This window comes from Lissotriton helveticus, chromosome 6 (genome assembly GCF_964261635.1).
Source record: "Lissotriton helveticus chromosome 6, aLisHel1.1, whole genome shotgun sequence".
NCBI lineage: Eukaryota > Metazoa > Chordata > Amphibia > Caudata > Salamandridae > Lissotriton > Lissotriton helveticus.
Genome location: NC_136067.1, coordinates 1,371,738,930 through 1,371,883,108, shown reverse-complemented (window position 1 = coordinate 1,371,883,108; position 144,179 = coordinate 1,371,738,930). Strand labels below are relative to the sequence as shown.

The window sequence follows — 144,179 nt, the reverse complement described above, 5'->3', positions numbered from 1 at the left end:
CTTTCAGGAAGCGACTAAAGACATTTTTGTTTCAATAATGTCCTCTTCACGTCCTTTGGTCTTAATGCGCTGGGATGCTCGAGGGTAGCCATGCGCTCTACAAGAAAGTACTCATTCATTGAAGAACCTGACTGAAGACCAGAAAGTCCGGACCAGTCACTTCTGTTTATCTTTATTATATTATCCAATTTCCCCCTTCCCCCTGTCTGATTAATGGGAGTCACGATGCCATTCTGACTCTGGTTGATTGGAAGGTGGAGTCGGGAAGCTAGCATCTTCTGTTCCTGTGCAAGTGTTTAAGAAAACAGAGTTTGGTAAGCAAGTGGTCTCTGACAGAGTGAAGTGCCCAAGTTGTAAAACTTGCACCCAAACAGAATGGTTGAGGGAGTTAACTTGCAGACCTTAGGGGAAGTCTTAGATGCTATTCAAAAGGAGTTGGTAGCAGTGAAGGAAGAAAATCAAAATTTGAGGCAAGAAGTGATGAATTCTAGAAAAGAGACAGCGGAACTAGCGCAGAGAATCAGGCAAACGCACCCTGGGAATAGAGAGAGTCCAATTACTTAAGCGGGGGAAGTTAACAGATTAACAACACAGGTTATACACTCTTTATCTCCAGTGATTCCTTTGGCAGCACCAGAAAGCAAAAGTATTCATCACGCAATGTTCCTTGCATTTTATGTGTCGCCCTTCTATCTTTCCTGATGCGCAATCTAAAGTGGCATTCATCTTATCGTATTCAAGTGGAGATGCGGTAGCTTGGTCAATGCCTATTGTGTCACGAGATGATCCCTTGTTACAGAACTATGACGAGTTTAAAAAAGAATTCCTACGAATATTTGATCGAAGACGAATATCTCAGGCAGTGGATAACGAGTTGCTGGATTTAAAACAAGGGAACAGAGATTTGGTGGCATATTTGGCCCAGTTCAATAAGTTAATTATGGAAACTGATTGGCCGGAAAGTAAAAGAACAGCAATCTTCTATAGGGGCTTACGAGACGAGTTAAAAGATGGGCTGGCGCAAATACCAAATCGCCCCACAGAAATATCAGCTCTAATCGATTTGGTTTTAGAATTGGATTTTCGTCAAGGGGAACGAAAAGGAGAGAGAAGGCGTGAGTTTCGGAGCACAGTACCTCGGTTCGATAGAGCACGAAATGATTTGGGAAAAGGAGCTGAAGGATCCTCGGTTCCCGGACCAATGCAGATTGGAACCATAAGGGGTCCGCTTAATAAGGAAGAGAAGGAAAAAAGACGAGCCAGCAATCTATGCATGTATTGTGGTTCTAGTGGACATTTTGTGCGTAACTGCCCAAAGAAGCCCAAGGGATCATACAAGCTGAAGGAAAACTAGCAGCACCACCTGTAGAACGAGTTGTACAGGTGGATGCGAGTCAAGAATCAACTCCACTGGAACATCAATTAGCAAATACCTTGCAGTCATCTTCGCCACATTTGATATTATCTATGACTATAAAATTTCGTCAAGAGATCCGAGAAGGAGTGACTGTAATGGTGGACTCGGGAGCTACTAGTAATTTTTGCGACCTGAAATTTGCTGCTATGATTGGCTTAAGAGCAATCGCTAAAACTAAGAGTGAACCAGTCAGAGCCATCGATGGGACGAACCTTTCTTCAGGTCCCATCGTCAGTCACACAGAATTCGCACAGTTGATTCGAGACGATGGGCACAGAGAAGAGTTACATTTTAATTTAATTGATGCTCCTCAGTTTCAACTCATCTTAGGACTTCCTTGGCTTACGGAGCACAATCCAACTATAGACTGGGCGGCCAGAACAATAGAAATGACTTCGAGTTACTGTCGAGAGAACTGTTTCAGAAAACAATGGGAAGTGAATAAAGAAAACCCGGCCCAAGCCTTGTGTTCAGCAGATGCAATGGTGTGTGTTATAAATACACAACCAAATTCCACAGGAATACCAAGACTTTGAAGATGTGTTCAATGAGAAAGAAGCTGAACAACTACCGCCACATCGTGTTTACGATTGCAAAATAGATTTTGAACCAGGGGCGAATATGCCTTGTAGCCGGGTCTACGCTTTGACAGAGAAAGAACATAATCATTTGAAAGAGTACATTGATAAGTATTTGGCGAATGGATTTATTTGTCCCTCCCAATCCCCGGTATCCTCGCCTTTATTTTTCGTGCCAAAAAAAGAAGAAGGCGAGTTAAGAATATGCATTGACTATCGTGCCATCAACAGAATAACTAAGAAGAATAGATATCCACTTCCACTCATCTCAGTTTTGTTGGATCAGGTGAAAGGGGCGCAGATATTTACGAAATTGGACTTAAGAGGAGCATACCACCTCATTCGAATAACAGAAGGAGATGAGTGGAAGACAGCTTTTAGTAAGCATGGGTGAATTTTGCGAACTCGCAATCCACGAAATTGCGTATTTACGGATTCGCAATCCGCAAAATCCGCGAACTCTCGCATATTTTGCGGATTCTTTTTTTTTGTGTGTTTGCAAGTGTTTCTGCCATTTCGCAAGGGTTTTTTACCAGTTCGCAAACGCAAACTTACTTGTCGGGTAGCAACGGTCGCGACCATGTTGTTTCTACGTCTGGTTCATCACAGCACCCTCTGTTTCACCACTGTCACCCTCTGTTTCACCACTGCCACCCTCTGGCTCACCCATGTCACCCTCTGGTTCATCACTGTAGATTATGGGGGGAAAAGCACACCTGCCCTGCCTCAACTGACATGAATTAATTTGGGGCTGATTAATGTGTCACTGAATTTGAGCTGGCACCTGCTTCCTTAGCTGTAAGTGCTTCCTTAATGATGAGCTTGTACTTTTGCACCTGCCAAGTGCTTTCAGTTTTGTCAAATTCGTTAGCACACCTGCCCTGCCTCAACTGACATGAATGAATTAGGGGCTGATTAATGTATCACTGAATGTGAACTTCCAGGCTGGCACCTGCTTCCTTATCTGTAATTGCTTTCTGTTGCAGTGTAATTTTTTTTAACAGGACCTTTGTGGCATACTTGTAGCTATTCTCTGAGCCTGCTGTGAGGGTCAGAGCAGGGTCATAGAATAGTTGCAAGTAGGCAACTGAACTCTGAAGGGGCCCCTCAGGAAGCACTACAGGGGATGGTTACTAATGATAAGATTGAACTTTTGCACCTGCTGAGTGCTTTCAGTTTTGCAAAAATCGTTTTTCTGCAATTTCGCACGATTCGAGGGGGGCAAATTTGTGTGAGATCGAATTCGGAAGCCGCAAATTCCTGCGAATATACGATTTGGTTTTTTTGCGGCGTTTTAGTTTGCGTGATTTTTTGCGTTTTCGCAAGCCGCTTGTAGCGCAACGTTTGCAAAGTTACCCTAGCGGTCGTCCATGGGCGCGGCCATCTTGTTTGCGTGACGTATTTCCGTTTCCGGGCGCTATGTGTAATCTCGCAAAGTGAGCGGCTCGCTAGTACAAGTTTGCGTGTGATCGCGGGGGAATCTCGCGCGAACTTACCCACGCGGTCTTGAACGGGCGCGCCCATCTTGTTTTTCATTCATTGCTATGGTTCTGGGCATGCTTTCTATATCCTCTGTCAATCTCTGCCATCCTTTGCTTGTTTGAAGTTTTTTTAATCCATTTTACTTATTATCTATCCCTCTATTTTTCTAGCTCTATATTTTTGTGTTTTCTGCTACTTTTGGTTAATTTTAAACTACTTTTTTAAACCCTTTTCTTTTCTTCTTCCCTATTCTATTTCTTATTTATTATTTACCTTCCTTTCTGCCCAGACCATGGTAAAGGGAGCTGGGAAGCAGCCTGAGAAGGGGAAGGGTCCCGCACCCCGTGCCCGGCTCCCGGTGCTTGCGTTTGAGGGGGGAGCAAGTCATAGCCCGGGAGATTTTTAGCGCGGAGGAGGTGGCCGCACTAGTGTTTTATGTCCAGCGCCGCCTCCCCAGGACCATCATGGCAGGCGGCAAGATCGCTAGCGGCTACGGGCTCCGGGAGCGCAGGAAGCGGTGGGAGAAGGTGTGCCGGGCCATGTTTCAATACTCTCGGGTCCGGCGCACCTACAACCAGGCCACCCACCTGTGGACGGATCTCCTGGACCGGGAACGCGACTTGCTCGACGTGCTCGGCATCGAGATCCCCGGGCTTGGTGAGTAGTAGTAGCTATTTCTAGCTATTTCATCACTACTCTGTTTTCTCCTGCTCTGTGTGTTATTATATTGCAAATTTTTGTTTTTTACCAAGAGCAATAATGCTGCCGATTACATTGTAGGTAAATTATATTTCAAAATCTTCTGTGCATTTTCAGGTGCACTGCTCTCCTTCTCAGTAGTGTTGCTCCTATGCTTATTTGTTTTCGATTTTGTGTTCATTTCATTGGCCTGAGAAATTATGTATGAGTGTAGTGTAAAGAACTGCGTAATGCTAGACACTAAGGGTCAGATTTTCAATTACCGGCGCATCCCTGCAAAGTAGCAGGGATGCGCCAGTAATTGTGCGCCACGCCACCACCACCCATGATGCGCCGTATTTACAATGCGGCACACAATGGGCCCAAAACGTCACCGAAGCGTTACGCATCTGTGCCGTAAAGGCGGCGCATTGCTGGAGTTGCGTCGCAACGATGGCACAGCTCCAGCAATGCTCTGGGGTGCCCTATCTCCCCAATGCTGCGTGAAGCCGTACGTCTGCTTCAACCAGGCGCAGGGTTTGAGTCACGCATCATTGTCCTAAAAGTGACTGATTGAAATCTTGTAGATTTCCCTCAGCCACTTTTAGGATGCGTTCCTGCGGAGGAACGCCCTCCCTTGCGCCGGAACGCCCCCTGATGGGGCAGGGCTTTACAACGTGATGCATCTCCCATATGCGTCACGTTGTTAATATACGCCGCACCATGGCGCCTCTTTTGTTCTGCCGCTGCGTCACAAAAGTCACGCAGCAATGGAGCAAAAGAGCCGCAAGGGGCTTGTAAATCTGCCTCTACAGACTCAAGTCCAGTCCTTCCTTTGTACACCTGGCAATAAGAAGAAATAGTGGTGGTGGATTGATAGTTTGAGTATTTTAATGACTGGTTAATGTAGTAGTGCTGCCGACTGCTGCCTGCCAGTCCTAGGCGAACCTTTTTAGTAGGTTGTTTAGTGAGTTACATAACTTTCCAAGTCGACGGTCCGCAAATCAAGCAATACTAATATCGTAGTAGACCACATGAGATAGGTCAATATATCCCGTGGAATAGTTGTCTATTTGCTATTTCGCCAAAATATTTTGTTATTGTTCTTTTGAAATGTTTGATTTGGTTGACAACAATCATCCATGTTTTCGGGTCTTTCTTTCTTTCATGTTGTACATCAGCTCCCCCCAGGGGCAAGAGGACAGAGGAGGAGGGGTTATCGGCTGCTGCTGCTGTTCAAGGCCAGGATCGGTCAGGCGAGGGCTCCTTTGCTGGCCCCGGTAAGTTTTAATTTTAATATAGAGTACCTATTTTTTTCCTAGCGTTCCTCATTCGATTTTTTCTAAATCGTCTTTGATCTTCTTGTAGACTGTATGTAAATTCTTATCCTGCCTCTACTATGACTCCCTGTGGTATTACTAGATTATTCTTATTAGTCTGTCTGTGTAGCTAACTAAGATTGCACATTTGGCAAAAGGTGTTAAACGAAACTCCCATTCTAGTCAGCAATAGCTCTATGCACTGAGTGCAGTCCTCTGGGATTGTCCATAATGTCTTTTCAAGTCTTCTAAATGTTTATGCTCTGAAAATTACCAACAATAAAAAGGTGAATGACCACCAAGAAAGAATAAGATACTACTTTACTTTTGGTTTGGATAGGAGGACAATCCATACTACTACTGTTGCAGGGACAAATCTGCACAAACAGAACTATGGACACTAAATAGTGCATTGTTTATCAATTATAATAGGCGCAGGTAGACTTTCCACATACCTCAGTGATATCAGACTTTGAAGAACCCCCAATCTCCTTACTGACTAGATAGTGTGGCAGAGTCATTTAGCTCCCGAATTCATCGATGATTGATCCCCAATGATGATTATCCAACGCAGGACAAGAGTACGGAGTCAGAGTCCAGAAGTGTCAGAGGCACGGACTCATGCTTGGAAATTGCAAAACCTTTTGCTCATTCACTCTTGACCAAAAACCACAGAGTCTATTTAAGTTTTAAAGCTTTATTAAAAGTAAAAATATTTATTAAAATCAAGCTTGTCATAAAACATAAACGGTTGATTAAAAATGGGAAAGTGCTTAGTGATTTCACACATTTATTGTGGGCGAGCCGAGCCCTCACCTGGTTTGAACTTTAATTTTTCTTTTTGGTGCTGAATCGTTGGTCACTCCGTCCTAGTAATGATGATTTGTTCTTAGAAGTGAAGCTTCTGTCTGTTATGAGAAAAATGTTGCGTGTTAAAAAGCAAGCATTCATCAGTTGTGCCAAAAAGTGCAGCAAGACAACACCCTTCCCTGGAAAAAGGGACATTTTTACTTTAGAGTAGACAGTCACAAATTATTAGATTGGTTTCTGTATTCACATTTCTTCATTCCTAGACAAAATACTAGTGAGTGGTGTATGTCTATGACATCTAACATTCTTAAATGTACTTTGTAGGTGGAACATCTGGTGCTGGGCCCAGCGCGGAGGTGGAGGAGGACAGTTCTGAGCAGGAGGCGGTGCAAGTGCCGGACGAAACTGCTGTGCGTGTTGCCACGGTAGTGGCGGACAGTGGTAAGCTCTTATATTCCTTACTTATTGAGATTGCAGACTGCATAGTGTGCTCTCTGCACGGGTGTAGTATATATGTTCTACAGTTAAGTTACTATACTGTTAAGCAGACTTTCAAATTTAGAACAAAGTTTTTTATCAACCAGGTAGTAGCCTCCTCTAAATTTACTTCAACTCAGCGGTGATTTTTTTTTCGAGAATCCAAATCTGATCTGAGATGAACTTGATGGATGGGATGAACGGAAAGCGAAAGGAGGGTGTAAGTAAGTGTGGAAGGATGAGCAAGTTAAAAGTAATGATGACTGACAAAGAAGAATGATACGTGTTTGGTGCCCAAGGTGGCTGGGAAGGAATATGATGCATGGCTGGGTGAAGGATGAAGCAAGGATGGGTGGAAGGAGAACAGCCTGGGTGGGTGAAACAGAAACTGTATGTGTGCGCAATATATGCTTTGGTTGAAATTCAAATGCAAGTCAAGCACGGATGTATGGCTTGCGGTTTCCCAAATAAAATGAAAAGGTTGTTTTCCCGTGAGAAAACGTAAGGTTTGTCCAGATGAGAGACATGAAGAAGAAGGATTGACATATAGTTTGAATGGATGGATGCCTGGATCATGGTACTATCTGACTCTTATATAGCATATGTGTATCTAGAGAGAGTAGACGGTCACTGGATGAACTAAGTGTTACTTTGAAGAGCATGTAACACCGCACCCGCACGTCCGTCCCAGTGTAGGAAAGGCAAGGAAAAAAAGTTGTAATTTTGTCCGAATACTACCATGAATAGTAGCAGTAGTTTGTATTGCAAGCACAGCATATATCCGGCTATTACGATGGCCACTCACTACCTCTGTTAATAAGTTTAGTAGAACTCGGTCATTCATGTGTGGATGTATCACTGTTCACTCAATAAAAAGCAAAGGACTTAAAGTCATCCCATATGTAAGCAAATACATACCATGTGCAGTGATAGATAATCAGATTATTTATCTTCTTCATTTTCCTTTTCTAGTATTCATTGGCACTGTAGGGTGAAAGTTAAATTAATTAAGCAGTAGCTCTTGTAACAGAGTATTCTCAGTGCCACCCGTAATAGAAAAGTAAGAGCATCACCACCTGTATGTACTGGACTGGTACAGTAACGCAAGTCTGTCTCACTCATCATGGCGGGCGTCTGTTTTTCTCGGGTGCAAGTTGACTGCGCTGGCATTATGCCGGCTTGCAGAAGTTAATGTACCAATTTTGCTAAACAAGAGAGAAGAAGAAGAATAAGACTGGTGTACTGTCATAGTCGACTCTAATGGAGTGAGTCCATAGTGCTCGTAGAATTGATTCCTTAAACTCCCACTAATGTTAGAGCAAGGATGAAGAAGTGGGAGGTTAGATAGATACTGGCCACAATAGTTATGTACTGCGCTTGCAAGTTGCTAGTTCTACTGTGACACAACTTTCTGCTGAATCATTTTGTGTTAATCTTAAAGAGCATTGGTTACAGACTATGTCTTTCTTTCTTCATATAGATGCTCCTTCCAAACCAACACGGAAGGAGCTGGCTAAAAGGGCCCGGCAACGGAGGCTGGAGGCCACTATCGCCGAATATCGGCGGCTGGTGGCCCAGGAGGAGGAGGACACACAGAGTACGTCGACAACATCCACGGCGACACTAGCATCCTCCTCCGCGCTCCCTGGGTCAGCCAGTCAGCGCAGCAGGTCTCCAGCGGTACGGAGCCGGGGTACCGCAGCCACCCGCCACCGCCGAGCAGCAAAGAAATCAGCTGCCCCCCACAGCAGGTGCAAGGCACGCGTGCACCGCCTTTCACTGAGGGTGTCCTACCTCAAGCAGGAGCTCCTCAACACCAAAACCCTGCTCGAGACCCTCCGCAAGGAGCATGCCGACCTGGCCCGAAAAGTCAACAGCAGCCAGCAGTAGGAGGAGACTGTCCCTTGCCCCTTTTTGAAAGACTTCTGGGGGGTGGGAATTGGGAGTTGGGTTTTCTACTTTTTTGGACTTAGTTTTCACGGACATTCGTTGGGGTTTGGGAGGGGGGGTGGGTTGGGTCTTGCGGGAGATTATTTATGTTAGGGATATATAAATATACTTTAAACTTTATCTTAGCATACGTGTTTTTTACTGCTTTTGAGGCTGGTGGGTGGGGGTTTAACAGTAAGTTTGTTTTCCTGAAACTTAAGTGGCATCTTGATTCAAGTTGTGTAAGTACTAGTAATTGCCCAAATGTTTTCAAAACTAAGTGCCTGTCACAGAGTAAGTGAATTCAATAGTCCTAGGACCGTCAGTCTCTCGTCTCTCCTAATACTCCATTATACTACCTCCCCCAAACGCTTATCTTACCTGTAATTTATGTTTGGAAATAGGGCTAGGCACAGGGCTGGCTGCACGGGAAATGGCGATTAAGGTTGGCAATCCTGGGCGGATGAAATGTCATCATTGCGGTGGTACTTGTGGTGTTACACAGTGGCAGTTGCAGCATCTGAAAAAAAAGAAAATGAAACCTTGTTTGTCCTTACCGTAGCATTAGAATGGTACGATAGAGAATATAGCAGGTGACAGTACACTAGAACAGTGCCACAATGTAGCCGAACAAATGGTAAAGTATTGAAAGTACTTGCGTTGAATTTCTTTGACATTGGCTACTACTACAAGAAATAGTACTGAAGGTGAAGGACACAGCAGCGTAATAATTTGCCACGTCTAGGAGGAGGATGTTCTTGATGACCAATCAAGTTGATGGCGCACATGAAAATCTGCTTTCATTTGCCAATAGTGACTCAGTGTCAAGCTGAGTAAGAATATATCCTCGGATTCCTTCACCAACCTGTTGCTATGACCTTATCCTCCCCAGCAAGTGTGTGGAATTATTGCTGTCATTTAGTCACACATCAATCAAAACCACACAGCCCGGGGGAAGAGGGTTAGGGTTTGGAAAATGGATGGGAATGGGGGTTTTTGAGAAAGTTTTGTTGAGAGAAGAAAAAAAAGCACAGCATGGACAAACAATAATTGAAGATAAACAAATCTTTGGGTACAAAGCTATCCATAAATCTTGTAAGCGACATAAAGGAAGTGCATGCACTACTGCATGCATGGTTACTGAAAAGTAAGTAGTACTTTCGACAACCGTGAATGAAAGAATGAGACAGTACAGGGCTGCAGTAATAATTATGCGTTTTAACTTGCCTATCTCTGCACTCAGAGAAACACTTCTTACATTAAATTAGGTTTAAAAAATAGCAGAAGTAAAACCTATAGAATGGCTGTAGGGATGAATTTAGAAGCAGAGATCAAAGAAATGCAGAGTCACACTCATAGAAGTTCACAGCAATATCATTACTTAAAAGATAATTAGAAAAGAACGGATACTGTATCTGTATGTTTTTGCAGTTGTCCTGTTGAATTTGGTAAGTTGCATGCATCCAACCATTCCTCTTATTAGAGGGACTCCTCCATTCCATCTGACGCTCCGTCCATCAATGTTGGTGACCAGAAGACACCCTGTCCACTGCCTGCCTGGCGGATGCTGAATTGCGGCTTGCTAATGTGAAGCCTGACTTCATCCTTTTTTTCCCATTGCACAGGCTGAAACCCGGCCTGTAATTATTGATGGAAAAACAGGAAGTGATATTAGAACACCACTGACAAATAAATATAAGGTATGTACGCTGTGTAGTGCAAAAAGTCACACTTTGAGTTTCCTAATAGACAGTACAATATTTATGAAAGTGCCTACTCTGTCTGAGTCTCCTTTTGAAGGATAAATAAGTATGGGCGAATTAATTTAGCGGATCTTTCCCCTCAAGCTAGGTGTACTGTAAACTCTGTTTTAGAACAAAATTAGACCTTCCTAGCAGTGCTCCCAGACCCTTACTAAACCCAGTCGCAAAAATGTAGAAGACCCCCAATCAGATCTCCAAAAACGAGGCCTAGTAGAAAATGGTGACAAAACGTACTTTGAAAGTAAAGTAGGCCCAAATCCCCCATTACCCACCATGGATTGTATTCAAACCACTTGCAAGCAAGCAAAAGTATCCATACCCAGCATTGCTCCAAGACCCGCAAACCCCCCACAAACACCAGGAACCCCCACAAACAGCCCCCCGAAAACGATAGAGTGAGCGAAATCTCAGAAAATGCAAAAACTTTTTCCCCAGGGATTGTCTCCAAAACACTTTCTTTCGGGTATTAGACCTTTCCAGCAATGGCCCCAGAACTGTCAACCTGGGCGAAAACAAGTTTAACCCCCCCAACAAGCCAAAAGGAAAAACCCGGGAAAAGCCACACTTAAAAAACTTTGGGCCTACCTGGAATTCAGCCCAAATGCGCTCTGCAGCTAGGTCCTAACTCCCCTTTTCCACCATGGATTTCCTGAAAAACAAATGCAATCAACATTAGACTGTGCCAGCAGTGCTCCCAGACCCCAAAACCCACCCACAAAAGCCCGCCAAACAGCACCCCAAAGACAGGCAAGTGATCAAAAGCGCAAAATCTTTTTCTGCTCCGATTTTCTCTAAACCACTTTTATCCGGTATTAGACCTTCCCAGCAATGGCCCCAGACCCGTCAACCCAGGCGGAAAGAAGTAGAACACCCCCAAACAGCCAAAAAGCAAAACTACAAAGATGGGGACTTAGAAATTTTCAGGCAAATTTCCAAAATCACTCCACGCGCGCTCTGCAACTGGGCCCTAACTCCCCTTTGCCACCATGGATTTGCTTCAAACCTCTTGCAATCAAAACTATCCATACCCAGCAGTGCTCCCAGACCCCAAAACCCACCCACAACCACCCGGAACCCCCCCAAACAGCACCTCAAAGACAATCAAGTCAGCAAAAACGCAAACAAATTTTCACCTCCGATTTTGTCCAAACCACTTTTATACGGTATTAGACATTCCCAGCAATGGCCCCAGACCCCTGCAGCCACCCGCAAAAAAGCAGAACACCCCCAAACAGGCAAAAAGCAAAAATGGGCCTACTACCTTCAATTATGTCCAAATACGCTGTGCAGCTAGGCCCTAACTCCCCTTTTCCACCATGGATTTCCTGAAAAACAAATGCAATCAACATTAGACTGTGCCAGCAGTGCTCCCAGACCCCAAAACCCACCCACAACAACCTAAAAGCCCGCCAAACAGCACCCCAAAGACAGACAAGTGATCAAAAGCGCAAAATCTTTTTCTGCTCCGATTTTCTCCAAACCACTTTTATCCGGTATTAGACCTTCACAGCAATGCCCCAGACCCGTCAACTCACCCGCAAAGAAGTAGAACACCCCCACAATTGCAGAGTCTTTCTTCATTGGGCGTAATCCAGCCATCTGCTTTACGGAAATAGGAGTCTGGAGGAGGAGGAGGATAGAGGAGCATGTTCTTGCGAACTTGTGAACCTGAGGAATGCAGACTGCGGCACCTTCAAATTAATAAGCAAATAAGTGAAGACAGTTCTGCTGATGGGCTTGTTTTTGTGATTAGGTGATTAAAGTTTTTTTTATATAGATTTTGCAAAACAAAGAAAGACAGACACACAGGAATAAAAGTGAATAAGGACGAAAAAGAAAGTTAGTGATTCATTGACTCATTTTCAGGGCTCGGTGTCAGGGAAGAAGAGCTCGTCCTCAAACTCTGCTAATTCAGACGGGAGTAGGTCAGTTAACAGGGAAGAACTTCCCTCATCTAAGTTGGTGTCCTCCTCGTCTTCTTCCTGCGTGCATTCTCGTATTTTGTAATCTGGTGGTATAAAGTGCTGATTCTTCTTGATCATTGTTAACCTCTCCACATTTTTGGGCGAGAGGCGGGTCCTTTTGGAAGTTACAATGCCACCAGCAGCACTGAAAACACGTTCAGAAGACCCACTTGCGAGTGGGCAAAACAAGTAATTTATAGCCAGGTTGGTGATCTCTGGCCACACATCTGTTTTCCCATGCCAATACGCCAATGGGTCATGAGAAAGATGGACCTCTGTTGAGTCATTCAGATAGGCCTGCACCATTGACTCAAGGTTCTCCAGGGTTCCTCCACTTTGCTTACTTTTTTCTGGGACCATTTCAGAAGCAAACCCAAGCTGAGTTAGCCAATACTCTTCTTCACACAATATTACTGTTGTGTCTGGTGCAGATGAGACGGTTGCTGGTGTCGTTAACGGCTGAGAGGGAAAATCACTCACTTCTGCCACAGCCACAAATGCAGTAGTGGATTTTTTTGACTGCGCACGGCCTGCTGATGCTGATGTACTGCCTTTTCCTTCAATTTCCTGCCGTTCTCTTTCAAACCGAGTGGCTGACACAGCTAGCCAATGTTTGTACTTTGTAACATCTGCGTCATCAAAAGGAAAGAATACTCTGCCTGCCACTGCCTTTTTGTACCGTGGATCCAGAATAGTAGCACAAATGTAATGCTGTTCTGTGTTGATCATTTCAAGACGATCATCGCCAAGTAGGCAGTGTAATAACTTCTCCGCCAACTCACATGCTTCTTGCTTTCCATCTTTTTCAAACTTAGAACACACCGCCTTCAGTCGGTGCTCTAGCATGCTCAACAATGGGATAGCTTTTCCCAAATTACAGTCCTCCCTGCTGACTGCACGCGTGAAGACCTCAAAAGGACGAAGCATGTCTGTCAGGCTTTTAACTAGGTCCCATTGCTCCACCTGTATCCTCATGTCTATCATAGGTGTACCCAGTTTAAAGAAATACTGATCGACTACCGCATACTGCTCATACAGACGCTCAAGCATGTAGAAGGTTGAGTTCCAACGTGTTGCCACCTCCTGGATGAGTGCTTTCACTGGCAATTTAAGTTCATGTTGCAGGCACCTCAGCTGCTTCCGGGCCTTAAAAGAATGGTTGAAATGTGTGCACATTCTTCGGCAGGTGGTCAGTAACTCGGAGACTGGACTTTCTTCACTCAAGAATTTTTTAACAACCAGGTTTATACAGTGCGCCAGACACAGCACTCTGAAATAGTTACCCATATCCATGGCCTTAACTACATCGGCGCCATTATCCGTGGAAACATAACCAATCATGCGTTTTCTTGGGGACAGCCATTCAAAGACCTTTGTGTTGACTCATGCAAAATGTTTTCTCCTGTATGACTTTTCTCCATGGCAAACATGGCTATTGTTGCATGTTTCCGAGCAGCTTTATAAACTTTGTCCTCGTCAACACCTGCGTTTATCTTTGCTTTAACCCCTTCTACGCTGATGATGAGCTGGGCTTGTCATGGCGTAGCCTCCTCGCACGCTGATGACGAGCCCAGCTCGTCACGTAACATGCGCTTTAGAAAATCTCAGCGTACGGGCGGAATTCCGCCCGCACGCATGCGGTTAACCCCTGAAAAAGAGACCCAGTGTGCAGTGATGCACATGTAATCAGTGGCTGCGCAACTGGTCCACATGTCTGTTGTCAGATGTATAGTGTGAACAGCACTCTTCTGCAAAGCTGCCCCAATCACCTCCAGCACATCTTCATGTAGTGCTGGAACCGCAACTCTGGCAAAATAGAACCGGCTAGGAACCTTCCATTTAGGGCAGAGCGTTGCCACCATTTCAAGAAAACCCACCCCTTCCACAAAAGAAAAAGGGAGAAGGTCCAGCACTAGCATTTTAGCCAGCTTAGTGTTATACAGACGCACCATTGGGTGGTTGCGTTCATATGGCGCTTCTGAAAACAACATGCTTCTAATGGTGGGCTGGACCATTTTACGGGATGATGATGACTTCTGCGACCCAGTTACGCTCAGTGATGATGAACTTTTTCGCATTGGTGTCTCACTCTCTCCCACACTCTTAGTGTGGCTCATATATCTTGCAGGGGGTGTGCTGCTGACAGGGGTACTGGGTGTAACTGAAGAAATGTTTGACGCTTCTTCCTCCTCGTCATCAGCAGATGAAACATCAACGGATACAATTTGTTGACTTGCAATTCGGGCATCCTTGATCTCCCTTAGGTGCGCATGTCATTTGACAATGTGCTGTCTCTCAAGATGACCTCTCTGGCCTCCGGTACCATAGTTGGTACTAAGCTTACCACGACTAACTCGAACCTTCCTTACAAATGGTACAAATGGCTATGTTTTCCCTTGTTGGGCTAACACTAAAGAAGTCCCAAACTGCGGACTTCAAATGTCTGTGGGGGGGCGGAGGAGGCGATACTGGGAATGCTGCTAATGCCAGATGAACTGGAGGATGTGTGTTGCAGAAATTTAGTACGTTGTGCACTTACAGCACCACTTATTGAGGAAATGGAGGTCGAGGTGGATGGAGGTCCCTTCTGGCGATAAAATATGGAAGCTGTAGGTGGTGGTGTACTAGTTAACTGCATTTGTGGTGGTCCCATTCCCACGTCGCCATCATCATCATCACGCTCAGCAGCATTTCGGGCTAGGGTTAAAATGTCTGTTTGCTGCATGCCTGCTGAGGCTGGAGTGACGTGTATGATGACTGCGTCATCGTGGTGAGAGACTTCATCAGCAAGAGTATACGCCACTCCTTGTTCAGCGTCATCATCACACTCCATAACTCTGAGACTTTCGGGGACCTTCCTTTTACGCTTAGCTACCTTTGTCAGATCATGGTGTGCCTCACTCTCAGACGGCCGTGGTGGTTCCCAAGTTTCATCCATATCATCAGAAGGAAGGGGGCTTGAAGAAGAAGTAGACACCATCCTTGATATTTTCCTTGCTGGGGATCTGGAAGACAATGAATCATCAGGAGGAGTGGCTTCCTCATGTGATACCTCGGCTTGAATGTCGATTTCCTGATGTGCCCCTACTTCGGGAGGAACAACTATTGTGGGCACTTGTGCCGCTCCATGCACCTCTGCTTGCTCCTCTCCTTGCGCCGCCTCTCCTTCCACATGTACTTGGGCTTATACTTGCAAATGTGGTTGTTGTTGCGGCTGTGGTTGTTGAACACTCGTCAGATGAGTTACAACAACCTGTGTTGATTGAGGGATGCTGCTACTTTCTTGCGATGAGCCAACATCACTGGTCGATGGTGATTGAACAACTATACTGGCTGCCTCTGCAGCACTCAAGGGCTTGGACCTAAGTTGGCGTGGTGGTGGTGGCACTGAGCCCAATGGAGCGGAGGTGCTGCTCCCAGCTTGGTCCCCAGCAGACCCTGCTGCTGCTGCAGGCGTACTTTTTTTTCCCAAACAAATGCGGCAGTCGGCACACCAGTCTCCTTGGTAAGTGGCGCCACTTGCTTCTTCTGCTCCTTACTGGCAACTTTCTTGCTAGAGGAGCTACGGGCAACTTTTTTTGGGGCCTTCTTCTTCAGATGTCAGAACAGCAGGCCGCAGTTGCACAAGTTGCAGAGTTGTCTGTGGCCACACGTGACGTTGTGCTGCACACACCGCAGCAGGACTTCTTCCAGGCACTGATGAGGAACGATGAGGCTGATGATTCGTCTTTCTGCACCTAAAAGCAAACGAAGCCAGAGGAACATCAGTTAAATAAATGTTGCATATGTAGCGCTTCAATTACTAGTTTGCAAGTAAGCATTTTTATTATACCCACCCCCAAAATGGAAAGACCAATAAAATGCACCGCTGACAGAGTACCCCTGGCCATAATGGATGAAAGCATGGCAGACTGGGTGCAGGCCTATGACACAACAAAGCACACTGCCTGGCTTCAAAATTGCCCCTAGACCCCCACCCACATGGCCAGGCCCTGCCTGGACCAGGCCTCAAAATGGCCCCCACCCACATGGCCATGCCCCATCAACACCCCAACAAATCGAAAAACACACAAAAATCACCACAATCCAATGCCATCCATGCCCTCCATGATCTTTACATTCAAGAGACCCCACAGAAAGACTAGGCCCATGCACCACTGGGTACCCCTGGTCTTCCGTGATGACTCCAGCTTGCTTCGGTAGGGTCTCTTCACAGAGTTCGTCCCTCCTCCTCACCGGCTCCGGGGCGTGTGGAAAAGAGGGAGAGAGAGACCGTGTCAGATCACAGTATGGGACCATTTAGGTCGGCGGGGCCGGGGGTGAGGGAAATCGGTGAATCAGTGCAGTATATACACGCCGTGAGGGTAGTGCTCGTGTAGGGAGGGGGTTTTGGAACTGGAGCTATACACGGGGCTGTACAATCACTCAAGAGGCTGGACTCGGCGTCCCACCCAACCCGCCACTCGGCCCTGTACCTGTTGGAGCCACGCCCCTCCCGTGGGAGCGTGGCGGGGCAAAGCGTGGAAACGTTGGCCTCCTGGCTTCAGGTCCGCTTCTCCTTCTCCGCTCTCCGTCGCTTCTCTCGGTTCTACTTCTCCCGTCTTCTCTCCGTACTCAGCACTCAACTCTCCTTTCTCCACCTGGGAAACGCCGTCCGCTGCTTCCGGGGCTGGTCTCTCTTTTGAAGTTCCGTCGTGGCTGTAGAAGGGAAGGGCCATGTCGTCCCTTGCCACGTAGTTAAAGGGGCCGCTGCTCCTTGTCTCGCTCGGCCAGTATGATTCCGGCTCCTCGTTCCAAGGGGGGGTCAGGCGGCTGTTGGGAAGCAAAGGAAGGGGGTAATAGGGGGGTGGTGGACCACCAGTCAGTGTTCTCTTCCTCTCCTGGAATACTCGCCCCGTCACATACCTCCCCTGTCATGTATTCCTATAGGTTCTGAATCGATCCCCCTATTCCTGACCCTATTCTGGTTAAACTAACTATCAAGTTAACTAACAGTCAGCCCATGAGGCAAGAAAAGCCCCCATGATGCAGATACCGTTATCTGACGCAGTCACACTACGGCACAGGAACGTGTTATCTGATTAGGTCATAACGCTTGAGATCTAATTAGACAAGCGACATTCCTCCAGCCCCTGATAAGGCATACGACGTTCTCATAACAAATCAAACCTATGACAACCTGGAAAATCCGTGCGGCCATTGTTTTGATTTCACAGAGAACTTCAGTAAAAGAATGTGCTAACGAGCAAGTCGTATGACATCTTTATTGACGTATCTATGTCCATCCTTACGTCAATCTCGGCACCTTTAAGGTATAAATATTGCCGATCTTGCCCTATGCAAACACACGCGTGGTGACGAGACGGAGCAGCCATACTTGCCGAAGCCCAGAAGCAGAGCAGACCCCGCTGGCAGCAGCCCCGCCTTCCTGACGCGCTGAGAGACGCGCTGCTATCTCCTGCCGAGAGACCCAGCACCGGCGCTTTCGGGCAGCCCTCGCAGGCAGCCTGGAATATCGAGAGCAGAGAAAGAGATACCATTCCTCATTCATCCTAACTTCCAGGTACAGAACTGAATAACCCCTCACAGAGAATTCTTTAGCTATTCACTTGGCAAAAACAAACTTAACTTAAACTGTAACTTTCTATTCCCGCCCACGCATTAGACTTAGGTCAGGTACACGGGGTAGGCGTATTTAGAAACACCAGTTGAGTACGTTTAGTCAAATGTATATGTGTATGTAAATATATTTTAATCATTTTAAACATCATATGGCTCAGAAACCTTATCAATGTTTTTACAGTATTATTTTATACTATTGCTTTTAATGTATGCACTTTACTTAACTATAATTATTGCAATAATATCGATCCATTTCTCTTGTACGAGAAAAGAGACTGATCAATAAATAACACCTTTTTATTGAACACGCCCGTCTCTTCCTTTTCTCTACAATCTGATGAGACTAAGAATGCACGTACTGACTGAGTAAAATAATTGCCTTGTGCTCACACGACTCTGGAGATACACTCTTGATTAGGGGAGAGCAAAGTTGTCATGTTCTATGGTTGTCAGAAACTAAATCCCTTCTTGTCTAATCAGGGGAGTTAATTCTTTCCTGAACATTCGAGAAAGTTTCTAGCGAACTCTGAGCTACGCTGGCAAACCCAAAACTTAAGTCTAGTATCGACAGTAGTAGACCTAGTTAACGTCTGGCCTAGGCCTTTACTGCTGTAGGTATTATTCCAATGCGCAGAGCCTATTGGGAAGATAGGAACTACACTACATGGCGCCCAACGTGTTTGGAAAGGGCGATAAAACTAACGTAAGACATTTAGAGTAACTCAGTCGTGCTTTCTCACTCAGACCCCTTTTCCCACATACTCCAAAGACGTCTGGAGTGGGTGAAAGGTAATATCCTCCAAAACCTTGCAGGAGGAAAGTCCTATGTAAGGTTCTTGGTTTAGTCAACGTTGAAGGATACACTGTTCCAAAATATTGTGCATCTAATCTTTGTTCCATAAGAAACCTGATCTGCAAACAAACAAAATAACCTTATTGACAGTAAAATGTCTGACAATGAGGATAAAAGAGAGGCAGTTAGATTAGCAGCTGAAATAGCAGCAGCTGATACTGCAGCACTAGATGCGGACGGGGATATAATACTCATCCCGGTCGCCAAAAGGAAATCTATAACCTTAAAACTTATAGAAAATGGACTGACACCTAGAGGTGGCACAGTCATATTCGTAATTGAGGCACACGAATATCGGCAGACAGAGGTATACTATACATGGATACATTTTCCAGCAGCAAATGCTGTAACAAAGTACTTCCACTATTACAAAATAGAGGTTCCACCTGACATTTACACTCCTTTCGAGGAGGTGAAAGTACCACTCAAATTCCAAGAGCATTTGCTCTTATTTGATGGCGCCCTAATACATAACAATCACATTACAAGGCTCGGTCCTTTAGGTAGACCAGGAGCAACGTGGCCGGTCTTAGCCGGATACACACCACACCCAGACATCGAAGGGATGTCTACTGGAGAGCTGTTAATACAGCTAAAACAATTACTAAAAATTCATAGACAATTAGTCCAGTATGTAATGCGCACTTCAACAATTCAGCCAGCGATTAAACTTCCACAGCTGACCCCTCACCAGGGGAACACAAATAAAATCACACCACAGAACATCCAATCCTGCCTAGGTAAAGTTCCGGCTAAACGAGAACAAATACCATTCTGGTTGGCACAGAAAATCACCCAAATAGAGGCGGTGTTTCCTGACACCACCCCGCTAGAAAAACACAGGATTCTGACTATATGTCTCCCAATGGGAATCGCACCACACATAGAGGACTGTGACACTTGGGGTACAGTCTTTGCTTCAATCTACACAAAAACGCACGGTGTTCCATCTATTTCGGTAATACCAGATGTGCTAAAACAAATTCAAGATGAATACGGTCCAGAACCAGCTTTAACTCTTGGTATGAAATTACTGAAAGACTTCAAGCAGGTCTCGGCTATATTATTAGCCAATATAAAAGGTGAAGCCGCAAACGTGGCGATCCGCCAGAGGTTAAAAGAGACAGATATAGCAGACCAACCAGCTGAAATTGCCAGAATCATAGAAAAATCCTATGAAGAACTAGGTAGAGATAGTTTAGGTGGAATACCAGTAAAACCGCAACTGACTGAAAGTCCAGAAAAAATATTTTTTAATAATAATTCACCAAAAAAGAACTGGGATGGAAACAAACAATCCAATCCAAAAGAAAAGAAATTCCAGTCCCGAGGAAGGTCTCCTAGGCGAAGGGAGAAATCTCCGAACCAGAGACACAGGTCACCCCAGAGTGACCCCTCTGGGAAAAGATATAACCTTAGAAATAGGGATAATATTAAAAAACCTGATAGATATCAAGACATTGATACACGTCCCTCTCAATCTTTTCAGACTTCCTCGCAGAAATCGGAAAGAAGAGGACGATCAGAACAAAGAGAAGAGCACGCCAAGTCCAAAGACAAGGAACCTGCTCAACAAAAAAAGAAATTACAATTTCCAAAAAAGAAGGTAGCCAGTATCAAGGTAGTTAACAATGCCGAGAATACTGAGGACACAACTGAAAAACGGAGAGTGGGCTCAGACAATGCTAGACAGCGCAGCAGAAGTGAGCATAGCTCGCAAAGTCCTTATGAATCATCTGGAGACAGTGGACACGAATGAATACCTTCAAGTGGAAACTGCAGACACCAGAGTTAGCAAACCCCACAAGATATACGAGATAACATTACGTATAGAGGGAGATAAGACTAGGAAAATAAGGGGACTATTTTGGGATAACCTCTCCAAGGGTTATGACATCCTTCTAGCTGAAAAAGACTGGCCACCAGAGTTTGTCAGGGAGTGCCCTCATGGCGAAGAAGTAATTATGCCTGCCTTCTCGAATCAAATCCCGATTCATAAAAAATACACACTTGCTAGAAAGTGGGCAGTGGCCTTAGCACCTGCTTTATATAAAAATCATATAGGATGGGATGAGGATTCTCCTCCTCACAAAATCCAGTTAAAATCACAACCTACTGCACAAAGGCAGTACCCAATTAAGCAAGAAGCTAAAAAACAGGTAAATGAAATACTAGATCAGCTAGAATACCAGGGGGTGATTGAAACTTGCACCTCACAAATGAACAACCCTTTGTTTCCGGTCTCCAAACCAGACAATTCATATCGTCTAGTTTTGGATTACCGACACCTTAACACATGTTGCAAAACCTTTGCAGTGCAAAACTCACACAGTGCTGCACTAATGAATAACATAGTCCGCAAAAAATACAAAACAACCTTGGACATCTCCAATGGATTCTTTTGTCAAAACATAGCACCAGAGAGCAGATATTTAACTGCATTCTCAGTAAATGGCACTCAAAAACAATTCTGTCGGTTAGCCCAGGGGTACAAGAACAGCCCGGGGGTATTCTCAGCGAGAGTAACAGAATTACTTCAACTATATGATGATGAAGCATTATCTTATGTCGATGACATTTACTTAACAGATGATGACTTGGAGACTCACTTGAAAAGAGTGAACACAATAATACTTGGGTTCGCAGCAGAGGGTTACAAATTCAACTTTAAAAAGTCCAGAATTGCCCATCTGACAGTCCTGTTCTTAGGATATGAATTATCAAGTGAAGGCAAAAGCCTGGCTGACAATTTCCTAGAGAAATGTGCCGTACTCCAAGCACCTAGAACACTAAAAAACCTACAGTCAATTCTAGGCTTCCTAAATTTCGGAAGAACATACATTGCAAATTACGCAGAAAGGGTCAAACCCCTTTATGATCTAATTAAACCAGACTTTAAAAGATCCAATTGGACTCAAACACACACAGAAATTTTGAGATCCTTACAAACAGACATGCTAATTAAAACAAAATTAGAAACACGTGATAACACACGCAATCTTGTGATTCGAGTCATCCCAGGGAGATGCAGATTCACATACCTGACCTCTAATGAGGGAGAAAAGGTACCAATTGCATTCAAATCACACTTGTACACAGAAGCTGAACAGAAATTCAGCAACAAAGAAAAAATTGTTCATGCAGTTCAAACCGCAATAGCTAGAGAAAAAGATCAAGCAGACGGTAGACATATCACAGTCAGAACAGCTGAATCAGCCTTTGAGGCATTAACAACACCGTGTAATTTACCAACAACAACATTGGATCCAGAATGGTTACAATGGGTGAATTCAATCACAACGGACAAAGTGTACTACTACTTTGATCCAGAACTAGAAGAATTAAAAAATCTAGAATATGAAAAAACATATCCTCTGCCAATCGATATTCTGCCTTTACGACAGTACGCCTGTGTAATCTATACAGACGGACATGCTCAACCCCCCGTTTGGGGAGAACAAGCATACAACCCCACATGTGAGATTACAAAAGAAGTGTGGCGCGGAGGTAAACTAAAACCTCTATTAACAAAATCACACTCAGTAGAAACTAATTCAGAACAACAAACTGAAATAATAGCATTGAAAATGGCGCTAGATAAAGCGGATCGCGAATTCCCGACACTTATAGTGTCAGATTCATATTACTGCGTCAAATCATATAACAGCGATATGCAGGCATGGATTCAAAACGGTTACAAAGATGACACAGATGCACCAATAAAGCAGAAACTGCTCTGGGAACAAGTAGCTCTTTTACAAAAAGAACTACCAAAGACTCACGTGACACACTCACTGAGTCATCAGCGTGATGGCGTTCACGTTGTAGGGAATTCATTGGCTGAAGCAGCCGCAGCGGCAGCCACTAAATCGGCTCCCGTAGTTCGAAAAAAGCGTACATTAAAATACATTGACGGTGAAACAGTGCTGGCGGTGAAAACGTCATGAAAAGGCGACTGCTCAGCGTTACCGATCAACTATCCACTCAATTATACATACATAATCGATGCAAACTCCGTCCCTTTTGCTCGAATCCCTGGAGTGGGGGATAGAGTGATTCCAAACATGGACAGGAGAAACTTGTTAATCGCAGACGCACATATGGGCGAGGGTCTCAGACACCTTAAATTAAAAGATTCTCTGGAAGAATTACAATCACGGTACTGGTGGCCAGGCATGAGCCTGCATCACACCATGTTTGTAAAAAACTGCCCAAACTGCAACAGAGATCGCAGTGGGGAGAGAAACAGTTTAATACCTCGTCGTATCAAGGCAGATAATATGACCAATAAAAAGCAGGGCTTGCGATTAACATATACAGGCTAGTTTCCACTTATAATGTCGATCCTCAGCACTCGGCTGACGTCCGGACTGTTATACAAAGATTTGCGAGTCTAAATGGCATATACGCTAAGAGCATGCTACGTTCGACCATTGTTTTCACTCAAGCCCTCCGGCCGGGGGGGAAACATGGCCAAATGAGCACAGCCCAGCGGGAATCTTCTCACTTCCTTCCTGAGGGTACGGGATGGTGTAAAGAAAAAACCAAGGCAGAAAGAAATCTATAATGGAAAGGATATTAGGTTCGGGAGCTGGGTGGGTCAAACATCTAATAAGTGTCCAACGTAGTCTAAATAACTTGCCAAGAAATTCTCTGAAGGGATTCAGTCCGTACGAATTATTATTTGGAACTAGAATGATTATCTCTGACCTCGACAGTCAGACTTCAGTGGTTAAAGAAAAAAGCTTTGATGTCAAAGACCGTTTGGCTATTTTGCAGGACTTAAACAAAACAAGAAAAGACCTGAGCAACATACAGTTGAAACAACAGCCAACAACCACTGAAGAATCACCACCTGTCCCAGCAAGACCTGTCTGGATTCCAAAAGTCGGGGATCTAGTCAGGGAGAAGATCGCGGTAAAGAAGGAATTTGGGCCTTCTTACAGAAAAGCAGTTCCTGTCTTGTCTGTCAACGGGACAAGATCAGTTGTACTACCGCCACTTGCTGGTAAAAAGGAGAACCGAGTTGTATCCATCGACCTGGTAAAACCACAACATGTGGCCGATAACAAACAGTAGGCCAAGTGGACTCCCAATAAGTAGCAGAACACCAAGGTTTGCTACCAGTACAGAGGTCCTAACGAAGAGGCTCATCACATTCGAAACGCCTACAGAAGAACAACAAGGACTATGCAACAATGCAATAGAACTCAGACCTCTGAAAACCCAAATAAAAACATTTAGCAGAGACACACCAATCTATAATGAAGTACCAGGTGACAATTCAAGAAACAAAAATCCTGAAGCAATTGGAACAATTGACAGAACTGCATCCGGCTACTTCATCAACTTCGATGATTCCTCTGAAAGCCTCAGTGAATCAAAGACACAGCCATCATCAAAATCCTTTAAAGACGGAGGGAGGAGCCAAGATGGCGATCGGGACGGTCGCATAACCGCCTCGCTCCGTGATCTCTTCCTCCCCGCCACCTATCCTGTATTTTATCCTGCTCGGGGTGTTCCGAATTTGGTCACTGAGGAAGAGCCGTCACTTACCATCCTTTTCCGGGGCTCTGGCGTGCAGTGATTCCGGCGTTCTGCCCTGGTCACATTGTTGGCCTTCCTGGCCCTGACGCCGGGGCCTCGAGTGCTGTGCCTGCCCGGAGATGATCGGAGTGCCGGCGGTCCGGAACCGGTGGAGAGACCCGATGGTGGGAGCCTGAGAGCCGCGGGCCGGGACCCCCGGGGCAGACCCGCCCCCGCTGGTGGGCCACCCCGCATGTCCGTTCGCCTACCGGCCTGAAGAAGAGAAGCCGCACTGTCCGGCACCCCTCGAGTGAGAAACCCACTCCTGTTGTTAGTCCCGCCCGGGATCCGGTGCTGGGCTCCCCCCGAGTGCTGTGGGGAGCACGCCCGTTCTTCTGGTGACTCTCCTTTCTCCGCCGAGCGCCATCCGCCGCGGTTTGGCGGTGAGCCCTGGGGCCGCCGGTGCTCCTGATGGACTTGGAAGAACTTGCGGCGATGGCGGAGGGTGCTGTACTTAAGATGGCGGATGGCCCCTCGGGGTGTCTTTCTCCTGGAGACAGGGAGGTTGCCGCATTTGCTTTCTCCAGCCCTCGTTTGGTTTGGGCGGCCCCTACTCGGAGTGCTATCTGGTTTGCCCTGTCTGCTCTGCGGATCGACCTGTCCTTGAAATGTCGAGCCTTGGAGTTGCGGATAGCTGCCATGGTGGCTCCGCCATTTTGTGACGAAGTGTCGTCTCCCCGAATTGTACTGCCTGAAACTTCGCCGGCGGCTGTGCTGGGATCTCCGGCTGGGTGCTCGATTCTATGGGATCTAGCGGACCCGGTGCCGATGCTGCAGTGCTTTCTACATCCTGTTTTCTTTACTTCGTGCTGGACGGCCCAGATACTGTGCTTGACCACGTGGATCTTTGAGGAACTTTTGCATTCTGACTGTTGCCGAGTTCTCCTGGTTGCTTCTAGTTTGCCGGGACGTTGTTTTGCGGAGATCCCACCGGCTTTTCCTGACTGGTATGGACCCACTGTGTTCTGCTGTTTTTTGGCTGTGGCGGGGTTGGGAAGCTCGACTCTTCATAAAAGTGGACAGGGGTGATCGTGCCCGGAAGACTGTGGGACCCTTTTTACATGGCATCTCCGGGCCTCGTTATTCTGGATGGTTCCTGTTTACATCCTGGTGTAGGCTTTTCTTGACTCTCCTTTTCGACCTCGATTAGTGAATTATTGTTGCGGGGGGGTAGTGTTTTATGTCTCGATCGCTGGCTCCTCTCCTCTCTCTTTCTTCCCTTTTCCTCTCCTTCTTTTTCTTATTCCCCTCTCTTTCTTTGTTATAATTCCCTTTCTCTTTTTCTATATTTCGGGTGACTCTGGGCGACAGGCACGCTGTTTAGTGGGGTAGGCCGTAGCCATTACAGTGATGTAGGGTGGGGGGGGTGTTTGTTATTTTAGTTTGTTTTATTCTATGGTCCCTTTTTTGCCTTTTCCAGGGGGTGGGCTATGTCCCTTGGTGTTTACTCCTCTGTTTCGCTAGCGTCTGCACTTTCTCCTTTTTCGGGGCGGGTGGGCTGTACGTGTGGCGTCCACTTTATTTGTTTCCTGGTATTCTTCCTCTATTCTGCACCTGGTATGGGTGTGTGAGGTCTTTGGGCTTTGCCCTACTGTGGTCGTCTGCTTGCGTGGGGGGCTATTTCCCTCCCGCCCCCCCCCCTTCTTTTCTGTATATGTTGCATGACGCGCGGGTAGATATGGTTGCTGCCTCCTTTATATAATGTAAAATGAAACCTCTTTTATCCTGGCGCTGGCGATGTAATGACTTTATTTGCATCCATCCTGTATTTACCCTATCGTATACATTGCTTTGTTATTTTGACTCTCCTGACTTTGCGGCCGGCCCCTGTGGTTGTAGGCCAGCGCTTGTACTTCTACGTGTCTTTCAATAAAGGTTTTTAAAAAAAAAAAAAAAAAAAATCCTTTAAAGACAAAGCTAAGGAACTTTTGAACCAACTGAAAGAAACATATCTGATTTCTCCATGGATTGAATTTTGGGTGGGTTTTGGTGCATTTATCCTCATACTTTGGCTCATCATGGTATTAACTTTGGGACGCTTCATTGAGGGAAAATATGCTAAAATGGACACAGCAAGTCAGAACATCAACTTGGTCCTCAAACCACACACATCTTCACACGTCGAGAAAAGAGAACTTTCTTCAGCCAACTTCACAGCCAATCCTATACCTGGTGGGGTAGCCTGGGACAACACTGACTATGAAATTTATGGTCCGGTCGAGATCCTGAAATATCCACACCAAATCAAGATCTCCTTGAGTGACTTTGCAAAACCAAACTCATTTGCTGATGATTGGGACTTCGAAAGCATTAATAACATGATGTCTGACTTAGTAATGTCTGCTAAATTTACAAAACATGATTATTTGCAAGGTTCTACAAATTATGATAGTATGTATTGCTATAACCACTATGGTAACCATTTTTTACATAAATCTGCACAACTTAGAAATGTTTTAAATTATAATCAATGGGAACATTGTGCAACACCTCCAAAAGGGAGCTCAAGAACCGTTTACGACAAATATTCATATTTTTCAGGTTTTAACACAAGTAATGCTGAAACATTCTATTTTAAATTGTCAAACAAGACAGGGATGAAAACCATGATAACCAACACAAAGTTGATATATTCAGATTGATTCTTCGAAGAAATGAATACTTTTGGATTTGATTATTGGGACAAAAATGTTGATTTGAAAAGTGTTTGGGGTACAAAAGAATGGCAAGTACAGGGTTTAGAAGCTTTGTTTAGAGCTTGCATGATCCCAGAACAAATGATATTTTTAAATGACACTGTTCAACAAACCACCTGTCTTGGCCTAGCCAAAATCAAAGATTTAAATAAACCGTCTATTCCAAAGCCAACAATGTTTAGCAATAGCTCTGATACGGATGAAGAGATAGACGTAAACCATATATTAAACCAAAACAGAACACATCCTGATTGGAAACAATGGTTAATCTGGCCCACAGATACAAATAACTGTCAAGACAGATTCCTGAATAAAACACAGGGGTTCAAAATGACCAGGCCAGACCCTAGATATCCCCAAAGACATCACCCAGGGATAATAACAACCTACAGTGTGGGCAAATTATGCCTTCAGTGGCTACAAACTTCCACACTGCCTGAAATTAAGCAACACCTAACTTTACTTACTGATGGTGCTGACTTGCGTGATTTCATAATGGGACCACGCAAACAGCGTCAAAAGCGTTTCATAGCAGCCTCTGTATATGCAGCATACAATGAGGCCTGGAAGGTTAATCAAATTGAAACAGCAGAGAGAATACGGGAAATTGACCGTATTAATTTGGAAAAATCACTTTCTGTAGTGGACAATGGGTTAATGACTCTGTCCTCCAGAATTTTTTCATTGGACAGCATTGTGTCTTCAGCAATCGATATATTATCGCAAGACTTACTGTTATTACAACATGGTCAGTCACAATTGCGTTCTATTGTACAGCTTGGCTGGGCGTTACAAAATCTGCGTTCAGGCTATGTGCCTTGGCGTTTAATCAACACAACGTCACTATTCCAAATCTTTAACCTTACTGATAGACAAATCGGTATGGCGCAAAAGGGTGCTGATTATACAATCTTGAGCATTGAAAAACTAGAAAGATTACCAATGACAATGTCAGAACGACCTGTCAGTGAATGGATAATCCACGGAATCATAAATATTCCAATCTCAACCTTCAGGTTTCAATACTGCCAAAAATATATACAGGCTGGCATGTACGAGAAATTGGGGAAGGGGTACCTTAAAACAACTTGGAACCTGCCCTATTCACATGCATGTGTCAGTAATAAAGGACAGAAAGTGTTTCTTAGTGGCAACAATTGTGCCATGTCACTAAGCGGCACGATTCTGTGTAACGGAATTAGTTTGCATGGAGCCTGTGAAGGGAATTCATACAACCTTTCATGTCACCAGCAAGGCGCACCTGCAACTGAAATAGAACCATTCTTTCAAAGACTCTATAATGGGAGTTACATTCTTATTGTAGACCGCAAATGTTGTAGTCTTATGCCCGGGACTCCTTATCTAGTCACTACGACTGCGAAGGTCAAGTGCTGTGGACGTTCTTTGTTCCCCAGCTCGTTTCCAGACAGGGAGGCAAGGGCATGGCCCAGTTTGAAAATTACTTCTATTCGAATAGATACTTTAAGCAGAATGAAAACAGTGCTTCTTCAGACGCCTACAAGGCTCACGTCATCAAAAGAAACGTATGATCTACAAGTCGCAAGGACGACTGCAGAGATACATACATTATTATCGACTAATTCCCCCGTACATTTCGCGGAAATCCTGAGCGAAATCTTAAATATTTCTGATACCACTGGGGTCTCAAAGGTATTTAAGACAGTATTTTCGATGGCATTAACACCATTCAAAGCCATACTGGGTATTTTTCCAGATTTCGTCCATTCGATTTTTGGCGGACTTCCCCTGATCCTGGGACTAATTGCAGGAATCCTATTCTTAGTCCTTATTTTTCGTTATGGCAACCCATGTCACAGATCAAACTCTCGCGACAATGGAAGAAACAATCCTAGCCATTGGATACCGGGACCGGATATCAAAAATCCTGGGACTCTCCCGGCTTAGAGACCTGAACATGACTTGGTTTCTATCATTTCGACCAATGTGGCAAAGATGTGTTTTACCTGTATTGAGGTGTCTGCTATGCGGAGAAGAATGCGTGTTAGACACCTGTCTGACGCTACAATCGGATGCGCCAGTGGATGCAGATACATTGTTGGTTCCTACCAAGGTTCACGCTTTGTGCTGCCCTCAAAGGCTGCCAATCCTGATGACGGCATTCGTGGAATCTTCACCACTACGATTGAAGAGTAGTGAAGTTCAAGATGAAAGCAGCATCGATCAGGTACGACCTTCTGTCAGCAATGCGAATCAGAATGTCAATGGAGGCAATCATGCGCACGAATGCATGGTTACACCTATTTCCGACCTAGTGGAACTTTCCCATGAAGCTGTTGACAGTTTTTTCGAAAGCCTTAATGATATGATGTTCTCTCCAGAACAGAAATAGAGACTTTTGAGCAAGCTCGCACACGGCGTTCCCTGAATTCGGCCTTCAACTTTAAAAATAAAGTCACATGAACGATTTTTCCCACCAGTTCACGGACAACAATTTTTTAGCAGCCCCAAATTATTTCTTACAAAATTTTTGGGACACTTATCTTCTGCTTAAAGTAAGAAACTATTCCTAGAGAACTAAGATTTCTATTTTTAGATACTTTATAAACTTTAGTTGCCCGCTGGTATGTTCACAAATATTTTATTATGTGATGAAATGGTCTCGAACTTTCTTTCTGTATAGCCATATTAAGAGCCATTTCATGTGTATTTCTCATATACCAAATGAGCAATAATGTCTACAAATGCGTGTTTACTTTAGCGTTTAATTCATAGCTTAAGTGCATACAATATATATGACTGCAATTTTTCAGTATATTTGAAAATTTCAAAATGCATTTATGTATTTTGGGGTGGTGAGGTATACACTATACTCTATAGTATGTTGTACTATGTTATACTATGCATAGATTAGTAAATATGACCATAGTTAGCGTGGAGTGGGTGTCATGTATTCCTATAGGTTCTGAATCGATCCCCCTATTCCTGACCCTATTCTGGTTAAACTAACTATCAAGTTAACTAACAGTCAGCCCATGAGGCAAGAAAAGCCCCCATGATGCAGATACCGTTATCTGACGCAGTCACACTACGGCACAGGAACGTGTTATCTGATTAGGTCATAACGCTTGAGATCTAATTAGACAAGCGACATTCCTCCAGCCCCTGATAAGGCATACGACGTTCTCATAACAAATCAAACCTATGACAACCTGGAAAATCCGTGCGGCCATTGTTTTGATTTCACAGAGAACTTCAGTAAAAGAATGTGCTAACGAGCAAGTCGTACGACATCTTTATTGACGTATCTATCTCCATCCTTACGTCAATCTCGGCACCTTTAAGGTATAAATATTGCCGATCTTGCCCTATGCAAACACAGGCGTGGTGACGAGACGGAGCAGCCATACTTGCCGAAGCCCAGAAGCAGAGCAGACCCCGCTGGCAGCAGCCCCGCCTTCCTGACGCGCTGAGAGACGCGCTGCTATCTCCTGCCGAGAGACCCAGCACCGGCGCTTTCGGGCAGCCCTCGCAGGCAGCCTGGAATATCGAGAGCAGAGAAAGAGATACCATTCCTCATTCATCCTAACTTCCAGGTACAGAACTGAATAACCCCTCACAGAGAATTCTTTAGCTATTCACTTGGCAAAAACAAACTTAACTTAAACTGTAACTTTCTATTCCCGCCCACGCATTAGACTTAGGTCAGGTACACGGGGTAGGCGTATTTAGAAACACCAGTTGAGTACGTTTAGTCAAATGTATATGTGTATGTAAATATATTTTAATCATTTTAAACATCATATGGCTCAGAAACCATATCAATGTTTTTACAGTATTATTTTATACTATTGCTTTTAATGTATGCACTTTACTTAACTATAAGTATTGCAATAATATCGATCCATTTCTCTTGTACGAGAAAAGAAACTGATCAATAAATAACACCTTTTTATTGAACACGCCCGTCTCTTCGTTTTCTCTACAATCTGATGAGACTAAGAATGCACGTACTGACTGAGTAAAATAATTGCCTTGTGCTCACACGACTCTGGAGATACACTCTTGATTAGGGGAGAGCAAAGTTGTCATGTTCTATGGTTGTCAGAAACTAAATCCCTTCTTGTCTAATCAGGGGAGTTAATTCTTTCCTGAACATTCGAGAAAGTTTCTAGCGAACTCTGAGCTACGCTGGCAAACCCAAAACTTAAGTCTAGTATCGACAGTAGTAGACCTAGTTAACGTCTGGCCTAGGCCTTTACTGCTGTAGGTATTATTCCAATGCGCAGAGCCTATTGGGAAGATAGGAACTACACTACACCCCCCCTGGCTTCTCCCGATCGGGGAGAGGAAACACTCAGGAGAGAAAGTCCGCGTTCCCGTTATCCCTTCCCTTACGGTGCATTACAGAAAAGGAGTATGGTTGCAACGAGAGGAACCATCGTAGTACCCTAGGATTGTTGCTACTGTTTTGGTGCATCCACTTCAGGGGAGCGTGGTCGGTATGGAGGATGAATGGTTTCCCCTCTAAGTAATACCGCAACTTCTCTACGGCCCATTTAATTGCTAGACCCTCCCTCTCAATGGTGGAATACCTGCCTTCTCGGGGGAAAAGCTTCCTACTGATATATGACACAGGATGTTCCTGCCCATCTGTACCTGTCTGGGACAAGACAGCCCCTATTCCCACGTTGGAGGCATCTGTGGCAAGAATGAAGGGTTTGCAAAAGTCTGGGGACATTAGCACAGGGGCCGAGGTCATGGTCTGTTTCAGGAGTTGAAAAGCCCCTAGGGCCTCCGGGGAGGGGTGCGTTATATCCCTGGTTTTGGTCTCTGTACGCAAGAGGTCGGTCAAGGGGGCGGCCACCTCTGCGAACCTGGCAATAAAGCGGCGGTAGTAGCCTATTAGGCCTAGGAAGGCTCTCAGGTCTCTTTTATTGTTTGGGAAGGGGACATTGGCTATGGCTTTCACCTTCTCGCTTTGGAGAACGATGGTTCCATCCCCCAAGACGTACCCCAGATAATTGACATTGGTAAAGGCTGCTCTGGATTTTTTTGAATTTATGTGTAACCCCGCTCGACGGAGTGCAGTTAGAATGATGCGAAGATGGCTCAGGTGTTCATCCCAATCACAACTGTAGATTACTATGTCATCCAAATATGCGGAGCTGAAAGAAGAGTAGGGCTGCAAAACATTGTTCATGAGTCTCTGGAATGTCGCCGGTGCCCCATGGAGGCCAAAGGGGAGGACGGTAAACTCGTATAGTCCGTTCTCTGTTACGAAGGCTGTTTTCTTACGATCCTCCTCACGAAGAGGCACCTGCCAGTACCCCTTCGTGAGGTCAATGGTCGTGATGTAGAGGGCATCTCCTATTTTTTCAATTAATTCGTCAACCCTCGGAATCGGGTATGTGTCAAAGTTAGATATTGCGTTTAATGCCCTAAAATCCATACAAAAGCATTTGGATCTGACGGGTTTTGGTATCATCACGATGGGTGATGACCAGTGACTCGTGGAGGGGCGTATCACTCCCAATTTGAGCATTTCGTGCACTTCTTTCTGTACGACCTCACGTCGGGCAGCTGGGATCCGGTAGGGTCTTTGTTTCACTATCTTCCCTGGCAGGGTTTCGCTATGGTGTTCTACGCGGTCCGTTCTCCCGGGTAGGTCCGAGAAGATGTCCGAAAACGGCCTCAGGACATCATGTAAACTCTTCTTCATTGGCACCGTTAGATTCGGGTTTACCACAAGTTGATCCAACGTGGAGGAGGTTGTTTGGGCGGACGCTACAATCCAATGGGTCCCCTGGGGTACAGGCCCCAGCCATTCCTTCAACAGATTAATGTGATAGGTCTGGGTCTTTTTGGACGAGAGACGCAGGCGGTAGGTCGTTTGTCCTATTGTTTCGATGACCTGAAAGGGCCCCTGCCACTCATTTTTGGACTTGCTGCTCAATGAGGGCAAAAATACCAGAGCCCATTTTCCTACTTCTATTTTTCTTAGCCTTTTGCCTTTGTCGTAGTTCCCTTTATATCTGTCCTGGTGGTGCTCCAGACTGGTGTGGGCCAGGTTCCGTAATTTGCCCAACCGGGTTCGGAGTTGGGTGGTATATTCCAACATGTTCTTTTGTTCTTGTGTCTCCTCTGTTTCCCATAGGTCCTTGGTCATTTCGAGGAGGGACCTGGGGAGGCGCCCGTACAACAACTCGAAGGACGAGCAGCCCAAGCTACTTTGTTTCTGGGCTCTTAAAACATACAGGGCCAAAGGCAGAAGCCGGTCCCAGTTCGTGCCTTCTGAGGTTAACATTTTCTTCAAGGTGGACTTGAGGGATTGGTTATACCTTTCGACGAGGCCATCGGTTTGAGGGTGGTATACCGAAGTCTTTAGATGTTTAATTCCCAGGGTTTTACACACTTCCTTCATGAGCTTGGATGTGAAGGGGGTACCCTCTTCCGTCAACACCTCCTTCGGAAAACCGCTCCACAAACTTCTCAGCAATCGCCGACGTGGTGGTGGTCCTCAGTGGAAAGGCCTCCACAAACCTAGTGGCATAATCCACGAGGACCAGTGCATATAGATGGCCTTTTGTGGATCCGATGATGTCCATGCCCACTCGTTCAAAGGGAACACCGATGATAGGCATGGGTTGCAGAGGCGCGGCACTGGGACGATGGGTATTCCTCCTTTGGCATACATCGCACTTGGCACAATAATCCTGGACATCACGGTAAATACCCGGCCAGAAGAAGTGTCTGAGGATACTCTCGGTGGTCTTTTCTTTTCCCGCATGGCTTGCCGTTAGATGGGTGTGTGCAAAGAAGAGCACTTGGTCCCGGAAGGAGGCTGGCACTAACAATTGACAACTGCTACTCTCCGTGGTCTGTCTGTACAGCAGGTCGTTTTTGGTCAGGAATCGGGGGTACGTCTGGGAAGAGGTTCCTTGACTGTGGTGAGCGCTTTCCCAGGCGTTGTACAGCGTTCTGTCTTCTGCCTGCGCGAACCGGAAGCTCCTATCTATTTCCCATGGCTCGGGGTTATGAATGCTTGGAAGGGCCCCTCCTTCCTGGAGGGGGGGACTGTGAGCTTCCCCCTAAAAAGGGTTAAGAACTCTGGGTTGTCTATTCCTAAGATCATATCTTCCGGAAGGGTGTCCACCACTCCTACCCTGACGGTACACGGAGCCCTATCCGGTATCATGATGGGTATGGAAGCCAAAGGGTAAGGCTTCACGTCTCCGTGTACGCAGCGTATGTGTACCTCTGACTTCTGTATAAATTGTTCGGGAAGGACAAAGCGCTCCTGTATCTCGGACTGCCGGCACCTAGGAGGGCCCTCACACTAAAACCATTCATCCTCATACTCACGTAGAACGATGTACCCAGTTCGGCCGAATACATAACAGTCTTAGGGAGATATCCAACCTCCATCGGCTCCTCAGGGGATCTCTTATGGGGACACATCCTCGCGATGTGGCCCCACTCCCCACAGTCATAGCATTGGGGCCCTTTGAACATGGGGGACATCATTCCTGATGGTCGGGGTCTTGGGGCTTCTACCCCGGGTCGGGGTTTTTTCTCTATTTTAAAGGGTGGTAGAGTCTTGCTGGTCTTCTCATTTTCCCCACCTCTGATTCTAGGCTGGGCTCGGGCATAGTGTGCAGCCATTTCAATGGCCTGGTCGACATCCAACCCGGCGTGTTGGCGCAGCCATCTTTGAGTTGCATACGGCAGGGCGTCCATGAACTGTTCCAAATAAATTTTATTGAGAATTTCCTCTTTACTACATACTTCAGGTCTTAACCATTTGTTGGCGGCCATCCGCAACCTAAAGAATAAGGTCTTGGGGTTCTCTCCAGGCAGGCCTCTTTCTTTCCTGAATTTTACACGGTAGGCTTCTTGATCCAGGCCCAGGTGATCCAATATTACCTCCTTCACTACCACGTATGGGGTGTTTCCCAGGGGATTCGCGGCCTGGTAGGCGGATTGCGCCTCCCCTGTCAGGAGGGGGGCGAGAAAGAAGGGCCACTTGTCCTCGGGCTACCCTAAGGCCCGGGCGGCCCTCTCAAAATTCAGTAGGAAGGCATCCGGGTCGTCACCCTGTATGTATTTTTGTAGCGCAATACCGGTGGGATGGTGGGTTTGCACCCGGGTTTCGCCAGCTGGGATCTGGATAAGAGGCGGCACATTCTTCAGGCCTTCTATTTGGGCAGTGATCGAGGTTTTAAACAGTTCCCTGTCCGCTTGAGACGAGGACATCTGTCGTTCGACTGCCCACTCGAGTTTTTGTTGGCCTTTAATGAGATGCTCAATGAGGGTGTCCATCTTGTTACTACAGAGGGGGGATGTTGCTGATCCCACTTCTGACACCACTTGTCCCAGGTAGGGGGGGGGAGCAAGGCTCGGATCTAACTCCACAGGGGTTACCAAGGGGGAGGAAGTCAAGTGAGAGGCCGAATCCTTAAGTAGGGTTGTCAACGAAGGCTTTATTTTAATATAGCAACGTCTTTGCCGACTGGTGATCCGTTCTCGGGCAAACGCTGCGGGGTCAAAGGGCGTGTTTCGTGATGACTCCAGCTTGCTTCGGTAGGGTCTCTCCACAGAGTTCGTCCCTCCTCCTCACCGGCTCCGGGGCGTGTGGAAAAGAGGGAGAGAGAGGCCGTGTCAGATCACAGTATGGGACCATACAGGTCGGCGGGGCCGGGGGTGAGAGAAACCGGTGAATCAGTGCAGTATATACACGCCGTGAGGGTAGTGCTCGTGTAGGGAGGGGGTTTTGGAACTGGAGCTATACACGGGGCTGTACAATCACTCAAGAGGCTGGACTCGGCGTCCCACCCAACCCGCCACTCGGCCCCGTACCTGTTGGACCCACGCCCCTCCCGTGGGAGCGTGGCAGGGCAAAGCATGGAAACGTTGGCCTCCTTGCTTCAGGTCCGCTTCTCCTTCTCCGCTCTCTGTCGCTTCTCTCGGTTCTCCTTCTCCCGTCTTCTCTCCGTACTCAGCACTCAACTCTCCTTTCTCCACCTGGGAAACGCCATCCGCTGCTTCCGGGGCTGGTCTCTCTTTTGAAGTTCCGTCGTGGCTGTAGAAGGGCGGGGCCATGTCGTCCCTAGCCTCATAGTTAAAGGGGCCGCTGCTCCTTGTCTCGCTCGGCCAGTATGATTCCGGCTCCTTGTTCCAAGGGGGGTCAGGCGGCTGTTGGGAAGCAAAGGAAGGGGGTAATAGGGGGGTGGTGTACCACCAGTCAGTGTTCTCTTCCTCTTCTGGAATACTCGCCCCGTCACAGGCCCCCACCCACATGGCCATGCCCCATCAACACCCCAAAAAATCGAGACACCCCACAGAAAGACTAGGCCCATGCACCACTGGGTACCCCTGGGCATAATGGATTAAAGCAAGGCACATTGGATGCAGGCCTATGGCACAAAGCACACTGCCTGGATTAAAAATGGCCCCTTCACCCCACCACATGGCCCTGGACCAGGCCTCAAAATGGCCCCTACCCACATGGCCATGCCCCATCAACACCCAAAAAAATCGAAAAACACACAAAAATCACCACAATCCAATGCCACCCATGCCCTCCATGATATTTACATTCAAGACACCCCACAGAAGACTAGGCCCATGCACCACTGGGTACCCCTGGGCATAATGGATGAAAGCAAGGCACATTGGATGCAGGCCTATGGCACAAAGCACACTGCCTGGATTAAAAATGGCCCCTTCACCCCACCACATGGCCCTGGACCAGGCCTCAAAATGGCCCCCACCCACATGGCCATGCCCCATCAACACCCAAAAAAATCGAAAAACACACAAAAATCACCACAATCCAATGCCACCCATGCCCTCCATGATCTTTACATTCAAGACACCCCACAGAAAGACTAGGCCCATGCACCACTGGGTACCCCTGGGCATAATGGATGAAAGCAAGGCACATTGGATGCAGGCCTATGGCACAAAGCACACTGCCTGGATTCAAAATGGCCCCTTCACCCCCACCACATGGCCCTGGACCAGGCCTCAAAATGGCCCCCACCCACATGGCCATGTCCATCAACACCCCAAAAAATCGAAAAACACACAAAAATCACCACAATCCAATGCCATCCATGCCCTCCATGATGTTTACATTATAGAGACCCCACAGAAAGACTAGGCCCATGCACCACTGGGTACCCCTGGGCATTATGGATGAAAGCAAGGCACATTGGATGCAGGCCTATGGCACAAAGCACACTGCCTGGATTCAAAAAGGCCCCTTCATCCCCACCACATGGCCCTGGACCAGGCCTCAAAATGGCCCCCACCCACATGGCCATGCCCCATCAACACCCCAAAAAATCGAAAAACACACAAAAATCACCACAATCCAATGCCGTCCATGCCCTCCATGATGTTTACATTAAAGAGACCCCACAGAAAGACTAGGCCCATGCACCACTGAGTACCCCTGGGCAAAAGGCCCCAACAACAGCCAAAAAATCGAAAAACACACAAAAGTCACCTCAATCCAATGCCATCCATGCCCTCCATGATGTTTACATTAAAGAGACCCCACAGAAAGACTAGACCCATGCACCACTGGGTACCCCTGGGCATAATGGATGAAAGCAAGGCACATTGGATGCAGGCCTATGGCACAAAGCACACTGCCTGGATTCAAAATGGCCCCTTCACCCCCACCACATGGCCCTGGACCAGGCTTCAAAATGGCCCCCACCCACATGGCCATGCCCCATCAACACCCCAAAAAATCGAAAAACACACAAAAATCACCACAATCCAATGCCATCCATGCCCTCCATGATGTTTACATTATAGAGACCCCACAGAAAGACTAGGCCCATGCACCATTCGCAAGAGTTCGCGGATTGCGAATTTGCCAAAAATCCCCAAAATCCGCGAGCGGAACGGATTTTACGCCCACGCTTAGCTTTTAGAACTCGTTTCGGATTATTTGAATATCAAGTAATGCCCTACGGGTAATGCAATGCCCCAGCGGCATTCCAACACTTTATTAATGATGTTCTTAGTGAATTCATTGATCAATGTGTAATAGTGTATATAGGCGATATATTGATCTATTCCGTCAATACTCTGGAGCATCAGCAACAAGTACGAAGAGTTCTGCAGAAACAAATTGTTTGTCAAATTGGAAAAATGCGCCTTTGATGCCACTCAAGTAGAATTTTTGGGTTTTGTGATATCACCAACTGGCATTCATATGGACAAACGAAAAATTCAGGCTGTTTTAGAGTGGAAGTCCCCGGGCAGTGTCAAAGAAGTCCAAGCGTTCATCGGATTCGCAGATTTCTACTGGAGATTCATCAGCGAATTTTCTCGACGCATTTTACCTCTTACTCAATTGTTGAAGAAAGGAACACGTTTTGAATGGTCAGAGGAAGCAGAGTCAGCTTTCAAGGCCTTGAAAGAGGAGTTCACCTCGGCACCCATTCTTCTTCATGCGGATACAATGGAGCCTTTCTATGTTGAGACAGATGCTTCAGATTATGCGGTAGGAGGAGTACTCTCTCAAAGAAACAAAGAGACAGGTCAGTTGCACCCAGTGGCCTATCGGTCCAGAAAATTGACACCTGCAGAAATCAACTACACAATTAGATGTGTGCTCTCACAATTAAACCAACATCTTGAGAATTCTAACCTACTGGATCCTCTCCAATCAGGGTTCAGGAAAGGCTGCAGCACTGAAACCGCAATCCTAAATGTTCTTGACGATCTGCACATGTCACTCGACTCCAACCACTGTAGCCTTCTCATTCTCCTTGATCTCTCGGCTGCGTTCGACACAGTAGATCATACCCTCCTACTTAATGTCCTCCGAGAGAGAGTGGGCATCGAAAAGACAGTCCTAAAATGGTTCTCCTCCTTTCTTAACAACCGCACTCAAAGAATAAAGATCAACAGCTTCGAATCAGACCCTCTCCCCCTCAGCAGAGGAGTCCCTCAAGGATCAGTACGCTCCCCACAACTCTTCAACATTTACATGGAACCCCTCACCTCACTTCTCAGGAAATCAAACATCCCCTTCCACCTCCACGCGGATGACACTCAACTCTATTTAGAAACCACTTCCATCACAGACATCCACAGATTAAATGCTACACTCCTGGAGGTCCAACACTGGCTCTCAGCCAACCACCTCAAACTGAACGAAGAGAAAACGGAAGTACTCCTAATCTCGAACAAGGATGAAAACCCACAAATAGTGGAATGGCTCAAAGCCTTAAATGCCATCAATGTCTCTATAACGCCAACGGACTCCGCAAAATCCCTAGGAATTACTCTCGACCTGAAACTGGTCTTGATTAAACACATCTCTAAAACTGCCAAAAGCGCGTTCATGAACCTGAAACTTCTCTATAAAATTAAACCCTTCCTCCCCCCCAAAGATCTGAAACAGGCCACGCAGACACTTGTGCTCTCCAGAATTGACTATGGCATCGCTGTACTGACAGGAACAGCCAAGTCGCACTTGGGCCCTCTCTTCTCCACCCTCAACGCAGCAGCAAGAATGGTCACAGGAACAAAGAAATATGACCACATCTCTCCGGCACTCAAAGAACTGAAATGGCTCCCAATCGACCAACGAGCCAACTTCCGCACAGCCTGCCTCACACATAAAGCCCTGCATACAGGCAAACCAGAATACCTGGCCTCCAAACTCAAAAGGGCGGGTCAATCCAGGAACCTCAGAAGCTCCAACACACTACTACTCATCCCTCTGAAATCACAGAAACGCAATACCTCAAATAAATCCTTTGCGGGGAATGCTCCCAGGATCTGGAACGCCATCCCCCCCACATCAGAATGACCGCCTCCTTCACGCAATTCAAATCGCTACTCAAAGCCCTCTTCCTGGAACGCTCCTCTGTTTAACAAGAACTCCGCCTGTTGGTGAATTCCGATATCTCTCTTGATCGAGAACCGATTGTTTCGCTCTTGATCTCCATCCCATTTTGCGCCCAAGCTGTTGTTTTACAGACTCTAACTCCTACCTGTTGTTCCTGATTCCTGTTTTCTATGTTTATCTCTCCTGTTGCATTTCCCTATTTGCTGTGAAGCGCTCTGATACCCTCGGGTCCAGCCAGCGCTATACAAAACTTCAATAAATAAATAAATAAATAAAAATTACGGAAAAAGAATTGTTGGCAATAAAGGATGCCTTTAAAGAATGGCGGCATTACCTAATGGGGGCACATCATGTTGTCACCGTTTATACAGATCATCGTAATTTAAAATTTCTGAAGTCAGCAAGAACCCTAACGCCACGGCAACTTCGTTGGTCGTTGTACTTTGCCGATTATGATTTCGTAATCACCTATAGACCGGGAGCTCAAAATGGGAAGGCAGATGCTTTGTCTCGAATGGAAACAAGAGAAGAAAAGAATCAAATGAAGACACAAGCAATTATTCCCAGCTCTAAAATCATCGGCACCATCGACACCTTGAATGTTAAGGAACAGATTGTTCAGGCCTTAAATCCTGAGGAAATGCAGAAATGGGAACAACAAGAGGATGGAAGAGAAATTCTTGATGGGTTAACCTACCAAGCAAAGGCACTGTACTTGCCCACACCCACATTACAGAAGCAAGCCATGCGTGAATGTCATGATCATTTACTGGCTGGACACAAGGGAGAGTTCAAAACAGCGGATCTAGTCAAAAGCAAATATTGGTGGCCACAAATGAATAAGGACATTGAGCAATATGTAAAAACATGTGAGATATACGCGCAGGGAAAATCAGAACGGCAGGCACCCAAGGGTTTGTTACAGCCCTTGCCCATTCCCCCTTTCCTTGGCACACTATCACCTTAGATTTGATAACTGACCTTCCATCTTGCCAGGGATTCAATACCATTCTAGTGGTAGTAGATGCATATACCAAAATGACACATTTCGTAGCCTTGAAAGGAATCCCAACTGCAAAACAGTTAGCTAGTCATTTTAGTACACAAGTTGTGAGACTGCATGGAATTCCTAAGATCATAATATCTGATCGAGGACCCCAGTTTGTGTCTCATTTCTGGAGAGCCTTCATGAAGGGATTTGGGGTTGAGACACGTTATTCCACCAGCTTCCACCCAGAAACTGATGGACAAACTGAACGGGTAAACCAGGAATTAGAGCAGTACCTAAGGTTGTTTTCTTTGAAGCAGAGTGGAGAATGGCCGGATTATTTATGGACAGCAGAATTCGCTCACAACAATGCGAAGAATGTGTCCACTGGGTATTCACCGTTCTATCTGAACTATGGAACACACCCAAACTCCTCAGTGCAAGATTTTCAGATTTCAGTTCCAGGGTTAAGGAGTTAGTGACTCACTTACATCAGGTACATGAATCAGCATCTAAGAATCTAGAACAGGCTAAGGCTATAAGAAGTATGCAGACAAAAAGAGAAAAGAACCCCCAAAATTAGACATTGAGGATGAGGTCTGGTTAAACACAAAGAATCTTAGACTAAAAGGCAATCGAAAGTTTCAGCCTAGATTTATTGGCCCCTATCCTATTGAGGAACAGATAAATCCAGTTACATACAAATTGACTTTACCATCTAAGTTAAAAATTCATCCTGTGTTTCATGTCTCTTTATTGAAAAAGTCAGCTCCAGGTTTGAGAAGAGAATCAGTTCCACAACCCATCCAGGTAGAAACTGGATTGGAATATGAGGTTAAGGAAATTCCGGACTCCAAGTTAGTGAAAGGGAAACTGTACTATCTAGTGGACTGGAGAGGTTACGGCCCAGAGGAACGTTCTTGGGAGATTAATTCAGACGTTCATGCCCCACGACTGGTGAAGCTTTTCCATCAACGAAATCCCACCAAACCAAGACCGGGAGGACCTTCCTTGGTGGCGGGTACTGTCAGGATCCCAACTACTGTGGAATCAAGTTTCAGACCTGTGTGCCACAAGATGACTCTGTACTGGCCTAAAAGAAGTAAGAGAGACTTTTCCTGGTCCCGTTTGTGGCACTCGCGGAATCTAAAGATGGCCGTTAAGAAGCTGGAGTTGGCGGTCTAGTTGATCGGCCAGGTCCAGAGAAGATTCTAGGTGACGCGCGCGCTACAGTGGAAGTGCGCACTTCACCAAGGTATTCAGCTGAGGTAGTCGGTTTAGAGAAGCGTTCGTACGCTATTTAGAAGTAAGTGTATTTTTCCGAAGGCAGAAGTATATTTCAGAGTAGCGAGATAACAGGTGAAAACGGAACCACATGAACAGACTTAACTTCGGAGTTCATCATCTCGTCAGCATCTGGTAACCTGGCAGCAACTCCGTGAGTGAGAGAGCAGTGGCGTCTAATGAAAGACAACGCGGAAAAGCAGTCTTGACGAACAGAAAGCTAAGTTGCGCAATTGCTTAAGTTATAAGACAGAAACTAAGTTATAATGAAAGCGGTCAGCTTTTAAATGACATTTTGAGTTCCCTGTGTTGGCAACAGTCTACGATATTTCTTTAGAAACAAAAAGAAAAGTAATGACAGTTAGATGATAAACAACTCAGAGCAAAGATATTTTTAGAGCCATATAAACTGACTTACCTGGATGTTCTAGTGAGCCGAATCATTAGAAGTCTGAAAACGAAGACCTGTAAATAAAGAATATAAGAGTAAGAAGAAGTTAATCAATATTAAGGTGAAGCAGAATGAAAATACTACACGACATTTAATCTGGTAGGTCACACGAGTGAGCGAAAATAAATTAAGAGTAAAAGGCTAAGGAGGAGTAGTAATAATCTTCTTAATATTTTCCAGAAGTGAAAACATACGCAGCAACTTGTAATTAAACAAGAAGGCGACATAAGGCATAGTGCAGCAAGTACTTGGTAGGTTGTTTAGAGAATATAAATAGCAACCTAATACAGGCAAATAACAGGAAATAAGAATCTGATATTTTGCAGATGAAAACGAGCAAGTAACTTAAAGTCGCCCTAGAGGTACACTTCAGAAGAAAGAAGAGAGGCAGGTCTACATAGGACTTGGGGTAGCTAAGGTAGTGGAGTACATTTTGGAAAGCTAGAGCAGAGTAGGAAAGGAGACTTATAATATTTGCATATGCTTAGTTTTTCTAGGAATCTTCGATAGGCTGATTGATAGCAGATTGAAGAACCTGACTGAAGACCAGAAAGTCCGGACCAGTCTCTTCTGTTTATCTTTGTTATTTTATACAATTTCCCCCTTCCCCCTGTCTGATTAATGGGAGTCACAATGTCATTCTGACTCTGGTTGATTGGAAGGTGGAGTCGGGAAGCTAGCATCTTCTGTTCCTGTGCAAGTGTTTAAGAAAACAGAGTTTGGTAGGCAAGTGGTCTCTGACAATGAGACCAAAAGGGGGAGTGGTCCCCCAAACGAACAAGCTAGACAAGTATGCGGTGCCACTGCTTCAAGCACAGATGGGTGCTACGTCCGGAGGCCAATCCGGCCAAGTGGAGCCTTCCCTGACTTCCATCATGGCCGCTATCCAGACCCTCGGCACTAACCTTAAGTCCAAAATGGACAAGATCTCAATCGAGATGAACTTACTCCGCACGGACTTGGGTAAGACCACGGAGCGCTCTAAATCCAACGCCACAGACATACAAGAACTGAAGGCCTCGGAAAAGAAGCTCGAGAACCGGATCAACGACCTAGTCCACCAGCATCGACAAATGGCCTTATAGCTCGAGGATCAGGAAGGGAGGGCCCGAAGGAGTAACATCCGCGTGGTGGGTGTGCCAGAAGAAACAGAGGGGCACAGTGTGGACCTGTTCCTCGAGGACCTCATCCTCAACCACCTGAAGCCCAAGAGGTTGTCCAAGATTTTTACAATTGAACGAGCCCACCAGGCGCCGGTTCCGAAACCTAAACCGGGGGCCCCACCCAGGACAATAATAGCCAAAATATTGAACTACAGAGACCGCAACGCTATCCTACAGGTTGGCCAGGCAACAGGGCGACCTGCAATTTGAAGGAGCCACCATCCGCTTCTTTCCTGACTTCACGTTGCAGGTCCAGCAGGAGCGGCGCTCGTTTCTGGGAGTCAAGGCGGCGCTCCGCGAGCGGGGCATCAAGTACATGATGTTCTTCCCTGCCAAGCTAAAGGTAATCGTAGGAGGAAAATCCCACTTCTTCACGTCGCCGGCTGCGGTCCAGGAATGGCTCAACTCGGCGGCACCTGTGGATCAGGAGCTACAGGGCCGGGGCAGTTGGCGGGAGAACCGGGCCCCGTCTCCTGGCTCTGCGGCTGAACAATCGGAGGGGGAGGCACAGAGTCAGAGATCCTGGCGCTCCAGATCGGCAAGCCCCCGCGGAGATCCAACTAGAGATACGGCTGCCCGCTGATAACCTGAACTGCTACATCAAGCCCAGCCGAACTGTAACGTATTCTAAGATTGTGTTGTGTACAATTTATACTTAAAAGCACCTACGGGGGGGGCTTCCTGTCTGCTCGAGTGTTGCTATGGCTCTATTGCCAGACGCTGAACGCTTAAAGGTCGCAGGACATTCAGTTTGGGGGCAGCACAGAGACGGCGTCCGGAGCTGGGGCCGGCCCACGTTCTCCGGTACTAAGTTCCTCAGGAACGGGGGGTAGTTCCCTCAATCCCGAGCTAGGGTGGGGCGATAGGCGCTCTGCTATTTGGGGCAGTGGGTAGTTCAGAACCTACAGAGCAGGGAGCAGGGTGGGGGGTATTTATTTTTGGTACAATGAGTGAATGGATCATGGGGGGACTGGAAAGGGGGGTGGGGTGGGGATGTTGGGGCGGGGGGAGGGAGCAGTTGTGGGTTGTTGGGGTGGAGGGCAGAAGTTTGATTGGTCACGTTTGAATGGCAAGGGCGAACTCAGGTGGCGGTACTGAAAGTGAAACAAGGCTATGGCTGAGCGATGGGATAAGAGTCTCAAAGTTATTTCCTGGAACGTAAATGGGCTGGGGGACAGGCTCAAACACACCACCGTGCTGCAATTTGTGAAACGACACATACCTGATGTTGTAATGTTGCAGGAGACTCATTTGCTAGGGAACACTTGCCACGCTCTAAACAGGTATGGCTACACCCTGGCAGTTCATTCTGGCTTTACCTCGGGGTCCTGAGGGGTGGGTATTCTCCTCAAACGAAGCTTGCCTTTCCTTCCAGATTATACTGCAATGGATGTACCATGTTACTCCGCATACTTTTACTCCGCATACCGTTACAACGCAACTTTTACAACGCATACCATAACAACGCATAGCGCTTTGGGGTGCTGGATAGTGGTAAGTATAATTTACTATTCTAACTCCAGTCCCCGTGGACCCTAGGGAAGGTGTTGGATAGTAAATTATACTTATTCCCTATCCTAGAGCGCCCCCCAGCGCAATGCGTTGTAATGGTATGCGGAGTAAAAGTCGCGTTGTAATGGTAGTGCGGAGTAAAAGATGCGTTGTAACGGGTGTATACCTACTGCAATGGACCTCCAGGGCCGCTTCGCCACGCTCTCCGGGATTTGGGAGGGGCGTAGGCTTACTCTGGTGTCTGTCTATATCCCGCCGGGCTTGCAGTCGCAGGCATTTACTGACCTCGGGACTCTCCTCCTCTCCCTCCCCGATGGGCAACTGTTTATTGGAGGGGACTTCAACGCGGTGGTCTCGGGGGCTTTGGACAGACATCGGCCTAGTGACACTCCTGGGGGACAAAGATGGCTCGGGGATTTCCTGGACACATTTGGCCTCACGGACTTATGGCACCTTGCACACCCGACAGACACCCAATATACCTTCTTTTCGGGGTCACATCACTCTTTCTCCCGTCTAGACCATATCCTTTCTCCTCTGCAACACGACACGGAGGTGCGCGTGGCCACTCACCTGGTGCGGGGAATCTCAGATCACTCACCAGTTTTGGTTCATATTACCGTAGGCAACAGGCGGGAGGGTAGCGGTGCGCCTATCAATGCTTGGCACTTGCGCAATGAGGACCTCCGTAAGGCAGTGACACTTTCGATTGCCAACTATTTTGAATCCAACGAAGGTTCTGTGGATTCGGCGGTCACCCTCTGGGAGGCATTCGAAACGGTCCTCAGGGGTGAGACCCTTTCAGCGATTGCTGGCCGACATAAAGAGAGGGAGGTGCAGCTGAGTCGGATAGAGGCTGAACTTGAGACACTGGAGGAGGTGGCACGAGCCGAGGGTACTCCTGAGGTACGCCATAGACTGTCACTAAAAACCGCGGAATACCAAGCGATAGTCACGGAGGCAGCCAAAAAGATGGCGATTACTAGAGAGGCTAAAATATATGACCAAGGAGACAAGGCGGGTAAGCTCCTAGCGTGGCTCGATAAAAAACAAAAAGCGAGTAGAGTAGTGGCGGAAATACGTGCACCTGACGGCACACTGATCACTGAGCCAAGACACATAGCCTGGGAATTTGCCCGTCACTTTAGGACAGTATACAGCTCGGGATCTGATCGCCCGGAAGAAGACTCAGTCGCCCTTTTGACAGATCTGAGGATGCCAGCCCTCTCCGACGCGGACCTCTTAGACGCACCGCTCACCTCGGCGGAGGTGGAGCGTGCAATCGGCGACCTACATCCTGGCAAAGTGCTAGGTCCTAACGGCCTACCGATTGAGCTCTACCAGCTCAAGCCTGACCTCCTTAGCCCCTACCTCACACGAATGTTCGACGAGAGTCGGTCCAGGGGAATACTACCCCGTGACCAACGACTAGCAACAATAGTCGTAATACCGAAGGAAGGTAAGCCCAGGGAGGTGTGCGCCTCGTACAGGCCCATCTCCCTATTGAACGCTGAGCCCAAAATACTCGCCAAGGTTTTGGCTAATAGACTACAACCTGTTCTTGCCACGTTGGTCCACCCGGACCAATCCGGGTTTATGACCCACCGAAATACGGCACTTAACCTTCGCCGTTTGAACGGAGTACTGGGGAGATGTCACACACTAAGAGAAGATGCAGTGGTGGTATCGCTGGATGCCACGATGGCCTTCGACACTTTGGAGTGGCCGTACATGATGGCTGTCCTCCGTAAGATGGGATTCGGCCCTGCCTTCATATCATGGGTGCGCCTCCTCTATTCGGAACCGCTGGCACAGGTGGTTGTCAACAATAAGGTCTCCAAGACCTTCACCCTGCAGAGAGGGACACGCCAGGGGTGTCCGCTCTCGCCCCTGGTCTTTGCCCTTTCTCTAGAGCCTCTGGCCACTTGGATCAGACAAGACGTAGCACTGAAAGGGATCCGATGGGTGGACTGCTGGGAGGACAGGATATCACTTTATGCTGATGATATCCTCCTCTATCTTTCCCGACCCCGAAGGTCGCTGATCATAGCCCTTGATATCTTCACAAGCTTTGGTAAGAACTCCGGTTACACTATCAACGGGGGTAAATCCCTCCTATACGTCCTCCACGGTAGCACCCCTGCTCCCCCAAGGGACTGTCCTATTAGGATAGCCACCGAGGGCTTCACTTATTTGGGTATCTATATATCCAAAGATAAGGCAGCAATGTATGACAAGAACTTACTCCCGCCCCTACAGAGGCTAAAGCGCGATTCTGCAGCCTGGCAAAAGCTCCCAGTCTCCTTACTAGGCCGCGCAGCGTTATTCAAAATGATGGCGCTGCCCCGGTTCCTGTACGTTCGCCAAAATTATCCTGCTCTCGTTCCACCTGGCTACTTTTCGGCCATAGAGGCGGCACAGAGAAACCTTTTATGGGCAGGCGCAGCGCAAATTGCCTTACAGAAGTTGACTCTCGGTTGGTTCGACGGGGGGATAGCTCTGCTTGACATCCGTAGGTACTATTGGGCAGCCCATCTTGCGGCGATCAATCAGGGTACCTACTGTGCTGGTAACGACCCGGGATACGGCATGGATAGTTGGCTCCTGCCTGGTGGGAATTACGAAGCAGCGCCCTACTCACGACCACTCAAACATGACCTCACGGGCCCCACACTCCAATCGGTGCAAATTTGGCACATGGTCCAGCGGAATTTGGGCTGGCATGATGTGCTCACATTAGCTACCCCACTGTGGGTGTCGGAACGACTCGGCTTCCTGGGTCGCACCCGGGGATTCCGGAGTTGGGACCTCATAGGTATCTCCCGGATTGGGGACCTCTGGGACAAAGAAGGTGTTAAATCCTTCCCATCCCTCCAAACGGCGTACGAACTGGCGAACACTGAGTACTTCCAATATCTTCAAGTCCGTCACTCCTTACGAAAAAACATCCCACGCGGCACTGTGCCCCCACCAGCCTCTCCCCTGGAGTATAGACTATTGGATGGTTTCCTGCCTGAACACGCAATCTCACTCACTTACAAGAAACTTATAAACAATCTCCCTGACCTACTTCAGGGTCTCAAGGGGAGGTGGGAGGAGGATGGGTTGATTATCGATGATGAGGAGTGGAGGTCCGCGTTGGCCTCCCCCAGGGAGGTCGCTATCTCATCCAGGCTGTGACTCATTCAACTGAAAATTCTCCATAGAGTCTACATTTCCATCACTAGACTTAAGGCTATGGGTAGGAGCGAGGATGACAGATGTAGGAGGGGATGCGGAATGATTGGCTCCTTTTTCCACATGATATGGGAATGCCCGGTGCTACAGGCCTATTGGGGGAAGGTGGTGCGATGTATGCGGGATGTGTGGGGGGCTACATTGCGCCCAGAGGTGAAGCGGTGCATTCTGAACATCTGGGAACCAACGGACCTATCATCTAGAGGCAAACTGTGGGTCACACTCGGCCAGATGGTGGCAAAACGGAACATTGCAATACTCTGGGGGGCAAACACGGCTCCGCGCCTTGCGGAATGGAAGCGTGACATGGACTGGTGCATGCTACAAGAAAGAACGGTTTCTCTATCCCGGGGATGCCCCCAAAAATGGGGGGAGGTGTGGAGCAAATGGAATGAGTATAGAGGTGTCATATGCGATCTCCCCCAGCCCAGCCGATCGGCGCTCGAGGTTGAACATTAACTGTCAAACGCTGTCAACACCTGTCGCTAGCACATAAATGTACCTGATAGTCCCACTGTGCTCTACTGTGCGCCTTTGTAACTTGCCTACGTGACCACTGTATGTTTTGTTTGTTCAAACTGCAATAAAAAGAATAAAAAAAAAAAGTTGTAAGTACCATCTGGTGCTGCAGGACACTGGGCTTAATGATTTCCCCCGACAGTCGTAGTGTGTCCAAGAAGGACAGGGTAATTTTTCTGAGGACTTTCCTGGGAACCCTAGTGATGGTGCTAGGGTTAGTAAAATATTTGGGATTGCCCATAACTTTAGTAAAATCTCGAATATACTTAACCCATGGTATTCTTTGGGCACCATCCAACCTAATACTATCTTGTAGTATGTTCCTGTTAAGTTTAGTCTCTTCCTTAGACCAGATCCTGTGCCAGAGCAGAATTGGCTCAAGTTTTATGAGCTTGGATATATATGGGAGACCCAGCTCCGTATGACAGACATACGTGGATGTACTAGTGGATGCCGACAGGACATATCTCAAAAAAGAATTCTCAACTAGTTGAATTTAATTTGTGTCAGCAAAACCCCAAACCCCAGCTCCCAGCTGAGACGCATTTAGCTTTATAGATCTTCAAAAGTTCCAGCGGTGGTTTGCATCCCAGTTTTCTTGCAAAGTTAACAAGAGCAGTTGTTGTTCAAATTAGTGCTATCTTTTTGGCCATAAGAGCTTTTGTTAATGTGTCGTTATGGCTCAACAAGATGCCTAAGTATGAAAAACTGTTAGTTGGGGCTATTGCAATTCCCTCCACAAATATGTCCTTACGTTTCTGGATCCCATGACCGCATCTCATTATAAAGGTTTTTGAGATGTTAATTCTAAGATCCAAGTCCTTCATAAAGTTAAAAAAATTGCTTAAAGTCTTTTGTAGGCCAGTCTGGGTGCAAGACATGATCACAGCATCGTCCGCATATAACAATGCTGAGATGGGGCGATTACCTATTTGTGGGAAGTCTTGAGCGTCTTTAAGGAGTGCCTGCCCTAACCCATTAATGTAGAGATGAAAAAGGAAGGGGGCAAGGACACAGTCCTGCCTAACCCCTCTCCTAATAGGGAAAGAAGCAGATGCGCAGAGTTCCAGCGAGCCGCCGGGCATGTCGCTCCGCAAGACGACATGCCTGGCGGCTTGCTGGAACTCTGATGTTGACTCGATTGTACTAAGGTTTCCCTGTCATCACTTTTGGATGTATATTGAATTGGTGCTTGAGTGCTCTGCGCACCATTGAACATTGGACCCTTGGTGGACTTGAACCCTTGGGATCCTTGTAACGAGACTTACCTGTGTAGCCAGGCTTGGCATCAGGATAAGGTTGCCACCCCATGTCCTGAAGAAGACTCGCAGCTGAGGCTTCACCTGCCCTCATTGCGTCAGTCGAGTGGAAACGACGACAATCTCCACCTGTCAAGACCTGTACCTACCTCCATCCCGTTATTCCATTGAAAATGATTACATGTAAATGAGCGTATTGGGACAGGTCCACTAAAACTGGTCTCTGATTACCAGTAACTCTGAACTTTCTAAACTGTTTAACCACTTCCACGCTGGTGACGGAACCGCTCCGTCATCAGCTGCGGTAGCGCTGTGCTGAAGATGGAGCAGTTCCGTCATGGCCCGCCAGACGTGCCTGCGCGGCGCGTTCTATTGAGCGGTCGGGGCCATGACTGAACCGCTCATTCATGAGCACAGCTCAACCGAGGCTGGTGACGGAGCGGTTCCGTCACCAGCATGGGTGTGCCGCGCGGCCCCCCCGCCCCCTTAGCGTGCGGCGGAATAGCCGCCGCAGCGAAGAGGTTATATTGTATTCCTGTGATTCACCCCTCACTTCCTCATTCCCCCCTTTTTCCTTACATTTGATGGCCAGACTTTTATTACGGAAATCAGAAAGGAGGTAACAGACATGGGAGAGAGGGCAGATGACCTTGAAAAAACAGTGGGCACCCGTACCGAAGACCAGGAACAGCTCTGGCAGTGCCCAGCCCAGATCCCCATCCTGACAGCTGAGTCCGAGCACTATGTCTGACGCCCGGTGGACCTGCTCTGTTCAGCTATTGAGGAGATCAATCTTGCTTCATCCCCGAACCGTCACCTACCCAGCCGGACTTTGGGCACAGTTTTTTTCTCCCCATCTCCCTGTCTTGCCCACCCCCATCGTATTTCTGTGACTCTGCTTTTTCCTTGTCTCCTATCTATCTGCTCCTATTCAGCATTCTTTCATTCTTTGTCTACTTCCTTGCTCCTATCCCCTCTCACCTGATTCTTCCCCTTGCCCGCTTCACCACCTAGCCCCCTGTCCTTTTGTGCCCTTTGACTAAGCACTCCTTCTCCCCTTTTTGGGGAAAGATCTAAGATATATACGCTGGAGTCTCAGCTTACCAGCTGAGAGAGTCCACAGCTCCAAGGGAGCCACTCACAATTGAGGTATTGTATGGCACCCCTTGCCAAAGCACTCCCTCTCCCCTTTTTGGAGAAGGATCCAGTAAAGTAGGCCTTGGAGTTTCAGAGACCTCTCTGAGAGAGTCCACTGCTCTTAGGGAGCCTCTCGCAATTGAGATGGGGAAATAAAACCACTCCCCCTGGGTTCACAGCTTCTGGACTTTGGGCGCAGGTTTGACTCGTCTACCGGTTTGTGTCCCTGTCACCCTCTCCCTCCTCTTGCCTTGCCGTGTCTATAATCCTCACTCCTCTTTCCCTCCTCCACTCTCTGTCTACTTTCCCTGCTCCTACTCCCCCATTCCCTGGAATATCTCCCCTTGCCTGCTTTCACCACCTAGCCCCCAGTCCTTTTGCTCCCTTTGACTAAGCACTCCTTCTCCCCTTTTTGGGGAAAGATCCAAGTTATATACACTGGAGTCTCAGAATACCCGCTGAGAAAGTCCACAGCGCCAAGGGAGCCCCTCGCAATTGAGGTATGGTATGGCACCCTTTGCCAAAGCACTCCCTCTCCCCTTTTTGGGGAAGGATCCAGTAAATAGGCCTTGGAGTCTCAGAGACCTCTCTGAGAGAGTCCACTGCGCTTAGGGAGCCTCTCGCAATTGAGATGGGGAAATGAAACCACTCCCCCTGGGTCCGTTCTTCGGAAGACGGCGACCGGGAAACTTCGGAGGAGGGAGACCACGTATCTGAACGAAACGCCAAGACTGTGAATTAATTCCTTTTTGACAAAACGAATGAGAAGTGGATCCCCTCCCGGTAACTGCCTAATACCTACACGTATTAAGCGTAATACTTAAAGAGCCGGCAACACGGCGTGCTCACATTTGACAGAGGCATATACACTTGTTCTCTGGATTACTTTACCTTGACTTACTCTCCGTGAGATTGAATACCATCCAGCAAGTACTGAACCGCGTCTACAGTGATTCTTTATTCTTCCAGACCTGCTTACATGCGGGCTGTGCCACAAGCCCTGAAGAGTCGTTGTGACCAATTCCCACACGACGAAACACGTGTCGACTGGTTGTGGACCGAAAAGGCCGGTTGTGGACCCAATAAACAACCCACCTTGAGACACTCATCCAATAATCTGCATCTGTCCTTTTTGTGCTATATTAATTTATGTTGACATTTACTTGCCCACTAGTTTTACACCTTGTGTTTTTGTGTGCGAGAGCATCGCTGTTTTCACTCCCCCTGGGTTCACAGCTTCTGGACTTTGGGCGCAGCTTTGATTCGCCTACCGGTTTGTGTCCCTGTCACCCTCCCCCTCCTCTTGCCTTGCCGTGTCTCTAATCCTCACTCCTCTTTCCCTCCTCCACTCTCTGTCTACTTTCCCTGCTCCTACTCCCCCATTCCCCGGAATATCTCCCCTTGCCTGCTTTCACCACCTAGCCCCCTGTCCTTTTGTGCCCTTTGACTAAGCACTCCTTCTCCCCTTTTTGGGGAAAGATCAAAGTTATATACACTGGAGTCTCAGAATACCCGCTGAGAAAGTCCACAGCGCCAAGGGAGCCACTCGCAATTGAGGTATGGTATGGCACCCCTTGCCAAAGCACTCCCTCTCCCCTTTTTGGGGAAGGGTCCAGTAAATAGGCCTTGGAGTATCAGAGACCCCTCTGAGAGAGTCCACTGCACTTAGGGAGCCTCTCGCAACAGAGATGTGGAAATTATGCCACTCCCCCTGGGATCACAGCTTCTGGACTTTGGGCGCAGCTTTGACTCGCCTACCGGTTTGTGTCCCTGTCACCCTCCCCCTCCTCTTGCCATGCCGTGTCTCTAACCCTCCCCTCCTCTTTCCCTCCTCCACTCTCTGTCTACTTCCCCGGCTTTTACCCCCCCCCACTCCCCGGAATATCTCCCCTTGACAGCTTTGTCCCCTACCTATATGTTCCTTTCTGTTTGTCTCAACCTTACTTGTAACTAAAATTGCCTTGCTCTAATAACTGCGTAACCTTTGTAAAGCTGCAACCTGCAATTTATTGTCTGATACCCATGTAAAGCGCTCTGATACCTCCGGGTCTAGCCAGCGCTATATAAAACCTTTTAAATAAATAAATAAATGAATAAATAAATAAATAAATAAATAAATTGTTCCTCAGGGATTAAAAGTGAGAAATGTACCAGGGATCTTCTGTGAGGATCCAAAATTCAAAGGGGGTTTAAGCAGTATTTCCACAACTTGTTCGCGGCATTGGATGGTGCTAGGGGTGGAAACTGCTTTGGAACATGCAAAAGCAGAACTAAAGGAAATTGAAGACTTGGAGAAAGAATTATTGGGGGGAGATGGAGTAGAAGAAGCAAAAAAACTGTTGGAAAAGTTGAATAAAATCATGGAGGATTTTAATACTTTTGAATTAAAGAAGAAATCAGATAAGGTAACAAAGGATATAACGAACTTCTCAAAGGAGAAAGCATAGCCGTACCTCAGAGAGGACTATTACATTACATGAGTAACCAAAGTAGACAAAACACCTGGGGCATATATAGGCACAACAAACCTATTACTTTTTCAGAATCCTCTGGAGGATCTAGTGACTCAGACGCACAACCAGGGCCGAGCTGCATAGAAAACCACCCCGGACTGCCTTTTTTAGACCGAGGAGGCAAATCCAAAAGAAAAACTTGGTACCAATACCCAGGGGAGAGGCAAACAAGGAACAAATACTACCAGTGGGGCCCGCAAGCATATTAACACAAGACACTACCATCATGGAAACTATCCCTATATTCAACCTCTCCCAACACACATTATACCCTGCAGAAGAATCACTTTTGACAAAAGGCTTATCATATTTCATTACTAAGAAAACAGATTTCTTTACTCTAAAGGCGGAACTATTCCAGTTCTTTAGAAAGATGCGTCTGAAAATATTTTTTAAAGACAGGGGACACACAAGGCGCTGTGACAGGTCTTGGACCACCCTCAACCTTCTATCCAAGTAATGGAATGATGCCACATGAAATGTTGACATTCTCAGAAACTTATTTTGACAGGTATAGACACTATGAAGAATACTAGACTATTCATACCATACAACCTCACATTACAGGAAAGGTACGCTTTGAACTCATTGAAAAATGACAAAAACATCATACTAAAACCCGCAGACAAGGGAGGTGGGATTGTCATTCGAGAAAAGATTACAACAAAGAGATTAATAATCAGATCAGAGAGGAAAAACACTACAGAAAAGTACAGAAGAATGCCCTACCTGAAATCAAAAATGAGAGAGACTCAGTGAGGGTTTCTTGAATAAAAAGGAATTTGAATTCTTAAATACAGATAATCCCAGAACACCAGTCCTATACACTCTACCAAAGATACACAAAAATACCACAAACCCTCCTGGAAGACCAATCTTGTCTGGATGTGGGTATATTTTAGAACCAATTAATCACTATATAGACTTTTTCATAAAGGATTTTATACCCACTCAGGAAAGCTATGTAAAAGACACTATGCATATGATAAATTTGGTTGAGGGCAAACACTTTGACGCTTCCACTGAGTAGTTAGCCACACTCGACATTACATCGTTGTACACCAATATTCCCCAAAATGACAGCATTCTTGCCATAGAGAGATTATTGGACTCTAGACCAAAGCCTCAACAGGTACCTACCTCTTTTATGGTTAGGTTACTGTGCATTGCACTAGAATCTAATTATTTTGTATCCGGAGGTACAAATTACCAACAGTGCTCCGGTACCAGTATGGGAGCGATTTTCGTTTCAAATCTGGCAAACATATACATGGACCACATACAGCAGACTTATGTCCTGAGTAACGCCAATTGCCAACGCAGTAAAATTAAATGTTGGCTCAGATACCTGGATGGTATTTCCCTTATTTGGTCAGGGAGTGAAAGAGACTTCAACAACTTCTTATCATATCTTAATACAGTGCAGCCGCATCTGGTTTTCACCTCAACACTGAATAAATCCAGTATAGCTTTCCTAGATCTGAATATTACACATGAGGAAGGGTTGATCTATACTGCACTACATAGGAAGCCAACAGAACGTAATACCCTCCTGTCCTATTAAAGCCGGCACCCACGGGCACTCAGAGATGGTTTACCCTTTGGGTAATTTCAGCGCATTCGTAGAAGTTGCTCATTAAAAGAAGACTATATGAGGGAGGCAGAAATCCTAAAAACCAGACTGGTAGCGAGAGGGTATCCCAACAGAGTGGTAAAGAAATCAATGAAGCGGGCATGGTACTGTCCGCGTGAGAAAATGTTGAAGACCAAAGAAAAGAAACCACAAAAAATTGTATGTGTCACAAACTTTGGAACACACACAAATAAAGTTAGGCAATTGATCACAAGAAACTGGAACATAATCAAGAGCTACGATCCAGGTATGGAGGTCCCTCTATTCGCATATAAGAGAGGTAAAAACATAAAGGACCATTTGGTTAGATCCTCCACTGAAAGCACCAGACAAAAGATAAACACATTTGAGTCCACATGGGGTCTGCCTGAGATCAAAGGCCACCACAATTGTGGCAACTATGTGGTTTGTCCATTCACATCGAACACGCACACCTTCGAACATGGAAATTGGAAACACAGATTAAACTTTTTTTCCGAATTGCAACACTAGAAATGTGATTGCATATGGTGTCCTTGTGACCTACCATATATTGGTCGGAGCCAACAACCTATCATGGCTCGCATTGGGCAACATCACAGCCGAATACAACGCTCAGTGGAAAATGCACCCCTGGTCGCACACTTTAAGGATAAGAACCATTCAGCAGAGGAGATCATATGGCAAGTCATCGACATTGCCGCAGTACCAGAAAGAGGGGGAGACATTGCACAAATTCTACAGAGACGAGAGTGCCACTGGATAGATAGAATTTACTCTATTAACCAGGGATTGAACACTGCTGAGGAATGGCGTGGTTTTGTAGCGACACTGACCTACATAGGACACTCACGAGACATAGGTCACTCACGAGAAACTACCAGGAAAATATATGTGCACACTTTATGTACATGTACATATGAAGCATATGACCTACCACTGTGATGTATCTTTTGAGGAATTCATGCCAACAATTTGATAAAAAGTGGACCTTTGGGATATATGCTTGGGGATATGTATGTCCTAACTAGGGGTATAGGTATAGGGTATATTATTTGACCATACACGGTCACATATATTTCGAGAAAATTATACCAATATTGTATAACCTATATGTTAATACTGTTACATCACGATGAGAGGACTATGTTTATATTAGACATACAGTATGCTATAAAAAGAAATAAGCCTTAGACTTGTACTAGTACCACCCCTGGTTACCTATGAAATTGTAGCATTATAGATCATATATTTGTGTGTTAGGCCCCTTGCATATAGAACGCTTCAACACTCCACGTAGCCTGCGACAACTGCACTTTGTGAAGGAGGTTTATCCATTTAACAATACTTGCTATGGCCCCTCGAAACACTATGCTGGGACTCACCACATATAATACTAATTTTTAATGGACGCGCGTATATGGCTGGAATGCATTCCCCCCCCCCCCCCCCTTTTCAATCTGCACACTTGAATTCCCGAAAATACTCCCGGCCCTGCATAAATGACCCTCTTACAACAGGGAAGTCTTTCTTCCTTTTCATTTTCATTTTATAATATTATTTTTCTTACTTAACCTTGTAATATATTTACTCTTTCTAACTATACACGCGCAAATAGAAATAAGTCGAACAAATATCCGGCCAATGCAACAGAACCCGACTAAGCTCACGTAAACGTGCCCCTTTGCATACGACGGGGAAGCTGCCGTGCACGCCTCCTGTACCTCCGATTTAAACCGGTATTGGAAATGCGTCCGCAGACATTTTTCGAGGGGGGGGGGGGCAAAATGTTAACGTCATCACCATCCTCCGACAAGATGTGTGCCAGGTGGGGCACAAGAAACACTGGGGCGCAGAACTGGGATAGACTCAATTAAATGCCAGGAATCCAGGACTTGTGACTGACCCTGCCACAGGCCAACAAACACCACCTATAGGGAAAACGCTAAACGTTCTGACAAGGTGCTTTATTTCTGTCTGCTAGGTGTGCAGACTTCCGGGTCCTCGATCCAACACCAATCAAGGCTGTCTTCAGCACGATTCGATTTTTATCAGAATACTTTAAAACAGCCTATGATTAAAGCACCAGATTAAATATACTGTATGCACAGTGTATGTTAGGGATTATTTGTAGCATATTTACCAATATTGGCTTCTTGGTGCTAGAATTCATGATAACTTTTATCCAAAGTTAAAGCACAACGTCAAAGTTAGTAATAAATAATGCATCAATCACACACGCTAGTGATTCGTCAATGGGTGCTCCCTTTACTAGAATTCCCCAGGCATTGCTAAATTTTACACACATTCAATTAATTTATACAAAATAAAATGTATTGGTCCAAATGTTTGCTATATTTTTTAAAAGAAACTTAGAGTCCCTCTACGTGTAGTCAATGTCAAACTGACAACGTGCCCACGTTTAGGGATACAATAATGGCCAGCACCCTTATGCGGAAGCCCGGCACCGTAAATGTGTGGCACATGTGGCGCCCGCAACGGCGGCACATCACAGGTCCAGGGATGCTGAGTCTTGCACAGTGGTCGAAGTGGGGGAAAAAAGTAGGGGAACAGTGGGCGGAGAATCAAAGGGCGGGAATAACCCAAGGATTGGATCTGTGGGTGGAGTCAGAGGTGTGGCCAGAATGCGCAGACATCCCAATTTTTAGTATTTGTTTGGCATTTCACTGCCCAGTTTAATCAACTAATGGATACACATGATTATTTAAGATTATAATGAGTTATTGACATTAAAATATATTCACAAAGTGGGATATGCTTCTAATCACAGAATGTATCAAATACGATAAAATGTGGAAACACAAGCCATTTGTCTCCGAGCCATGGAGTTTCTGTCATCAGCACTACTCCCTTTTTCCACAACAGCAGTTCAAACATGAATGGCAAAATATCCTAGTTTTCAAATGTTTTCTCTAAAAATATGGCTCTGTCATATTTGCCTCATAATGCAAGATCTGCTGCATGATCTGAACATTTAAACTAATAAATTGTTTGTAGCTCAAACATATCAAAAGTTAATATAAAATGTGACTTGTGTTGCTGCGGAGTGGATGGCCTATTGTAAAGGTTGACTGGTCACCTTTCTCACTCCTGTGTTTCTATGTTACACTGGTACTAATAAGGCAAAATCTTTCCAGAGACTGTTAGCATGTGTACACACGTCAAAATAATAAAATATCTGAAAATATACTGAATTACGCTGCATTTTTTTTTAATGCATAATTTAGTCAACACTACGGCATAATGTTGTCATTCTTTGCTGCATAATTAATTCCAGTGGCCCCACAGCAGGCAGCACATGTTAAAAGTGCTTGTGAATGAAGCCGGGTGACTGTAAGTTTGCGAACTTAGTTTGGTGTGCGTGCAAATCGTGCATTGCCAATCCCTGGTGAGTTGCAGCTACTACTGCTGAAACACGGCTAATGGAGGTACCTATGGGTGAGGCAGACTGGCCTCAAGGGCAGGGCGAGCCGTAGCACTGGTGGTGTCCTCTGCATTAATGTTTGTTAGTGCCCCCCAATGATCACCTCTGCCATGCATTCCCAGACTACCACCATTTAACTGTGCCCCCCAAGTTTCCATAACCACTCTCTCTCAGATGCATTTAATTTGATTTACAGTGCCAGTCATATCATTGTAGGGTGTCAGAGCACTTTCCATCACACACATTACACAGAGCCAATCAATACGTGTGTAAATCACTGTATAGAAAATGTAACATAAGACTAAGGACTACAACGTGTAGGAGTCACATGACAACCATACTAGTAGCCCGTATAGTTTTATAGTGATTGGTCTGGAGAAACACAATACCTGGAATTTAAAATGTAATACCATGGTTGGGGGTTCTCCTTAATAATCAGAATTGATTTCTGTCCAAAAGAACATTTTTTGGGGCATTAGGATAATCAAAGACTGGGGGGGAGTTGAGGGGGACATAATGCTCTAATTTATACCTTGCAGTTTGTATGCAGCTCTTAGATGACAGTTAATAGCTCACTGTTCTAAGTTAGGATGTTAACTTATAAACTGCAAGTAACAAAAGGATCTCTCTGACAAAAGCAGTAGCCCACTGACCTATTTACATTATGTGCACTTTGTGATCTGCATGGCACATGTTCTTTGCAGCCGGTACATTAACCCTCTGAGCTACCTTTCCATGAGTCAAAACTTCCACTAAACAAAATTCTGATCTCTCTCTAGGAAGAACATTACTCACCAGAGTCATCATGACATTGTTATTGTTGCCGAAAATTGCTGGAGGCCAGGAAGGAGGCAGCAAGCGTTTTTAAAACCATAATATACTTGCAAACATGATGCCTCCACCTAAAGTCAGCAACCGTTGCGGTCACAATGGTTGCACCGCCCTAGAGCTGGCTCTTCTCAAGGGTCCTGTGACCTCAGTGACTGTTGTTCTAGGGTGTACTGCTTCATAGGCCTTCCCACAAGACTGGAGGTGAATTTCAGTATGGATAGTGGTGGACAAGCCTTGAAGGTTAACCTACACTTGTCATGCTAGGGTCCACCTGCTGGTGCGAAGACACCAGGACTTCTAAGGTGTTGCGAAGCCTTCTAAGGTCTAGCATGTGATTGTGCTCTCGCAGGAGAGTGGTCTGGTGGACTGGTTATTAAGGCTGAACCTGGTTCCCAGTTCCAAATTCAGCAGCTCTGACCATAGTGCCACATCCTCTCCCCCACTGAACACCGTACTGCCCCACTGAGAAAAACTCCCACTGTCTTCAACTACAACCCAATTGTTGCCCGCTATAAACACCTGGATGTGGCTCAATTTAAATTACGCACTAGACAAGAGCAATATGCGGCCTACAAAAAAAAAGTAACATCATCCTGGAAAAAGCAAACACTTATAGGGAATGCAACATTTAGCAAACCATGGGAAATGTAAGCAGGAACAACATGGTTACCTTATGCTTTTGCACTCACTATTTAGAAATCAGTGAGTGCTTTTGCCTGAAAAGTTAAGGACAAGACTACAGGGCCCTGAATGGACCCATTTCAATGGCCATTGCTTATATCCTTACAAAACGTAAGCAGTATGGTAAAAAGACCACATCCCTGGACGCAGAGCCGCAGCACACATTTTGTTTTCCAATCCACACATTGCAGTACCTGCAGGATTGGTGCACTAGTTCCAAGTCCAGGGAAAACAAAGACAAGAAAACAAAAATAGCGCTTCACTGGCAAACTCTGTAAAAGTGGCGCTAATGTGTTTCAGTGTGAATAAAATTAGTTTGGCCAGTTTGCTACCACTCTGTCTTACTTTATTTAGTTATTTATCTATTTTTCATATTTGTAGCCTTTTATTCCCAATGCTGCACTTTGGAATTAACATTTCAGAAAAATATGACATTTCCAGCAAAAGCGTCTTTCTTTTTTAGATCTATTTCACAGGGAAGCAAATAAAAGAAAGGAGAGGAAAGAGAGTGAGAACCCCGTCTTGAAGTCACGGTTTTCATGGGCATCCGCAAGGGGGGCAAGGAGGGTCGCTCCAGGAGGGGGCAAGCGCCCCTCCTTGCCCCCCCCCCCTGCGGACGCCCATGACGGCATATATACATACCGATAACTCTCGGCAGCCGTCACTGTACCTGGAAGGACTGACGGAAGCGGTCCTACGATCTATCCCTACTAAAAAGGTAAAAAGTAATTTCCTAATTTTTGGATCGATAGAGGTGTGATCCAATACCACATGGGACTATTGCTCTGCACGTTCCATCGGAACAAAATTTTACACTAATTCTCTTTCACGGTTTTTTCACAGAGAAATCGTCTTGATTGCGGACTTACACGGCCAGGGAGCCCCCCGTAAGTACACAGATATCAGCCACTGCTGCAAGAACTAATGCGTGTCAGGCAATTGTTCATCTCTGTGATCCCTCTTGTACCCCACATATTATTAAGCGTGCTGTACACCCTTTCACCCCCCTTTTTTAGATCGCGTATTTTTAAAGCAGTGAGAATAGCTACTAAGCAACGCCCAAATTAGGATTGCTAGGCCCACGCCCTCAATTAGGGGTAAGTGATTTTGGTTTACAATACCCAGAAAGCGTGTTTGTTAGATTCAATGTACCTCGCCTGGCACAGCATGCCTAAATAATAATTAATTCATTCTTCCCTCTCACACAGAACCCGGCTGGGTTTCCTAGTGAGTACTTTGCTTTCACTTCTACACGGGTTACACACACCCCACTTCACCTTAGCAGTTCTTCATCCAGTAAACTTATGGTTAATTCCGAAAACAGCAACTGTGCCTTTGCATGGGCCAAACTCTAAAAATATTTTCTTGTACCTTCCCCACGTGTCCTTAACATTGTAGGTCCTGAAGAGACCCTACACGCAAACTAGGGTCGAAACGCCATTGACAGAAAAAAGGAAAAGCGAACCATTGAAACTACACTCTATCATTGTATTGGGATTAGTACTTGTAAAAATGGAATCTTGGTTGCTTTTAAAAACAAAAAGTCTTTGAAACCTTGTAAATATTGTCACACAACTCCATTTATGTTATTTAAGGTTCATATTTCACTTGGGACACTTTACACAACTAAATATTTGTCCTTATGTGTATAATTTTGAATTTTCATCTCCAATTTATCTTTGAATACAAACATAGAAAAGCAGAGTCAGTGTATGTGTGTTCCTTTCTCTTTGACATCACCTATAACCCCTGGCCAATTGTGATTTTCCCTTTGCCTTCTAATTGTTATTAAGTATATATTCCACAGGAACTGTTGTCTTTTCTTAAAATGCTTGTTTCTATGGCAGGTTGCTGCCCCTGGTGCATCTGTCACTTTCCCCAGCTGCCCATGGTTAATTGCAGCAGGCACAGAGAGGCTTCAAGAAGGAAAGGGAGGGAGGGAGGGAAAGTTATAGAGAAAGCAATCAGAGAGGGTGAAAGAGAAAGAGAGAATGGGTGGATGGAAAGAGAGAGACTGTGCAAGGAGATGAAGGGAGCTGGCTAGTTTGAGAATTTTTGCCAGGACTGCTTTGGATTCTAGGCTTGCCCTACACTGTACATCTCAAAATCCTGGCTGACAACATCAAACAAAGCAACATTCTAGTGAGCCTATTATTGGTGATTTTTTTGAGATGCAGGACTGGGTGTTGAAAGTAGATTACACGTACTCAGCAGTAGGAATCAAGTAACTGGTTTATTCACGAACAGCCCCACACCTGATGCGGTGCGTGGGTCAGGAAGGCAATCACAGCTATCACAGTTAGGCAGTTGGCAGTGGAACTGGAGGAAGGGTAGAACGTTGGGAACCAATAGAAAGGGGTAGGATGACAATGGGTGCTCTCGCGCAGGAGAGATGACAAGTGGACGTCACACAAGGGGCTCGAGGGAAATGCTGAACTGGGATATAACACATCTCCCTTTCTTGAGAGTTTTGACTAGTAACACATTCTGTGGTATAACAAGCAGTCATGTGAATTGAACTAAGAACCTTTAGTCAAATACAAAGTCTTCATAACGTTTCGGCTTATGAATGACTCTCCCAAACCTCCCCGTGACCAAGTGAGGATCAGGAACACTTTCGGTGTCGGAGTGAGGATCATTACTGGTTCTGCCAGACCTACCACTGAAGCTATGACTGTCAGACATGACCTCAGAGTCAGAGTGTGAGTCGCCGTAACAACTCCGCCTAGGTATCGGAGTGTGGGGACTGACATCAACAGACTGGTCTGATGAGTGACAATCAGCAAAGTCAGTGACAGGTGGAAGATCATGTGAAGTCACATTACTGGACAAGCGACTGTGTTCAGGACTGGTCTTATCAGCATCAAGCCACAGATCTTTGCAGTACACATTAGGTTGCACTTGACTGGGTACATTGCCACCATGATGATATCTGGCCAGTCTACTCATGTGCCACACTTTCCCATCGCTGAGCCTTGCAGCGTTGTTATAAAGTTCATCGATGTGAAGAGGAGTTGTGAATCTGCTTTCTCCTTTTCTTACTTTATTTTCTAAACGAACTTTTACCAGATCCCCTACCTTAAATGAGTGATCTTTTGCGCCATGTTTTGAGTCATACCATTCTTTGTAGTATTTTTGCGCTTTGATTATGTTATTCCTGATGACGTCTGGTGACCATTCAAGTTGTTTTGACGTAGGCATCCATCCTAGGTCTATACTCAGGGGCTGTGTGCTTCTCATGAGAACAAAAGGTGCATTGCGGGTGCTGGCACAAGGAGAAATCCTAAAGGCCCAGATGAGTTTGAATATTTCCTCTTCCCAGTTAAGATTAGCATTTCTTGACAACTGTATGTGTCCCTTTAGGACACGGTTGAAACGTTCAGTGAGGCCATTGCCTTCAGGATGGTATAATAAGGTGGTGTGGTGGGTGATACAATTCCTATCGAGGAAAGACGTGAACGCCACTGAGCAAAATTGTGGACTATTTTCTGTGAGAATAAATTTGGATAAACCTTCACTTAAGAACAATTTATCCAGGAAGGATATGACTGTAGAGCTGTCTATTTCCGAAACAATTTCTATTTCCGGCCATTTTGAGAAGTGATCAATGACCACTAATATATACTTGATTCCTCCATCATGTCCTTCAATTGGTCCAGCAATGTCTAGGCCTAATTTATCCTATGCCATTAAAGGGGGTTGAAGTGGAGAAAGGGACACTTTGGATGTTTTGAGGGTTTTATCTGAATCACTGAATTCTACACAGTTTCTTATCAATATTTCAATTTGCTTGTCAATACCGGGCCACCAATAACAGGTTCTGACTCTCTGCTTTGTCTTTGTAATGCCTAGGTGACCTATGTGGCAAAGTTTTAGAATTTTGTCTCTGAGTGTGATGGGGGCTATCGCCTTGCCGATTCTATATAACACCCCGTTTTCACAACTGAGTTCATTTCTTATTTCCCAATAAACTTTGACATTGTCACGAAGATGGCGATTCTCTGGCCAAGAGGTGTTGACAAATTTACATATGTCTTTGAGTGTTGAATCCTGAGACATGTGATTCTCCCATTCTCCTGCAGAGATTCCATCTAGATCTGTGTTGAAAAGCAGGGCCACTTTTTCATCATTCTCAAGTGCATCCATACTTTCATTGTGTGGCAGGGATAGTCTGCTGAGGAAATCTGCAACTTTGTTCTTTATCCCCGGCCAATATTCAGCTGTGTAGTTGTAATCTAACAATTTGATTGACATTTTACTTAGTCGTAGTGAAGCATTTTGCAAACCAGAGGCAGATAAGATTTTGATTAAGGGTTTTTGGTCTGTGCGAAGATGTATATTGTATCCCCATATGTATGCTCTGAAATAATTGAGTGCCCATGAACAGGCTAGCATCTCACGTTCTATTACAGAGTACTTTTCCTCAGCAGAGGTGAGTGATCTTGAGGCAAAGGCCACAACCCATTCTTGGTTTGAATTATCCTTCTGCGCCAACACAGCACCCAATCCTTTGTTGCTGGCATCAGTAGTTACATAGATTTCAGCTCTGGGATCGAATCCTTTGAGGAAGGGTGCTTCGCCGATTTCTTTTTTGATTGTCTCAAAGGTGTTCTGACATTCCGGTGACCATTCAAATTTTGTTTTATTTTTTAGTAATTGTCTTAGACTGTACATTTTCTCTGAAACATTTCTTATGAATTTGGAGTAATACTCAGTTAATCCGAGAAAGGCTCTAACATCCTCTTTGCTGGATGGGCAGGGAGCATTAAGAATGGCATCTACTAAACCCTGTTTCGGTTTGATACCATCGTGGCTAATAGTGTGCCTCAAATAAACCACTTTGTCCTGAGATATTTTACATTTGTCTAATTCAACAGTAAGACCATGCATTTTTAGTTTGTTAAAAACTTGCTTTAAGCGTGTGTCGTGTTCCAGTTGATTGCTGCCCATGACCAAGATATCGTCTTGGAAAAACCTGATGCCATCAACGCCCTCAAAGATGGTAGTCATGACCCTTTGGAAGAGTGCTGCGGCTGAGGCTAACCCAAACGGTACCCTGGTGAAACGGTAACAACCAAATGGGGTAATGAAAGTGGTGTATTTCTTGCTGTCAACATGTAGGGGTATTTGGTGATATGCGGATTTTAAATCAATAATGGAAAATACACACATCTCATTAGTGGCATTGAACATTTCACAAATACGTGGTAGTGGATACTGATCAACAATAATGTTTTTGTTAAGATCCTTAAGGTCAATGCAAAGTGTAATTTCCCATTGGGATGTTTGACCACCACCAAGGGAGAAACCCACTCAGCAGACTCAACCTCCTCAATTATTCCATCTTTGACCAATATGTTCAGTTCAACTCGAACATCATTTCTTACCGACACTGGTAAGTGTCTTACCTTATGAATACATGGAACGGCCGAGTCTTTTAGTTCTATTTTATGTTCAAAACTGTTAAGAAGACCAACTTTACCAGAGAATACTTCAGGAAAATCTTTGTGAATGGTGTTCTTGCTTGACTCATCAACAGACAAAACAGGATCTGCGCTGTTAGGGTTGAGAATTATTCCCAGATCGGCTTAATCGCTCCAACCAAGTACCGAAGGTCCCTTCTTGGCTACAAATAGTTTACAACATGCTTTCCTGTTTCTGAATTCAAATTCTAATTCACGTGTTCCTAAAAATTCAATGTTGTTGCTAGTGTAACTTCTAGCAATGATGTTGGATTTTTCTAGTGAAGTACCAATTTTGTTAGTGAGCAGTTGTTTCCATACATTCTCATTGATGATCGTGAAAGGTGAGCCAGAGTCAGCCATTAAGTTCACAATTACCCCACCCAATTTCACATCACACATGGGTTTTTTTTTTAGTGGGTGTAAGCTCCAATACGTCATATTCAATAGAGAATACGTAGTTGATGCTATCAGAGTCTGAGTACTCTGAATTTTCATCCGAGGAGTCACTCTCTTCTTGAATGTGTTTGACATGTTTACTATGTCTAAAAGATCCCCGAATGCAAGGCAATGTGACCTGTCAAACCACATGACATGCACTTCTGATATCTGGCGGGGCATTTCATTGAATCTGCCAAATGGTTAGGAGAACCACATCGATAACATTTGAGATCAGGGAGATCTTTATATTTTATGCTGTGACTCTTCTCACTTCTGTGTTTGGATTTGTGAGGTTCACTTTTCTTGTGATAGTAATGCGCAATTTCCTTACTGTTGACCTTTTGTCTCAGTTTGTTGGCATTTGATGAATGTATAGCTTTGACAACTACTGGATCGTCCAAAACTGCTTTGGCGCATCTGCCGGTAAGTTCTGCTTTTTTAACCAGAACAACAACTTCTTTTAAGGAAGATTCTCCGTTCACCCAAAGTTTGTCTTGGATGTTAGGGTTGCTAGCATGCATAATAATTTGATCACGAACAAATTCTTCTTGCAATTGGCCAAATCTACAGGTTAAAGCCAAATTGTTCAAGGCCGCGACATAATCATCAATGCTCCCATCTTTGCCCTGTTTTCTTCTGGAAAATTTGTATCGATCAACAGCAACACATATTATAGGTGAGAAATGAGCATCCAGGTCATCCAAAGTGTGTTGATAAACATTGTTGCCTTCTCTCACTTTTTTTTCAATATTGTTGTAAGTTTTGACACCCCCAGGACCTAAACAGTACAAGAGCACTTTCTTTTTCTTTTCAGCTGTGAAGTCCTCATCCTCAACAGTCTCTATATAATTTGTAAAGTACTCTTTCATTCCTTTCATGGCATACATGGAGCACCCTTGAGGGGTAGAAAGGCTTGAGGCTGCGCAAGATTCAAGGAACTTAAAGCACACATTGCAATCTCACCTTAAATTTAAATAGCCTCGTGTTATGCATGCACAGAAGAAGGTTTGAATTGCAGTTGTAGTAAACTGCTATTAATTTTATTTAATATTTACCTTCTTCTCTTACTATTTAAATAAATATTAACACAGTGGCTGATAAGATGAAGAAGACATGCAGATAGAATAATTATGGAGTCTCAATCAACGATATAACAAGCAATATTCTGTTGCCTTTAATTTGCAGAAGGCACTGTTTCATATCATGAAGATTTGCAGTTGCTGCACGCACTTTGACAAACGACAGTGTGAGAAGGAGTCGTCAAGCAAGCATACTAATTAATGCTTCACTGTTAGATGCGCTCTAATGTACACTTTCAATGGTGTGCACATCACTGGGAACAGTCCAAATACGAATCATACATATTAAGTTTCCGGCGAAAAAAACCCATTAAAGATGGCGCCTGACGCTGCGTTTCAGTGACGCATTACGCGCTTAGACATGCGCAGAAGGTGCTCCAGAGAGGCGCGAAACAGCTGACAGGATTATTTCCAAAGGAGACGCACGACCAGCTGACAGGATTATTGCCGAAGGAGATGCACGACCAGCCAATCACTCATGAAGATGGGCGGATGCCCCCAAACTGACCTGATAACACATGAGTTGGCAATCGTGGCAGTAGCTGATCCCGCGATGGCAAAGCTGGGTTCAGGAGCCAGTCGCGTCACCGTAGCAGAAGTCGAAGAGAACGACACACATCAATTTCAATGAATCGGAAGGCTGGGAAAACTCCCACGTCGCTCAGAATGCAACGTATGAAAGTCCGACACAAACCAGGTAGGAAGTCCAATTTTCAGAAAACAGGTGAAACTTCAAGTAAAGTTCTTTGGATGACTTTACATTCACGAGGTCCGCGGTGAGGGGCTGTTGTTTCCGCTCGTCGCCACTTGTTGAAACGTTCAGTGAGGCCATTGCCTTCAGGATGGTATAATGAGTTGGTGTGGTGGGTGATACAATTCCTATCGGGGAAAGACTTGAACGCCACTGAGCAAAATTGTGGACCATTGTCTGTGAGAATAAATGTGGGTAAACCTTCACTTAAGAACAATTTATCCAGGAAGGATATGACTGTAGAGCTGTCTATTTCCGAAACAATTTATATTTCCGGACATTTTGAGAAGTGATCAATGACCACTAAAATATACTTGATTCCTCCATCATGTCCTTCAATTGGTCCAGCAATGTCTAGGCCTAATTTATCCCATCCTCGTCGCCACTTGTTAAAAGTAGATTACACGTACTCAGCAGTAGGAATCAAGTAACTGGTTTATTCATGAACAGCCCCACACCTGATGCGGTGCGTGGGTCAGGAAGGCAATCACAGCTATCACAGTTAGGCAGTTGGCAGTGGAACCGGAGGAAGGGTAGAACGTTGGGAACCAATAGAAAGGGGTAGGATGACAATGGGTGCTCTCGCGCAGGAGAGATGACAAGTGGACGTCACACAAGGGGCTCGAGGGAAATGCTGAACTGGGATATAACACTGGGAGCAGATTATTGTAGTTTTTATTCTCCACAGCTGAGGACTCCTTTAACCCACCGTTATCATGATCCTCAAGGCCGCTAGGCATTCACTTATGCTCAACTTTGTAAATATGTATTCTATACCTGTTTTAACCTAATTGTGCCTCTTTTCATTTTTGTTTTAATAATCCAGATTGTATATGTAACTTGTTAGTGTGTAAATGTCCTTGTGCAAGGTACTTAGTTCTATTGTAAAGCGCTCGACGCCTTTGGGTAAAGTTCGCGCGATATAAAACTGCATAAAATAAAGTAATAAAAAGAGTGTTCTGCCATCGATAACGACGCGATCCGCTTTATATAAAACCTGAAAATGAGAAGGATAAATCGGGGTCTTATGGATATATCGCGAACTCAAAAATGCCAGTTTTGTTGTCAAACTAAATACTCGAAACACGCCTGGTTTCGTTGCCGTCTGTGGGTTGTTTCGACAACCGACGCTTAGCTGTTGCCTAGGGACAACGTTACTATAGAAACTGTAAACTAATGGCCGCCTAGAGAGCACCTTTGAAACGTTGGGCGTGCATCACTACATTCCAAAGATTACGTCACAAGCTGTAGTACTAACGGCTTGCCCGGGCACGAGCTCCACGAATGGCCTAGAAATGATAAAAGCAATTACCGAATCCAAGCATTCTGTCCGCACGCGGCTCGGGTAGTACGCTTATGACATTTTAATAAGCTTTATGAGCCTCCAGAAAGGTAAAAGTAATGTATGAAATAATGTATTTGTAAATATTCCAAGTGATTGCAAGCCGACATCCTTGTTTTGAGTATATTCGTAAACTAACTCGGCCGCTCAAGACATTCCGATAATTCCACATGTAAAAGTTCAAAACAGGAAGCAGGCAACTGAGGCCAGTGTGTTAAAGGCGGCTTTGCACAAAACAAAGATGCGAGCTGACAACGCCCTGCAAGACAGTTAGAAAGGGAATACGTCAACTATGTTAAAATGAATAGATTACGATGCTTTATACAAATATAAACACAACAGGGAAAGAGATGTGGCCTAATGGCCAGGGCTGCCGACTTCGAAGATTGGGGATACATGTTCCCATCCCAGCACCGCATCCGGTAATGCTGGCTAAATCCCTTAGGGCCGTATTAACGAACACATTTTCCCATAGACACAGAATACGTTCGCGGTATGTATAACCGCAAAGGAAGATGCGTTCAAGTTGTAAAATCCGGCAAAATAAACGGAACACTTCGCCCATGGCACACTAGCTAAATGGAACTACCGTTTTCTTTCCGTTGTAGTCCTTTCTTTGTGTCAACGGCTTGGGCGGTGGGATAAGCGTGCCTTGGTGAGTCCTTTCTTAGTTTTACTGCAGCGCGTGCCGCGGGGGCGGTGCCTCGCGTGGCTGTGTGTGTATCCGTTACCAGGGGCGGTGCGCGTGCGCAGTTTCTTGGTAAGGGGCTGCCGCAGGCTGACGATGGACGAGTTTCAGACCGCGGAAGAGGTACAGGATATGTGGAGGGTCGTCTTGCGGGGAGGAAGGGTGGTCGTGATAACCTGCTGGTCCACGGTCCCTTTGGGGACAGAGACTTTTCCTCTAGATGTCAGAGAACGAGCGACGAGAACCAAGTACTTGTCAGCCAACCCTTCTCACGCAAAGCGTCGCGCCTCAACCCTCAAGAAAATAAGAAAATGCCTTTGTATGTTCCGGGCGTTAAACCGTTGCGACCGGTAACGGCGCACGCAGAGTCCTTGACATACACTCTCCCAGAATTCTAGGCTGTTGTTGAGTTAACGGTTTCCAGCTGGAAGTGCCACCCGCTGATGTAGACTCCCTATCGCGAGCCCCACCACCCGTGTAATGTGATCACCCCCCTCACCACCCCTACAATCACCGCCGGTATTTCCGTTTGTGTGCGCGAGACAAAGAGCAGTGCTGTCAGATGCGCAGAAAGCTCATGATACCCCTCCCACTCTTCATTGGCGGCCACTAAGGCGCAATGCGGTTCTGGGTAGGAAAAGGCTGAAATGTAGTAAAGAGCCTGCATTTTTATTATCTTAGCCTAGAGACTTCGCCCAGTCCAATGCAAGAAGTAAAGCACAAATCGGGTACTGCCACATTTCAAGCGACTAGATATAAATGCAAATCTGTTCCTACTGGCGTTGCTTAATCTTTCACACTCGGGCTTTTTGATGGAAGCGTCATTAGCGCACATGCCTGTCGGATAGCCTCGTGTCACGGGAACATCTACTTTAACCCCACGGGCGAGATGTTTTTATTTTATATAATTATATGTCACCAGATTTCATTTGGCGCAAATGTTATTTTCTCTTGGTTCAGTCATTAGCCTCGAACACACTAAAGATGTTGGGAGGAATGCTTGCAATAAGTTAAACTTCTGGCTATCGCTAGGGGAAGCATTCGAACCTGCTCATGTAGGCTAGGTCCTTCCCGAACCAGAACACAAGCAATCCAAGATAAGTTACTTTCTGATTGGGATCGTTTGCTGTATCTTGGTTCTAGTGGGCCAGTGAGCATGGGGCCCATGTCTGGGCATAAATACCCTTGCAGCTTAGGGCAGTACATCAAACACACAAAAGGTGATGGGAGAAATGCTTGCAATAAACCTAACTAATGGCAATACCTCAGGTAGCATTCCCACTCATCATTCTTTTGCCCACCATACCATTTCAGTTTGGACCCAGCCAAATGCAAGTTAGTTTTGACCACGCTTTTATTGGTCTCACGTGGCAAATCCTATGTATTCTTTGTGACGCTACTCATATTTTACTTATACCTACCATACAATGCATCGTCAATCGCAGCTGAGTGATAAGTGCTCATTGACACACCATGTCCAAATGACCATGAATCTCAAAGTACACAAAATGGCTGAAATAATTGATAATTCTTAATGAAAACGCTGGAATTTGATAGCGCCAATCGTATGTACTATAGTCAGTCTTATTAAGCATTTTCAGTAGAACATGCCATTTCATGGACAGACGAGGTGTTTCACTGAGTATAATAATTGGAAAATGCAAGAGCAGCCGAAAAAAGAGCATATACCACAATCCATTCATGATTTTACTATGTTTGTTAGTCCCAGAAAATGTCTTTCCAAGATCTAGGTTGCTGGTATTGTCTCCAAATTAGCAGACTCGCCATAGAACATCTTTAACATAGCGACCCCGGGAATAGTTGTGGTTCAGAGCTTTTACAACCAATAAACACATGACTTCTTTTTTACGTTTGCCAAGTGTTAGCCAACTATAAAAATCATTCTAAACTTCTTTCAGCCTTATTTCCTCCAGCTAGGTATTGAACCAATCTAGAAGGATGGCTCATGAGTCAGATCGTTCACTTTTTGCTCTGCCTACTACACTGCTGTGGAATAAATTATATGCATTAATTACTTGGTTGACTTAAGGATTGTTAGGTAGCCCTTTGGGATCTTTCATGTAATCGGTAACTCATATAGTCATGCTGCCATGTAGTTGCACATAGTGGATTCAGAAAAGGAAGTTGAACCTATCCAAGACCCGTAGCACAGAAAATAACTTATTATAGTGGTGGGAGTAAGACTCTGCCACACTGGTATTTATCAACATGGAAGACTTCTCGCAGTTAGTTAATTTTGTAAGCTGAACTAGTATCAGTGACACTGGAGTTTACTGTGCACCATATTAATATTGGTAACAATATACCAGTCTGAAACAGAATCTACTGCGTGCCAGTCAACAACATAAAATGCAAGGAAGCCAGCATGTTTAACTCCGGAATGATGCACCAATCTGAAAGTTGCCAGAGTGTATGGATTCTTTATCTTCCAAGATAACTCATTTCGTTGGTTGGACAGCTGAGTTGTCCAACCCATACCAATCGCTGATGTTTTTGTGGGAAACTAGATATTGTTTCCTGAGCTTGCTCACTCTTACCCCGACTACTTAATATTTCATTATTAAAACGATTTCAAGGACAACATGTAGTCTTAAGTGCTGCTGGGCACATCCCAGGGAGATGCAGTAGACTCTTTAGACAATTAAAGCAATTAAGTGGGGGCATTGGTTAGAACTCTCTTGTTTTCTGTAGTTAGGTATCAAATGGTTGAAGGAGTGTGCATGCATCTGTGGGCAAGTATTGGATACATGTATTACATTGTAGCATTCCCTACTTACTGTTTCATCCACTGCATATCCTTTCTGACTGGGTGGTAGCTATTGGGGGAGTCGGGCTTAAAAAAAAACTTTAAAATGTTACCAAACCTGCAGATCTAGTGACAGGAATAATCAAATAGACCTAACTGCAATGCGCATGACCCATTTATCTGGTCGCAAAATATGTGATCTTAGACAAATATTTAATTTCAATGCCTCATTTTTCTTCATTATCACATTAAAAGCACTATTAAATATTTGAGTTCAGTATGACTGCTGTAAAAAAAAAACGTAGGAAGCAAGTGACTATAGGGTACACATGACCCCTGACTTGCCTCTTAGTTCACTAATAGCATTGTCACCAGAGAAGGGCAAGAATGTTTCTCAGTTCATGTTTAAAAAATCTAGTTATTAATAAATATATAATTAAAGTATGATGTGGTAACACACTTGTCATTTGCAGACAGCACATTTTCCATATAAATGGCCACATACTTTCCCACTGCTATCCAGTTTTACTGATAAACTATATAGCATAGGAAAGATAGTGTGTGGAAATCGGGTTTCTGCAAATATTTGTCCTTTGCACATCACCAAGTAAAACGTTCCGATTTGTTTTGATCTTATTGCAATCTTTGTTTCCTTCACACCTCAGAATTACTAAACAAATGTGCTTTCCTTGTTGGTGATATCTTTTGAAATGTTCCTCAGGTAATTTTTAAATGTATTTTAGAATAAAAACTGGCATCCCACAGCCTTTCATTTCACACTCCTTGTACCCCACCCAGCATGATTGTCAGACAGTTCACTTTACAAAATATCTAACTTTTCTGTATGAGAAAGAAAAGTAAACAGTAATCTCCTGGAGAAAATAAGCAACAATTTGTAAGAAGACATAAGCTGACATTTAACCTCTGTCTTTAAATGCACAGTAACTATGACAAGATAAAAATATGATTTAAAGGTATCTTTATTGCTCATTTACTTTCTGAATGAACAGAACTCCTGTTCTTTGCTAGCTGTAGTTTTCTCGACAAAATAGGCCGGTATCCCTAAAAATAGCTCACCCAGATAAAAGTTGACTTGCCATAGTGAGTCGGTGAGTAGATTTTTCAAGGATTGGGAGTGAAGGAATGCTTAAGAGAACTTTATCTTAACTACTTAAACTGTTTGTTAGCTTCTTGACTTGGTGACGGGCTGACCTAGAACACACTGATCCTTTGCCTTCTTTCCCAGTTATTTTTGGCAGTGGAATTCTGTACGTATGGCTTATATAGCCAATATTTTAAACATTGGTGCCTCAATTGAATTAAATACTGAAGTACCAACTCTGAGATTTTCTGCCAATGTCCTTGTATAAGGGGGTACATATGCTTGTGTTTGTTGATCGTGATTGTACCCACTACGATCCTTAATGTTTATATGCAAACTGCTGGTCTTTTAGCATGTGTTGATATAGGAAGAATTAAATCAAGAGCTTGTGTATTCTTTCCTCCCACTTGTTGGCTATGTGTAGTACTCCTCTCCCTCAGGGGTGTCTTGATTGGGATGACCCACAAAAAAAAACTGGGTCTGGAGAGTGAAATGAAACAAGGAAGAAAGAGGAAATAGAGTTGGTGTGCCTAACTAATGTGGGGTATTCCCTTTAAGGGACGAATTCCCTCACCCACCTAAGGTGTCATGCTTCATTATAGGGAACCTCCTTGCACCGTGATGCCTAGTCATGGTGCAGGCCAAAATCATGGAGTCCGTACTGCCCGCCACCATGACCGAATGGGAGGCAGCACCGGCTGGTGCAGAGACCCCCGAAATTAAGCTCTTTGGAAAATGGAGCACAGAAGATGTTCAGATCAACGACATCTCCTTACAGGATTACATTGCTGTCAAGAAGTATGCCAAGTACCTTCCCCACAGCTCTGGCCGCTATGCAGCCAAGTGTTTCCGCAAGGCCCAGTGCCCAATCGTGGAGCGTCTCACTGACTCGACGATGATGCATGGTCGGAACAATGGCAAGAAACTGATGACGGTGCGCATCGTAAAACATGCCTTCAAGATCATCCACCTCCTGACAGGAGAGAACCCTCTCCAGGTCCTGGTGAATGCTATCGTCAACAGTGGCCCCGAGAAGACTCCACACGTATTGGCTGTGCTGGTATAGTGAGGAGACAGGCTGTGGATGTGTCGCCTCTACGTCGTGTCAATCAGGCAATATGGCTCCTGTGCACAGGGGCTCGTGAAGCGGCTTTCCGAAACATTAAAACCATTGCAGAGTGTGTGGCTGATGAACTGATCAATGCTGCTAAGGGTTCTTCAAACTCCTACGCCATCAAGAAAAAAGATGAGCTGAAACGCGTGGCCAAGTCCAACCGTTAATCTGCTTGTTTTGTTAAAGTAATTATAATAAAATGAATGTGAAAATAAAAAATAAATGGTGCAGGCCAACACCCCCTCACTAGGGGGAGGAGCTCAGGGATATTTTCAGAGGTATGTTAAAGATCTTTCTAATGAGCCACAATGCCTCTACGGAGGGTCATAGGCAGAAACATGTTGACCTACATGTTTGGAAATATCCAGCGGGTATAAACATACCTGGCTGGTTTTGCTTGTTTTAACCCCGACCCAGGGTCGCATAAATAAAATGTGTCGCATACCTTGGAGCCAGTTTTAACCAGCACACCCCTTAACTAACACTCTGCTTCCCTCACCACTCCGTGCTCATTAGAATGGTATTTAGCATACCTCTGAAAAAATCCCTGAGCTCCTCCCTCTGGTGAGTGGGTTGTAGCCTACACCGTGAATAGACATCATGGTGTGAGGATGTTCCCTGTCATATGATGAAGCATGCCACCTTTGGTGGGTAGGGAATTTGTCCTTTAAAGGAAATGCTCTGCATTAGTTAAGCACACGAACTCTCTCATTTTCTTTCTTTCTTCCTTGTTTCATTTCTCTCTCCAGACCCAGGGGTTTGTTTGTGTTTGGCTACGAATAGTGGGGAGTCAACTCCTGCCGTTCTGTAATCTCCTCTGACTCATAATTTTGTGGTTTGATCGATTGGGATGACAACAGATTAAACTGTGTATGGTTTTCACCTTTGGAATACTTGCTTTGAGCAGAAAATGCCTCAGTTGAATAGTAAAGTTGTGGCTATACAGATTTACTGCTCAAAACAGTAATTTGCCAGTGTTTCATGTGAGTTGAGCACAAGGAATGCCATTACTTTAAATATCACACAAGCTATTATTAGGTACATCTTGCATACATTCCAAAAATAGTTTACTCCATTTTTTGTTAAAGGCTTATTTGCTGACTACTAGACGAATATGTCCAGGTTATTGGTTACCAGTGATGTGGTGGTTGATCGTATTGGTTATGTTAACCTTGATGTCACTCAAGGTGGTGTATGCTAAGTCATTGATGAGCTGTTGACTGATTATGAAAAATGTTTAAAGGACATTCCACTTACTTCAGCGTCACCCATAACAGGTGCGCCATGCTTGGTGCCGGCATTTCCAGTAGTGCATAGTTCTGGAACTAACAGGGAAGTCCGGGTTAGTTTCACTGTCTCCCCCCCCCCCCCCCCCTTTAGCCTGTTTTCTGTTACATGGGTGTTTTTTATTTTTGGCAGCACTTTCTATAGTGAGTTTAATAACAATACATGTTTTCTTTTGGATTTTGCCACATTGACTGCCCTTCTTCCACCCAATGCGGTCACGCCCCTTCTCCCACACCCAGTGTGGTCCCAATTCAATGCTCTTCTAATTGTCTTGCCTATTCCACACACACCCTTAAATTTCCCTCTGAAATTTGAATTTCGTGCAATGGGAACCATTTGAGTTCTGTTGGTGGGCGAAGAAAGATCTAATCTCTAGTGGCAAAACGGCATTCATGTATAATAAAAACGTCGGGGTTTGAGTAAATACTATCTCCTTTGTAAGTACTAGGTCCCATAATTATATTTTAATGTTCTGTACTTTTTTTGTTTTGACAGACCGCCTTTGTGGTTGAAGAAGTGAGCAATATTATTAAAGAGGTAAGATGCCTACCTGGGCTAATGAACTTTTTATGTCATGTTTGTAAAAGTCGTTTGGTCTCGTAATGTATTTTATGTTTAATGTGACGTTTTCTCTATGGCTTATGGCTATATACATAGTGCTTTGGAGTTTCATTTGGACTACAAAGCCCTCGCGAAACAGCTCAAGTTCTGTTCTTTAGGTCGAAGCCTGCCAGACAGCACATCTGCTGGTTGCAGCGATATATTTGGGACATGCTGAAAACTTACCTAGGAATTCATTTCGCCCATTGCTTACCATTGTCTGTGTGATTTGTCACTCAGTTGCTTTTTTCCTATTCGATAGCTCTATTTGTTTTAGCTCGTGCAGCATGTCTTGGTCCTTCCTGTGGAGCATAGCCTCTTTACCACCTCTTTGATAAGCCTTTTCGTGTCTTCCACAAGTGCCTCCTTTCCATGTACTCTTTTCTTTTTCCAGAGAGTGTATGTGTTTTCAAGTTCTCTCCCTTATGTGCTTCTCTCCCCCCCTTGTTCCTCTCAGTTGTCCTTGACGTTTTCTCCCCTTCATCCCTGCTCCTGCATGTGTAGCTCATCCACACCATGCTACTTTTCTTCTTAATTACAATTTTCTTAAATTACAATTCTGTAGTCCTCACATGTGTTTCTACAAACTATACAGCGAGTGCAACAATTGTCTGCAAAACTCGTATTGTTTCCATTGGATACGTAGAAACTGAGGTATGTGCACTAGAGAAGTGTATTTCCATGACAAATGCTGCTGAATCATGCAGGCAGATGTCAACCAGTCGACATCCCTGTCCTTACAGTGCCTATCCCGCCCAGATGGGTAGCTGCCTCGGTATTATCGTTGTCCTTGGCCCACAAACACAGCGGAAAGCTTTGCACCAAAGATTGGAGCCTCTGCTAATGTATTAGGCGGTACAAAAGGGGGTGGCGATGGATGGAGCATCTGAACCAATCAAACACTCACACCCAGTCCAAAGATCTGGGTTTGATCCATCACCGTTCTTTAGCCCACTCAGTTCAGACATGGCTATATGCAAATCAGTCTGACACTGTGCCTCATGGGAACAGTCCAGCCCGAACTGCCAAGCCATGCCTTCCCTGGACCGGAAACAAGCTTCCGAGGACCGGTTTCTGGCATTACAGCCTTCTTCAGCCCGGGCTTGCTTGAATCCAGTGGCAAAGTGAGCAAGGGACTCACGTCTGAGCATACCCTGCCACACTTATGGCGGCCAAAGCAGTACAAAAGGGGGTGGTGATGGATGGAGCATCTGAACCAATCAAACACTCACACCGAGTCAAAAGATCTGGGTTTGATCCATCACCGTTCTTTAGCCCACTCTGCCACCCCAGTTCAGACATGGCTATATGCAAATCAGTTTGGCCCTGTGCCTCATGGGAACAGTCCAGCCCGAACTGCCAAGCCATGCCTTCCCTGGACCGGAAACAAGCTTCCGAGGACCGGTTTCTGGCATTACAGCCGTCTTCAGCCCGAACTGCCAAGCCATACCTTCCCTGGACCGGAAACAAGCTTCCGAGGACCGGTTTCTGGCATTACAGCCGTCTTCAGCCCGGCTTGCTTGAATCCAGTGGCAAAGTGAGCAAGGGACTCACGTCTGAGCATACCCTGCCACACTTATGGCGGCCAAAGCGGTACAAAAGTGGGTGGTGATGGATGGAGCATCTGAACCAATCAAACACTCACACCCATTCAAAAGATCTGGGTTTGATCCATCACCGTTCTTTAGCCCACTCTGCCACCCCAGTTCAGACATGGCTATATGCAAATCAGTCTGACCCTGTGCCTCATGGCAACAGTCCAGCCCGAACTGCCAAGCCATGCATTCCCTGGACCGGAAACAAGCTTCCGAGGACCGGTTTCTGGCATTACAGCCGTCTTCAGCCCGGCTTGCTTGAATCCAGTTGCAAAGTGAGCAAGGGACTCACGTCTGAGCATACCCTGCCACACTTATGGTGGCCAAAGCGGTACAAAAGGGGGTGGTGATGGATGGAGCATCTGAACCAATCAAACACTCACACCCAGTCAAAAGATCTGCTTATGTCTTGCCTTGTTACCCGTGCCTCGTGTGAAACTGCAGTTACCTATGAATTTGTTATACTTGTATGCCTTAAAGCATTATTTGTATTGCTTTGGTTCTGTTGGTAGATGCATCCTGAAGTCATGCGGGGGACTCTACAAACATTCAAATAAAATGAATGATCAATAAGCATGTCCCTTTAATCACGCAGACAATTATCAAAGTGGGCAACATTTGGCTGTGATGGTTGAACCTCTTTGAGAGATTTTCAACATGTCTGTTTTTTATGGCAGTCAAATCCACAGTTAAGGTTGTGCTTCTATGGCAATATTCTGACCTTATTAGCATTTTTGGGGCTACAAAATAAGTGTTCCCCACTGAAAATTGTATGGTCACACCTTTCGTTATTGAGCAAAATGACCAGATGGATCTCTGCCTCATTGTACCACTGTAAAGGACCCACAAACACTGCTAAATGGCTTTGCAACAAAGACTCCTGGATCCTCCATCTACTCCTTTCCTTGTTAGTAGTGCCTCGTTTGAAAGCAATAGATAGCTGTGAATTTGGTATACTTGTACACCCATCCATGCCTTAAAGCATTATTGGTATTGCTTTACTTCTGTCTGTAGCTGTATCCTGAAGCCAATGGGAGAACCTTACAAACTATCAGGTAAAACTAATGATAAACAAGCATGTCTCAATCACACAGACGGTTCTCAAAGTGAGCAAAATGTATCTGTGTTTTTTGAACACCTTTGTGAGGCATTCAGCACATCTGTTTGGCAGTCAAACCCACAGTTGAGGCCATCGTTTTGCGACAGTATTCAGATGTTATTACTGGCATAAGTAGGGTTCGAAATTAGTGTTCAGTCCTGAAAATTGTGTGGTCACAGCTTTGAGTATTGAGTAAAATGACTTAGTAAACTGTGGGTGTTCAATATTACAAGCAACATTTCGTGCCTAATGGGTGAAAAAGTAGGAGAATGTATCCAGCAGTTAAAGAGGGCCTCTGGGGGAAATTGCCAACAATATCACGATCATTAAGGTTTTTAGCCTGTCAATGAGACTACATGATGTTCATAGAGACTTTGATTTTTCTAAAGTGTTCTGAGGGGGCTGTTTGCAGGGCTAGATAAATTTAATGATCACTCATGAACTCGGCAGCGTCTACGTATCTTGTTTTATGCACCCCCCATTTGTTTACTCCAGTCACCATACACAAAATAATTCTTGGCCTCCTCCAGCCTCTGGGTATCACTGACAACCTTGGGGCTCTCTGTTCTGGATTAGGTCGTAAAAGAGCTCCCATGCCCCTCTCCAAACTCAATCTCTTAGGAACATCCAATGTGCGAATGGCCAGGGCCTTGTCTTAGTGGGCTGCAGGGTGTGTGATTCTAAATGACTTCAGGTGAGTGGTAACCAATCAAAAATGTGATGTACCGAGCAGGTGTAGGTGAAGTTGGAGGGTAGAGTGGTTTGGGGTGCCAAAAGGGGTGAAGATGACATTCTGAAAAACAAACATGATTGGTGTTATTCGTGAATCGATCCCCACCCTAGTGTTTAAGAAATTACAAGAGACCTACTTCAGCATTACTGGCAGCACCAATCAAGTTCCTCTCATTAATAACTTTCACCCAGCACATGAACCCAAGCTTCAGCAAGTGTGCATTAGGAGAGTAATGCACACTAACATATGTTATTATCTTATTCTCCACATCAAGCCTGGAGAGACTTGTCCCCATGAAAAGGGACCGCCATCGGCAGATTAACACATATATCCATGTTAGTTTACATTGCACGGGAGCCCCATATGGCATTACTTGTAAGCCTGAGGTAATTCTGCATCCTGGAATTAGTAATATGTAATTCTTTTTTTTCAGAACAAATTTTATTTGGTTTTAGCAGTTGACAGAATGTAAAAGAAACACTGCTCCCATTGAAGCAAGAAGACAGTGAGCTTATAAGCGCAATAATGGTCAAAGTATTCAATCAACAAGTAATATGTAATTCTGAGTGTGAAATTACTGCATCACTATTACTAATGCTGCTGTACTGTGGGTTTACGTGTTTTAAAATGAAACCGTATGGAAAATTACCATTTACAATACACCCATTGTTCTCTCTATCAAACCTCAGTCCACAAATTATATTAATAGTGCCCCTCTGTGGTGTTTTACACCACACACTGACATACCTCTGACATTAGTAGAACTGTTATAATACATAGCTATGTTAACCAGCAACATGCACAGAGATACAGCCTTTGATGCATTCACAGAGCTCTCACAATCCACTTCCAGTCTGCCTTGCAGGGTGCACTGAATAAGGGTCATTGTTCATTCATGGAGCTCTCATGACACACTTCTTTTTACCCGCACCATAGATCTCACAATGCACATCAATCCTGAATTGCCGAATACACTGGCATCCAAATACTGACACATTTACAGGACTCTCCAAAATCAACTCTGAGTTGCAGATTGTGCTATAATCTCATTACTTTTTAACTATCCGGTTCATAACTTCAAATCACCTGCAGAACAACTCTGCTTCTTATCCCTTTGGGAAGGTCCTGTGTTATTTTATTGCTTGTAGTCCACAACTCGTCCCGTGTTGACATATTAATTGATATTCTGTAAGATGTTTGCTTTTTAACTCCGACATGGTAGCTGCTTGGCTGCAATGCAGTAGGATTGGGTAATTGTGTGTGAACATTAACAAAGAAGATAGGGGAACATGGCTTGGTCAGCCAAGATGGAGTCAATGTTCTGAGCCTGCTCCTGCGGCCCCCATGAATATCCACTGCCATCCTGCTTAACAGCAACATATACTGGCTCCCCGTTGGGGACTCATCCTGAGCCGTTATGCAGCCAGAGCATGCGTGTCATTGACTTTGAGAGAGTGCTTTACTCCTGGGAGCGACCTGTTATGCCTGCCTTCCTCCCATGCATTGTCGTTTATTGCGGGGGGCCGACGCCTGCCTATTGACCTGTTTCACCTGGCCCAGTTGGACATCAGAAATGGGGATGAGGAGGGACGCACCAGAGATGCTTGGTGATTATTTACACCCCAATGTTAGCCTCTCAGTGACTACCCAGCAGCACTGGCTGCTCCTGCTGCCCTGAAGTGGCAAGCAGGCCAGTGGTGGTGCGATCGTAACTTCATGACTCCATCTCTTAATACACGCCTAGAGATGGGGCGAAACAAGCCCCCACCGCTGACACTGGCACAAGCCAAAATAGACGAATACATTAGACCTACCACCGACACCCGAGGGAGCACAGAGGCCCCTCTCCCCATGGGCACTCCACCCAACATACATACTAGGATGTCATCCTCAAGCCCATCCAGGACTTTACAGAAGCATTTGGAAACCAAGGTAAACTAAGTCGACATGGATGTCTCCCTATTGCACCAGGACCTCTGTAATATGGCTGGCAGTGTGACTGAGTCAGAGGCCAGGGTCTCTACGGTGGAAGACAAGTTAACAGCCATCAAGCTCCAAGTCTCTAAGCTGCTTTCCACAACGGTGTCCCTGAAGGAGTGGATTGAAGACGTTGAGAATCGTTCTCGCAGAAACAACTTCTACTTCATTGGCTTTCCGGAGGGGGTTGAGACATCTGGCACAGACTGCCTGCTAGTGGAGTAGCTCCGTTCCTGGATCCCCCTGATAAGCTATTCCGCTACTTTGTGATGGAAAGGGTATATCGGTCCCTGACCAGACAACCGCCTAACAGAAATAGAGCCAAAAAATGAATCCGCTGTGCCACTCACGAATAAGCACCTAAACTAGGTTACTAAAATGTACTCCGAGGTGTAACTCCCGTAAAAAGAAGACGCTCCCACTCTTGTACCTCAATCGCTATCTTAAGGGTTGTTGCAAATACACCATCAGTGGTCCCTTAGGATAGCGGTTGAGGTACAAGAGTGGGAGCGTCTTCTTTTTACGTGAGTTACACCTCTGAGTACATTTTAGTAACCTAGTTTAGGTGCTTATTCGTGAGTGGCACAGCTGATTCAATTTTTGGCTCTATTTCTGTTTCTGTTTAGTCAGTCCAATATATATGTGCTTCGCCCGTGGATAGGTGAGCTGTTACGGACCATATGTAGATATTACGCATCTCTGGGGTTATAAGGGGCCCTGTATTCATTATATTAGGTGTTTCGTTGGTGAATTTGCCTGCGGTTTAACCTGTTCACATACACTTTCCGGATGTTTTATGTTCCCATCTACTCTGGTGAAAAGCTTGAATCTCGTTCTACATTCTTCTTATTTAGCTTGAATGCACTTATTTTTTTGCGGAATACGGTATATTCATGAAAAGCCTTAAAATTGAATTCTAGTAGAATTTAAAAGCATGACTTTATCAGAACCACAGAAACAGTAAGGAATTTAATTAATTCTGGTTACTTTTAGTGTTCCCCTGACGAAAGGTCATCTCGAAATGCATTGGGACCCTGAACACTACATGGAATTACAATGAATTTGTAATTGAAGATTACATGTGCAGACCTACTTATTGCACAAGAAAAGAACTAAAAACTGCATGAGAAATGATTTGTTGAACTGACGAGTTCTTGAATATTTAGATGCAATATGTTTTTTAAGAAAATGGTGGATGACTGCATTTGTATGTTTTTACACCACTTTGGAATATTTTGGTTAAAAATTGTTAAAAATTGCAGAAAGCCACGCCATCGATAGGCTTGTGAAAAGTGCTCCTTGTAATTTTGTGACATTCTTGTGTCTCAATTGATTATGCTTCAAGATACCCACTTCTTAGGTTCACAATGCTTCTTTCTCAAGCACTTTGGCTATGACAGTGTTCCACGCCGGCTTATTCTTGGGTTCTCGAGGGGTGGCAATGTTGTTGTTCAAAGCCTTTCGCTATTGGTTTCCACCTCTACCGTGGACCTCCAGGAGAAATACCTAGCGACTGAAGGCCGACGCCAGACATTATAATTTCTTCTTGACCTACATCTCCCAACATTGCCTTCAGTCAGCAGTAAAGCTGTTTCGAAGATCTACCCCTGGCTCTTCCCTTGGGGACTACACTGATGGGGGCAACTTCAACGCGGTCACTGACCCAGTGTTAGCTACTTCTGAACCTCCTAGCCGAGGTAGCTGTGCACGCTCTTCCCACCTCTCATTGTGGGCTGACTGGATGGGCCTGTGTGATGCGTGGAGTGTGTGGCACCCATCAGTGCAGACTTACACCCATGCGTCCGCAGCACATAAAATGACATTACGGATTGATCACCAACTGGCATTAGTGAGATCTACAACAAAGCAGATTTCCTTGGAAGAGGCAATGCAATGTTTGAGGGCGTCGAACCAGCGGGTCTATGAGCACAGAGATAAATCTAGCAAGCTCCTTTTTTTTTTTTTTTTTTAAATATTTTTATTGAGACATTTTTAAAAGCAATTTTTACCCCCCCATATTACAGACATCAAATTTTTCAACACAAAATACACATATTATATATCCTATATAATATAGAGTAAATTAAATACCGAGCAGATACCTTCTTGCAACAGTGCTCCCCAAAATTTGTACTTAAGAAGAAAATAGCAAAGACAAAGAAAAAGAGAAAAAAAAAAAAAAAAAAAAAAAGAAACAGATAAATACATAAATAAATAAAATACAAATAGATAGGCCAATCCTGCCTACAGCTATTTAGCCGACTCCTACTCTATTTTGCTTATACTTCCACCTCGTGATGGGTTGCCATATCTCCTCTCCCAATTTTTTTGCTCTTTTCCCCTTTCTCTCATATATAGCCTTCTCTAGGTTATATGACGCTAGTAATCTAGCTATCCAAATTTGGAATGTAGGAGGTGTCTTATCAAGCCAAGCCTGTGCAATACAAATTCTATATACAGCTGCCACCATAAACAAAAACTTTGTAGAGTCATTTTCTTCTTCGTCAGTCTTCACCCCCAACAATAGTCTTTCGTTACTTAATTTTATCTTAATCTCGAGAGCTTTCCCCAGGAATTCCTCTATGGCCGTTTTCAGGGTGTACAGCTGTGGGCATTGGGCGAACATATGTACTATATCAGCTTCCGTAGAATTACATCTAGAGCATGTAGTACCTTCTGTCCCACCCCACTGCGCTATTTTTGCCGGCGTGTAATAGAGACAATATAATGTTTTGTAGTGCTGTGACTGCAGCGTGGCCGAACATAAAACCGATCTTCCTAAATCTAGAGACTTCTGAAGTCCTTCCGGGGAGGTCCCAACTTTTTCTGTCCATTTTTTTGAAAATTTCTCTCTGTCATCTACTTTGTATGCGTACAATTCTGCATGTATCTGTCGTATCTTACAATTTTTACTTTGTTCTATACAATCTAATAGCCTACAGTGTTTAAAACCTATCCGACCACCCTTTTTATCCCTCAAGTAGCTCCTCACCTGTAAATACTTAAAGAAAGTGTTAGTGGGTAGGTCGTATCTGTTTTGTAAATCTACAAATTCTACTATATCTCCTTCTGTATCTAGAAGATCCCCTATTTTCCTGATGCCCCTCTCATTCCATATCCTCATCGTTCCATCCCTAAAGATGTCCCCCGGAAGGGTTTCATTATCAATTAACCTAGTATATCTATTAAATCTGCCTATACCCACTTTTTTCACCACAGCTTTCCAGATCATATAAACAGCTTTTAGTGTTTTAAACCTGGTGTTCTTAAAGAGTCTATAATCAATTGTGTTCAGAAGACCATCAACCGCGGTCTCCCCCATTATGGTTCTATACACATTTGTGTATTCCCGTCTCCCTCCAATTAAACCTTGAAAGTATTGCAGTGCTGCCGCCCAATAGTACAATTTGCAATCCGGTGCTCCCCATCCCCCTTTCTCCCGTGTAAGTGTCATATGTCTATAGGCCCTTCTAGTTTTCCCTTGTGCCCATACTAGTCTATTAAGTATTTTTTCCAGCCTAGTAAACCAAAGTTGTTCGAAAAATAGAGGTATAGCCCTAAACAGATAAAGAAATTTAGGTAACGTAACCATTTTGATTACATTTATGCGTCCCAATAGTGTCAAGTGCAGGTTGTGAATTCTTTCTGTGTTGCTTTTTACCTTAGATAATAACGGTTCCATATTTATTTTCACTAACTCCACCAAGTCTGCCGACACTCTTACTCCTAAGTATACTGCCTCCTTTACCACTCTGGGATCCGCAAAGGGTGTAAATTCATTCAAAATAATCTGGGTTTTCCCTTTATTAATTGAGTATCCTGATAAGCCCCCAAAAACTGCTGCTTCCTGTTCTATTTCCCTCATGGCCCTTCCTGGTTCCGGAGTTATCAGTGCCACATCGTCTGCGAATACTTTGTACTCTGTCTCCTGTATCACTATTGGCGAGATGTTAATGTTACCTATTAGTCTCCTGAGAAATGGATCTAGATATAAGGCAAAGAGTAGGGGTGATGCCGGGCAGCCCTGTCTAGTTCCACGTGTGATCTTTACCGTTTTAGTGTATGTCTTATTTATTTTCACCCTCACCTTTGGCTGCAAATACAACACCTGTATAGCACTTATAAACCCTTTGCCTATGTCAAACCAGTCCATTACATTCCATAAAAACTGCCAGGAGACCCTGTCAAATGCTTTTTCAGCATCAAGAAATATGGCTGCGACAGGGTCTCCTGCTACCTCAGCAGCATCTAATATAGTAATTAACTGCCTGGTGTGCTGAGTAGTCCCTTTCCCGGGAATAAAACAGTGTTGTGTCTTGCTTACTAGTTTCTCGATAACTCGACTCAATCTTTGTGCTAGAGCTTTGGCATATAATTTTGCATCTGCATTCAGGAGAGTGATAGGTCTATATGACCCTGGGTCTAGTGGGGGTTTATCCTTTTTCAATATCACAATAATATTTGCATCATCCCAAGACTGAGGTGCAGATTTTTGCAGCTGTGCCTGTCTAAAAGTCTCCAGCATATTTTCCCCAAGTCTTTCCCAAAATGTTTTGTAAAATTCAGCTGGTATTTGATCTGGCCCTGTAGCCTTGCCTCCTGGTAAGTTATTCACTGCCATTTTAATCTCCTGCAATGTTAGCGGTAGATCTAATTTGTCCCTTTCTTCCTTGTCCAGTTTATCATGCGATATCCCTGTCAGATAGTCCCTGCACCCTTCCCCTATATCCTCTGGTTTCTGATCATATACTTTCTCGTAAAATTCTCTAAATGCCTCCTGAACCTCTTCTGTCTTATTTACCACTATCCCATCGCTATTACTAATTTCTTTGATTTCCCCTGCAGCCAGATTCTGTTTAATTCTAATAGCTAAGAGGTGTCCTACTCTCTCACTGTACTCATAGCACTTTTCTTTCTTAGCGAGGTAATTCCCCGCCGCTTTTGCCAAGAGGGCTTCTCCCGTTTCTGCTTTCTTGACTTCTATTTCCAGTATAAGGTCCTCTATTTCAGTTATGTGTTGTCCCTGCACTGCACAGCTTAATTGTTCTTCTAAACTATTCATCTCCTTTACCCATCTGTCCATCCTTGTTCTCTCCATCTTACTCTTTTTTAAGGTACAACTCAGGGTTTCCCCCCTTATTCCGGCCTTAAATGTATCCCAGACGATTTTAGCTGGAGCCGATCCCCTGTTTATTTCCCAGAACTGTGTGATCCATTTATTCATCCTGCTGATATATTCTTCCTCTTTCAGTAATCTTCTCTCAAATGTCCAAGTACAGGGTTTAATACTCCCTCTATCTACCCTGGGGATGGTTATTACCAATAAATTATGGTCCGAAATCATTCTCGGTATTCGCTCTATCTGGGCCCCGTTTGTTATATCATTAGACACTATGATATAATCTAGTCTTGCAATCATTTTGTGGGGTGCCGAATAAAAGGTAGCTCCTGACCCGAATGGGTTGCGTTTAGACCAAAAATCTGAAAGAGCATTATTCTGCAGCATATTGATTACAGCATTACATATTTTTTTTTTCCTACCTACGTATCTCCCCCCTCCTGCTCCCCCCAAGCCATGCAAACCGTTTATGTTGAAATCACCGCACATAATTACCGGCTCTATCCAGAGTGCGAGTTCCTGATCTAGCCATTCAAACATTTCCGGGTTGTCGTCATTTGGGCCGTATACAGATACTATTGTTAAATTCCCAGCAGTAGTTTCCCCCTCAATGATAACCCATCTCCCCTCAGAATCTTCTTTTTTCCTTCTAAGTTTAATAGCCCCTCTCCTTGCTAATATAGCCACCCCCTTTGTTCTGGTGTCTTGATTTGTACTAGCCAACACCTCATATCCCAACTGTTCAAGTTTGAACTTTTCTTTCTCCAGAATGTGCGTCTCCTGTAAACAAATCACATCCAGTTTCAGCTGTCTGAACAGTGACGCCGCCTTTTGTCTTTTCCCTCCATCGTTTAATCCACATATATTCACTGTTGCAATCCTTAACGCCATTTCACCTTATAAATTTTTCCTAAAGAAAATTTTACCCACTTGCTCTGTTTTGTTGCAAATCTTATCTCATTCCAATCTATTCTTTTGTGTTGTTTCACCGACTTTACCTGATCCTTTCCCACCCCACACCCCCCCACCCCTTCCCTCCCACGGCAGCCCCACCCCCCCCTTCTACAGGCAAATAGGTCAATCCTGACCTATGTGTTGGCTGCTTGCATTGTAGCGTCGCCCTCCCTCTCCCTCCTAGCTGTCCCGAATTTGCAGTCCGTAGACCTTGATAAGTATTCCATAGTCTTGTTCCTTATTGATCTTTCCTATTTCCCCTTGCGTTGCTCCTTTAGCTCTTCGAGGTACTCCCCTGCTTTTATCTCAGAAAAAAACCACCTTGTGCGCCCACCACTGATAACCTTAAGTTTCGCCGGGAACATCAGATATGCTTCAGCTCCTTGTTGTTGAAAAGGGGTTATTAACTGTCTTAAGCGCCATCGCCTCTCGACAGTGACATGGCAAAAGTCAGGTCTCGCAAAGAATGTAACCCCTTCGGCAGATCTTTTAGAGTCTGGTCTAGCTTTTTCCATCACCTCCTGCCTTGCCAGGAAGTTGCCAAAAAATACCAGCATTGCTCTGGGCATATTTTCTTGGGACCCTCCTTGCCTTTTTTTAATTGACAGTGGAAATCTATGGGCTCTTTGAACCTCGTCTTCCCATCTCCACCTAGCCTCAGGGAAGGCTCCCTTTAGAAGCCTGATCACGTACCCCCTTGCGTCCTGCCCTTCCACTCCTTCCTCCAGGCCCAAAAGTCTTACATTGTTCCGTCTCTGACGATTTTCAGAGTCCTCCACTTTCCATTGCAGGTCTTCCATTATTTTTGTCTGATCCCTCTTAAATTTGAGCCACTCAGTTGCCTCGTCCTCCAATCTTCCTGTCCTTTCCTCTACCAGTTCCACTCTCCCCTCCACTTCCTCATACTTTTTGTTCATCTTCCTGATGGAGGCCTGTATTTTTTTTGTGTCATGTCTAGCTCTGCGGCTCTCCGCCCTGGCTTCCCCCTGGATTTGTTTTAGCATATTGACTAGTAGGTTCAGGGTGGCTTGCTCTCTTAGATTATCCTCCTCACTTGCCATGTCTTTATCTTGTACCCCCTGCGACCCTTGAGACCCTTGCATCCCCTCTTGAAAAAGGCCTGTAGTGGCAGAATAGTCCCACAGTAGCTTTTTATCCGATTTAGCGTTTGAATTGCGTTTTAAGGCAGATTTTTTCTTTTTCTGTGTAATTAATGTGTCAGATTCAGTACTTTCCTCTTCCTCTGATGATATCTCAGAGGTCCCTAATTCCTCAGCACTTGATGAGGTTGAGCCTTCATTTACTGAAAAGAATTTGTCCCCTTCTCGTTCTTTCTGTGAGTCTATGCTCATCATACTTCCCCAGTTCGTGTTCGCTTTTGGCCTCAAATTGCTGCTTATCTCAGCCTCTACTTGCAGCAGTGCGTCCAACATTGAGGCATTATTATTCATGCCTTCAATCTCCTTTGATGTTAATTCCCCATAACCATTGCCGTTACCTTTTGAACCTTGGATTTTCGTCTCCTCCATGTATCGTGCTGCACCAGGAGCTGCTTCAGCAGCAGCCCCCACCTCCTCGGCTTGGTCTGTCTCTCCCAGCGTTCTTTCCTCCTCTGGCCTGGACGTGCACGCTCCGGCGTGTTCCACTGGTTGCTCAGCAACCCCAATGCAGCCTTCCGCGTAGGGTGTTTGTATAGCGATCTGCCCTGCTGAGCCCGCGCTGTTGCATCCCGGCGGGACCCCGCCTCGCTCTGCTGCCTTCTCCTCGGTCTTTGTGTGACTTGTATCTCCGGCTGCCTTCTCCTCTGTTTGCCTCGCCAGGGTGGGCACAAGTCCCGCTTTTACATCTCCGCCAGGTCCGCCGGTCAGAGCCGCCAAGGGTTTCCGTGTGAAGGTCTCCGATAAGGTAGGCTGTCTCAACGATGTCTCCTTCTCCTTGATCAGCAAACTGGGGGTTTTGGCGTTCTGTTTAGTTTCTACACGCTCTTTTTCCGCTGCTGAACTTCCTTTTTCCCCATGTAGCAAAGCGCATTTTTCCGCACCACTCTGCGCTTTTAACTCGGCTTTTTTCTCCCGCTCGATCTTCCGCTGCTGTGCTTTCTGTGTGGCACTTAATGCGGGGATGATTTTTCTGCCTGGCTGTGAAGTCTTCGGGATGGCCCCCGATCCGCTGCCTTCCTTAGAACGTGCTGACATTGTTGGTATCTTCGAGCTAGGGGGTCCTACCCAGCGTTTCCTCTGTGCCTTTTTCCAGAACCTCAGGAGCAACCAATACGCTATCCACATATTCGCATTTTACTGCATTCTTGGTCTAGTACTAGCTTTAGCAGTCAGTCCAGGAGAGGGAGTGTAGTGCGACTACTCCCTACAATGCTCCAGCGGCCATCTTGCCTCTCCCCCACCAAATCTAGCAAGCACATGAGTGTACGACTGAGGTTGCCTAGGTTTTTGCGCGATACTAAGACATATGATGCAATAACCATACCTCAGTGGGAACTGGAATCTTCATTATTAGAGGAGATCCCACTGCCTTCGATATCCCCCTGCCTTCGATATCCCCCTGTCCTAGCCCAAGACCTTGACCATTTGCTCAAGGCAGAGATTATAGAAGCCACATCGGAACTGACCATGGGTAAGACGCCTGGCCCAGACGGATTCCCAGTCAAATTTCTCAAGCACAGAGCTCTCTATGCGGATGATATCCAGCTGTTTCTTGGAGACCTGCAATACTCTGACCCATGATTCCTAGAGATCCTTCATCTGTATGGAGAGGACTGCGGGTCAACAAGACCAGGTCTCTATTGGTACTGGTTGAGGGTAATGCCAGTGAACATTCTTCGTGTCCCACAATCCCGGTACGCTGTCTTCTCCTTCAAGTACCTGGATATTCATCTCCTACCTCCTAGAACTGGTGTGGAATCTTAACTTTTCAGCCCCTTATGACCGGACTGAGTAAAGACTTGAAGAAGGGGTTTCGCTGCCCTTGAATCCACTGGGACGAGTAGCGTTGCTTAAAATGAGTCTCCCACGTTTCTTGAATGTCCCAGCAAACATTCCAGAGACTATTCCTCGAAGGTGGTTCCAAACGTGGACCTCAAAAATCACTGACTTTTTTTCTGGGCAGAGGTCACCACTAAGTGGCCTTTTATTAATGTCAGGTAATCTCCTTATGATGGAGGAATGGGAATGCTAGACCTCCATGACTACTACCTAGCCGCACAAATCGCAACAATACATGATTGGGTAATGGGAGATTGGACAACCGCCTACTATAGAACTGCACTTATTGGGTCTATATGGTCTCCTGGGTCTGCTTTTGGGACCCCAATTCCTCAATCTCTCCCTGACTGCACCAGAGTGACTTTGCTTTGTTGGAGGGCAGCTCTTCGTTTCATTAAATGGGATCACAAATTCACTGGTTTGACCCAGTTGCTGGAAGGTACATGGCTGGTTTACAAGGCTTTACACCCTAGAATAAAATAGGGATTACTCACCTGTAGGACGATGTGTTGATGTCATTCCAAGACATGCAGGAATGCTACCGACTCTCTCATACACACTGTCCTCATTATCTTCAACTACGCCACACTCTATCTGACCATATTTCCGCAAATATCCAGATCCCAGTCTTTAATCCCCTCGAAGCCAATATCCTAATGGGGAGGCTGGGCAAGGGAGCTGTTTCTAGGATTTACCTCTCTCTGATCGTCAATGCTCCAGACAGTTTATCTGCCCTGCCAGAGGTGGGAGGTAAGGGTGGGGGCACTTGAGGATGATGAAGAAATATTTCACAAAGAAATGTTGATAGTCTTCTTTTATTCTTTAATTAATCCTGATGTGAGTTAGTTCATACCCATGTATTTATCCAAGGGAGAAGGGTGTAGGCACTGTGTTCCAGCAGGCCGTTCCTGATAAAACGGCCGGCGTCCATCCACAGCCCTCGTCCCACCGAAACACCCACAGCGACGTCGTGCCTACACCCTTCTCCCTTGGATAAATAGGACCTCCAGTCCATCACTAGATCTATAGACCACTCAGTAGATGGCTTAAGACAGATATACAACTAAGGTGGCAAGACCGTTTTCACCACTCATGAACTTTTGATAAGCATTGCCTTCATCACCCATTAGCATGCGTACAGTCCAAACCTGTTAATTCAACATGGGTATGAACTAACTCACATCAGGATTAAAGTTTCTGGGAAGGCGACTCTTGGACTCCGGTTCCTCTTACATTGTCTCCAAAAGCGACGTATTATAAACTCAAAGCCCTGAAGAAGTCCCAGCTTGGGACGAAACGCGTCGGCTGTATATGTTTCACTGCAAATTGAAAATTAAAGAATAAAAGAAGACTATCAACATTTCTTTGTGAAATATTTCTTCATCGTGCTTAAATACCATTTGCACTTATTATCTTGCTTGTTGTGGTGCACCTTTGCGGTTGTTTTACTTGCACTAAAATTCCCTAGGGAATAGGCACAGTGATGATGGGTGCCATTCAGTGTGCACACAATCCCCTTCATTAATTCAAGGGTTAACGAATATTACTGGGAGAAAGTTAGTCAGGTGCTGACTCTAGGAAGGGTCCATCATTGTATTTCGTTGCGCACTTGAGGATGATGACTGACGCGAGAACTGCCTAGCCCCTAGACAACGGACTTATCCGCTCACGCCGCCGCATGATCCAACTTCTCTACACCTACTTGACCCCTAAGAGGTTACATCGACCTGGTGGAACCTCTCCGGCCTGCTGTGCGCAATACTTCCTGATTGCAGCTGACTTCTGCCTTATGGTTTGGACTTATCCGGCACTGTGTTCTTTCTGGGAAGGTGTAGGACACGAGCTCTTAATGATTCTAGGGTCTTATCCACAGGGTTGCTCTCCTTGGCCTGTTGGAGAAGGTTGGGGCGCTGAGGATGGAAGGGACATTGATGACTACCTTCATGGCAAAAGGGACATTGCCTCATTTGGAAGTCGCCAGAGCCCCTCTCCCTGACGGTTTGGCATAGAGATGTGGACTGGATGCCCCCGTAAACAAGACAAGATATGGGGCAAGTGGTCAACATGCCACAAGCTAGAAGTGGGATCTTAAAATGATCGAGTGGGTACCTATTGCATTGCAGTATGGAATTGACGAACTGTGTTTTGTTATCTCCAAACTCAATAAAAATATGATTATCAAAAAAACAAATAAGTGAAAAATGGTTGTCAGTTTTTTAACTGTTCCGTTGATGTGCAGCCAATGGCTGCTTTCCTTTGCTGCTGAATGGTAGGGCCTTCCTGTTGTGTATTTAAAGCTGCAGCTTCCTGGAGTGAAATATAGGATACATTTCACAGGAGAATTTCACACACTTATCACGCAGCTTTAGGAGGAAACGAGATCTATTGGCTTTGTCAATGGTTTTTTTCTTGTTTTGTTTAGCCATGTTGCCCAGCAGCACAGCTTTAAAGTACATGTAAAACAAAACAAACCAGCATTGGCATAGCCAATAGGTCTTGCTTTTGGGACTTTATTAGTATTTAGTTATGCAGCACGATATCCTTGCGTGGCTAAACACATATAAGGTCCCAAAGGGATTTGTGTCAATGTCACTAACATAGCTGCAATTTCTTAAAATACACTAGCAGTGGCAAAGCCAATAGGCTGCAATTTTGGACCTAACAGTTTGGCTTTGCCAATGTTGTTTGCTGGTGAAGCAGCTTCCATAAAGTACAACCATGGGTGAAGTGGAAGAGGAGCAAAGCGAGCGAAAGTAAAGAAATAGAAGTTTTTTTCTATTTCTTTACTTTTGCTATAATCGCGGCACCGCAGAAGTAAAGAAATAGACGTTTTTAAGCAGATGCAGCATCGCGCGCGGCGCCAAAAGTGCAAGCGGGGGCGGACCGAGGCGTGCGCTGGTGTGCGTAATCGCAAGCTGGTGGGCGCTTTGGTAGCACTTCCAAAAGCCACTCTTACTAAATGTCTCGCCAGGGCAACACATGCGTTGGCTCAGGCGAGACCTAAAAACGCTATGATACAGTCAATGCTAGCTAAATTTAAATCATGCTGTACAGCAACCACACAGCTCTGCAACATGGCAACAAAAATTGACACAGCCAAATAGCTCTCCGCCGCATACTGAAGAACTGTTTGGCTTTGTTGATGGGTTTTTTCCCACCATGCTGTACAGCAGCATGGCTGTCTGCAGCAAGGCTGAAAGTAAGCAAGCAAAAACAAAAAAATAGGCACGACCTATTGGCTTTGCCAAAGCTGGTTTCATTGAATACTAGAAATAACTTCACTGGAGGTGGGCATTTCAAAGTCTGTTATTTATATGTCACATTCATATGAATATGCTGGGAGGCTTTTGGTGAGCTTTTCTTACTGAAATAACCAATTAAGTGACCTCGTATAAGGCTACATTGCAGCACCTAGCTGAAAACGATAGCTTCCACTGCTAGAAATATGTTACTCTAAATTGTAGTTTAGAAATAATGCCTACTAACTAAAGTGAACTAGAGGAAAAAGAGGACATTGTTCCTTTAAGAGCTCAGCAGTTGTCTCTCTCCCAGCATGCACTGTACTGGAAACTTGCCTCGCCTTCCTAGTCCTATTTTTTCTGTCTCACACTGACTCCATCCTTGAACACTTTGGAGAGAATATCTCTTTTTTTGCAATAGGTCTCATTTGAAAACGTTTGAGCTATTGGCATTGTAAATGACAAACCTTTTATCTATGTGTTGGTTTTGAAAACAAATAAATAAAAGGCATTGTCATTTACAATGCCAATAGCTTAAACTCTCGCAAATGCGAGCACTATTGCATTGCAAATGCTTGTTGTGGATGTCATGGACTTTGTTTACCATCTGCAGAGATCAAGATTGCTATTTGTGCTAATTATTCATAGAGAAGTTTTACATCATGATTTTCTGGTGGCTGAGGCCCACTACACATCATCTTGGCATACTCACTATATAGAATAACAGCACACAGCCTTTTAGCAGAAGTTGATTAGCCCTTGCAATCTTAAAAACTATTTTGACCCTGACTGTCTTTGGATCGCAGAATTCTTTTCAAGACTCTTTGCCTCACCCATAATGCTTATTATGGTTTAGGCCCTGATGCTATTAAAACAATGTTTCAGCGCTATGTCCCTACCAAACAGCTCAGGTCTGTTAGCAAAAATTTGCTGGTAGTCCCTAGGTATAAAAAAGGTACGGTGGGAGGCAGGGCCTTCTCCACCGCTGCTGCTAGGCTGTGGAACTTTCTTCCTGATAAGCCATCTGGACTAGTCTCATTCTCTATTTCGCATGGCCTTGAAAACCTGGCTTTTTACTCAAACTTTGACATGAGCATGTTTTTCCGGCTGTGCATTGGTACTCTGCAGCACCTTGATGCCCTTGGGCTAAGTTTGCGCTTTATAAATTTAATATTCATTCATTCATTCATGTAGAAAGAAGAGTCTTAACATCGTGTGTGCTGTTGAATAATTACACATGAAATTGATGTCTCAATTCCTTGGGCCCTCATGATTTTGCTTTAACATGTCAATTGACCTCATTAAGGGTTTTGGTGAACTTGATGACTTTGAGGCACAACTTTGTGAATAACCTGTTCCCATTGCTACGTGAATATAAGAAGATTGATAGAGCCGCTTATTTATCAATTTTATACCACTTGAGATTGAAAGTAACAATACAGGAGACATTGTTCTTATTTGTTGAGGTGCTGCCTTTACCTTCAAGGTTTATAATATAATATTGAATAATAGTTGTCTCTGGCTATACTCTCTTTCCTCTCACCAAATAACTCCTTCATTGACACGCCAGAGAAAACCATGAAGCTGATTTTGCAGACTTAATAAAAACTAGACAACTAACTTACATGCTCTCTGGCACCTGTGACTATTAAAGAGAAATTCTAGGGGAAATGGTGTGAATTTGACTAGAACTAGACTATTTGTCCATGGAGGTAGCATGCCACTGTATCTAAACTTGCTAGATGTTTAGTAGGCTCACTTTTCACCAAAGCAAAGGGGCTTGGGGGCCTTACAGGACCACATCCTAAAGTTAATTCATGGTCAAGAACATAGGAATTTGTGATGGCCTGAAAGATCCATATGTTAGTCTTTTTCCAGCAGCTTGGACTGTATATTTATATGCTTATAAGCACAGCTAATGATAATTAACCAATTGCAGGACGAGTTTTAAATTGGTCCCACACTATTTTGAAAGTTTTATCCTCAATGTGAGGTGTTTATTGAAAATATTTCAAACTTTTATATGATTGTAACATCCATTGCAAGAATAACTGTGCTTTAAAAATGGAAGTAAATAAAGTAAAACAAAGTACAGTTGCAGAGTAAATGCATACGTCTAAACGTAAGTCATTATTGACTAACCTCAAACTAGGTCCCAAAAATTCAGGCGCCGAAACTGAAGTGTCTTTTCTCCTTCATTTCCACAGGACTGAGCCCCCAAATAAACACTAGCCTGCGTCCTCTCAATTACATCGTTTATGCTCTGTACATACTGGGACCTTACAATCCATTCCAGTTATATTATTTGTTCTATGTAGCTTCATAATAGATCTTGGTGTTTACTCTTATGTATAACCATCTACTGTAATTCATCAATAAACCAGTTGCTCAGAGTTTTAAAAGTAATTCGAGCTTGGAAAAGTAGCAGCCTCATCATTTTAAAGGTTTTTTTTCTCCCTGTTAATTTGTAAGACATTTCAGTAATTTGATTGCTTAATGAACCTGCCAGACTCCTTTCTAAATGTTTTAGAATATCATATTATGATCACTAAAGAGGATAAAATGAATGGACTAATCTTTAAATGACAGTGTAAATGTTGAAAATGGCACGATTACTGGTTGATTATGTTTTTTATAGTCTAGTGAGGATAATCTGCCATATCACTAGTGGTTTATATCAAATTAGTACTAATGTTTTTCTTTTTTGCTTTAGTCCATAGAAAGTGCCATTGGCGGCAATGCCTACCAACATAACAAAGTTAACCAGTGGACTACAAATGTAGTTGAACAAACTCTGAGTCAACTTACAAAGCTGGGAAAACCTTTCAAATACATTGGTAAGCTTTGATAATTCACTGCTCTTGTGATGATCGTCATGCGTAATGGGAGTTGATAACATTACTTTATTTGGGGACTTGTTAACTAGTTAGTTATGGACCTTGATCAAGGTTGCAGCCCTTTCTGAAGTTGCATCAGAGAGACAGCATTTTATCCCTGGCTAATTTAGTATCCTAAATCCTATAGAGCCTGGGTTATACCCAAGTTTATTTCAGATATAGTTCACGCCTGCTTTAGGTGGTATCTTTCCCATCTGTATTCCAAGTAGTGTCGGATATATTTGTATACCACAGAGAAGAAGAAAAAAGTTTATCTCTTGGGCATCAACATTCTTCGAGGCTAACCTATCTGTACACAGTAGGCAGATTAACAACAGGATTAATAAAGCAAGGTTTTGCAGGTTACCTGAATGACAAAAGAAGTATGCCTCTGAACAACCTAAAAAAATGTTGTTCCAGAACCGAGGTGTATGTACATAAAGTCTTCATTCCTGACATTTCATTGTGGGAAGAGAGCGATATTTCTTTTTCAGGGACCTAGCGTATCAGAAACAAGAGAGAGAGCAGGTTCATGGAGGGACTTTTCATTCAGGTAGGGAAACCTGAAATCAAATCTGTCTAACTGGGAGCCATTGTAGAAAGACTATTCACATTAATGTTGCCACATGGGTTGATAGACCAAAAGTGAGGTATATCATGAAGTTCTGAACTGCAAGAAGCTTGGCTGGTTGCATGATTATCAAGAGATTCAGTATTTACCAGGTTGGTAAATTCAAAACCTTTAAGGTTGTGCCAGGATATCTGAAGGGATACATACTTATGAATTAGTCCCCAGTGTGAAAAGAGTTTGCCTCAGTACGATCCCATGACCACCACCTTTAGAATTTTTCACTCTGGTTCATCTAATTTGCCTACCGCTTTACATAATGTGAAACTGAGTTGCATATACCCCCGTCTAATAGGTCTTGGTTGAGATACAATGTAGAAAACTGTTCAGAAACTGCTAGAGAAGAATTGCTATTAAGAAGTACGCTACTGGAGGAGATAATTGAACCTTATTAGCCTAATGTGACACTGCCTCCTTCTACCTCCTACATCTGCCCAGTAAGGAGCAAAACTCTGCTTTTACCACCAAATTAGGGTCGTCTGTCCTTCCTCAGGACTAACGATCCTGTTCTAATAGGTCCCTATTTCAGGAGCTACTCGATTGGCGAAAAGCATGACAAAGTGGCATCCAGCTCTTGTCGAAAGTGTGACAACCATTGTATGCTCCTGCTTGCACTCTACTTTGTATGACTTTACTGATGAAACTTGAATACTAGAGTGTATAGACCGAAAGTGACAAGTAAGGCCACTGTAAGCAAAAATAGCTTTTTTTATTACATATATCCCTTTGAATACCAGGATATTTAACTGAAAAAGGGACCTATAAGAACGGGATTGCTAGTTCTGAGGAAGGCGAGACAACCCTCATTGGGTGGTAAAAATGGCCGAAACATGTCGACATATTAGCAGTAAGGACAGACTAAGGGGCCCTAATTACCCCCTAGACATCTCTATTTTTTCAATTTTTAGTCTTATCCAGGGAACCCACGATTAAAGACTTTGAAGGGTATTCCTGAGGTGGTTTACACTTATACTATCGTCTTCTGCTTATTTAGTTAACTGCATAGATCCCTATACATATGTTTGCATTGTCTCCCCCCTGCCCTTGCTCCATTCCAGGCATTGTTCTGCACACGGATGTTGTAGCAGCCCTATGATGAAGCATGCCACTATCTGGTGGGTGAGGGCATTAAAAGAAAAAACCCTTACATTTTTCAAGAGAGAGGTGTTCTCTTAAACACCTACCTCTTTTTACTCTTTTTGTGGGTATTTGCGCTTATGATAGGGAGAATGGGAAAGCAGTAGTTCCTCTCACGCCTTCTTGGATGTGTGATGATAAAACATTTTGTGAGACATCACTATTATCATTACTTGTGCCAGGGGCATTGCAGCTGTGGCTGTTGTGTATTATCCATGTAAAGCAATGCCAATAGACTAAGCCTTTTTTCTTTTTTTTACATTACTGTTGGCAACCCTGTCTGATGCTAGGCCTGCATGACAAATTCCGTTCCGCTCGCGGAATTGTGGAATTTGGGTAATTTCGCGTTCCGCAGACAACGCGAAATTGCCAGAAATTCTACGTTCCGCCACTTCACGATATTTTTGGCTTGTTCGCGTTCTCAAAATGCGTGTTCGCGAGATATATTTCCCCTGAGCATGCAACAGCGATCGCGAACAGTAAAAAAGCATTGCAAACAAGCAATTCAGCGTGTTCGCGGAATTTCTGCGTGTTCGCGGAGATTTTTTTACCGTTTCGCGGAGATTTGTGTAACGCAATTCCGCAAATTCCGCCCACCCCTATCTAATGCACTGAGGTGATCACTGCTAGTAATTTTACATATGGTGGCCACTTATATAATCTTGCCTATGGTCACTGTTAAAACAATAATAATATTAGTCTCTGACAGTGACTTTCATTGAATAAGAGTAGCTCTTATTACACAACAGGTTGGATACCCCTGGTCTAGATATCCCTTTTCTTCTTCCTTTTTTTCCCCTTCATTATCACACCGAGTACCTTGTATCTTTTTAATCACAAATTTCTCGAACGGTTGAGCAGATTCATACCAAGTATTGAAAAGCACACTTTCTGAGTGAGGTTCTAACACTCTGCCAATTATGGTGTAATTCATTTTTTCCTTTACCTGCAAAAGAAGTTCCCTATAGAAATTACCATGAGAAATCACCAATTTGGGACACCCCCTTTTCTTGTCCCCTCCCTTGTAGTACGTTATTAAAAAAGTATGTGGTTTTGGTGTAACTATTCAGTAGTTTTCGAGATATTGGTGTTTAAAGAAAGTGGCTGAGTTGACTTAAATTCTATTTGTAGATACCCGCAGTTCGGAATTTGTGAACGATTTGAGAGTCTGGTAATAATAAAAAAGAGAATGGGAAAAAACATATCTTATGGCATCCATTATAAGGTGCCGGGCACAGTCCCGATGTACTGTAGTGTGAGAAAGGTCACATAATGGGGGCTACCCGGACTCCCAGTCCACAGTATGGGGAAGAGGGGGCAAAGACTTTCTCCCTCTCCCACTGTTTAATATGTTAAAAAGAAAATTTAGAAGAAGCACAAGATTCTCAATTAACTTTGATTTGTGAATCCTCAACACTAAAATGGCAGACGAGGTCTGTAGTCCCAATCCGGGTACAATGAACCCAGCAGCCACTGCCACTGATTGTGTGACTTCATCTGCCATTTTTGATGCATAATTTGCAGAGTAGTTTTGGGGTCCTTCATTATGATGATGAAACCTGTATTCACAGGAAATCGTGCAATATTTCCCCAACATGTAAAATATTTATACATATTTTCATAATTCTTCTGCCAAAACCTGGGGTTCTTCATTTTTTATTTTTTTTAAGCTCCCAGCTCATTTTTTCAGATTAACAATGTTTGTGATAGTTTATTTTATCTCTGGCGCTTCCAAAAATTATTTGATCTTCTGTCTGATTATCAAAAACTTTACTTTGATATCCCTAAATATTTGTTAGCTGGTTCAGAACTTTAGCGCCGGATTGCTTTATATTAAGATTTCCCACCATCAGCGCATTTCTGATGGCTTACACTAACTCTAATGGCTCCCCATTGAAAAGCGTTGCCTGTGTTAGATTGTATTTCTGTCATAGGACCATTTACAACAAGAGTCCTGCTTCTTTGCAAACAAAATTGTATCCCTACAAATCTATCACACCCTCTTTGTTCATCAGTTTGTTATATTAAAGTCCCTAAAATGCAGAATAAACGTGCAGATTGTTACTCTTTCTCCCTCTTACCTTCTGGGTCTGGAATTGAAATCCAATGTCCATTTGCCTTGCATCTTTCCTAAACATCTCAAAAGTTAAATTTTCTCTTATGACTTGGTTCTATGAGTAATCTTCAATGTCTTTCATCCTAATGCCAGAACACCCTTTGGGGTAACAGTGCACTTTATAAAACCTCATTTTCCAGCATTGCATATTTCATATATTCACATGTTTAATCATTCCTACTCTTCAGACTATGAATCCTAGGTAATCCTAAATAGCAGTAAACTGTTAAAATGTCATTAGGCCTCACAACAGTTTTAGTAGCACATCCTCCACACTTGAAGCAACCCGAGCTTCACTTTTCTTCAACAGATTAGAAGTTAGTCAGAAGGTCCAGAGAACTTGATTTTTGCTTAGTTGTTTGCTTATATTCTCCATGTTTGGAGCGTTCTTTCAGAAAACCCCAATATTTTTCTGTGATGAGATCGCTGCAGGCGCTACAGGTTTTAAGTCCAGTGGAGGAAAGTACAAATTATTCCTTTTGTGCACCTCCTTCATTGAAGCGCTTTGAGGAGCACTTCTCACAGAATCCTCCCCTGAAAAGGGGCATCTCTTTATCAGTAAGGTATTTTTTTTCCTCTAACACATTGTGCTAATCGCTGATCTGTCTTTTAGAGTCTTGATGGAAAGGTTCTACAAATGTTACAGTTTGAAAGCTTGTGCTTTAGGGTAAAGACAATAAATCCATTACTTATGTGGGGCACCAGTTTAGACTTTCTTCTGACTACAAGGTTTGCAGGTTTTAGGAAGAGTTTTCATCTGTAAGCCATGGTAACAGCTGGTAGCTAAAAGAGTCTCCAGAACAAAGTAAAAAGTGCAATTTTTCCTAAAAACGACTTACAGATGTCTAAAAGCTGAAGGTAGGGCTTGTTCAGTCCCACAGTATATCGGATAAGGTAAGAGGTTGAGGTCACTTAAAGGTTAAAGCAGAGCTCTGCTTAGAGCCTCCTCTCACATGACATGTGATAGAAATCTGAGCTATGAGTGGCCTCTATGGGGTGGAGTAGGAGAGCTGGCACTTCTGTCTCATTGGCTGAAGTTCAGGTTGCTTTAGTTGAGGTGGATGTGCTACTAAACACAACTACTTGTATTTGGGATAACTGGGGATTTGCCATCTGAGGATGGGGAATGATTCAAACGTAAATATCTGAAAGATACCAATGCTGGAGAAATGGAGTTACAGGTAAGTAATTAATTCCTTCATCATCCTCATCATTCCCCAGTTATAGAATGCAAAGCATATGCCATAATTCATGTCCCCTGCCATGCACAAAACACCAAAAACTCTCACAAAACACCCATTTTCAAATGGCACAGGAAAAAAATTGGCGGGGGTTGGTTAAACCAGGAGTTGCACGAGTGTCATCAATTTTGTGCATTATATTCCATAACTGGAGACTTTTTGTGGTTTTGCATGTTTGATCTAGAACCATAACTAAGTTTCTTTCCAGTGTATGCATGTGTGTATCTGTGTGTAATGCATATCTATATATCCGACCCAGTACATATCTGACAGTGGCAACCACCAGTGCGTAGTTTATGGTTCAGCAAACCCATTTGATTGAAAAGGCCATTTTTAGGTCGAGGACCGAAGGCTGCGCTTGCGCAGTCTCCGGGAGGAGATTTAATGTTTTGGCGTATGGGGGCTTGAACCCGCCTCTCTCCTCCATTGGCTGGCTTCCTAAATGGAGGCCAGCCATTGGAGGAGAGGGGCGTCACTCCTTTAAAGCCCCGTCTCTTTCGGATTCGGGGGCGTGTTTTTTTGCGTTCTTTCGACTGTGACATCACCCGTCACTCAGAACGCCAAAACACGCCCCTGATTCTGAAATTTGCGGAGCTTTGCGGCTGCCATTTTGCTGCTCCGTCTACTGAGGACATGTGGTAACCCTTGTTTTTAAATGTCTGCTGTTTATTATCTGAAGAGCCATGGTTGTGTTATTGGCTTATCCGCTTTACCACGCTGATTTGGGGGCATCAAAGCTTCCTATCAAAACCCGATTACATAAAAAATAAATATTGTTTCAGTACGTCATCTGCTTGATATTTTTACGTTGTTGCAGTTAAGCGAGGTTTCGTGCGTTTACCTGGCCTGTTCCCACGATGGTTCATGGTTTTGTCTTTTTCGTAAGTCTTTGTCTGTTAGTTTAGTCTTTCTTTCTTTTGATTGCTCGTACTGAACAATCTTTCTTCCTTCCCAATCGCGCTCGGCTGTCTGAGGTTGCACGCATGTCAGAAATGACGTGACACCGGTGGGTGTGTTCGAGGTGCTCACGGAGGCGGGGTCGCTCGGAGACAAAAGTTTGGCCGAGGGCTAGCGGTGGAGCTTGGGAGCTGGGGGGATCCCGGGGCAAGGGGCCACGGGAGGCCCCACCATGGGGAAGGAACAGGAGCTTCTGGAGGCCGCGCGCACTGGCAACCTGCCGGCCGTGTAGAAGCTGCTGTCTGGGAAGAGGCTGTCCGCTGGCTTTGGTGGATCTGGAGAGCGAGGCGGGGAGTGCAGCAGCGCTGGAGATTCTAGCCACCCCCTGTCCAGTCTTCTCAGGTAAGAAACAGAACACCGTCATGGACCACACCCAATCAGCCAACCTCTGCCCAGCGATGGCCCAAGTCTCCATATCCCCTTAACCAGCATCAGCCCACCCTGAACGCGATCCCAGGAAGTAGGCACTGCTGGCACCTGTGTAGCGTGCCCAGATAATTAAGTTGTCAGTCCCTCCTTTATGGAGGCGACCAATCTCCGGCTGGCCATCCAGCTCAGGTGATATACCTGCCTACTACTGTAATCCAAGCAACGTTCCAGTTAATCTCTGTCCGGCGTGCTAACATGGGAGTTATCTCTTAATGGCACGCAACAGCAACCTCCCATCATCCCATGTCAGAAGGAGTTCCAAACACCCTCAGTTCCACTTGCTTGGGTAAGAGGTCATAGCGCAGTTTAGCACCCACAGCTGAGGCAGAGGACTGTAGGACTTTCCTGTCCTCATACCTAAATAGTACCGTTAGTTAGCCAAAGCTCTCTATCAAGCCGCCACACTGCCAACTTGCTTTGCTTAGTAAAGGCGAAACCGATTGGACGACACAACAGTAATTTTATTTGCTATCCTATAACATGTTCCTTATGTTTATTTCATGGTCTTAGTTATTTATTTCATTGTCTCGAACTCCTTTGTATGTGGATCTCTCTGTTAAGAGCAGTATTCAAATTAGTTATTCGGTGGATGTTTTGGACCCTTCTCATACATTTGGTCTAAATGAGTTAGAAAAAATGAAGCGAATTATTGAACTGTATTGTAAAAGAACTCCGAAGCAGCGTACACGTGTGTACTAGTTGTGCCTAAAATGGTTAGGGGTTGGTGCTTAGTAGGTACACAGCTCAGCCCTGAGGAAGAACCCCATAAACTGAAAGAAAGGGTTTGGAAACGCGTCGGCTGTTCGGCTGTTTCAAAGGCAACCTAAATTTCTAGGGTTTGCACACGAACATAGGGCGATTCAATCAAAATTACATGGCCCAATGTGTTTAGTCCTATCAACTGTGTTTGCTTGGTCATAAGGACTAATACCAGAATAGTTTTTGGTGTACAAAATTGAGTTTGTTTTCCAGTACAAATAGTGAAAGTGTAACTATTAAGGAATGTGATGATTTGTCTTTTTTGAAAGTATCATAATTATGACTCATGTTTGTATTATTTTGACTGTTTAAGGAATGTCCAATCCTCTGTATCACATACAAAATGTAAATAATTTGAAATTGTAGAATGTTTAAATGAAAATACAAGCCTTCGGAATCGATAAAAAGAAGGTCCACACCAGCTAAATAAAAAGCGGTTGTGAGTTGAACCCGAGCCCTGGCACCCTTGTTTTTTGATACTAGTAGGGAGAAACGGCAACAAAGCTTCCCTAGGTATTGGTGAAATAACAAAATGCCATTCAATCCACAATAACACATTTCCAATACCAACCTGAGCCCAAAGTAAACAATACCATGGGTACCACACATATAGTAAAATGTTATTACATTCATATATTAATCTTTTTTTTATATATTTAAATATTAAAAAGCATGTGTTTGCTAAACACAGCCAATCACAACCACAGAAGAATTGAAAATAGATATATTCATCAGTCTTTAACCCCTTCAGTGCTAATGACAAGGGTAACTCATCATGGAGTTTCCATTGATTTCAATGGAAAGTCAATGGAAGAGCATCATGTGCCTTAGCAGCCAAGTGGTTAAAAACAGTCACGTCTCCCATCATGCATCACTGTACAATTATGAAACACTTCATGTAAAATTGTACAGTGCAGGTAGATTGTGATGGTGTAGATTTCAGGTATAAGAGAATGTGATTGTTTTTAAAGACTGGTCCAGCTATAATATTAGAAGGCCCCATTTATTCCCTAGTAAATACTACTACTACTACTACTACTACTACTACTACATCAGACTCCTGCATGTTAGACAGGGAACTGCTGACACTACGAGTCAGTGTGGATGCTAGAAGTTGACCTCAGACACACCCATTCTACTGGATATGGTATCTTCTGTGGGGCTGCTCTTCTGGTGGGGAATACCTTCTCAACCAGGTATTCACACGCAAATATGGACTGCATATACTAATGATTCCTGCAATGTGTTCATTGCCTTGTTATGTTTTTAAGTTGCTGAGTGTTTACAGAACACATTTTATATCATATGTATAGTTTTTGTTTGGTGCATTCGATTTGCTTAACCCGTTATTTTCTTTACAGTATTAAATATACTGCTGTCGTAGGTATATACATTGGTCTCTGGGTGTTCTCAATGTAATTACAGGTATAGAAATATGCTTTATTTGTCCCATTGCTTGTCGGTAAAGGGGTCTCGACGAGCACTGAGCGATTAAGCTATTGGCAATGTAAATGACAATGCCATTTATTTATGATAATAAAAAAAAGTAATGTCATGAGCAATGCCAATAGCTCTACCTTTAATGATGCCGAGGCCATTGCATTGTAAATGCTTGTTTTGATTTGCTTGTGACTTTGCTAAACACCCTCACCCCCCACAAATCTGTAAAAATATGGCGGTCGGTTGAAATAGCCCTGCTAGGGTCTTGCTTGCCAATTTGTTTTGCATAACCATGCAGGAGAAAAAAAAAGGTAATTGCGCCTGGCATTAAAAAAAGATTGTTGCCCCTTTTAGTTCCCTTAGAAAATGTGCCCATGCCGGAAGCTAAAACAGCGCAATGGTTTTATACCAAACTTGTATGAAAGTAGAACTTTATTCAGAAAGAATGCTTTTATTCGTCAAGTGTAAATTTGTAGTTTTTGACATTCAAGTGCCTAGAACACTTTGTGTGCGCAATTTAGAAACTTTGCATTTTTGTGCTCTTTAGCACTGCAATTCAAGAAATTGCAAATCGTTTTAAGTACATTTGAATTTTTTTTCTCGCATGTATTGGCTGTTGAAGGTTTTTCCCCCCATTTTGCAAGTTGCTATTTTTCACGGTGTGGTTAAATTAAATTCCATAGTACTAGAGGTGTAGGGGTGGGACATGCGAGGTGCCCTACCACAGGACTACAGTAAAATCATGACGCTTCACCTCTTAGTTTAAAGCTCTCCTCTCTCCCACCAGTACTGATCCATTACTTGATGTTTGGGGCACTGCACACTTACTCCTTCATCCCCCCCCCCCTTCCCTATAAAACATATCCAGGTCTGGGGAGGCTGACTTTCTCCAGCTTGCTTGGAGCTGTGGATCAGTTTTACAATTCTGGGGTGAAGTGACCAGCAAATTATCCAGTATTATGGGTGTCTTTCATAGATTCACATGCCTGAATCATTCCCCGTCGTCGAGACGGGAGTCTCCGGTACATAGAAAAGTAATGTCCTATAGACATATATAGAGAAAAGTAGGCCTAAGGGCCTCCCCTTAGTAGCCTATCTATGTCCTTTTGTAAAAAGGACCAAACTCTAGAAGAGAGCCAATCAGCTCACACCTCCCTCTAGAACCTTCCTGTCAGGAGCCTCAGTCTCTCAGATTTTCTACCGCACGTTGTGCTAAGGGAGTCTCCACCTGAGTTCTCCTCAGGTTTCCTTTTTCCTAGCTTATTACTTCACAACTTTGGATTTCTCCACTTCAACTTTGACTATGGCTGATCTTTAGAAGAAGGGTCTCTTCAGGGCGTGTACTTCTTGTGGAAAAAAGAGGTTACATGTAGAAGACCAGCATAAGACATGTTTATATTGTCTGTATCCTGACCATTCATCAAAAGACTGCAAAATTTGTAGAACCTTTTCTACAAAGACGCTAAAAGACAGAGAAGGATGTCTTTTACTCTGGCTTAACAGGCTCAAGACCAGGGACAATCTGGAATCTTCAGAGGAAGATGAGTATTCTTCAGTTTCTTCAAAACTGTCTTTGAAAAGGCCCAGGGTGGCTTCCCCTAGCCCTGCAGATGTTCCTCCAAAGAAGGTTGTCAAAAAGCCTTCAGAGACAAAGTCATCTGCGTCTGACAAGGAGTCTCACTCCTTCAAAAAGCCTGTGTCGTCGACGACCTCGTCGATGCCCTCATCGGCGCAAAAGAAAACTGTATCTCCCGTCTGTTTCCACGTGGAAGACGACTGCATCGTCGACGTTTTCTTCATCGACGACGACTACACCTTCGTCGGCGGGTAAGCCTTTGACGGCGATTATTCTCATAAAGAAGTCGTCAACGACGTCCGCGTCGACACCCGTGTCGACGACGAAACCAGCACCGTCGACGTCCGTGCCGTCGACGAGGTAATCGTGGTCGACGAGTGTTCAGTCGATGAAGGATTCGATGACGAAGAAGATGCCGTCGACAGTGGCATCGTCGACTAAGGTATCGTCATCGTCGACGAAGGCACCACCGATGGAGCTACTGTCGTCGGCCACATCGTCGACGCCTCAATGGAAACAATCGTCGACGCTTCCGCCGTCGACGAGACAAGCACAGGAATTCCAATCTGTAGACAATTGATCCTGCCGTCAACGAGCTCGGCCACGTTTAAGAGCTCAAAAAAGGCGATTACGCCAGAATTAACCTCCCCAAGTAGGGTGCAAGGATTGCCACCAACTTGGCTCCTACAGGATGAGGAATCGGATGAGGAGGAATGCTCACAGGCTACTAGTCCATCCCATCTAGTGGTCAAATGCCAAAGCACGGATGAGGATTTTGATGATGTTGACATTACACAGGAAAAGGAGGTTCAGCCACAGATTCAGACGCAAGTTACACCCATGGTATGTCTACCAGCGTCTATAGTGTCTGATTTGCGAATTTTGATACAGGATTACAAACAGCGATTCCCGGAGTCCTCAGCTCCGGCAGCTGGACAGCCTCCTCCAACAACGGCGATGACTCCGTCTCCACGGCCAAGACCACCGCGATTGGTACTCCATCAGGAGAGGGAACAGATACAAGATTCTCCATCATCGGAGGATGAGGAAGGACAACAGGAGGAGGGGGAGATCCAAGATGACCCTTCCAATCACGATGATGGGGATGATTACATCATTTCTTCCCCTGCATCTCCGGAGCCCGCTACCTCAGGTTCTCCTCCAGCGGACATAGGAGGGTTCCACAATCTGATGGAGAGAGCAGCCAAAAGGTTCCATATGACGATGGAGGCTCAAGAATCTGACTGCTTCCTTTACGATTTTAAGGAGCCACTTAGGGGAACAACCAGATCAATTCCCATAATTGACTATATCTGGAAGGAGGGCCTGCAGTTGAGGCAGACTCCAGCCTCAGTTTCAGCACTGGTTCCACGGCTGGACAAAAAATACAAGGCCCCAACTTCAGCACCCGCCTGCCTTACAGGGCATCCCAAGCCAGAATCTGTGGTTACACAGGCAGCGCAGAAAAACTCCAGAAATCCTTCCTCCCTGCTAACAGCTCCACCAGATTAGGAGGGCAGGAAACTGGACAATATCGGAAAGCGTTTTTCCACCACCTCGGCAATGACAGTAAAAGCGGCAAATTCCATCGCACTGCTAGGAAGGTATAATAGGCAGTTATGGGCCGACATTGCTCCGTACTTATCTGAGCTGCCAGACACCATGAAGGAGGAAGTTCAATCCCTACTCCTAGAGGGTCAATCTTCGGCCTCTGAATTAATCGACTGTGCTCTGGATGTGGCAATGACGGGATTCAGACCGCTAGCAGGAGCAGCTGTCCTGCGAAGGCAAGGGTGGCTCAAATCTACCTCATTTCGGCAGGAGGTACAGTCTAAAGTCCTGGACATGCCATACGATGGACAACACCTGTTGGGAGCCAAGATCGATGAAGCGCTTCAAACAATAAAAAAGGATACGGACACAGCGAGAGCACTCGGCACGCTGCAATTTAGGAACCAGTCCTTTCGAGGGAACAGAGGCAGAGGACAAACCTCTTACAGAGGCAACTGTCAAAATAGATCCTCGTATTATTACAGCCAAGGCAAGTCACAATACCAACCTCGACAGCAACAGCAGGGCAAACAGTCCTCCTTTGGAAAGTCCAACTTCAGGGGAAACAACCAAAGGAAGGCCACAGGCAGAAGCCAATGACTTATTTTTACAGCCAGTCCATCCCTCATCTCCTTCTTTGAAAATTGGAGGAAAATTGGCCCAATTCCTCGACAATTGGAAGAGAATAACAGACCGTTGGGTCCTCCAGTTAATACAATTCGGACATTCTATAGAATTCAAAACTATCCCTCCGACAACCCCTCCTCGCCACATGCCCCACAAAAACCTGCGATTGCTTCTTCAAGAAATCTCCATTATGCTGCAGAAAGGTGCAATAGAGCGAGTACCAACTGCTCACAAGGGGAGAGGGTTTTACTCCCGCTTCTTCCTCATTCAAAAGAAGGAAAAGAAATGGAGGTCCATTCTAGACCTCAGGGCACTCAATGCATTCTTAAAAAAACAATCGTTCCGCATGGTCACGATTCAGGAGATCTTGGGTCTCTTGGAGGAGGGAGATTTCATGACGTCCTTAGATCTGCAGGACGCATACTTCCACATCCCAGTCCACAAAACTCACAGGAAATTTCTAAGATTTGCAGTGGCTGGGCGGCACTATCAGTTCCGAGTCCTCCCTTTTAGCCTCAAGTCTGCGCCCCGGATATTCACCAAGTGTCTCTCCCCAGTGGCAGCATTCCTCAGACAACATGGCCATCAAGTCTTCCCGTATTTGGACGACTGACTGGTGAAGGCACCATCCCTAACAGGCGCAACCAAATCCTCCAACGCCTGTTTGAATCTCTTCCAGCACTTGGGTCTTACACTCAATCAAGAAAAATCCACTTTACGTCCCTCTCGAGTCATTACTTTCCTCGGAGCAACACTGGATACAAAAGCGGCGAAGCCATTCCCATCTCTGTAGAGAAAACGCAAACTCATCTCTCTGGCCTCAGCGGTGGCTTCAAGGAAGGCTTTACCAGTTTGCACCTTCAAATCCCTCTTGGGAATGATGTCCTCGTGCATTCTGCTCATACTGCACTGTCGCCTCCGGATGCGTTCACTCCAAGAGGCTTTGTCCAGACAGTGGACGCAGTGCACGGGATCGTTCGAAGACAGCACAAAGATCACGATTCAAATCACCAAGGCATTGCAATGGTGGAGGTCGCTCAAGAATCTCTCGCAGGGATTACCGTTCCTGCTTCCAGCAACTCCTCATCCCGTTACAACGGACGCCTCCCTGGAGGGTTGGGGAGCAGTCCTGCAGGAATTGCAGATCAGTGGCAGATGGTCAGAACCGGAGACACAGCTCCATATCAACCTGCTGGAGCTAAGAGCAGTCTTTCTTGCCTTGCAATCTTTCTTGCCAAGGATCAAGAACTCCCTTGTGCTCGTCAGGACCGACAACACCACGACGATGCACTACCTGAACAAACAAGGAGGGACGCATTCGCTGACTCTATCTCGCAAATCGCAGAAGATCTGGAACTAGCTCATTCTCCACAACGTCTCGTTGAGGGTGGAGTACGTCCCCGGCAAGGACAATGTCATCGCAGACGCCCTAAGCTGGCAGAGGTCTTTAACACACGAATGGGAGCTAGACATGAGAACCACGGTTCAAATCTTCTCAAAGTGGGGAACACCGCAAATCGACCTGTTTGCGACCAGGGAAAACACCAAATGCCATAGCTTTGCAAGTTGGCATCCCCAGTCAAGGTCTATCGGAAATGCATTTTCCATCACATGGCGCAACATCTTTGACCGGAGACTCCCGTCTCGACGACGGGGAATGATTCAGGCATGTGAATCTATGAAAGACGCCAATACTGGATAACTGCAGTTACAGGTAAGTAACGCATTTCTTACATACCATGACTGGGGTCCTACTTCCATGTACACCTCTTACATGTCTACTCCATCATGTACCCATAGTGAAAGGAGTGCAGGCCAGATTTGTCCGCATAGCCTTGCTGCTTGCAAAGAGACGTGTAACGATAGCATGGGACAGTAAACTCATTCCTAAACCAGATATGTGGGTCAAAGATTTGGTTTACTGTTAGGAAACCTTAGAAATATATGCTGAAGAATTGCCTACAACCTCTCGCCCTAAACACATCTGGGAGCCGTTACGAACATACCTGTTGCATCAGACAGGAAACTCTGACGCAACTCCCTGAGTCAGTATTGTATTTTTGTCTGTATATGTGTATTATGTACAATTTTATACTGAGACGGGACATGTCCAGAGGCTCTATACATCATCTTCGCCTATAGATCACGTATGATATTTTTTTCAGTTGTCAACCTGTGCATGTACTGTTCTTTTTCCTTTTCTTGTTTTACAAGATTGTTTTTTTTTATATAATGCTTTGTTTGAACATGCTCCAAAACTTTAATAAAGAAAAAAAAACAAAAAGAAAACATATCCAGGTCAAAGTTGTACCCTTATTCCCCAACATGCTGGAAATTCTAAACCTACCTAGGGTTTGTGGATTACTCTGAAGGGAACTGAGAGAACCGCCAAAATATAACCTTTTTTTTTTTTCTTTATTTCTGCAAAAATGGGGAAATTGACTGGACAAGAAGACTTTTTTTCCCTGTAAAAATAGCAGGAGTAAAAGTTTTGGTTTGCTAAAACTACCATCTTTCCAAGCTTTCAGTAACCAGAATTGTGTATAGAAAAAGTCGGCCCCCCTCCCTTACATCAGTTTGTCAATTCTTTCTAAGTGGCAGTCAATTTTTCCTATTTGGGGGGAGTGTATTGTAACAAAAACATAGCAATTCACTGAAACGTTTAAATGAGGAGTTGTTCTGGTTTGCTGGTAAAACTGCTGACATGGGCAGTTATGGTATGCAACGCACCATAACATGTGGCGCTCACCATGTAGAAAGCACAAGTGTCCTATTTTTGGGCTCTGGAGACGTCTGAAGTGGAACCCTTTCAAATTCAGAGTTTGTCTATTAATCTGACCATAGTTTCTTCTCACTCCAGTTTGAGGCACACTCTAGGCATTATCGAACACTAGGTAGCTGAATTTCCCAACGACCGACGCTTGCCATTGGCAGCACAAGGTTATTTTGACTAAAGTCTGTTTCCCTCACTTCCGTGAGTAGGGCTGTGCAAGCGTTAACCAACACTATTGCAATGTTTTACCTGAAAATTGAAGAAGGGAACTTGGTGTCTCTTTATAACTTAATTGTTAATAATATTGCGAGTGGTCACTAAAAGACCATCATTTTCTCAGTTATGTCTCTTCACAGGAAGATTTTGTCATCGGGCATTTGAAATTTAAAGGAATTTTCAAATGATATTCTGACTTTCTTTTCCAATTTTGGCTGGTACAGTGATCTTATTGGATTGGTGTAAGAATTTTTTTCGGGCTATTGTGGCGTATTTCTGTGCACAGTCTGAACTTTTCTTTTCTTGAAAAATTAATATCAGAGGCGCAGTTTAGACAGTGTTCTCCATCTTCGTCCTCCTGTGAGGCAGAGTATTTCCCAGTGGGATTTAAATTTAGTTTTGGCCATTCTCATGCCAAACCTTTTGACCCTCTATCCTCCTTTCACCTGGCTACCTTTTTTTTCATTCTGAAGACATCTACAGGTTTTTTTCTTCAAATTGTGATATTGTCCTCCCAGCCTAGACCCAACACAGCTTTTACTGAATAAGTCCTGTACAACCTAAATATTTCTAGAAATATTTCTAGAAGTCTGACATTTACCTAGTAATGACAAAATCCTTGGACTGTCACAGGAACTGTTTTTCACATGTTGATGGTTGTCTTACTCCTATGCAACAAAGCTGTAACTGCCACTATTAGTAGGAATTGGGAGTTTTGTTTCATGTTCATCATATGAGCTCTTTGAAGGCTCAGTCCAACAGATACCAATGTGACTTAAAAAACACATTCCTGTTCAGATCTTGAAAAATCCTGAAAATGTTGCTAGACCTGCAGGTCTAGTGACTTTAATAATCTACTCAACCTAATTCTAACACTCTTGAACCATTAACTGGTTTCAAATTATGCGGTCCTGGGCAAATATTTTAATTTACCGAGCTGCCATTTTCTTCTTTATCACATATAGCAGCCCGTCTCGACGTTGTCCGGGTATGAAATAGAATGTGTGTAATGTGTGTATTTGGCACGGGCAATTTATTTTAAAATCTCGCGGTAGACAACGTTTTTTGTTTCTTTAGAAAAGGGACTGAGAAGGCCCAGCTGCAGCCCTAGTTGATGTTAGCAGGCGCGTGTAATTGGTGTAGTGATTCGCCGCCTGAACCCGGCTACAGCCCTGGTTGATGTTAGCAGGCGCGTGTAATGTCGTTGAATGAGAGAGTTATCAGCCGCGGGTAAATCCGTTTAATGAGAGAGTTGAGTGACAGCGAGTAGGAGAGGCTGCAGTAATTGTCCCCGCAGACACGCTCATTTGCGTGTTCCCCTGCTTGAGGCCCAGATGCAGGCCTGTTTGATGTTAGCAGGCGCATGATCCCCCGCTTGAGGCCCAGCTGTAGTCCTGTTTGATGGTAGCAGGCGCGTGTAATTTCGTTGAATGAGAGAGTTCAGCAACAGCGCGCAGGAGAGGCTGCAGTAACGTTACTTACCAGGCCTCCAGGTGAATGCGTTTGTCACACCCCCAGCACACGGCCACAGCAGACGATCGTCTGATTAATGTTCGACCCACATGGCATGAAAGGCGGAACGTAGCACACGCCCCCAGCAATTCTCACGCCCCCAGCGTGCCCCTTGATGTGGCGCAATTGCGTTCACAAGGCATGAAGGCCGGACACACGCCCCCAGCATACCCCTTGATGCTGCGCAGCAACGTAATTGGCGCTTGTATGTACGACTCACATGGCATGAAGGGCGGACACACCCCCCCAGCGTATGTCACGCCCCCAGCACACGCCCACGATGTGATGGCCGTACGACACGCCCCCAGCGTTAGTCATGCCCCCAGCCCACGCCCACAGCACAACGCAGACACGCCCACAAGGGACTACTTTGCTGGCACGGTTCTTTTACCTTTTAAATGTATAGAGGAGTTGGCCTAACGGCTAAGGCGCTCGACCTCGGACCTGGGGATCTGGGTTTGAGTCTTGGTAACGACGCCAAACATCCTGTGATTCTGGGCAAATCACTTAATCTCCCCCTGCCTAACAAAAATGAATGTGTGTCGTCATGTGACGTAACTGGTGCTAGGTAAAGCGCTCTGATACCTGATTCATTTCGGGTCAAGTTCACGCTATATAAAACTCTGCGCAAAAATAAATATGTATATGGTGGCCGTCTGCATAGCCTATGTCCTTCTGCTGCAACTGCCCTTTCCAACGCTGTATTGGATGTTGTGATTGGTGCTGTGGTTACTGAGATTACCCGCCTCAAAGGTTTGGGCTCTCTCTTTATAATATTAGTATGGATGAGAGCACCTTCAAATACGCAAGTTCAGCATGTCTGCTGAACAAAAAACACTTATGTTTAATTTAATAGCCTAAACTTTTGCTCCATCGATAATACATATCTAGCCGCATATAGGATACACATGACCCCTGACTTGCCTCGTAGTTCATTAGCTGCACTGTCATCAGGGCGGGCAGGAATGTTTTTCGAATCATGTTTAAAAACTATCACTTTTAATAAATACATGCATGAAGTGATAGCACACTTATTTACAATCAGCACACATTTCCCACTGACGTGGTTTTACTGATACAGTTTTGTTAACTAGGAAGGACACTATTGGAGATGCAGCTTTTTCCTCACTGATGCAGGTTAGTGAGTTAAGGGATTGCAAGGCTTTCTGGGCGACAGTGAATCGCAGTTATTTTGAGGCTAAAAAAGGTCCTGGTTTTGATACGGTTATTCCACCTGATATCTGGGTCACCCATTTTACCAAGCTTTATGGTGTACCTTGCTAAGGGCACTCAGATACCACTGATTATATTCCTTTAGTCTTACCTGAGCTGCAGGCTATCCCTTCCACTGTTTCCCAGCCTCCCGTTTAGTTTTTTGCTGGTCCAGCTATTGAATTGGGTGAGGTTTCGCGGGCAGTGGCAAGCTGTCCAGTTGGGCGAGACCCTGGTATCCTTCTGATATGTTTAAAGCTAATACTTCATTGTGGGTGCCACTGCCGACAAATGCCCTTAATGTCGCCCTAGCCACTGGCCCCCCTCAAGAAATTGGTGACAATTATTTCTGTTTTTAAAAAGGGCTCAACAAATGATTCCCCCTGCTATTGCCCCATCTCACTGATTAATTCCAATGCAAAGATTGGGGAATAATTTTGTTGGACCGCATTCAATCATGAGCCGAGGGGCATAACATACTCTTGGAACCTCAATTTGGTTTCCCTTCCAGCATAGGCAAAGTTGAGCAGTCCTTAAATCTATATTTGCTAATTGCCAAATATACTGTAGCAAAGCGTGGCAAGTTGTACTTGGCTTTTATGGATTTAAGTTCTGCCTTCGACTCTGTCAACAGGTCCAAATAGTGGGGTATTTTGTCTGATAAGGGAGTTGACTTGTATATTAATTTTCTTAGAGAACTACACAATGACGTCCCTGCCAGTGTAAAATACGGCCTGCTAGCCTTCAGCCTATCAAGGGGCGTACGCCAGGGCTGTTCCTGGCCCCCTTCGTCTTTCAAATCATATTAATAGTCTGGAAGATAAATTGGCAGAACTTAGGGCAGTCTGTCCTTGCATAGGTGACCATAGTATCGCCACACTAATTTATGCAGATGACACTGTCCAGATTGCCAGGACTCCGAATGGCCTGTAACGCCTGCAAGACCATGTTTGAGTTCATGGTCAGTTTAAGCAAGACTCGTATAATGATTTTTGGAGGAAGGAAAAAAGATAGTCTATCCTAGAATAGGGCTGATAGCTGATCCCTGAGGCACCCTATGCAGCACATTGAAGAAGGCGGATTGAAAGGGGGTGAGGGATACCGCCTGCTGCCTATCCCGCAAAAAGGAGCGGAACCACTGCAAGGCGGAACCCCCTCACCTCACACTCGCTCAGCCTTCTCAGCAGGATCTCATGGTTGACCGTTTCAAAGGCAGCAGTCCGGTCAAGCAGAATTAATGCTGCTGCCTGACCCCTGTTTGCCCGCCTCTGAAGTTCGTCCGTAATGGTCAGCAAGGCCGTCTTTGTCCCATGAGCCGGCCGAAAGCCGAACTGAACCTCTTCCAACAGATTGTGGTGTTCAAGATAGGAAGAGAGAGTCCGACTAATAGCTCGTCCACGATCTTAGCTGGGAATGGCAACAGGGTGATAGGTCTGTAGTTTTTAGAACATTCAGGATCGAGGGAGGGCTTCTTCAGCAATGGAGAAACTAACGCTTGCTTCCATTGTGGAGGAACATCACCACTGATAAGTGACTGGTTACAGATCAGCCGTAGGGCGGAGAACAGCTCTTCCTTGTGTTCTTTCCAGATCTTGTGTGGCACTGGATCAAGGGGGGATCCAGAAGAAATGCCCTGTGCCAGGCTGCAGAACGCCTCCACAGTGAGAGGTGAAAACCCACGGAGTGGTTCAGGAGCTTGATCACAAAGGCCGGGGACCACATCCTCTGAGTCGCCCACCTCATGCACTATAGAGCCTTCAGCCGTCAGGCCAAGGTTCCCTGCTGCTTGCTGACCACCCACAAGGTCATCAATGATCAGCTGAATCTTTTCCTGAATGAACCCAGCCAGGTTCTCACAAAGTTCAAGTGAAGGTGTAATTACATTCTTCGAGCATTCAGAATTGATTAGAGTGTCAAGAATATTAAAAATGCTTCTGGAGCTATTAGAAGCATTACAGATTACAGAGGAGAAATTATCAGCTTTTGCCCTTTTAATCTCATTCTTATACTCCCCAATTTTCTTTTTCCATAGCAGCCTATCAGACTCCTTATAGTCTAGCCTCCATCTCCTCTCTGCCTGTGTACACGTAAGTTTGAGCGCGCTCAGTGTGGTGTTAAACCAAGGAGCCGAGTTTCTGTTCTTAGCCTTGTGGGTTTCCAGAGGGGCGCAGGAGTCCAACGTAGATGTGATATTTTGGCACAGTATGGCGTAATTATCCATAACTGACCGGTCCGACGAAAAACAATCCCCAACCTCGAACACAGGGCCCGAGCTCTTCAAGCGTGATAGGGCCCTCCAGTCCCTGCTAGTGTATTCAGTCCGGGGGCAGGAGACCAGACTCGAAGGAGGTTTAAGTTCAGCGAAAACTTTTATCATGGAGTGATCCGTCCAATCCATTGGCAGAATATCGCCAATATGTAGGAGGAGGGGCCTAGAGAAAATAATGTCAAGGAGATGCCCAGCCTTGTGAGTGGCTTTCTCGACCAACTGATGGAGGCCAAGACCCTCACAAGAGTGAAGCAATTTATGGAGCCCAGGGTCAAGGGTACCATTTGACCACAGATTAAAATCACCCAAAATAAGTTTGTGGTGAGTGGCTGCCATATCAGTAAGAGCATTTAGCAGAGGTTGCTGCTGCTGAGTGCTAAAAGCCCCTGGAGGCTCTGGGTTGATGGTGGATTTTATAACCTGGTGGGCAAGCCCAACCAAGATCGACCTCGCAATCCGGGCTGGTCCAAGTTTCAGTCAGAAACAACATGTCAAGCTCATGAGAGAGCAATAACAGCAGAATTTCTGCACTATGCTTAGGCAGAGATCTTACATTGAGGAGTGCACATGTTAGTAGACTCTTAAAGGATATTTATTATTGGATCACTGTATACTGGTGTGTTTTTTCGGTCTCGCTGAGCTAGCGCATGCGCTGCTCTGCAAGAAATTTAGTGAGTTGGTTTTGAAAGTGCTACCAGAGGATTTTGCTGGCCGCAAGCGTGCGGTCACGTGTGCGTGCGCAGTCGCCATGTGAGTTTTTGTCAAGGCTCATTAAGCCTTGTGTATCTTGCACTCCCTCCTTCTTCCTCTTATCTTAAGGCTGTGACGCAATGAGACTAAAGAATACTTCTGAGGGGGGAAGGGGGCACATGTGTGAGCGTGGTTGCTTTTGTGGACGATCGGGGACGGGCAGAGAAGAAAAAGGACTGTCTCTTCCTTACTGCCCAGAGAAGACACAGACCATGTCCTCTTCTTTTCTGTGCTGGCAGCTGACCCCCTCTTCCTATTATTCCCTCTCTTTCTGTCTTGCTCCTCACTTACTGAAAACCGTGACTTGAAGAAACGGTTCACAACCTCTCTCTCCTTCTTTCATTTAGTTGCTTCCCTGTGAAATGGATCCAAAAAAGAAAAACACTCTTGCAGGAAATGCCCTTTTTCTGACATTTTTCTATTCCAAAGTGCAGCCTCGGTATGGAGAGAAATAAAAGGTTTTAAATATAAAAAATAAAAACATAAATAAATAAAGCAATACAGAGTGGTTGCAAAGTGGCCAGATTGGTTTTATTCACATCCAAACACATCTTCCTCACTTTACAGACTTTGCAGTAAAGTGCTACTTTTCTTTTCTCATCTTTCTTTGAACAGCATTGTTGTCCCCAGGGAAGTGCACCATTCCTGGATGTATTGCAATACCTGGTTGATGGGTTGATTGGAAAACAAAATGTGTACCTCTGTGTTTATGGATGTAGTCTGTCTTTTTTCAACCATACTGTTTACATTTATTTAAGGATATAAGCAATGGACATTGAAACTGTTCCTTCAAGGCCCTGTAGTCAGGTCCTTAACTTCAAGTAAAACCACTCGCTGATTTCTGAATAGTGAGTGAGAGATTGTTACGGTAACCATGTTGTTTCTGCTTACATTTCACATGCTTTACTTCATCTTGCACTCCCTATGCATGTTTGCTTTTACTTTTTTTTTTTCAGGCAGCTTATTACTGGTGTTCATAACGGGGCACAATTGGTTTGTAGCTGAAGGCATTGTGAGGTTTTTCTCAGTGGGGCAGTATGGTGTTCAGTGTGGGAGAGGATGTGGCACTATGGCCAGAGCTGTCGAATTTGGAATGGTGGAGCCGGGTTCAGCGTTCATGACCAGTCCCCCAGACCACTCTCCTGAGGGACCACATTCCCATGATTGACCTTAGAAAGCCCCACTAGACCTTAGAAGCCCATGTGTCTTGGCACCAGCAGGTGGACCTTTGTAGTTGCAAGTGTGGGTTAACCTTGAAGGCCTGTCCACCACAATCCATACTGAAGTACACCTCCAGCCTTGCATGCAGGCCTACGAAGCAGCACACCCTAGAGCAACAGTGATTCAGTCACTGTGACACTGTCACTGAGGTCACATGAACCTTGAGCAGGTTAGGGCGGTGCGAACAGTGTGACCGCACTGGGTACCTATTTCAGGTGGGTGCGTAGTGTTTGCAAGTATATTATAGTTGTAAAAAAACTTGCTGCCTCCTTCCTGACCTTCAGCAACTTTCAGCAACAATAACAATGTCATGATAACTACGATGATTAATGTTCTTCCTAGAGAGAGATCGGAGTTTTGTCTAGTGGAAGGGTTGACTCCTGGAAAGGTGGCACAGAGGGTTAATGTGCCTGCTGCAAAGAACATGTACCATGCAGATCACAAAGTGCATATAATGTTAACTAGGTTAGTAGGGTACTGCTTGTGTCGGAGAGATCCTTTTGTTACTTGCAGCTTATAAGTTAAAAGCGTATTTGGGACATTGTGTGATTGGAAATACATTCCACTTTGTGAATGTATTTAAATGCCAATAACTCCTATTATACCTTAAATAATCAAGTGTATCCATTGGTTGAATTAAATAACACCGTAAGCTGTAACTGGTCGGTGAAATGCCGAACAAATACTAAAAATTGGGATGTTTGGCTCATTCTGGCCACACCTCTGACTCCACCCACTGATCCAATCCTTCTCTCGCCTGCCTCCCTCTCTCGCCTGCCTCCCTCTCTCGCCTGCCTCCCTCTCTCGCCTGCCTCCCTCTCTCGCCTGCCTCTCTCTCTCTCGCCTGCCTCTCTCTCTCTCGCCTGCCTTTCTATCTCTCGCCTGCCTTTCTATCTCTCGCCTGCCTTTCTATCTCTCGCCTGCCTTTCTCTCTCTCGCCTGCCTTTTTCTCTCTCTCCCCTGCCTCTTTCTCTCTCTCTCTCTCCCCCCTGCCTCTCTCCCTCAAGCCCTCTCCTCTTTCTCATGTTCCCATCCTTTCTTTATCTCACACTTTCTCTCTCCCTCCATCTCTTGTGTTCCAACATCCTGGTGCGGACTTTGCGGGTCGTCATACCCACATATCGTGTGGAGCAAGGACATGTCCGCATATAAATCAGATTGGTACTATTGCATTTACTATAGTTACTCTGCAACCAAGGTCTAAGGGTGCCTATATCTATCTCCTTCGTGTGTTTGGTCTGCCCTCAGATACTACCAATCTGATTTATATGCTGACATGTCCTTGCTCCACACGATATGTGGGTATGACGACCCGCAAAGTCCGCACCAGGATGTTGTAACACAAGAGTTCTTTTCGTTGTAAGAAAAACAACACTAAACTTACGAGACATTTCCTGGAGCGTGCACATTTAGAAACGGACTTCCAAATGGACTGTCCTGGAGAAGCCATATATACCCAGTCACATAAGTGATGTGTCGGGTTACCTTTTTAGAAAAGAGCATAAATGGATTTATAAACTTCGGACTGATACAGGAGGATTAAATGATGATATTCCTTGGACCTCCCTGTAGCCTTGGCACTAGTGAGCAATAACTGGGATATACTGACTGTAATAGGGTGTGTCTATATAAACATGTTGTACATATTGATTCATGCCTGAATTACTTTGCTCACACTCTTCTTATAATATCACAAATCGGTTTGATTATGGGAGTTTTCTGACATACACTGGAGGGTGACATATAGCTATGCACAATCATTAGGATGGTTCCCACATTGTAAGATTTTGGAGCATCTGCATAGTTATGCCCATTGAATATACTCTGAGGCCACTCATGGCACACTACTCAGAGCACTTGCGTTCCCAAAAACAACATTGGAATATCACAGACCAATAGGTTGCAGTCATCGCACTACAAAGATGTCCGAAATGACATCATTGGGCAGCTGTGATTGCCCAATGACTGGTACTTTTTTCAAAAACAACACATGGTCAATCGTGATTCTATGATATACAGGTTGGAGCCTTCAGAACTACAAAGATGGCCGATATGTTGTCATCGGGTAGTTCTGAGCGCATCTTCCCGCGTGATTTCGAGCGCTAAGTAGTGCGCTCTTGTTCCTAAGAAAACAAGCTCAACTAGGCTTACTTTGTAGAAAAATAGGCAGGGACTCACAACACTGGGGGCATTCTAACATCATATGCACGTGAGGAATAATCATGGTCTAATGATTACCAGATTATAGTGTTAGGAACTACAAAGATGGCCGATATGACATCATATGGTAGTTCTGAGCACGTCCTCTCGCGAGATTTCGAGCGTAAAGTAGTGCGCTTAGTTTTCTTATGAAAATAAAGACCACACAATAAATGTATTATGATAGTGTCCTTGCCACTAATATATACCAATTGAAGGGACACATGATAAGATTGCCACTATCTAGTATACATCTTAAAGGTGGAGGGATACTTCACTAACAAACCCTCACTAGACTACTTATACTAGCATCTCCTACAGATCGGTGCCTCCCCCAAGTCTCAGATGGGAGCTTGAGGTACCGACGGAAAGGTGAGCAGCTACCACAGAATACTTTTAGCTATACTATGTTGTAAACTTTAGCAAATCACAGGTTTTGAAGATCAGAATGTTGTAAAATTCCTGAATAAGCATACAAAGGAGTTTTAATCTTCCTTAAAGTTTGGTGTCTTAGTCGAGTTTCTGGGTCATTTTGAGGCTTAGTACACTGAGTTTGGGGTGTTTATCTACCTCACATGTTTTGCCTCTAGATATAGGGCATTTGGTTATAGGAATGATTATAGGCAGGGTGTAAAGCGGAAAAATTTCTTTACAGTACTTTGCCACATTCTTTTGTTTTCCCTATATCTTTGTAGTGCGGGGCCTCTTAGTACCTGAGCAGTGTCCAGGTGAGGTGAGGTCTATTGCCCTACCACAAAGGGTAAGCATAAAAATTAATTTTCTGACACACATTATTGGTTGACTTGGTGACACACTATGCACATGAGACTGATGCATCGAATACAGTACTAATGATATAACTTTTTCCTTCACAGAATTCACAGTAACCATTGTGAATCGGAGGGTTAATGTCCATGGTTGTTACAGGTTGTACCGTTTCTAACCAGTTTTACTACAATTTGTTTTGGTGATGGTGGTGAATTCTATATTTCACTATTAGGAGTGCAACTATTATACGAGCAGAGGCCCTGACGAATGCCAAGGGATTAAATACCCGTTAGGCAGAAACATGTTGGCCCTTATGTAGACAGATAATTGTCACTGTCTTCTCTTGCACAGTTTTATTTTTTTAATTAGGAGGCGTGTCCAGTCCGCAGAATAAAGTATTTAGAAGGAGGACATTCCATCCTATTTTAAATCACTTTCTTGTTCGTTGCACTATTTCTTCTTACTTTACCATCAAAAGATCAGTCATCATGGACGGTTTGTGTATTTGGTGGACCAAATCCTGATACAACAATAAGGTGCGGAGCTGAGTGTCCCACTGATCAGGGGACCAGCCTCATCTGCACATGGGTTTGGCCAAATGATAGGACTGATCATTGAGTCTAATTTGATGGAAACCCTTTACAATCTGTTGTGAAGTGGACGACAAGTCAGTATCGTCGGAGTGGGATGAGTATCAAGCACAAACTCCTTCTCCAGCTGGCCCACCTACAGCGGATTCTCCGCCGGTTGACATTGCGACCTTCCACCAAATCAAAGAAAGGGCAACAAAATGGAGGCTAAACAGGATGAGTGCTTCCTATATGATTTTAAAGATTTACCGCATAGACAAGTCAAGACCATCCCAATAATTGATTTTATCTGGAAGGAGGGTCTTAACCGCATGCGTGCGGGCGGAATTCCGCCCGTACGCTGGTTTGTTTAAAATCGCACTTTACGTGACGAGCTGGGCTCGTCATGAGCGTGCGAGGAGGCTACGCCATGACGAGCCCAGCTCGTCATGAGCGTCGAAGGGGTTAAGATAATGGCTACGCCAAACTCTCTTCCTGCAGTTTTACCTCGGGTAGATAAGAAATATAAGGCGCCTACCAAGTCACCGGCATGCCTTATTGGCTAGGCTAAAACGGACTCAGTGGTTACCTAGGCGGCTCAGAGGAGAGCTAAGAATCCAGCTGCGCAGGTCACTGCTCCCCCGGATAGAGAGGGAAGACGCCTCGACTCAATAGGAAAGAAAGTCTCAACTATTGCGGCAACTACTGTCCGTGCCGCTAACTCCCTCGCAATACTTGGGAGATATGACAGGCAGATGTGGTCAGACATATCGCCTTACATTGAAAAGCTTTCAGAACCTGATAGAGCTGAAGCCAGAAAGATTTTACAAGAGGGAGAATGTGTTTCATCTGAAATTATTGATGCAGCAGTGGTCGTGGCAGCCACAGGTTTCAGGCAGCTGGCGGGTGCAGCTGTTCTGAGGAGACAGGGATGGCTAAAATCTACATCCTTTCGCCTGGAGGTCCAGTCTAAGATCATGGACATGGCCTATGATGGAGAGTTCCTTTTTTGGGCAACATGTGGATGAGGCTTTACAAGCCATAAAGAAACAGTGAGACCGCACGATTGCTGGGATCTCTTCATTTTCGTAAGTCTTCCTTTCGTGGAGCAAGAGGAAGAGGCAATTTCTCTAACAGAGGAGGTTATTCACAACAGCGTTCCTACAACAACTCACAAGGTAACCAAAGATACCAACCATACCGACAACAAACGTATGGTCAAAGGAGAGGCAATTACTCACAATCAAGAAGAAAAACCTCTTATTGAGGAAGAGACAACAACAAGAGCAAGTGAGAAATACATCCTGCCACCACTTCTACCCAACCTGAAAGCAAATTGGAGGAAGAATATCCCTATACTTCTCAAATTGGTCCAACATTACTACGGGCGGATGGGTCCTGGACGTGGTATCCAGGGGTCACATTCTAGAATTCGTCAAAGCCCCTCCAAATTCTCCCCCAAAAGGTCCACCACCAGCTCATCTCAAGGAGCTGTTCTCCCAAATACATTCCATGATTCGAAAAGGAGCAATCGAAAGGGTACCTCAACATCAGAGAGGGAAAGGATTTTACTCAAGATTTTTCCTGATTCATAAGAAGTCAGGGGGGAATGGCGCCCCATCCTCTACCTGCGTGCCCTCGACAAATACCTAAAAAAATTATCCTTCCGGATGTTAACACTTCAAGAAATCCTCCAATTTCTTTCAGAAGGGGATCACATGGCAACACTCGACCTTCAGGACGCATACTTCCATGTGCCCATTTTTCCCAGACACCGGAAGTTCCTACGGTTCAGAGTGGCTGGCAGGGATTTCCAGTTCAAAGTTCTTCCCTTTGGACTATGTTCAGCCCCCAGAGTTTTTACAAAGATGTTAGCTCCTGTGGTGGCCCACCTGCGATTGGAAGGAATTCAAATTTATCCAAATTTGGACGACTGCCTTATCAAGGCCAGTTCTTTCGTCACAGCAAGAACTCGCGTTCAAAGATGTCTGTCACTACTTCAGACCCTTGGTTTCTCAGTGAATTTCGAGAAGTCTCATCTGACTCCATCCCAAAGAAAGTCTTTCTTGGGAGCGACGCTGGACGCGAAGCTCGCCCAAGTTTTCATTTCAAGAGAAAGGCAGTTAAAGATTCACAAGATGGCTTCTACATTACTAACAAGAAAGTGCGTTTCTGTTCGCAAGTTCAAGTCTTTCCTAGGGATGATCTCGTCCTGTATTCCTCTCATCCCCAACTGTCGCCTAAGAATGAGGCCTTTGCAAGAGGAACTCAGTCTTCAGTGGGTACAGGTAGTAGGCTCATTCGAAGACATTATCAACATAACCCCTCGGATGAGGAACTCCATTCGATGGTGGAAGCAAAAGTGCAACCTACAGGTGGGATGTGCATTCCTGACAGAGGTGCCCAGATTCATCGTGACCACAGATGCTTCTCTGGAGGGCTGGGGCACCCACCTCCAGGGAATGGCAATCACTGGCAAATGGAACATACAGCAGAAAAAGTGACACATAAACCTCCTAGAGTTACGAGCCATTTTTCTCGCCCTGAAATCCTTTCAAGCAATTTTAGAGGGTTCCATGGTTCTAATTCGAACAGACAAAACAACCAGCATGCATTACCTGAACAAACAGGGAGGCACAAGGTCGGCCCGATTATCCCATCAAGCACAAGAGATTTGGAATTGGGCCCTCGATCACAACATCAATCTGTCAGCGGTCCATGTTCCAGGGGTTGCCAATGTGCTAGCGGACTCCCTCAGCAGGTCTACTGCATGCAATCACGAATGGGAGTTGCATCAGCCTACCCTGGATCAAATATTCCAAGAGTGGGGTCACCCCGACCTGGATTTGTTTGCGACAAGTCAGAACCGGAAATGCCCACACTTTGCAAGCTGGATTCCCCACAGCAACTCATGCGGGGATGCCCTTTCGATGAACTGGTGTCGGATATTTGCATACGCCTTTCCGCCGATTCCTTTAATTCCCACGGTCATCTGGAAGATGAGGAGACAACCATGTTGTCTAATCCTGATTGCTCCAAGGTGGCCCCGACAATATTGGTTCACCGAGCTTCTCCTCCTCTCTGAGTGCAGGCCAATACAGCTGCCTCGAATACCGAATCTCCTGACAATTCAAGAGGGCCAAGTATACCATCCGGACCCAGTTTCTTTGAAATTATCAGCTTGGCTCCTCAACACAATGAATTCGCCCACTTAGGCATTCCTCAAGATTGTCAAGAAGTTCTCGCTAATGCTAGAGCGCCATCAACAATTAAGACCTACAAACTTAAATGGAAGCGTTTCTGTGCCTGGTGTCAAGCAGTTCATCTGCATCCCATTCATGCTAGACCAGAACAAATCTTGCCTTTCTTTCTGCATTTGGCTAGATCGGGTTTGGCACATTCTACCCTTAAAGTATTTCTAGCAGCCATTTCCAGATTTCGTCAGGACGGATCTAACTCTGTTTTCTTCAAGAATAATCCAGCAATTCTTTAAAGGTCTCTTTCATATGTTCCCTCCAATTCGACGACCTCCTCCATCTTGGCATTTGAATGTGGTGCTAGCCCAACTCATGCGTCAACCCTTTGAACCTATCCTTAAGAATGATCTCAAGTTTCTTACTTGGAAGGTCTCTTTGCTATTGGCTTTAACATCAGCTAGAAGGGTCAGTGACATTCAGGCATTCACTTCAAAACCGCCTTTCTTGCAATTTACATCAGATTCGGTGGTGCTACGTACCAATCCTAGGTACATGCCCAAGGTTCCATCGGATTTTCACCTAAATGAGCTGGTGATCCTCAAGACATTTTTTCCAAATCCACAATCACCGGCTGAAAGAGCTTTACACTCTTTAGACATCAGAAGATGTCTCGGGTTCTACCTTCAAAGAACGGCAACTGTTCGCAAGACAGACCAACTGTTTGTGGCCTATGGAAGACTGCGCCAAGGGTGCGCGGTATCCAAGCAGACTATAGCCAGATGGGTCTCTTCAGTAATTGGACTATGTCATCAACAGGCAGGAAGACCCGTGCAGTCCTTACCAAGAGCGCATTCTACAAGGGCGGTATCCTCTTCCACCGCTTTATTCAGATCTGCAGGGCGGCAACGTGGGCCAGCAGGCACACTTTTACAAGACACTACTGTCTGGACTCAGCAAGTGATGCAGATGCTTCGGTGGGAAGAGCAGTTCTTCGCAATCTTTTCAAATAAGGTGAGCCTCTGTTCTCCCTCCTCCTCCTCCTCTATGCTCTTGTTTAGACGCTTCTAACATGTTATTGGTTATTACCTTGCGTGCATATCTGCTGTATACTGTAAGCGTCCTACGAGCATGTTGTTTTTTCTTGTACTGCTATCTACTCTGATTCAGGCATGTGAATCTATGAAAGACACCCCAATACTGGAGAAGAACAATAGTTACTTACCTGTAATCTGTGGTTCTCCAGTATTGGTGTCTTTCATAGATTCACATGCACCCGCCCACCTCCCCTCAGAGGCTCCCTCAGGCAATTACTTGGTTCCACTCCTGTGCGAGAAAATCTGAGAGCCTGAGCCTCTGAGGAGAACATTTCGGTGGGTGATGTCGCCTGATTGGCTGCAGTTTTGACTAACAAAATGACTAGGATAGTCATGAGTGTGGAAGTTCTGTACACTGTAGCTTAGGGCTACTTTACTTCCTGGTTTGTTATTACCAAGGTTTTGGGTTTTTTCTATAGGCATATTATTGCTTTTTTATGTACCGTGGGACTCTCACTCTGACGACGGGGAGTGATTCAGGCATGTGAATCTATGAAAGACACCAATACTGGAGAACCACAGATTACAGGTAAGTAACTATTGTTCATCTCCCCCACTGGAGGTACATAACATCGGATAAGTGGATCTTGTAGATCATTCAGGAGGGCTATTCTCTGCCTTTCCTTTCTTTTCCTCCTCCCATTCTGCCAAGTTGAATAGCTGTCGGAGGATCATTTAAAAATGCTCCAAGAGGAAGTTACAGCTCTCCTTCTCAAGGGAGCTATAGAGTGGGTCCCAGATTCAGAGGTAGGCAGTGGCTGTTATTACCGCTAGTTTCTGATTCCGAAAAAGAACAAAGGGATACGGCTCATTTCAGAACTTCTGACCGCCCATCTCTTCCTCAAGAAGGAGAAGTTGAAGATGCTTACGTTAGCTGAGGTCTTGTCTGCCCTAGACCAACAAGACTGGATTGTAACTTTGGACCTGCAGTATGGGTATTTTCACATCCCTATCCTGCCGGGCCACAGACGTTACCTGCGGTTAAAGGTACGCCACGAGCACTTACAGTTTACTGTGCTCCCTTTGGGCCTTACCAGTGCCCCTCGGGTGTTCACCAAGGTAATGGGAGTGTTCGCAGCTCATCTGCGCACGTTAGGGGTGTGAGAAGTTGGCCTGATATGCAGTGCTCACTATTCTAGTGATCACTATGTATCAGTCCAAACGACCCTTATTGATGATTGGTTGTAAGTCAACCTGATAGACCAGCTATCCTAGTAGCATGGACAAGAGCAGTCTTTAGGCTAAACTCTAGAGGGCGTGTTAAGCCAGCTGTTTTACCACCACATTTACCCTTTGAACACCAAGTGAAAGGACACCACACAAGTTGTTATGAAAATAAAAGTATATTTATTTATAACCGTACTACCCTGAACTCTTTGAGTCAGGGAGCCAAGCACAATACAAAACTCTTAAAGAAATACTGAAAGTCGCACAATTTACACAAATGCCCGAGGGGCACGAAAAACCATATACTACAAAAGTGGAATGCGAATTACTAGCAGGTAAGTAACTATTCTCAGAGGCTTTGGGATCGCTAGGACTAGACTACTGAACCTTTAGATTGCGAGCAGGAGGCCTAGGGAGATCGGGTGCAGAGTGTGCACTCTCACGCGGGATGCGGAACAAAGTCTATGGAGGCTAGTAAATGCAAAGTTAGCGTTATCGGACGAATCCGACTAGGTAGAGCTGAAACGAAAAAGAATCTGGACACTTAGATAGTTAAGCTATGCTGGAGCACCGAAATGCTTAGGTTACCTAGCCCAGGGGCTGCGGCTGCATAGGTCTGAAAAGACGTCGGGAATCCTCGTTGCAGTCTATGGAGCCTGAAAGAAGAAGTTGCTGGCAGGCGACCAGTGAAGATGTTCGATGTGATCCAAGCCTGGATCGATGAAGATGGAGACCTGTAAGCAGAGGGGACCAAGTCCTGAATCACTAGCCAGTGATTAGGTGGGCACCAGGATGGCACCGGGCGAAGTCACCTCGACCTGGTGAGTGGGCGACGCTGGGCTCTGCAGTCTCTCGGACCAGGAGGCGTTGTCGGCGACCAGGATGGAGGTGCGAGCTGTCCCACGGTGGTATCTGCTGTCGACGTCGCTGGACCCAGGATTGGGGCAACAACTCTTGGCAAATGCAAGCCCACGCGGTGGACTCAAAATGGCGTCTGGAGTGGACCAGGAGGGTCCAGGGTGCTCCTCTGTTGGAGGGGAGCAAGGGCCAGTCTGGAGCAACCAGACCAGCGGTGTTGTCGTCGTGGTTCGTCGTCAGAAGGGCCACTAGCCAACGGGCAAGTGTCCTGGACAACGCGGTGAGCAGCAAAGAGCAGAATGGCCCCACGAGGATCTCGTGGATGCTGGAGGGCTGGACTTCGGTGCTGGAGCTGCTCAGGGTTGGGGCTTCTCAAACCCCAAAGCACTCACTCAAGGATCCCTCGGTGGTCGTGCTGGGCAAGCGTCGTGCAGTCTTGAAGATGGCCGGTTCCTCGAGGTCTCGTCACACCCACGAATCTCAGCTGGGCTGATGATGCAGGTAGAGGTCAGAGGTGCCAGGGAAGCCGGTTCTCGTCGAGCTGGGCAGTCTTGATCCGGAGGAGAGACTTACAGCAAACCGCGATGCTTGGATGGTGCCTGCGGGTGCAGGGTGACTACTCCTTAGTCACAAGGGAGAAATCTTAGGAAGAAGTCTTGAGTTCCTTTCGTAGAAAGTAGTTTCAGGATTCAAAGATGATCTGATTTGGAAGGGGGCCTGCTCCTACCTTTATCCTGAGAAAAGGGGCTGGCACGCGACTAAGTCCTGCCCTATGGGTGGGACTAGGAGGGGGGTGGTTACACCCCTCTCCTTTGTCCGGTCTCTCCCCAGCTCAGGGGCTGGTGTGCCCCAGGAACTGGTTTGAGCCGGCATATGCACAGTGAGCACCGGGGTGCCACTTGCAGTCACCTTCCTCTATAGCCCTGCCTACCTGGGATCCACAAAACCCTGTCTGGGATGGTGCTAGCACCGCCCCTGACAGGAAACCCTTTGTCCAAGCACTCCTCGCTGGAAGGACTCCCAGCAGCAGGAGGTCAGACTTGTGTCTCGGTGGCAGCATCCATTTTGTGGAGCTGAGGCTATGTTCAACTTTAACCGGGGTTACAGGCTACCAACATGTCTTCTCCCTCTAGAGGGGTGGAATTCTACCCCCGTCGCCAGAACTGGCGAGGGGGTAGTATTCCAAAGCGTATGACACCTTACACGGCATGTTTAGATAATGTCAGGCCAAAGTTACCATAACCGCGAGGAGTATAAGGCACTTAAGAGTATATGGTCTGACGCTATCATGGAAACGGCTAAGGGATAGATCCCGAAAGCCGCAGACAGGCTCAGCTCATGCCAGAGCACCATCTCACACGATTCCAAGCACTCTGCCTTCAGGATTGTTAAGGCCTGCCATAGGAGTGACTGATAGGAGATCTGTGTGCCCATTCTAGGTGTTAGATATAGGTATACTATATCTAAAGCAAGGGGAGATTACACCACCTTGCTCCCAGCTGTCAAGCAGCCAGTTGTGTCAGTTTTGGATGGCCAGCCAGGGGTGGCATAATACATGCTTCAGCCCCTGGTAGGCCCTGGGTACACCTATGCCCTGGATACCCAAGGTATACTGTACAGGGACTAATAAGGTGACTCAGTATCCAATCAGATATGTACCTCGGGTACATGGAATCCATTTTAACAGAGAGAGCAGTGGGCCTGGGGTCCTGAATAGCAGGGCCCCAGGTCAACTAAGTCAGAAAACCAGCAAAACACCAGGCAAAAAGTTGGGGGCAACCATAGTCAGGGATCTACCTTCCTACAAGGGGTATCAATCTTCCCCTACCTCGACGACTGGCTGTTGAAGGCGTCCTCGTCCCAGGCTGTCAGCTCCCACCTACAGACCACGGCGAACCTGCTGTATTCACTGGGGTTCTCTATAAATGTGCTGAAGTCACAACTGACTCCTTCTCCGACGCTCCCTTTCATTGGGTCTGTTCTAAACACAGCACAGTTTCAGGCCTATCACCCGAGCAGTGATTCCAGGATGTTCAGGGCATGAGTCTGATGTTTCAGCCTCTATTCTGGATTTCAGTGAGACTTACTCTGAGGCTATTGGGCCTTATGGCTTCCTGCATCCTGTTAGTAAAGCACGCCAGGTGGGATGGGGCGGCCATCTGGTACAAGTGGAGATCAGGGGACACTGGTCTCTGGTGGAATCGGAGCTCCACATCAATTTCTTGAAGCATAGAGCGATTCTGTTGCCGTTGAAGGTATTTCTTCCCTTTGTAAAGGAGAAGTTAGTGCAGTGTTCTCGTACAACACCACTGCCATGTGATACTGAAACAAACAGGGCTGGGTGGGGTCGGGGACCCTTTGTCTTGAGGTCCTGCGTCTCTGGACATGGCTGGAGCAGCAGGGCATAACCTTGGTGATTCAACAACTGGCAGGTTCTCTAAACACCATGGCGGACTAACACTGCCATCGATGCCTAGCGGGTTATGAATAGCATCTCCAATCGGAGATGGCGCAAGGTCTTTCAGCATTGGGGAGAATCTTGGTTAGATCTGTTTACCTCCAAAGAGAACGCGCAGTGTCTGCAATACTGCATGGTATAGTTCCATGGCAGGTATCGCTTGGCAACGCCTTTCATCGCGAGTGGAGCTCAGGCCTGATGTACGCGTTTCTGCCCATACCACTCCTGCGTAGGGTTCTGAAGAAGATTAGGAGTGACCAGGCCCAAGTCATTCTTGTGGCTCCGGACTGGGCAAGGAGAGTCAGGTATCCAGTCCTTCCAAAAATGAGCATCGATCCTCTGATCTGGCTGCTTCTTCTCGAGGATCTTCTGTTGCAGCAGCAGGGGAGGGTCCTTCACCCGAACCGATCATCTCTTCGTCTCCATGCATGGAGATTGAGCAGCGACAGTTGATGGATTTTGACCTTCCTCCCAAATTATGCAACGTTATTTTGCCAACCAGGCGGCCCTCCACTAAGACTGTATACGGCTGCCTTAGGCAGAAATTTGTATTATACTGTCCAGACAATCTATTTACCCTCTTTCTTCTTCTCTTTCCACTGTTCTACTTTTTATTCTTACCCTTGCCGAACAGGGCTCTGCATTGGGTACTCTCTAGGGTTATCTTTCTGCTCTATCTGCTTTTTTGCGGCTGCCAGACCAACCCTCTCTCTTTAGGTTTCAAATTGTAAATAGGTTTGTGAAGAGGCTGCCACACTTGTTTCCGCCTTCGCCCTTTGTTATGCAACAGTGGGACCTGAATTTGCTCCTCACTTTACTTATGTGTGCTCCCTTCGAGCCTTTACACAACTGTCCCCTCCGGCTGCTTACCATCAAGACAGCCTTTCTGGTGGCGATAACATCTGCCCGGAGGGTGAGTGAGTTTAGGCTTTATCTTGTTCGCCTTCCTACATGATGTCCTTCCAGATAAAGTTGTGCCTCATTCTTGCCAAAGGTGTTGACTCCATTCCATCTGGGTCAGTCTGTCACGTTGTCCACCTTCTTTGCTCTCCCGCATCCCTCTAAGGAAGAGAAGCCTCTCCACCGACTGGACCCAAAAAGAGCATTGTTGTTTTACCTTGACCGCACAAAAGAGTTCGGATTGGACGACCAACTCTTTGTGGGGTACGAGGGAGCTAAGAAGGGGCAGGCAGTGCAGAAAAGGACCCCTTCTCGCTGGGTCGTTCTCTGCATTCGGATCTCCTATTCTCTGGATAAGAAGCAGCCCCCTGAGGAATTGAGGGCCTATTCCACCAGTGGAAATGCTGCGACTATGGCCTTGGCTCCGGGTGTCCCAGTCCTGGACATCTGTCAGGCAGCAACGTGGGCATCTTTGCACACGTTTGCCAAGCTAGACTGCCTGGAAAGTCAAGTCTGCAGAGACTAGTATTTTGCCTGTTCGATCCTGCAGGACTTCCTAGTGTGTGGAATTGGTCCGGAGCCCACCGCCGGGAGACTAGCTTTGGTATCTAATTCAAAGGTAAGGAAACTGCAGCTAGAAGTCTCTATGAGATGAACAAGTTACTTATTTTCAGTAACGCATTATCTGGTAGAGACTCTATCTAGCTGTCGATTCCTTACAGGCCCAACCATGTCTCTTCACTTTGCCGATTGATTTTGTAAGGGCTAGGGTTACTCTCAATTTCAGGGCCCTAGTTTTGCACACGTTTTCATCAGTTAATTTGTGGCTCTGTGCTTCTGGTGTGGAATAAGTGCAAAGTACTGACGTCCGTGCGCGTGGGTGGCGCCTATATAGGTGACCATGAATTATACCCGTCGCTAACCACGCTAACGTCACGTGGAGCCGAAGGAGTCACCCGACGGCGCATGCAAGGGATATTGCTTGAGCAAACCTTTTATTTTAAATGTGAAAAATATTTGGGTTTGTGGGACCAATATTTTGTACAGAAAAGATTGAGGATTTATGCTGCCTTTTAAAAATGTTTACATTTGTCCCGTTGTAGATTGTGTATACCAAATTATAATTTGCTTTTCTTTCCCAGTGACCTGTGTAATTATGCAAAAGAATGGAGCCGGACTGCATACAGCAAGCTCGTGCTTTTGGGACAATGGCACTGATGGTAAATTGTTTTTCAAACATCTCAACTATGCAATAATACTCGTATTCTAGACTAAGATTAAATTGCATTTTCAAAAATGTTTTTAATCTAAAATTATTTTCTTTCTGCAGGAAGTTGCACTGTGAGATGGGAGAATAAGACTATGTACTGCATAGTCAGTGCCTTTGGACTTGGAATCTAACAACCCACTGCATAACAGTGTTCTCAATTTCAACATTTAATTACATATCCTGGACATAAACTTCAGCACGCGTTTTAACTACTGCAAAAAGTATTATGTTTCTATTATGTCAACATCCACAAATATAGAAATGTGATTCTTTAGGTCATGTGACCTTTACATTTGACCTTACTTTGTATCACAGCTTTCCAAATACCATTGTTGCCATGATACTGTGTCTTAAAACCTTTTCAGCCTGACTCATTCTAAGGTGCTAAAAAAACTCTGATTTGCTGCAATGTAAACACTTTGTTTTAAGCTTTAATCTCTGGAATGACAAACTGCACTCAAAAACTAATTTCCTCACTTTTTACTTCTGTTAGGAGTTTAATAAATTATTGTAGGCAGTACACGGAGTGTGACACTTTCATTTTCTTCCCTAAATTATGATTTTATTTGTAAACATGAGATTGTTGATCAAACTTTGAACAATATTGATGTTTTCAAGTAGCTGCTTTCTTGGGATTACTATTTTTGTTACCACAACTAGGGAAGATTTTCCAATCATTTATTTTTTTACATTTGTCGGACAAAATATCTAGAGCTCTACTATTTACTAAAACTTTGTGATACTGCAAATGTATAGCACCCACTTTCCACAATGCCATTTTCAGTTTTGGCCACATTTTCTTGTTAATCTCATGCCACTAGGCTTGTTTTTTGTGAATTCTTTTAGCACTTCTGGTCATTCATTATTTATTATTGGTTGTGGGCATATTTATTTTTATCACTCTTAACTGCCCTTTTCTGCTCAAATAGGGTTAGTTGGTGGTTTCAGTTAGGTTCAGGTTCTGTTTCAGATTTTTTTCCCTAGAGGTTCTTTGGAAGCTATTTCCAATTAGGACATATTATACTTGTGTTGTGACAAAATCAGTCTATTTGTATGTCCTGTGTATGCATGTTGCTGTTTCATTACCCCACACAAGTGCAGATATTGCCTGGTAAATACATCCCTATATATGATTATAAATTACAGATCAAATGAATGAATCGGTTTCTCAGTGATGTAGCACATTTGGCTTAAAAACCTCATGCAGGAGTACCACAAAAGTGTTGGGCGGCATGCACTAATGGACCAATGGGATCGGTCGTCTGCATACCAAGCCAATTAAAGACGATGCCAAAATATCCCCTTGCCTCTTGAGCTCCTCCAGGAGATAGTGACAACTCATTAACTACTACATGATTTTGAGGCATTGATTTATCACCAGGGAGCCCCGGGACAGCAAGTGATTCTTCTTTTAATAAAACTATTCAGCATAAAGAAGACATTTTACATATAGCTGTGCCACTCTATATCTAAGCACCACTAACTATTTCATCAGTTACTAAAAGGCAGATTTAGAAAATGTTTTTTTAAAAATCCGCATTGATTGTACGTAGCTCTGTGGGAGTGAGTTGGTTAACAAATAATATGAAAGGTGGCAATTATGTATCGATAAATAGCACATACTGATGGATACATCTATGTGTGGTTTCCTCACCTTTTGAATATCCATCCGCTAGCTTGGATCAGAACCTTTTCGATAGCTGTCTCACGCTGACAGGGGGCCGCTGTGTGTGTATATATATATGTGTGTGTGTGTGTGTGTGTGTGTGTGTGTGTGTGTATATATGTGTGTGTGTGTGTATGTATGTATGTATGTATATATATATATATATATATATATATATATATATATATATATATATATATATATATATATTGTGTGTGTGTATATAATATATATTCACTGAAAAGACCATAGGTTTCAGGCACGTTATAGTAAAAAATTAGCATTTAAAAACCTTGGAAATTCACTGGAAAAAACCATAGGTTTCAGGGGCGTTATAGTTAGTTGGACATTTCACTCGTACAAAAACATTGAAGTTCCCCCCGTTATAGTTAGTTCAGCTAACTATAACTCGCGCACCCGCAATGCACTGCTGATGACGTCACATATTACATCACTCATGACATAGTCAGTGACATCGCTGATGACATCATCCAGTTACTGTGTTTCTGTAAAGTTTAAATATGTTTAATATATGTAGGGAAAGGCGTATTGAAGAATGAGTGGGTGTATAGGTGTTTAAATGGATGATTTAGTAGGTGCGTGACTGAGTCTATAAGTGAGTGATTAAACATATCTTACCGAATCCATGGGTTAGTGGCTAAACTGTGAATGTCTGTGTCCGTCTGTCTTTTGGTGTGTAAGCGGCTGCATGGGTTTGTGAATAGCTACATGCGTGTCTATTTGAGTTATTGATTGGTTGTCTGAGTATCTGTATGGGTGCCTGAGTGTTTGTGTGGGTGGGGTGTGTGTGACTCTGTGCATAGATGTGTGAGTGGGTGATTCACTGGGTGCATTGTTTCAAGAGTGCATCTGTGATGGACTGTATGGGTGCGTGAGAGTGTGTATGGGTGTGTTAGTGAGTGCATGTATATCTCAGTGGTACATGTGTGAGTAACTACATATGTGAAAGGCAATATATATATGTATTAGAGTATTTAAATGGCTATAAGTGAGCGTGTGATTGTGAGAGTGGCTGTATGGATGTGTGTGCTTGTATCAGTGAATGCTTAAGAGTGTAAGAATGTGCTAGTATTTGTATGAGTAAGTAAGCTGGTGTGTATAACTGTATAGGTGGGTAAATAGGAGTGTGAGTAGTTATTTGCATGACTAACTAGGTGTGTGAGTACCTCTATGGATGAGTGGTGGTGTGTGAGTGCCTATATAGGTGAATGAGTGCATATGATAGTCCTGTACTGAGTGACCATAAGTATGAGTGATTGTACAGGTGAGTGTGTAGACGTAAGAATCAGTGAGTGGGTATGTAGTTATTGGTGTTGGAGTGTCTGTGGTTTTGAGAATGGAAGTCTGTAATTTAGAGTGGGTGTATCAAAAGTTATATTAGGGTGTGAGAAGATGCATGAAATTATCAAATGGATGATGTAATCAGTGATGTCATTTGGGATGTCACTGACCATGTCATGTGATGTAATATGTGACGTCATCAGCAGTGTATTGTGGGGGCGTGAGTTATAGTTAGCTGAACTAACTAGAACAGTTGGACATTTCACTCGTACAAAACCAGTGAAATTCCCCCAACTATAACGCCCCTGAAACCTATGGATTTTTCAGTGAATTTCAAAGGTTTTTTAAATGCTAATTTCTAACTATAACGTGCCTGAAACCTATGGTTTCTTCAGTGAATTTCAAAGGTTTTTTAAATGCTAATTTCTATCTATAACGTGCCTGAAACCTATGGGGTTTTTTAATGTTAATTTCTAAGGTTTTTTTAAATGTTAGTTTCTAATTATGCCTACAGAGGTAGGACATGTGAAGAAAGAAGCAAAAACGCACAGAACGAAGCAAAAGAAATGCAGAAGGAAGCAACAGAAGTCCACGAAGAAAAGTATAGGAAGAAGCAAGACATGTGCAGAAATAACCAACAAAGGAGCAGAAAAAGGCCTTGTTGCAAAATCATCCTGTGCCCACAACTTTTTCAGACTGGTACTGGTGGTAACTGTGAGAAAGTGCCATCTTTCTTGCATTGGTATGCCCCCACTTTTTTCTCAACTGCTGATGTGCTTTGACTGAGTGTGCCCTGGGCTCCTGCCAACCAGGTACAGAGAACCTGTGTTCCTTCCCTAAAACTGTGTTGAAACCAAAACCCAATTGGCATCTCTGGCTACCTGTCAGCCCCTAGTAAATGGTACCCAGGGCATGGTGACCAGAGAAGACCCCTGAGGGCTGCAGCACTTATTGTGCCACCATCAGGGGCCCTGTACCCTGACGCCGACACACTGCCTTTGCAGGCTGTGTGTCTAAGTACAGAACTAAACCGTCAACATGGCACACATCCCTCTGTACCATGCCCACAGAACCCAGTGCCCTGGCATACTTCAGTCACCCCTCTAGCTGGGTGCCCTATGCCAGAGGTGTGGGCACAGGTGTATGAGCCCTGTGCCCCTACAGTACCCAGGGCCATTCCTGGGCATTGTAAGTGCAGTGATGCCATTAAGAGTACATGGTGCTGGGAGGTTGTCATTACGAACTCCACAGCACCTTAATGGCTACACTGAAGACTGACAAGTTTGGTACCAAACTTCTCAGCACATTAAACCCGCACTGATGCCAGTGTGAGGTTTAATGTAAAATGCACCAGAGGGCATCTTAGAGATGCCCCCTGGAAAACTAACCTACAATCCACGTCGAGGCTGAGTGGCTGCAGAGGCTGCCACACTGCAGACATGTTGCTGGACCCGTGGGTGTTGAGCCCCCCTTTCTCCCGGGCCTGCACCAATGCACTTCTCCAGTATTGGGGGGTCTTTCATAGATTCACATGCCTGAATCATTCCCCGTCGTCGGAGTCCCACGGTACATAAAAAAGCAATAATATGCCTATAGAAAAACCAAAACCGTGGTAATAACAAACCAGGAAGTAAAGTAGCCCTAAGCTACAGTGTACAAAACTTCCACACTCATGACTAACCTAGTCATTTTGTATAGACCAAACTGCAGCCAATCGGGCGACAGCACCCACCAGAATGTTCTCCTCAGAGGCTCAGGCTCTCAGATTTTCTCGCACAGGAGTGAAACCAAAAAATTGCCTGAGGGTGCCTCTGAGGGGAGGTGGGTGGGTGCATGTGAATCTATGAAAGACACCAATACTGGAGAACCACAGATTACAGGTAAGTAACCATTGTTCTTCTCCAGTATTGGGGTGTCTTTCATAGATTCAAATGCCTGAATCAGAGTAGATAGTAGTACAAAAGAACATCATGCTCATTAGACGCTTATTGAATCATAGTATAGATGCATAACTAGCCAAACAATAACAACATGTTAGAAGCGTCTAAAAAGAGCATAGAGGAGGGAGAACAGAGGCTCGCCTTATTTGAAAAGATTGCGAAGAACTGCTCTTCCCACCGAAGCATCTGCATCACTGGCCGAGTCCAAACAGTAGTGTCTGGTAAAAGTGTGCCTGCTGGACCAAGTTGCAGATCTGAAGAAGAGGCACACCTGCGAAAAGAGCGGTGGAAGAGGATACTGCTCTTGTAGAATGCGCTCTTGGTAAAGACTGCATGGGTCTTCCTGCTTGTTGATGACCGAGTCCAATTGCTGAGGAAACCCATCGGGCTATAGTCTGTTTGGATACCACGCATCCCTGGCGCAGTCTTCCATAGGCCCCAAACAGTTGGTCTGTTTTGCGAATAGTGGCTGTTCTTTGAAGGTAGAAATTGAGACATCTCCTGATGTCTAAAGAGTGTAAAGCTCTTCCAGCCGCTGATTGTGGATTTGGAAAAAATGTCTTGAGAATCACAGGCTCATTATTATTAAGCGTTCTTATATAGCGCTCGATTACCCGTAGGCATCTCGGCGCTTGCCTTGAGAACCCGTCCTGGTTTTTCCCTGTGAGATACCCGTACTGGGCATCCCCAAGGTGAAAGCCAGGCATCCCGCCGCAGGGGGGCCATAGTGGAGATTAAGCAAGCTAATGCCCAGAGCTGCAGAGTGTGAACCTGTGACTCGAGTAGGCACCGAAACGAGAATTATCGAGTCCGTGGATATTTTGGGCTCAAGACCCTGCCGCGTCGGGAATTGAACCCTGGTCCCGGGTCTGACCTCTGCTTCAGGGTCTGCCGCCTCTAACCAGTGAGCCACACTTCTCCACTCTCATTAAGATGAAAGTCAGATGGAACTTTTGGCATGTACCTAGGATTAGTATGTAGCACCACAGAATCTGAAGTAAATTGCAAGAAAGGAGATTTTGAAGTGAATGCTTGAATGTCACTGACCCTTCTAGCTGACCTCAATGCCAAGAGTAAAAAGACCTTCCATGAAAGGAATTTGAGATCAATCTTATGAATGGGTTCAAAGGGGGTGACGCATGAGTTAAGCGAGCACCACATTCAAATGCCAAAATGGAGGTGAACATCGAATTGGAGGAAACATATGGAATAGTCCTTTAAAAAATTGCTGAATTACCCTTGAAGAAAAAAGAGAATTTGATCCGTCCTGACGGAATCTGGAAATGGCTGCCAGAAATACCTTTAGAGTTGAATACGATAAACCTGATCTAGCCAGATGAAGGAAGAAAGGCAAGATCTGTTCTGGTCTAGCATGGATGGGATGCAGTTCAGCAGAGCGACACCAGGCACAAAAACGCTTCCATTTGTGCTTGTAGGTTTTAATCGTGGCTGGCGCTCTAGCATTGACCAGAACTTCTTGACAATCTGCAGGGATGTCTAAGTGGGCGAACTCATTCTGTTGAGGAGCCAAGCTGATAATTTCAAGGAAGCTGGTGTCCGGATGGCACACTTGGCCCCCTTGAGTGGTCAGGAGATTCGGTATATGTGACAGTTGGATTGGACTGCACTCCGAGAGGAGAAGTTCGGTGAACCAATACTGTAGGGGCCACCGGACCGATCAGGATTAGACAACATGGTTGCCTCTTCATCTTCCTTCATCTTCCTGATGACCTTGGGGATTAAAGGAATTGGTGGAAAGGCGTATGCAAATATCTGAAACCAGTTCATCGAAAGGGCCCGGCCCGTGCCCAAGTGATCCAAGACCATGAGGACATCCCCCTGGTGACTGGGACCCGAAGTCCAGTGCCCAAAGACCCTCCTCGACGAACCAGATGACACATTTAAGCCCTAATGAGTTTAGTGAGATTTTCTCCAGGACCCCTTGGGTACAATGCTTTTGTGTCTCTCAACATAGTATCCAGCCCGTCCAAACTGATCAGTCCGGTAGGTGGGTAGTTGCACTTTTAGGGGTGGAGATGACCTGTTCCTCGTACTATGGTCCGAACATAGACTACCCTTCTTGTTTGACCAAACTACAGGGGTGCTTAATGATGGTAAATCCTCCGCTGATAATAGGTGGAGATTTTAACATAAGGCTCGATCCCGAGAAGTATAGTTCTATTTCAAAACACACAATCACAACCCCAGAATCACGCTGGGTAATGAAAAATTTTATTCGAAATCTAAACTTAGCGGATATATGGAGATCAAAGAAAGGAAATACCCAGGGATTCACGTATTTTAGTAAAAGGTATAGGCACTCCTCCCGGATTGACTACATGTTGGTAAATAAAGAAAATCTAAATAATATTATAAGTATCTCAATCCAGCCAATACATCTATCTGACCATGCCCCCTAAATAACTGTTTATGTAATCTGTGGGAAATATGTAGGTCCAAGATGGACACTGAATAGAGCAATGCTTGTCGATAGAGAGATCGTAGAATCAATTAGTCGATCTACTTCAGCATTTTTTGCCTTTAACCTGGGATCAACTTCTGTAGAACAGGTATGGGACGCCTATAAGGCTAATTTGAGAGGCCAGCTGCACTCCCTAATAAGCTCTAAAAATAGGCAAAAAACTCAAGACTTACGAGCTTTAGAAGGGACGATCGCTGCCCTTGAGGCAGAAAGAAATAATCTTAGTTTGGGGGACCAGGGGAACTCTGATTTAGTAGACAAAAAGCTGGAGGAGGCTAGACAAAAATTTAGGCTACTCTTGGATCAAAAATGCAAAGCACAATGGCAATCCAGGAATATGGAGCACTTTGAATATGGTGAGAAGGCGGGGGCACTCCTCGTCTGGAAGGCTAGGATGGATGGAGCCAAAAATGACATAAATGAATTAATTATAGATAATAGTGGTAATAAGTCAACCAACCAGGAGGATATTCAAAACGCCTTACTTTCATTGTTCTCGGACCTCTATAAAGAAGATGTTGAACCAACTCAGGCCGAGATATCTTCCTGGTTAGTAAATAAATCTCTGCCTATTCTCACTGAGACCTCTAGAGCGATACTTGATGCCCCATAACGATGGAGGAGATAAAGATCCAAATAAAAGGAGCAAAAAATAAAAAAGCTGCTGGTCTAGATGCCATCCCCAATGAAATATACAAATTATTACAGGAAGAACTCCAGCACGCCCTCTTTACACTCTTTAATTCAATATATTCCTCCAAGGGGGTGATGCCAAAATCGTGGAATGAGGCTACGTTGGTATTAATTTTAAAACCTGGAAAGAACCCCTTGGCCGCAGACTCTTACCGCCCAATCTCCCTGCTAAACTCCGATTACAAGATCTTTATGGCCATTTTAGCAGGGAGATTGGCGAAATTGGCAACCAACTTAATCAAGATCAGAAGGGTTTCATGCCAGGCAGGGTGATTCAAGAACAAACCCAGGTCCTTATAGGCAATATTGATCTTGCAATGGCTAAGACTGACCCATTAGCAGTAGTTGCAATCGACGCTGCAAAAGCCTTTGACCGGGTGTGTTGGAGATCTCTTTGGGGAACATTAGAGGTTATGGGATGGGCCCAATATTTATTCGGACGGTGAAGCACTGCTATGCAGATGCTTTGGCTAAGATTCTTTTGAATGGTTCTTTGACCCAGAGTTTTTCAATTCAGAGGGGGACCAGGCAGGGATGCCCCCTGTCACTCCTTCTGTTCAATTTATATATAGAACCTCTAGCACAGACCATTAGATTGAACAACGCCATGACTCCCTTTAAATCCTCGGCCTATGAGTGTAAACTGGCATTATATGCCGATGACATTATAGTTTACACCAGTAACCCAGATCATTCGATACCACAACTCGAATGCACCTTGAGGGAATTTGGCAAGGTTTCAGGTTAAATCGGATAAAACCAAAATAATGTGCTGGATTACAGTCTATAGAAACGGCTCAGAAAGTAGGGAACTTAGATACCTTGGATTTGAGGTAGTCTAGGAACTAGATAAAATCCCATTGATCAACCTGGTCAAAATCGAGAAAGATCTGGATTTTTTGTTCACTAAATGGAAAAACCTCCCTTTGACCATCTATGGGAGGGTCAATTTAGTTAAAATGTCAGTGCTGCCCAAACTCACATATATTTTTTACGCAATCCCTCTAACCTTTCCTAGTAAAGTTATCAACAAAATAAAGGGGAAAATATGTAGTTTTATATGGGGTCAGAAAAAGTCCAGTATGTCGTGGAAAAAGCTGAGGAGGAACCTCCTCAAGGGAGGATTAGCACTCCCGGACATGTACTAGTACCTGATGGCCTTTCAATTCAAAGGTATAAGGATGCTATTAACCTATCCACAGCAATCAGCATGGGGCAGAGTACTCAGCGAAATGGTTATGGTTGAGGAGGGGGGCTTTTCTGGTGGCTTTTTATACAAATTCGTCGCACCAAGATTTTTCAAAAGAGTCCGG

The 144,179-nt window shown here is 45.0% G+C and overlaps 1 protein-coding gene and 1 pseudogene across 1 annotated transcript; both read left to right on the top strand.

Annotated features, from left to right (window-relative positions):
- Positions 1-70,431: 70,431 nt before the first annotated feature.
- DYNLT1 (dynein light chain Tctex-type 1) lies at positions 70,432-135,303 on the top strand. Its single transcript, XM_078649126.1, has 5 exons — positions 70,432-70,551; positions 77,194-77,235; positions 97,727-97,850; positions 134,656-134,733; positions 134,844-135,303. The coding sequence occupies exons 1-5, from the start codon at positions 70,525-70,527 to the stop codon at positions 134,912-134,914; spliced, it is 342 nt and encodes a 113-aa protein (XP_078505252.1). The 5' UTR covers positions 70,432-70,524; the 3' UTR covers positions 134,915-135,303.
- Positions 74,671-75,578, top strand: LOC144761741 (small ribosomal subunit protein uS7 pseudogene; annotated as a pseudogene).
- Positions 135,304-144,179: the final 8,876 nt, after the last annotated feature.

What these genes read in the sequence shown, in the direction of transcription:
- DYNLT1 (XM_078649126.1), top strand. Translation starts at nt 70,525, where the DNA reads ATGGACGAGTTTCAGACCGCGGAAGAG. An exon ending in AGTTTCAGACCGCGGAAGAG is followed by an intron (nt 70,552 to 77,193) that starts GTACAGGATATG and finishes TTGTTTTGACAG; the next exon opens with ACCGCCTTTGTGGTTGAAGA. An exon ending in AAAACCTTTCAAATACATTG is followed by an intron (nt 97,851 to 134,655) that starts GTAAGCTTTGAT and finishes TTTCTTTCCCAG; the next exon opens with TGACCTGTGTAATTATGCAA.